At 42.9% G+C, this 144,179-nt stretch overlaps 2 protein-coding genes and 1 pseudogene across 6 annotated transcripts; all 3 read right to left on the bottom strand.

Annotated features, from left to right (window-relative positions):
* Window positions 1-32,099: 32,099 nt before the first annotated feature.
* On the bottom strand, window positions 32,100-132,712 carry NSG2 (neuronal vesicle trafficking associated 2). Of its 5 annotated transcripts, XM_041748769.1 has the most exons (6): window positions 132,588-132,609; window positions 123,949-124,034; window positions 89,810-89,960; window positions 73,035-73,118; window positions 36,476-36,586; window positions 32,100-33,916 (listed from the first exon to the last, which is right to left on the bottom strand). In XM_041748769.1, the coding sequence occupies exons 3-6, from the start codon at window positions 89,936-89,938 to the stop codon at window positions 33,725-33,727; spliced, it is 516 nt and encodes a 171-aa protein (XP_041604703.1). In that variant the 5' UTR covers window positions 89,939-89,960; window positions 123,949-124,034; window positions 132,588-132,609; the 3' UTR covers window positions 32,100-33,724. The 5 variants fall into 5 exon arrangements, with proteins under 5 accessions (XP_041604703.1, XP_041604704.1, XP_041604701.1 ...); XM_041748770.1 differs by lacking the exon at window positions 123,949-124,034 and having other exon boundaries at window positions 132,595-132,712; XM_041748767.1 differs by lacking the exons at window positions 123,949-124,034; window positions 132,588-132,609 and adding an exon at window positions 97,329-98,269.
* On the bottom strand, window positions 111,017-112,283 carry LOC121487252 (annotated as a pseudogene).
* On the bottom strand, window positions 117,958-132,904 carry C3H5orf47 (chromosome 3 C5orf47 homolog). The gene is made up of 4 exons (XM_041748773.1): window positions 132,595-132,904; window positions 123,949-124,034; window positions 122,521-122,620; window positions 117,958-118,381 (listed from the first exon to the last, which is right to left on the bottom strand). The coding sequence occupies exons 1-4, from the start codon at window positions 132,875-132,877 to the stop codon at window positions 118,317-118,319; spliced, it is 534 nt and encodes a 177-aa protein (XP_041604707.1). The 5' UTR covers window positions 132,878-132,904; the 3' UTR covers window positions 117,958-118,316.
* Between the last annotated feature and the right edge of the window lie 11,275 nt (window positions 132,905-144,179).

Below are 144,179 nucleotides of genomic sequence, written 5' to 3'. Positions count from 1 at the left end.
ACTCCCCTGCTCCCACCCTCAGCTGGCCTTTTCATTCCTGGCAGGTGTTGTCTCTAAATGGAAGGTGTCTGGGAATACCATGGAGATATGAATATGTCAGGGCTCTTATTTCTGCACCGTTGCATTTTAAATGCTCTTCAAAGGCCTGGAACTTCACAGCCGAGCTATGGGACCAGATCCACTGGAACTTGGATCCCCGGTTCTTTTAATCAAAAGCTGTGCTGTCTTGGGCAAGTGGCTTCCAGTCTCTGAGCCTCAGGTTCCTTGCCTGCAAAATGGGCTATTTGTGAGGCGTGAGTGCTTATCTAGGGATGTGCCCAGCACAAAGCCTGGCTCTAAACAGAGGCAGATTAACATTAATGCTCTGCTTTTTCCCAAAGGAAGATAAGACCAAAGACAGGAGGTCAGGTGGGGGCGGGGGGAGGAGGGAGGAGAGGTGGAGAGTCATTTCAGAATCAAATATCCACTTTTCATGTGTTAATTATTTCTGGAAGGACTTTATTGGGTCAGGTGTCAGTAGATAAAGTAGAAAGCAAGATGGGGAATCCCAGTGCCTGGTGGAGGAGAATTGCATGGCAGAGAGGGTAAGAGGGGAGCAGATGTCTCCCCGCCTGGCCACAGGGAAGGCTGCTGGAGGAGAGAAGGGGGTCCAAGCTACAACCTGAGGAATGATTCCCAAGGTCAAGGTGGAGGATGTCACCTGCTTTGAGACAATAGAGTTTGAAGCCTAGAGGAAAGACACGTACAAGAAGGAAGGAGCAAAGAACGCCCCGCCCCGGTGGCTCACGCAGTTACACGCATCTGCCTTCTGCTCAGGTCATGATCCTGTGGTCCTGGGATCGAGCCCCTCATTGGGCTCCCTGTTTCTCCCTCTCCCTCTGCCTCTGCTGGTCCCCTGCTTGTGCGCGCTCTCTCTCTGTCAAATAAATAAAATCTTTAAAAAAAAAAAAAAAAAAGGAAGGAACAGGAAGCATGCGTGGGGAGGGGAAGCGATGCCATGGGGTGGCTGGGCTGCATCAGGCAGCTGAAGGAGTGTGCTGAGGGCACCGGGCAGCATGGGTGGGCTGTAGCAGAAGCACGTGATCTGATTTCTGGTGGCTTTGCAGAGAATGAATTGCAGTGGACAATGGATGAAACAGGCGATGCTGAAATCAAATCAGGTGAGAAATCAAAGCTGAATCCCATTTCCTCTCTTGGGCCTGGATCAGAGAGGCCTGGATTCAAGTCTCAGCCACACCGCTTAGCATTTGGGTGGACTCGGATATGCCACTTTCCCTCTCTAGGTTTCGGGTTTCTCATCTATAAAGTGGGAGTAGTTAGAACATGCAATCTTGGGGCTATTATAAAAATTAAATGAGCTAATTCATGGACAGAGGGTAGCATAGAGCAAGCACCCAATAAATGCAAACTATCACCGCTGCTGCCTTTTTGCCCCTATCGTACAGGTAACCGCCCATAGCCCTAATATACCCTTGGACTTGCAGATTAACCCCTCCCTGTTTTTATAGCCCATTTCAAATCAACCACCATCAGCAGCTCTGGGTGGAGGGGTGAGTGGCATAGAGGCCTCGAGGATTTGTGCTGTAGCTTGGTTGCCTAGCAACAGCATCAGCATCGGCATCACTGCAGAGCCAGGCCACATCAGGCACTAGTCAAAACAAAGGCAGCAGCGATGACTCACAGCCAGTCCTGGGAACTGGTGGCAGAGGGGCCTTGTTTTGGGCAGGGATCAGGGACACCCAGAATCTAGCTCTAGACCAGGCCTAGCCCCCTCCTTCTCTCCTGCGAGGCCCAGCCCCTCACAATCCTCAGGGCCTTCTGGGGCAAGGAGGGGACCTGGGGTTGATTGTGTGCCCACTGTATGCCAGAGACACTTTGCAACATGCCAAGCATTCCTGCCCCCTCCTCCCAGATGAGCCGTGGGCCCCTCCCTCAGGATGACCAGAGCTGGCCTCCTCATTCCCCCCTTATCCAGGTCCTCCTCCACCTGGGCCTTCTTCTCTGTAGTGGCACCGACACTACCACGTGGTGCCTAGTGAAGAAGCTGCTATTCTGGGCCCTTCCCATCCTCCTCGGCCTCAAAGCCAAATGGTCACGAAATCTCAGCAACTTGAAGGCCCCTGGGTGGCTCAGTGGTTGAGCGTCTGCCTTTGACTCAGATCATGATCCTGGGGTCCTGGGATAGAGTCCCACATCGGGCTCTGCATGGAGCCTGCTTCTCCCTCTGCCTCTCTCTGTGTGCCTATCATGAATAAATAAGTAAAACCTTTAGAAAAAAATCCCAGCAACCATCCCCTTCCCTTGCTCTCCTACCAGACCTTCTGTGCAACTCAGGCCTGAGCCATGGCTTTCCAGGCAGTGTGCACTTGCCCCAGCCTCACCCACTGTCCTCCATGCAGTAACTTCCAAATGCTACACAAGACCTCGGCGCAGAACTCCTGGCTTCAACCCCTATGTGGCTCCACCTACCACAACCCAAAGCCTGATTTTTTCCAGGCCTTACAAGGCCTCACACAACCCAGTCCCCATAGCTATTGCTCATCACATGCACACACACACACACACACACACACACACACTCACACAGACACATAGCACAACCTCACCCTTAAAGACACACATGCACACACACACACACCTTTCCCTCTTGACAGCAAGTGACATAGCTTCTCCTTGATCCCTGGTGATAGAATAGCTGAGCATAGCTGGGAAGCCTAGTGGCCACAGCCCAGCAGTCTTACAGTGAAAACATGTCCTAGGTTCCAAGTCAGGGGCAGCTCCTCCCTGATTCTGGGCCCTCCTGTCATGCTCAGATCTATCAATACCCTACTTACCCCAGTGAGACTGGCCACCAGTGTCACATGTGTTCTGTGGGGGTGGAGGTAAAGAAGGACCTCAGGCTTGGGGGCCCGTGATGACTTAGGTTTGAGTCCCAGTGAAGCAACTTGCAGGTACTGAGGACACTGTTGGTTTTAAATTCTTTGATAGTCCTTCAGAAGTGGGAACAGAATGCCCCTCCCCTAGTATATGGGCTGGACTTAGTGATCTGCTCTAAGAAACAAAAGAATAAAAATAAAGAGGAAATGACAAGATGTGACTTCTGGGACTAGGGCATCAGAGGTGCTCCAGTTTTGCCCCATCCTTGGTCTTGGGTCACTTATGCCAGAGAAAGACAGCTGCCATGTCATGAGCATGGTCAGTGTCCTGAGAAGAAGTCCCTTGAGCAGACGCTGAGGCCTCCTGCCAACAGCCATGTGAGTGAGCCACCCTGGAAGCGGCTCCTCTGCTCCATCAGTCCTTCAGATGATGAACGTTGATGACCGCCTTAGGAGAGACCCAGCTCAGACCCACCACCCAGCTAAGCCAGTCTGGGACTCTTGACCCAAAGAAACTGTGAGATAGTAGACGTTTGTTGTCAGCTGTCAAGTGAGGGGCAAGGCAGGGCAATTTGTCTCGCAGCAGCAGATAACTCACTCCTACGGTGTCTGAGAGTAAATCTCTTAACCTCACCCTAGTTCCATTTCCTCAGCTGGAAGATGGTTTAGTAAGAACATGTGTTCAGTGTCATTGAAAAGATGAAATGCGTTAACAATCAGGAAGTGGTTAGCATGGTGCCTGGCATGTATTAAATATTCAATAAATATCAGCTATTATTATTATTATTATTTCCTATAAATAATAATTTATTTTTTCTTTTTCATTTTCAAGTTTTTTCAAGTTTCTTTTTCATTTCCAGAAACTTGAAGTTCAACCAAAACATCAAGGGCTTGCCCTGTATCCAGCTGATTACGCCTGCTGCAAGAAGCTAGGTGCTGTGATCACTGCAAGTCAGTGTGCTTCCTTTGTTAGTGAAGAATTTCAGCCTCATGATTCCCAAAGCTGTAGAGTCCAGAATCACAGTACTCCCCAATAACAACAGCAATAATCACAGGTAGCCACTACCAGGCACCACGCTCCTATGCTGCTGAGAGCCCAATGTACACGGATCCCCGCATACAGGAACATCGGGTCTGGTGACAGATGCGGAATAGGAGCCCAGAAGGCAGAGTGCTATGGCCAAGGTCCCCAGTGAGTAAGCAATGGAGCCAGGGCACAAACCTGCTCTGTCGCAGCCACTGCTAGGAATTGCTCGGAGAGTGAATACCATCCTCGCACCTCCCACGTCAGGGATGTCCAGAAAGGCGAGTGCTGGCTGTGGCAGGAGCTGAAAGCCTGCCCTAAGGGTCCCACATCTGTAGAACACTCTCCTACCTGCATTTCAGGGTCATGGCGACTCAGGGACCCCCAGACGCCAGGGTTCCTGTGTTGCTGTAGGGTGCCAGCACGTGGGGGTGCTGCAGTCTCCTCGATCCCCATGCCATCCACTGCCCTGTATTCATGGGAAGGCCTCCAGATCTGAGTAAGGCCAAAAGTCCCGAAATGAGTGAAAGCGCCATTCAGTTATCTCTGGGTGACGCTGGTGCCTACCTCACTGAGATGTCACGATGGCCCGTAGAAGAGAGAAGCACCAGAGGGGCCTGCCTTCGTGGCTCTGTTCTTCCCATTCAGAGCACTGCAGTGGCCACCCTCCCTGAACACACCTGTGTGACCAGTTCCACTACCCACCCCACCCCCCCAAATGTCCCCAGAGGTGGCAGTCTGTAGCTGGGACTCAAATGGTGGCCAAGAAATCAGTCTCTTCTGGCCCTTTGTCCTGGGTCTTACCAGTGCAAGGATGATGGAATATGCTAGATTAACATGCCATCATCTGTGTGAGGCACATCAAACTGGAAAATTCAAAGGCTTCGGGTCCAGCTGCCAAAATGTGGATTGGTTTTCATAGATGTTATTAGTCCCAGCAGAAGGCCCGAGTGCTCCTCCGCCAGAGCTTGGCAAGGGGCAGGCTTGCTTTTTGGTTGATCTCCAGAAAGCAAAGGAAGGGTGGGGGGAGCATTTTATGCACCTGGTGATACATTCTTTGCAGTGTCTTGGGATGAAAAAGCCAGCATCTGAGCAAGGTCAGAGAGGGCACAAGTCCCACCTCCTCTGTCTCCTTGGTGAAGGGATGCTCAGCCTCTCCTTACATACCTTTACTAATGGAGGTGATTACTTACTTCCCAAGACAAACCTTTCTAGAACCAGATTCTGGAATTAGAGCCCTGGGTTGGCCATCCAGTATAGTGTGTGACCCTGGAAATGCTGCTTCCCTCCTGTGAGCTTCAGCTTCCTTTTCCATAAATAGAGCTCATGATCTCACAGGTCCACAGGGAGATTCAAATAGGATATTGGCTATGGATGTAATTTTTAGATGGCAAGCTGCATGCGGATGGTGAGGGTTATTTTTGTCATAATTGCCATTATTATGAGGTTGTCACACTAATTGTTCCGGAGCTTTCTCTGAAATTGAATCCATATTTGCTCCCCTCCGGTGCCTGCCTGTGCACTAGGTCTTCCCACCCATGGGCTAATCACAGTGGTTGTGGTGAGAAGGAGAAGCCTTTGTCAGCTTTATAAAGATTCAAATCCACACTGAGAAAAATATTGACCAAGGGCGCACTCAGCACCCATGACTCCCCACTAATGAACTTGCTGCTGGTCGCAGGGCCATGGGCATCAAAAAGAGGGACGTGCTTCCATCCTCCCTCACCCTCCTCCTGCTTTCTGTCAACAAGCATTCCAGTGCCTTCTATGGAGGATGCAGAGAGGCTTTGCCAGCTCGCCCAACACCCCTCTCTACTCTATCTCCTACCGGCATATTTCTATCTCTGGTGCCTATCACCATCAGACACTTCTTACTCAGTCATTTGTTTACTATCTGTACTTCCCTGCTAGAACAGGGGCCTTCTCCATTCACCCAGTGCCAGCGCCAGCCCAGGGCCATGAGATGTTGAATCCATGTCTATTGAATGAATTTATAAATAAATGGTGAGCAAAGTGCAGCTTCCACCCCAAAGAACTTCTGCCTGACAGGGAACAACAGTCAAGTCTAAGGATGGTATCGGTTCCCTGTGATCAGTGCTGTGATAACAGATGAACAAGGAATGGTAGGAACAAAACAAAAAGAGGTAGGAATGCTGCTTCAGTGGGGTCCAGGAAGGCTTCCCTGGGGAAGAAGTTGAAATAGGCCTTGAGGGGTGCATAGGGGTTAGCCAGGTGGATAAGGAAGCTGTGTGTACAGAGGAGCAGAGTGTTGAATGGCAAATGCATTTGCGGTAGGACACATTCTGGAGCATAGGGTTCCCAGGATCCCACTGGGAGAGGAGAGGCTGGAGGGCTCATCTGAAATCAGGTCAGCACTTCAGCATGAGAGCCATAGGGAGCTCTGAGAGCTGGGCAGGAGCGTGGTGGGGTCAGATGGCCGGAAGACCACTTCCGGGAAAAATCTGTCTAAGTTTTTAGATGTAGGGCAAAGCCAGGACTCAAACCTGGTTCTTCCTGACTCCAAAACTCAATTTCCTTACCATAGATCACCTCCCTCCCAGAAGACTCAAGGGGCACGGGTGTGAAAAGGAGGGAAAGAGAAGAGAATAGCAAGGGGGCAAAAACACGCTGCCTCCTATGGTCAGGATGTGTTCCCCCAAATTCATGTGCTGAGTTCCTAATGTCAATAGTAAAGAGAACAGGTCATCTTTTTTCTTCCATGCTGATTATGGTAACATCAAAGATTTTAAATTCTTCATTCCTGGGTTCAGGCACTATTTTCCTTTTTGTACCTGTAAAATGAGTTCGTGAAGACCTAAGCTTTGACCGGCTTTGATCCCTCCCTTCTGGCTCCAATTGTTAGAAAAAGCTTTGGATTTAAAATGAGGATTGCAGAGCAGAGGTCCACACTTCTTAGGAAGGAAAAGCCCAGTAACTGAACCCCCAAGAGAGCGCTACCTCTCGAGGTGCCTTCTGCGCAAGATTGCTGAATTGTGACGTATAATCATCTTCATTTTACAGATGAGAAAGCTGAGAGTCAGAGGTGGACTTTTTCACACAAGCATCACACTAGGAAGTGAAGACCGAGTGGATCAGATCCATCATTTGAGTCCACGTCACCATGTGGCACAGCCCATGGCAATTTCTTCATCACTGGGCCCAGCACGGGTACTCAACAAATGTTTGCAAAACACGTGTTGAGAGATGGATGAGCGTGATCCTGTTCACTGTGACATCAGCTTCTATGCCTGTATGTTCATTCCAAGTATTGTGTCTGATTGCCCAACGCTTACCCCATAGAAGTTGATTGAGAAGACTGAACAATCCTGCCTTCGCAGTGCAGAGTGGCAGTACCCTCCATGCTTGCCCCCACTGACAGACCCAGAAATGAATTGTCCCAGCCCAGCAGGACACAATTGACAGAGGGTCAACGTTGTCAAGGTGGGCTGCATAGTGCCACTGTGGAGAAGACAGGCTGGGGGCTCCCCGGACCCTTTTCTCCCTTGCCCCAGGGTATGTAGGGAGACCATTTGCACCCAAGCAGCATCATGTGACTGGAAGGGGGCACGACAGGGACAAAGATCACAGAAATTAGCAGTATGGGTGTTTAAGGTACAATAAGAAGGACAGTGCGGCTGGAGTCTATGTAGAAGTATCATGATTTTTTTTTTTTAACCTGACAAGGCTTTTGTGAGGGTGAGACAAGGGCAGAAAAGAAAGAAACCAGGCAGCAGGCTTCTCTTTGCTTCCCTCTTGGACCTCTCACAGAAGAATGGACTGGCTAAAAGGATGGGCAAGAGCTTGAGCCCAATGGGAAGTTGAGGATGATGACATTGGACATGACTCTCAACAAGCACCCCACCGAGTGGCTTCCAGCTGAAGTGATAGAAAGCCGTATTAGCGGTGGCTCCCACACTGAGGACACTGATATCTCTCTCATTAGAGGAAGTCGGAAGGTATGTGGCTCGGGGTTGATGCATCAGCTCCACAATGTTAGTGAGCTACTACACCAATATCCCTTTGTTTCTCTTGTCCTCCTCATGGTTGCAAAACAACTGCCATGTACCAAGCATCATGGCCTCACTTGACCATAGACAGAAGGCAGAGAGCAGTGACAGCAGGGGCCAAAGAGTTTACCCCCACGTGCCTCCTTCTTGTTATGGAGAATATACTCTGCAGGAGCTCCCCAGCAGATTGACCAGACCTGGGTCTGGTCAGACATAGGGAAGGGAAAAGGTGAAGCGGCGGTGGTCACCATGCCTGTGAGGTCACTGCTCAGCCTCTAGAGTGATTGGTTGATGGAGGAGAAGCAAACAAAAGATACATTTTTGAACTAATCAATCAACTCTCAGGAGTGACAACTCACCTTTGAATGGCACCTCAGGATTACAGAAAGATTTACGTGCACTGGCTCATTATACCCTCCCAGCTGACTTCCAAGGAGAGAGTATCATCCGCCTTTTGTAGATGAGAATACGGAGGCTCAGAGAGGCAGTGACTAGCACATGGCAGAGCTAGGTTAGCCTGTTTTAAAATTCCCCCACTGCACCTTCTCTTCCTCCAGCCAAGCCAACAGCCCTACTGACTGAAAGAAGTGCTTGGTTCATGGTCCCCAGAAATCCTCGGAAGCACGGGGAGGGGGTCACAGGTTGTTGATCCCCTACCGTGTGCAGACAGCAGGGACACAGGGAGCAGAGTGATGTGTCTAAACAGCCATTCGGGGTGAGCTGACGCTCTGGACACCACAGGCCTTCCCCCAGACAGTGAGATGCCTCCACGTTGTCTCAAGGGGAGCTGGGCTTGTTGGAGCAGGACACTCCAGAGAGCACCATGCTCCATGTGCACTTGATTCACTCCCCAAATGGGCACCCAGGAACCAGCAGGAGAGGCCCTGCAGGAAGCTTGGTGCAGAGTTTATGGACTGAGATTTGGGACAGAGCAAGGAGGGACATCTAAGCCTCACCTGCCTCTGCCTGGGCCCCCAGCCCAGTGGGAGGGTCTGGAAGGGCGTGGAAGGTAAGGCGGAGTGCAGCCCTTAAACGGCTCAAAATGGAGGAAGATGCTGAGGCCCATCTGTTAAATTTTCTTCCCTTGGAAAGACTACTCTGAAATCACAGCATGCTCTTCTCATATCATCCATTTTACTTATTTATCGTTATTTTCATCAATTATATATCATTGTGACTATATCTTTTTCACTTTACAGAGTAGTGGTCTTCCTTCAGGAATTAGGATATGCCAAAAAGCAAAGATACAGAGGAGAATAATCTAGTTTGCCTTTCTTTTCCCTAAATAGGCTCTCAATCCTCAAACTCTTGAGGAAAGACCCAGAAGCCTGGGGGCGGGGACCACCTTCGTCTACAGCTGCCGCATGGCTGGATTCCTGCCCTTTGCAGCCTCCTCCCCTGGGGGAATGGCATTAATAATCTACTTTCTTTCAAATAAGAAAAACACACCAGCCTTGTGGCCAAACAGCGGAGTGTATTTTATCTGACAACCAAGTGGGTGAGCAAGATGGCCTCAGATTGTGTGCGCAGATCCACAACACCCTCCTCCTCTTGCTTTTCAGGAGATGATCTTTGGATATGGAAGCTGACACCAGCCTCCCGTTCCTTTCCCTGCTCCCTACCCTCAGACCCTGGTTGGCCTCAGGGACCAAACCCAGTGCCTAAGACAGAGAAAAGGAGCTTCCTTCTGGTCTTTAGCTTCCAACTTTCAAAAACCTAAACCCCCAGGGGAAGGGAAATCTCACAGCGCAGACCAAGTATTTAGGAGAAAACTTGAGGTTGTAATGAACAAGGTGTCCCATTTCTTTGTAGCTTGCCACCCCTCAGAGCTGAAGAATTGATTTCTTCAGACTGGGATTGTCTCTCCCCCAGAGGGAAGATCTCAGAGGGGGAACACAATGCTTTGGCTGGGTCCTAAAGAAAAAGCCCTGATATCTCTCCAGGCTGAGCACCGCATCCCAACCAGGGTGGCAAAATCCCTACAGGATTTGCAGAGAGACAACACCTGCCCTGGCTTCCCATCAGAAACCCTAGAGAGGTCAGAGAAGCCACAGGAGGGGATGCAGGCATATCTTAGAAACAAGGCTGTGGACTCCTCACATGGACATGCCAGTGACCAGGAGCTGTGGAAGCAATGAGATGACCTCCAAGCATCCAAAGACATAAGGCTGAGCCAGGAGCCCAGCAGATCTGGCACAACTGAAAGAAAGCAGCTTTAACTCCCCTTCTCCCTCCCCATCTCTACCTCTCTGTCTGTCTGTCTGTCTCTTATACACACACACACACACGCGCGCGTGCACGCGCGTGCACACACACACACAATCAGTAAATCTTGCCTTGATCCTTAAAAACATAAATAAAAAAGGGACTGTCCCACCAGTATTATTATTTCTCTGTTGCTTTTCTCGCCATCCACACACCCCGGACCCTACCACCATCTCTCACCTGACCTGCTACAGTAGTCTCCTAATTTACTTCCACCCTTACACTACTCCAGTTCTTTCTACCCACAGCAGTCAGGGTGATTTTTTCAAAACACAGTTTAGATCATGACAGCCCTCTCCTGCTCAGGATCTTATAGCAAATACTCAGTTCACTCAGTACAAAATGCAGATTCCCTCTATAACATGCAAGGTCTTACCTGGCCACCCCTCGGACCTCATCCCCTAGTCATCTCCTTCTGGGGAATGAGGATCATGTCCTTCTTTCAACACACTGAGCTTATAGCCCACCTCAGGGCCTTTGCACATGAGTGAGAATATTTCCAGCTGACATGGGGCTTCCTCCTTTAATTCATTCCTTCTCAAACCCTACCTGAGCACCTGATCAGAGTATGACTTTATCTTTCTTCCATAGCTGTATCCCCGATACTTAGGACAGCACTTGACATTCCATCCATGTGACTGATGGATATTGATGGAATGAATACATTTCCCATGTTGACAGCTAACCAAGGGCTCATCTAGTGGAGTCCTGAGTCTTGATGGATGTTATCAAAGACCAGAGGAGCAGCTCCTCCACCCCTATATTTGAGTTCTCCAGACTTTGGGTACCATTCGAGGAAAAAGTGGGGGAACACTGATTGTGGCCACCATCCTAGAAATGGAGCTAAAAATAGAATTAATACAAATGATAAAAAGTGAAATTATGTTTGTGCACCGAGTTTGTGGCCTGGCATTCACAGTCGGCCCACCTTCCTTGAAACAGAAGCCCCCAGCTCGTTGGAGGTGACCCATCCACATCTTCAATGACTTTGCTGCTGGACAAGCTCACCTGCTTCCTTCAGCCCTGGGCATTCTTAAATAGCAGTCCATCCTTTCTCTGTGCTGCACCTGGTGGTCACTCAGTTACAATGAATAATAACCGTTAATATTTATGGGGCATTTACAGTTCCAGAAATTGTGCTTAAGTCTTTATCTGGATGATCTCCTTAATCTTCCCAACGACCAGGTGAGGTTTGCAAGGTTTGCACTATTACCAACCGCATGTTACAGATGGTCCCTGACCTAGAGGCACTGCAAGGCCTGTGGAGGAGCCAAAGACATGAATCAATAATTACCATATGGCACAAACTGGAACAGAAGCAAGCACAGTGCTGTGGGAACACAGATGGGAAGCTGGTTCATTCTCTACAGGGTGGGGCTCAGGGAATTCAGCCTTCTACAGCTACCAGGACCCTCTCAGACTCTTCCTTTTTGGGATCTCCCAACCTGTAGTTCTCCTCTCTGAGACACCCTGCCCTTGGCTTTTCACGCGGCTGGCCCTTCCTCCTTCAGCTCCAGGCACCCTCCAACACCTCTCCGCAAAGTAGGGTCCCCGTTGCCCTGCTGGAATGTCAGCTCCCCGAGGGCAGGAATCCTGCCGCTCTTGTCCATCACTGCACGCCCAGCCCCGGAGGAGCGTTTGACACAGCAGAGCTGCTGGATAAATATTTGTCGAACAAATGCCTGTAGGAGCATGTGAGTGAGTTAAGTCATTGAAATCAAGAAAGGAAGGACGCCTGGGTGGCTTAGCAGTGGAGCGTCTGCCTTCCACTTAGGAAGTGATCTTAGGGTCCTGGGATCGAGTCCCAGCTGTCTGGGTTCAAAAGTCAACCTGCTTCTTATTAATTGAGCAGCCCTAGTCAAGTCCCACGAGCTCTGTCTGCCTGGGCTTCCGAATCTATAGACTAAAAATGGTAACAGCATCTGCCCCACTGACTTATGGGGGTTACAGAATCGCTGGGTAGGAAACATGAGAGCAGTACCTGGCCCACAGTGGGTTCCCAGTAGAGGTTGCCGGGAAGTGGAAATAAAGAAATTCTAGCTTTATCACCCTTACTTAATGTCTGCCTTGTTCTGGGTTCTGGACAGGGAGGACTAGAGATGAACAGGGTGTGACCCCAGCCCCCCTGGTGCTCCTAGTCTGGTGAGGGAGGCAGCTGTGTCAGCAGGCAGTGGCTCCCAGTGACATCACTGCTGTGACGGAAGCATAGGTGACAGGCTGAGTCCCCACAGCAAGGACACCCAAGCCAACCTGGAATGCCAGAGAGCCCTTCTTGGAGGACGGGATGAACTTCTAGGGGCAAGGGAGACTGAGCCAGGAGGAGGGGAGGAAAAAGGCTGTGTGTGGCGCGGCCCAGGGGCAAGTGAGCCTGGGACAGCCCGGGTACCGGAGGCTGAGAAACCCACGGGCTAGGTGAGAAAGGATCACCGTCAGAGATTTGCAAGGCTCGCCCTGTGCGCCGGGCCCCGGGCCCAGCACTGAAGGTAGGAAAAGCAGACAGGAGCAACTCTCAAGGGGCAGACATTCTGGGAAGAGAGACGGAGACCTAGATAAGCAGTGACCCGGCGATGCTAGTAATGCCGCAGAGGGTGCCCGGCCTACCCGGGGGCTGGAGGAAGCCCCGGGTGAGCGCTGGAGGCGTGTTTTGAAAGACTGTCAAAGGACACAATGACTGCCACAAGGTTCCTTCTCCCCTGCCTTCCACCAAGAGGTAGTATGGGGTGGTGGGTGAGAGGGCCAGCTCTCAGCTCAAATCCCCTCTCTGCCACTGAGCCGCTGTGTGACCTTCGGCCAAGCCTCTTAACCTCTCTGCGTCCTCACGGGGTTGCTATGAGGATTAAACAAGTTAACACATTTAAAGCACTTGCAACCATGCTTCACATATAAATACATGCTCTATGTGTTGGATACGGTAGACCCACTTATTCAGTAAATGGATTAAGTGTATTAAGCTCCCCTGGGTGCCAGGCATTGTTCTAGTCCCTGGAGACATCACAGTGGCCTAAGCAACAGTGCCTTCACCTGCCTTCCCAGGATGTGGGGTTCTCAGGGTTAAAGCTGGAACAGTCCTGGACAAACAGAGGCAGCTGGTCACCCTACTGTGAGCTGTGGAGCCTCAGGAGATGATTTTCCCTTTCTGAGCCTTCTCCTAAAAGCCCTTCCTGAGCCCATTGTCCGAGTCACCCTTTCCTGCCCACTTGCCACCTTCCTACTTTTTAAAAATTTCTATCCTAGCACTTACTGCTAGCACACCCTGCATTGCCTCATTCGTTTGTTTGTCTGCCCACACTGGAAGGCAAGCTGCATGCCTTATACTTTCTTCACTTAGAAAGTGAGCCATCGCCCTGTACACGCGACCTTACAGATGTGACAAGCGATCAAGGGAGACCATAACAGGGAAATTCTTTGTAAAGGACAGCACGCATGTGAGTCAATTTTGGACACAATTTTAGCACAAAGGTTAGGGTACAGCAGAAAGGACTGGAGTCAAGTTGGGGGAAATCCTGGACACCTTAGTGTTGAACAGGCATATCCTGTAAATGAGGAAACAGGAAACTCAGGGAACTGCAGGGAGGAGGTGACTTGCCACAAACACTGGAGGTTCACAGCAGACCTGGAACCTAAACCTCTTAGCAGTGAGCTCGGAGCCCTTCCCCTGCTTCTCATGCAACTTCCCTTTGCTACCCACCATCCAGCAAGACCCTTGTGGAGTCCAGGATACCATCCAAAGATGAGTCCTCCTTGTGGGGGAGGCCATTCTTATGGGGGGATTCCTTGCAAATGGTCAAGTTCATGTTCCCCAGACTCTCAGCCCTAGCTGTCACCAACTGCTACAGGGATTGAGAATTTGGGCAATGAACTTCTGATCACTGTCATGAGTATTTATTTCCTTCAGTTAACTCTGGCATTATAATAGGAAAGCTCTAAAATATTGATATTCCTCATGATCTGGAGTCAACAGGGAATAAAATACTTTGCACAAATCACAAACTCTGAGATTTAAAGATCAACCCCAGCATCTCTGTTTACACTTGAAATGAAAATCTCTTACTCGTCCTGGCCTGCCCAATTTCTAACCTTCACTGGAGTATAAATACTATTTGGTTTCTTCTTGAGTCCAGAAATTTGTTTTACTAAGTCGTCCTAACCAGTTTTTTAAAAGGCTAATTTAGCACTGCGACATGTGTAGTATTAGACAGGGAATCTGCTCCAGTGTGCTGCCCAAATGTTTACCTGCAATAAAACATTTAGGCACTTCGTCATGGACCATCATGTATTGACAACCAAAAGGGAATTCATTATTTCCACTCCAAACCTGGTTCTCCTTCTGGTTTCCTGTCCTCATCATGCCAGGATAGTTCCCTTTGGTGTCCAGAAACCAAAAACTATTCTAGACTCTTCCCTCCCCCTCACCCACCACATCCAATTTGTTCTGTGTCCCATCATTTCTACTTTTTCCCATATACCTCTTGAATCAATTGCCATCGCTCCAACCTTACTATTTACTTAGTTGGAGTCTTCTCTTCCTTCATCTGGACTATTGTCATGGCACCTTGACTGGCTTCTCTGTCCCAGCCCCTGGCCATACACCACCTAATTCATACACCTCCCAGGCCAGGAGTTGGACATCTTGCTGATTGTCTACTTTTTCTTGACTTTCCTTTTCTCTCTTTCTTCCTGATTCTTTATGAACATTACTTATGTTGGCACCAGCCTGATGTGTCTCATATACGGCCTTAACTATGCATCAATTCTTATCAGCTAAGTAATGTTGCTCTGTAGGGAAAGTGTTTTAACTTAAATAAATAGTATTATGCTATTAACGCCACTGGGCTTCCCTTCTCTCCCTCAGTTTTGTTGCACGGAGATCTTTCCATGCAGCTGTATATGCACCTGTTCTGTGGCATCTGGCTCCCATATCGTATGCCACAATGCACATCCACCACACTTTCTATTTGCACTGGCCCCTCATGGGCACTCAAGATCCTCTCCTCCCCTTCTGCACAGAGCCTAGCAATGACTATCTTAGTACATGTTCCCCTGCAGACCTTGGAAAGAACCCATCTGAGCCATACACCGAGGAACCTACTAACTGGAACATATGGCACATGCAGTCCTTAATTTCGCTCCATGCTGCAGATCACTTTCCAGGACTCTGCCAACATACGCTCTTGCTTCCAAACACAAGTGTTCTGGTCTCCCCACATCCTCACGGGCACATGGAATTACTCACTTACCAATGCCTGCTGCACTAATACACACACTGATTCTCACAGTGTTCTTCTCACTTCCACTTCCCTCATTGCTAGTGAGGTAGAGTGGAGCCCTCCTTCACATACTGCTCAGCCATTTGGATTCCCCTTCTATGAAGGAAATGTTCATCTTTGTCCTATGTCCTCAGTTCTGTATTTTCACTTTAATGGGTTTGTAGGAGTTCTTTGCATAGCACAGGTAATTTGTTGACACGGGATACTGCAAAAATCTTTACTCAGCCTGTCATCAGTTAGTGACATTTCTGGTGAAATTCTTCATTGAGGGAGCAGCCTCCATTTTAACGCCAAATTCATCCACTTTTGCCCTTGGCTTGTTAGGACCTCCTTTGAGCCCCTCAACTAACTCCTGGCCCCATGTGACTTCAGCTGAGAGAGCCACCTGCCTCCACCATCATCCAGCCTAGGGAACATAAGTAATTGGCACACAGACTGGCAGGCACCTGACCCCCCTGCACCAAAGATCCCATTCCCCGGGAAGGTGATGTGCGCCTGAGCACAAATCAACCAGTGGTGGTCAGATTTGGGAGCTGTTGATGACTACCTTCTATTGTGAGAGAGCTGGCCTGCAGGCAGACACCAACAGAAGGAGAGACAGACAGGGGGAGAGCAGCAGACAGAGGACAGAACCTGAGGCTGTCAAGATTTCCCTTCTTATCCTCTGGCTCCTGAGGCTCAGCCCCTCCCCCCGCACCCTTGTCCCCATCCAACACAGCTCAGCAGCTGCCAGACCTGGTTCCCCAATTACCTTACAAAAGGCAATGTTGTTGGGCATTCAAACACTATCTTTATCTTGCTGTATCCTTCGACCCCATCCACTACTGCATACTTAATACTTCACATTCAGTCGAGCAGATAGTTCGGCTTACAACTTTGCCATTTCAAGGGAAAACTTTGTATAGAGACTGTGAACAAAAAATAAGCACCACTCACTGTACCTTGAGTTTCTCTGGGAGCATATTTCTTTTTCTTTTTTTTAAGATTTTATTTATTTATTCATGAAAGACACAGAGAGAGAGAGAGGCAGAGACACAGGCAGAGGGAGAAGCAGGCTCCATGCAGGGAGCTCCATGCGGGACTCGATCCCGAGTCTCCAGGATCACACCGTGGCCTGAAGGCGGCACTAAACCACTGAGCCACCCGGGCTGCCCTGGGAGCATATTTCTAAGCCATATCATCTTCAAGAGCTCAACTAAACATCCGGTATCACACACTAGGGTGTGCGTGTGAGCTGGTTATCAAAACCAGTCACAGAATAAAATGGCCTGGCACTGAGAATTACTTGGATGTGGTCTGAGTTTCCGAAGGCTGCTGTAACAAAGTACCACACACTGGTGGGGACTTACACAACAGAGATATATTGTCTTATAGTTCTGGAGGTCAGAAGTCTGAGACCAAGATGTTGGTGGGGCTCATTCCATCTGTCGGCTCTGAGGAAGAACCTGTTCTTCTCTTCATAAGCTTCTCTCCTGGCTTCTGGGTGGTTTGCTGATAATCTTTGGCATTCCTTGATCTCTATGTACATCCTTCATGTTCACATGGCATGCTCCCTAGGGACATGTCTGTCTCTGTGTCCGAATTCTCCTTTTTATTGGGACAACCAGTCATATTGGATTAAGCCCACTCTAATGACTTCATTTTAACTTGATCATCTGTAGAGAGCCTATTTCCAAATAAGGTCACATTCTGAGATTCTAGAGGTTAAGACTGCAACACGCGAGCTTGTGGGCAACACAGTTTAACCCTTAAGAGTCATTGTCTCAAAATCAGAATGTTCAAAAGAGAAACAGCAGGGGCCATGTTAGGGAACATAATGCATGCACCAAAGTCAACCAGCCTCTGTGAAGTCCTCACGGTCCATAGCTAGAGAGCAGGAAACACGTTTTGATTTATCCAACTTTCTTTCCCAGAACTTAAAATAGCTACGGACCTCTAAAAGAATGGGCTTAGTGAGATGACTGGAACATGGGTGCCAGAGGCAGAGCCCTGCACTGCAATCCAGGCTTACTTCTGACCAACTCTATGACTTGATACATGTGCCTCTGTGTTCTATCTGTAACCTCAGGTGGTACGTGCCTTATAAGATGGTTAGGATGACTCAATGAGCAAAATGCCAGATAAGTAGCTCATAGCAGGCATTGTGCTAAGCCCTGGCTATAGAATGATAGACAAGTGTACCTTAAAGGAGTTGCATGGTAGACAGCCACGCACCCACTCTCTAGAGGTAACTAGCCCTTTGCTACATTTCCTTTCTCACGTATCTCTCCAGCCAGCCATCCTCTCCATCCAGTCATTATGCCATCTTGTTTTTTATGCATTTTGAAGTACACTTCCTCCTAAACATTTCAGTGTGCATATCATTAACCAGTGTTCAGTATCTATTTATACTCATTTTTTTTATTGCGAGGTAAATTTTCATATGGTGAAATGTACAGGTCTGAAAAGTCCCTGTTGATGGGTTTTGACAAATGGTACTGTCGTGAAACTTAAGCAACTGTCACGACACGACACAGAACATGTCCATCACCCCAGAAGCTTCCATTATTCTCCTTCCCAGTCTCCATTCCCACACACCCACCCACCCTCCAAGGCAGCCATTATCCTTAATTTTCATTAGGGACTAGTTTGAGCTCTTGAAAAACTTTATATAAATAATGAGGCAAGCTACTTTGATTCGGCGTAATGCTTCTGCGATTCCTCCATGTTATCATGTAGGCCAATGTTCCCTCCTTTGGCTTCCCGGAAGTGTCCCACCGTGTTCCTCCACCAGCTATCCCACTGATACACACCTGGGCTCTTTCCTGTGTCTTGGTTACTGTGAAAGGTGCTGCTGTGGAGAATCTTGCATGGCTCTTTGTGTGGATGTGTGGCTTTGTATTTCTTAAGAGCGCCATTGCTTGCCCTAGGGTAGGGTTATGTTTAGTTTCATTAAAAAAGTTCTAGAACTTTTTCCAAAGTAGTTATATTATTCTATAGTCCCATCAAGAATTTCCTGGGAAAAAAAAAAAAAAGGAAGATCACTCTTGTGGCCTCTGAGGAAGATGGACTGGAAGAAGAGAGAGTCCAGACCAGGCAGATGACCAGCTGGGAAGATTTTGCGATGTTCTGGGGCAGGGTGACAGAGGCTGGACAAGTGCTGGTTAAGGGACAGGTGGGGCTTGGTAGGGAGAGATAGATAAGGGGCTATGGGATCAGGCTCACAGAAATCCCAAAAATGCTGAGGTGTAAGGAAACCAGAGATAAGGGAACAAACCCAATCACCCTGCCCTAGGTGTGGGTGGGGAGTGTGTCTTTTTTATGACAGACATTTGTGACCAACAAAGAATAACCAGACCCTAAAAAGAAGGAAGTCATTAAAGGTGTCATCACCAGTCCTTACTCAAACCAAGACAGCCCAAGAATGATAAGGCCACAAGCATCCTGGTCAGGTCTAAATAAAAGACTGTCAGTGGGGGCCTGAGTTGGCAACCCTGTCGGGACCCCTTTCACTCCTGACAGCTTTTTATGTTTCCTTGCTTAATAAACTTCTATCGCTTACTTACTCCTTTGTCTTCAAGATTCATTCTTCGACTCTGTGAGACAAGAACCAAGCTCTCCAGCTTCAGTACATCCCAAATCACCAAACCTCTGTTTAAAAAAAAAATTAAGATTTTATTTATATTCATGAGAGACACAGAGAGAGAGAGGCAGGGACACGGGCAGAGGGAGAAGCAGGCCCCATGCAGGGAGCCTGACTCAGGACTCGATCCCAGGACCCTGGGATCACGCCCTGAGCAAAAGGCAGATGCCCAATTGCTGAGCCACCCAGGTGTCCCTGTTTAAAAAAAAAAAAAAAAAGTATAAGGCAGCATAACCTTCATCTTCCGTATATGTTCTAAATAACCCCAAACTACTACCAGGACACCAGACACAGCCCAGAGAGAAAAAGCTCCATTCTTGCTTTAGACAGTAATTTCTTGGAACAAAAAAAAAAAAAAAAAAAAAGGCTTACAAATGTGGAATATTTTAACATCCATGCCAGCACATTCTTTTATTAACTCTAAAAATGTTTGACCTATTTAATACGGGGTCGGAACAGTCCAGGCTGAGAGCTAAAGGTCTTTCACTGCTGTTTCTGCATCCCCCCTGCCTTGCAGCTGTCACAGTGAACTGAGTCCCTGGCATCTGGCCTCCCTATCGGTGCCCCCACCAGTAGCATGATTTTGAGTGCTGTCCAGAGAGCTAAGCCTGGAGTTGGGGTCTCCAGGTCTCTCAGTGAATCTGTGAGCCTCTTAGCAAATGGTAAGCAATCCCTTTTTTCAAACTCCTTTTACTATCTGGGAACATTCAAACTGGGGTAGCAGGCCCTGGGTGGGTGCACAAAGACTTGAGTGTGTTGGAGGGAATCAGTTGCCAGATCTTCTGTTTGCAAAAGCCCGTGCTTCTAAATTGGGCCCTCTGCCAGCCTCTAGGGTCTCTGCTCCCCTTTTCTGAACACGGTCCTGCGCCTTGCAGAAGAAAGGCTCGCTTCCCCTCCAGCCTGTTACTGTTAGTGCTTTGCCACAAGGGGCTAAGGTTCCCCGGCCCAAAGAAAGGGATAGATTGGAGAAGGAACAGCTGCAGAGGGAGAGTCCCTTAGGAAGAACACTGGAACAAATTCCTTACAGAGCTCCCTTCTGACTTCATGCAACGGTCTCTGTCTATTTGGTCTATCTTTCTGGCTGGCTGGCTGGCTGGCTGTCCAACTTAGAATTGGAGTTCAGAAGGGGGATAGTTGTGTCCAGGTCAAGTTTTTTGAACTAAGTCATGAAGTCAGGTGTTTTCTGATAGTTTTATTTGGCTGAGAGTTTAAATAAGTGGCCTTGCCGTTTAAGCAAGGTGGCAGACATTTTCAAACCTGGAAGAGCATAAATGTGCCGCTTCAAGGTACCGAAGAAAATATATTTTAAAGTGTATACTTAGCATACAATAAACAGTAAGCTGCATCTTTTGCAATCATTCAAATTTGTGATTTACATATCAACCAAAAAAAAGTTACAAGGGAACACCAAGCTTTTTAAATTATTATTGTCCTAGGGGGACTTGGAGTAAAATACTTTGAAACCCTCTGCCTTGGGATGTCACCCTTCATCCATCTGAGCTGTTTGCTCAAGGTGTTTCTTCCAAATAAATACAGCGCTCTTCTTAGAAGGAAATCTGGCAAATTGACTTCTCCCTATCTCATTGTAGTTGGGGAGAAAAAAATAACAAAACTGTCCCTTTGCTTTTGGAAAAAGAAATTCATTTGCAAAAGATTCAATCAGCCACAGCAAAGCTGCCTGACAGGCCAGATGAAAGACAGACCTATCACAGAGGCACAGACTCACAGGGCTCACCTCTGGGCTATTCGTCTTTTCCAGGCCTCAGTTGAAAGAGGCTTTCTTCCCAGCACCGCAGGAAGGGGCTACAGGCTGAAGCCCAAGCCAAAAGCAGATACAGAGTCTCAAGCCCCTAGCCATCTTCCCTTGGAGAGCCCGCTCTTCCCTCCTCCTCCCCAGGTGACAGTCCCTGCACCTGCTAGGGAAGCTCAGAGGAGATGGGGCTGCCGGGGTTAGGGGAGCTGGCTTGAGCCCAGCCCCACCAGGTTGCTGAGGACAGAGCCAAAGAACAGCTAATTAAAAGCATCACTACTCATGCTGGAGAAAATGCAATAATGACTTTAAAAGATTTTCCTGTGTTTTCTTTCCAAGCGCAATTAGATGCCAACTACCTTTGCTGATTTCAAGCCCGAATTGCTGATGCTATTTTATCTAACTCATGATTGCCAAGGCATCAGAGAGCTAATGGCAAATATGTGAAAGAGAGGGTTCGTTTTCAGCTCATCTAGTCCAAATGAAGTTTCGCTATTTTTTCCCCTGGCCAGCGGCAGGTTGGCTGCTGTGGGCGTGCCTGCCGGCACGATAACAGTTGCTGTCATCTGGGGGCCGTGTTCCCTGTCACAACACTGTGAAGCCCCTGGCACCGGAGGGCATGGTGGAGGCCAGGTTCTCCCCTCCATGAGTTCCCAGCAGCTGCTCTGGGCGGCGTGGGCACTGCTTCAGTGGTTGTGGGGGATCGAAAAGAATGCGGGCATCACTGGGGAGCTGGACGTGTTTGGCATCTTCACCGTCACCTTGAAGGGTGGGGTATGCATTTTTAGGAGGCCCTGCCTTCCCAGTTCCTAGCAGAGGTCGGGCACGTGGTTCAGTGGACTGAATAGACTCACTCAAGCCTACATTTGTTTATTAGAACAGCCACCCAAGGAGGAGCTGTTGCACGCTGCTCAGAGAAAGGGCACAGCCTTGAGGTCTGTCTTAGTTTGCTAGGGCTGCTGTCCACAATTCCGCAGACGAAGTGGCTGGAAATAACAGGAGCGCGTCTCACAGCTCTGGAGCAGGAGTGTGGGGTCAAGGTGCTGGAGAGGTGGTCGCCTTGGGAGGGCCCACGGGGAGAGTGCCCAGGTCTCCCCCCGGCTTCCGCTGGCTTGTAGGTGCTCCAAACCTGTGCCTTCGCGACGTGTTCGCCCTCTGCCTGTGCTTCTGTATCTAAATTCCCCCTTTTTAGAAGGACACTAGTCACACTGGACTAGGGTCCCCTTTAATGACCTCATTTTAACTTGATTATCTCTGTACAGACCGGATTTCCCAAAAGGATCACATTCTGAGGGCCAGGGGCTGAGGTTTCAGCATATCATTTTGGTGGGGGACACACTTCAAGCCACAACACAGTCTAAGAGGCCCGAGTGAGGTCATGATTCTGAGTTTCTAGCAGCGTGACCATAAGCTCTAGAGTCTTTATGAGGAGGCACAGACCATGTGTAGGTTTTTCTGCAATTTAACATGAAGGGCTCTTCTCCTTGAACTTCTACTTCCATAGTGTCTTGGAGTCCCCAAAATATTTGCACCATACTTTCTCAAATGACCTTCCCAGCAACCCCATGAAGTAGGGATTAGCACCCTCTCTCCATAGATAAGGAAAGTGAGATGCAGACTGGTGCTGTCCAAGGTCCCAAGGGCAGGAATCACTAGAGCGGGGATTCACACCCAAGCCCAGGGCTGTCTGGATGCCACCGATTTGTTGACCGCTCCTTCATTTTCTCTTTTCAAGAGCTCACTGGTGTGAATTGTGTTGGGTTTTTTTTTTCTTTATTAGTTAGTTGGACAATTTGCAGAGAAGGGAATACATGTTAACATGGAGAGACACATCCTCCTAATTAAATGTGTTTGTTTAAAGCTGCCGGGGTGGCGGGGGGGGGGGGGAAGCCCAGTCCCTGACAAGGTCAGGGGATGCACCCCATCCTGCAGGAGAGCAGGAACAGGGGGCCTCCAAGCCAGATGGCAGAGGGCCATGAGGAGGATGGATGATGGCACGGGTGGGCACCAACGACACCCCACAAGGTTGCCAAGGCCCGCACCCATGAGCTGAAGCAGCAGTGCGGTTCAAACCCCACACTTTACCTCTCTGAGCCTCCATTTCTTCATCTATAAACTGAAATCCTAATGATAATAGCTACCACATATTCTGTTAAGTGAATAAACAATTATAAAATAAGGAATACACTAGAAGGATAGATGAGATGCAGTAGGGACACAGAAGAGGGGCTCACACAGAACACACCTGTCCCCAGTGGGCCCTGCAGAGTGAGCATGGAAGCGATGAAGAGCTGGAAGAAGTGAGATGGCCCGAAAGAGTGTGAGCTTCACTCTGGACATTCAGGTGGGCAACATCGCTCTTTTTGCCCTCCAACCCAATTAAATCCCTATCCAAGCCCCCATTCTGCTAGGCCAACAGGAGAGGTAATGTCAGTCCTTTGAGGAATTTGGTTCTGGAATCTCAGGTATCTCTAGGGCCTCATCCAGTCTGCTTCTGAGCCACCAGTGGGCGCCTAGAGTCTTCAGGAGCCCATCCATCCTCGCTGACATGCTGTAGCCATTCCTCTCTGGGGCCTGCTGCTCCTTGGTGGGGGTCCTCCCTTGGCTGGGGTGAGCAGCACGCCCAGATCTCTCCTCTCCATGACCCACAGAACTGTCTGTTCTATCCCCTGCTCCCTTCAGCCCAGAGGATCCTTTCAGGAATAAGCCAAATCTTTCTCCGTGTTTCTTCAAGACACTTCATCTGTATGCAGGAATTATCTCCCCTCTGTGGTAGAGATTTTGGAAACAAAAGCAAGAAGACCAGGAAGGCACTTTCTGCTTTATACCAGGCTATATCTCTTTCTCACACAGTGAACACAAAGGCCATTATCTATTTCCATCAGGCATGGTGAGGAGGATGGAGAAAGGGGACAAAATGAAACCTTAATCTCCAAAACACGATCCCAGCTCATAGGGCATTTGAAGCTGTGGGTGGGAAAGGCCAGCTTGGTGGGACTGAGTATGGGTGGGAGGGGGGCTTGTCCATGGAAAACATGAGAGAGTAGGAGGAGACAGGGTTCACACTGCGATGGGATTCTGATGACCAGGCAAAGAGGCTGGATTTAATCCTGAGAGCCAGGAGAAGCTAATGAGACACCGTAGGCAGGAGAATGACAGGATCGATGTGAACCCTTGAGAAGGGCAGAGGGAGACTGGGAGGCTGTGCCAGGGAGAGGTAAGCACGACCTGAATGCAGGTTGCAGCAGAAGAAGAGGCAGACCTGAGTCACACTTTGAAAGTGGAATGGGAAGAACTTAGCAGCTGACCAGATATTGGCTGATCTGGGTGTGGGGGCGTGGAATCTAAAATGACACCCAGGTTTCCAGCCTGGAAAACTTAGTAGTCGATGAAGTCATCACTCAATTTAAGAGACATGAAGGATGAATAATTTGGTAAAATATGATGAAGGTTTTTGAGGGGGCATGTTGAGTTTGAGGTGCAGGCAAGGGTATTCAGTTAGAGATGGGCAACAGGAAGAGGCATACATGGGTGTGATTCTCAGGGGGAAGATCTGAACTGGAATTGGACATTTAGGAGTTACTGACATGGAGACTTTTTTCATCCATTGATTTAACCATCCCCCCCCCCAGGAGCTCACAGACAAGTAATCTGATGATAAAAATAGATTGTGTACCTCTGTGATACAGGCATGCACAGGATTTGGCGGCATTGCAGTGGAGGATCCAACCCATTTGGGGAGGGATAGGAAGACTTCACAGAACAAGTAGGTCTGAAATGCTTCCTGAAGCATAAACTAGAATGTGCCTGATGGGTGAGAGAACTTGGAGGCTGAGGAGCTTTCTGGAGAGAGCTCACCTGAGGGATCATGGAGCTGGTATTAGGAGCCTAGCCCAGTGTAAGGCTCAGCCACTGTTGCAATTGATCCTAAACAAGGTATGGTGTGCAGTTGGAAAATTGATTTCATTTGTGTATTGGTCTGGGCAATTCTTTCTATCATAAAAAATAAAACCTAAAACTTTATTAATATCACCATAAAACTTGTTTTTCATATGTAATAACCCAATGTAGGCAGGTGGCTCTCCTCCACATGGAGATACAGGAATCCAAGCCTCAAGACGTTCCAGAGTAGAGAAGAGTGCGAGGGAAGAGAGTAGAGAAGCCCTGTCACTTGCTTCAAAGTGCCAACTTAGGGGCACCTGGATGGCTCAGTGGTTGAGCGTCTGTCTTCGGCTCAGGATATGGTCCTGGAGTCCCAGGATCGAGTGCCACATTGGGCTGCCCCTCTGCCTAAGGTCTTTGCCTCTCTCTGTGTGTCTCTCATGAATAAACTAATAAAATCTTTTTTAAAAAGTGCCAACCTAGAAGTGACACACATTACTTCTACTTATATTCAAATGGTGAAAACTAGTATGTAATCAAGCTTGGATATGAAAAGGGCTGGGAAAGATGATCCCTTACCAGTCAATGCCCCCCCTCCCCCCCGCCCAGTGATAACTCCATGCTCTGGGAGGGAATCATGGGACGTTTTAGAAAGCCAGCAATCTCTGTCACTAACAACATCAAGTCAAGCAGTAGAGGTAGTGTAGAACCACTGCAGGGAGAGATTCCTTAGCTGCAGCAGAGTCCCATGAGAAAGAGCAACACAAACGATTCACAGTCTGCCATGGGTGCAGACAGGAGCAGCTATGGTGGTGGCCATCCACCTAGCACCCAAACACACTACTCCCATTTATCTTTCAGTGCAGACACAGTGGATTCACATAGTGGTCCCACATAGGGCACAGAAGAGGTGGGAGTGCTGAGGCTACAATAAAAGAATAAAGAGAATTGTTTTGGTTAAAGCTCTGTAGGGCTTTGGAGGCACAAGAAGTCCTGGAATGGGCCCCTGATAATAGGGTGAAATTCAAAGGACAGAGAACACTGCCTCCCCTTACTTCACCAGAGCCTGAGGAAACAAAACCACATGGACTCTAGGGTGTGTGTGACACTGCCCATCAATGTCTCAGAACATCTGGGGCATCCATGGAGCTCAGCAGAGCAGCAGAACCCAGCAGGTTCACATCTGTCCTCAAGCACACATGAGGCTCCACCTGGGCTGAGGAAGAAGGTCTTGAGAAGGACCTGAATCCTCCATGAGAAGATGGAGGCATGTGTTTATGACATTTAAGGTACTGTTGTTAATAAGATCCCATTATTCCTCTCAGTGGTGAGGCCTTGGGAAACTCAGCTTAAATATAACACAATGCATTGACCTCCAAAAGTGCTAACCTTCAGAAAACAAATAGCTCTACCTGTGAGTCTTTATAAATAAAGCACAAAAGAAAGTGATATACTCTAAAATACAAAGTTAATGATTCAAAAATTGTCTTTAGTGATGTCAGAAATTCTAAACCTCAAAAAAAATGCATGTACCTGAAACACCTTTACCTGTATACTAGAGACAAATCAGTAAATATATGGTAGATAATGGAGTCATATTTCCCACTGTCAGAGATAGAGGTTACAAGCAAGTAAAGAAGGGACACTAGCATGAACCCTTTGGTTTTGCATTAGAAAGACAGGTATCAAAATAAATTCATGTTTGTTTTATTTTTATAGATGGACAGATGACAGATGATAGGTAGATGGTAGATAGATGAAAATAGAGAGAGAGAGAGATACACATGAGTTACTATACATTTATAGTTTCCTGACTCTGCCCACTGAGAGGGTCTGAAAGGAATGGCACCCCCCCCCCCCTCCAGCAATACACACACCTAATACACAGATCTTGGCTTCTAAATATCATTCCTCAAGAGGGGAACCAGGGCTCCTTGGCAACATGGTTGATTCCAGGTATAAGAAAGGGAATACAAGATGGGTGTGGAATATCCCGTGGTGCCAGAAAACAAGGAAGTGCTCCCACCCTCAAAAGGACATGTGTAAAAGAATGCAGGAGCTAACCTGAAAGCACTCCCAATGACAAAAGCTGAAACAGTTAGAGAAACAAAATAATGACAGTATTGGATTCTAACAAGTACAAATAAATATACCATTATAGTATATACTAATATATACTATATTAACATATAGCCCATTCTAATGTAAATAAATGATTGAATCAGCAAATAAATGAGGAGAAGGGACAACTCTTCTTTACAGAAGAATTCCAATTAATAAATGTAGAAGAAATGGGGGAAATAGAAAATGACTATTAGAACACTACAGTAGTAATTGCTGCAGGCGAGATCTACTGATGAATGCTAAAATTAGTCTATGCAAATGTAAGGAGAAATGGGTATTTGTACATTCTCAAAGTACCTTCCCTAAATTTTTACTAATTAGTAAAATAGAAAAATAGTAATATCGCAATGGAGAAACCTGGCAAACAAATACCACCTAATGTGAAGGTCAGGGTTAACATCACCAAGAACAAGATCAGTGTCATGCACCCTCTGATGTGATGCTCTGAGAACAGTAAATCACCCTGGTGCAATTCTTCCCCCAAATCCATATTCTCAGTGTAACCATGGGAAACGTCAGACAAACCCACACAGAGGGACAATCTACCAAACACCTGACCTACACTCTTCAGAAGGGTCAAAGTTGTGAAAGGCAAGGGTAAGACTGAGGAACTGTCACAAATCAAAGGAGACTATGGAGACACCGAATGCAATGTGGGGTCCTGGGACAGACCCTGAAACAGAAAAAGAATATTCGTAAAAAAACTGGTGAAATCTGAATAAAGTCTGTAGTATGGTGTTGTTTTAAAAATACGTATAAAGAGTTTGATCAAAGTTGCCAAAATGAATGTTATCATTAAAAATGACACATTTGTGTGACTGCATTTACAAATGAAAAATTGTTGGAAGACATGAGGAAAATGGGCACCTGTGGTCTGTGTTAGGGCACCTGGGGTGACAAGGTAAGGGATGTCAGGAATGAAGGGGCGGGGCCCAAGGGCTTCCTAAGGGCAGGTGGGAGGTAACCAATTTCTGTGTCATGGGCACTTCACAGCACTGCCTCATTTTTTTCCCCTATTTTCTGAAATATTATTTATTTATTTATTTATTTTTTATTGGAGTTCAATTTGCCAACATATAGCATAACACCCAGTGCTCATCCCATCAAGTGCCCCACTCAGTGCCCGTCGCCCAGTCATCCCCACCCTCCGCCCATCTCCCCTTCCACCACCCCTAGTTCGTTTCCCAGAGTTAGGAGTCTCTCATGTTCTGTCTCCCTCTCTGATATTTCCCATTCACTTTTCTCTCCTTTCCCCTTTATTCCCTTTCACTATTTTTTATATTCCCCAAATGAATGAGACCATATAATGTTTGTCCTTCTCCGATTGACTTATTTCACTCAGCATAATACCCTCCAGTTCCATCCACGTCGAAGCAAATGGTGGGTATTTGTCGTTTCTAATGGCTGAGGAATATTCCATTGTATACATAGACCACATCTTTATCCATTCATCTTTCAATGGAAACCGAGGCTCCTTCCACAGTTTGGCTATTGTGGACATTGCTGCTATAAACATCGGGGTCAGGTGTCCCGCACTGCCTCATTTTAAGCCACATCACTCCTATGGGGGGTTAAATAAATAATTCCAATTGATAAATAAGGAAACTGAGCCTGAGGAAGCCATATTCAAGATATGGTAGCTATAATTTGTTGAATGCCGCCCACAGGTAAATCTTTAAATACTATTTCATTGAATTCTGACAAAATAAGGTACGTACAATTATTGTCCCCATGTTAAAGATGGGGAGGCTGAAGCTGAGAGTGGGGAAAGGGAGTTAGCCAAGGCCACAGATCCAGGAGGGGCGGTTCCAGGAGAGTGTGCCCCCCAGGGACTCGGTCTCCCCGTCTGCCACATGCTCACCCACGCTCAGCACTGTGCTCACCTGGGGCCTTGGATTGATACAAAAATTACATCAATTCAGTCCACAGCCTCCAGACACCCTTTCCTTGGATGGAGACCGAGAGGCAGAGACAGAGAAAGACAAAGACAGAGAGAAGAGAGAGATGCAGAGTGTCCAGAGAGGGGATGGCCACCTTGGAGGGCAACTTTGACTAATGAACTCTGGGTCTGGGTTCTCAGAAGCAGATCACTTCTGACAAAAGGACAGAATCAGATGAACACCCCGCTGTGCCAGATTTGAGTCTGATCTATGGGGAATGACATTGATGTTGCCATGGAAACCAGTCTTGTTCCCTCTACTGTTCAGGAGTGCTGTTTTTTCTAAAGAGATGGTGATGGGCACTTCTTGGGAAAATTACCGGGGACTTATTTCTCCTTCTTCTTCCTCTTCTTCTTCCTCCTCCTCCTCCTCCTCCTCCTCCTCCTCCTCCTCCTCTTCTTCTTCTTCTTCTTCTTCTTCTTCTTCTTCTTCTTCTTCTTCCTCCTCCTCCTCCTCCTCCTCCTCCTCCTCCTCCTCCTTCTTCTTCCACATGACTTCCCAGTCAGATTAGAACACAATGTAGGGTGAGGGGGGAAGGATAAATTGATCAACAGCAGTTCTGACGGGTAGTCTTTTGATTTTCCAAGGAAAATGTACATCTCGCTAAATATCTCCAAACTGCTTGCCTTCTGGGGTAACCCTGGGGCCAGCAGGGCATCTCCGACGAGCAGCAATGGTGTCTTCAGGCCTCTCCCTCCCCACACCCCCGGACCGGGAGCCCCAGGGGGACAGCAGCTGCATCCTGTGCGTGTTTGATCTTTGCACCCCGCACAGGCCCAGAGGGGACATCCCAGGAGCATGTGTGAGGAGCAGCCCTGGGTCCTCTCCCCTCCGCACCTCTGTGATGCTGTTCTGCTCACCTGGGAGTGCTATCTGCTCTGAGCTATCTTTTCTCTACCCCCGAATTCTCCCCTTCCAAACACAAGCTGTTTTTAAAGGCCCAGCTCTAGGGCCCGGTCCTCCAAGGACCCGTCGCTGGCCCCCATACGTCATGCCCTCCCTTCCGCCTGTTCTGCACACCTTCCATCTGTCTTATCTCCCTATCTACTGTGAGCCCCTCAAGAAAGCAGTTCCCAGTGTCTGCAAGTATGTTAAAAAAAGGGTGCAAAGCTGCAGAGCTTATTCTGTGAACCAAGGTGCTGTTTTATAATGATTTCCTGCCTTCCCCTGACTCTCCATCAGCCAGCAGTGCTCTGCAAAACCCTATCCTCCAAAAACCAGAACAGCTTTTCCCTGACCAAACCCTCTCTGGTTAAGCTCTTCTAGAACTAATCTTCCACTCCTTGGGTATTGTGGGAAGAGTTAGGTATCCTCTTCTTTTCTTTGGGAGAGATTTGACTCTACCAAGAAGAGCACATGGCCCCAGGGGTGCCCCTGAAAACAGAGGTGTCCATTGTCCATCACCTATTCCCTACCACTTCCTTCTTTCTGATCGCACTCCCATAGCCTGTTCATTCCAGAGAAAAGATGACTTTGGTCTATTTTTTGAGGCAATGGAGTGGCAAATCCATTTATGAAAGAATGTTTGAACATGTGTTCATTAAACCTTTAGTGGACTTTGTGTAATTGAAAAAAATAGTGGTTGTTTACACGTTGGCCATATGGATCAGTCTGCCTCAACGAGTGGGCTGCCAGCCCAGATCCCTGCCCTGGCTTCACTGCACCCTGAAGAGAGGCTGAATTCCCGGGCTCTGTGGGTGTGGGTGGGATTGCCTAATGCCAGAGCTCAGCAGCATGGGTCTCCCCAAAGGACCGGAGCTATCTTCCTTCTCCTTCCCACCAGGCGTACATGAATGGCCACAATCCCCAGGGCAACAACAAACCTGGAGCCTCAGCTTCCAACTCTGTCCAAAGTCAATCCCAGTCTTTCCCTCAAACATTCTGTCATCTAAGTTTGAGAAGAACTGTGAACACAACCCATAAACTACCAAGCAAAATATAGGCATGAGCAGTTACTGCTGAATGGAACCATGGTTGGGACACTGATACCAAAACCTATAGGTTGGAATCATGGGTCGGCCACTGCCTAACCACGTGACCTTGTACAGGCTGCTGCACTGCTCCATGCCTCTGTTCCTCCATTCCAAAGTGGGGGTGAGGATGACAGCATGACGGCAGTGACACTGATGATGATACTTACCTTATGGAGCTGATGGAGGGTTATACATCACGCTTAGTACTCGGCACATAGCAAGGGGCATTCACGTGTTTGCTATTCTTTTTTGGGACAGGGCTCAAAATCACAACCCCAAGATCAAGAGTCGCATGCTCTTCCGACTTTCGCCAGCCAGGCACCCCACATGTTTGCTATTATTAACATTAACAATTGATACTGAGTTCTGGTGGGGAATAAGCTAGTTTGCTTTTATGACAACTGACTTGACTTTAGGGTGGAATGAACTATAACCTTGACAGGGTTGCCCAGGGTCTTAGAGAAGCAGACTGGGAGTCAAGGAGCCATACGTACCTGGGTTTGAACCCCAGTACATCTGCTATGGCCCTAGGGTCCCTCTCCATCCCTCTGGGCCTCAGTCTCCTTACCTATAAAATGGAGTCAGTTAATACCCCCTGCCATGGCTATAATAAACCTTAAAGCTAATTATGAAGGGAATCCCACTGATCACTCATCACCTTCCTCCTCAAGCTTTTGGCTAACAGCCAATTGTATTATACCAGTGACATCCTCACACTCTTCTTTGCCAACATCTGTGTCCACATCCAACTCCATCTCCAGATGTCAGGATGGTGACTATGCATCATTCATCACTGAATGCTGTGTGCCCAGCACCTCCTGGCCCTCCATGGCTGCTCAGGAAATACTCATGGTATTAAGGACATTGCACTGCAAGATAAATGGCTAGGTGTATCTCTTAGTTCTTGATTTTTTAAAATTAATATTTATTTATTTATTTATTTATTTATTTATTTATTTATTTAAGAGACAAAGACTGCGAGAGAGAACACAAGTGGGAAGGAGAGGGGAAAAACAGGCTCCCCTCTGAGCAGGGAGCCTGACACAGGGCTCAGTCCTAGGACCCCAGGATCATGACCTGAGCCGAAGGGAGACACTTTCTACTGATTGAGCCACCCAGGCGCCCCCTTAGTCCTTGCTTCTGACCCTCCCCACACCACCGACCGGGAGCCCCAGGGGGTGGGGCATCATTTCAGGCCCCACCTGCCTAAGGATGGAGGTCTCCCGACAGCCCAATTCCAGCCCCGGCCTAATGAGACCCTCTGCCCCCAGAGCCCACCCTATGCTCAGGAACCAATCCCTGCCCCCAGCATCTTCCCACCAAGCTCACTGAGCAAAATATCAGGAAAGTTGCAAAGGAAGGTCAAAAATTTCAGACACATCTATCTTTATTTGTTTCCTGTCAGAAAAGTTCAAGAATTACACCAAAAAATACTTCAGCCTCTGCTACCTACTGACAAAAATACACCACAAAATTATAAAGCGCTCAGCAGTTTTGCTAGGGACAATTTGTTATTCCGCTTCGGATGACAAATGAATTTACAGGTGACTCGAGGTGGTGGGGTGGGAGGAGGAAAGTCAGATGATAGCATTTGGCAGGATAGTTTGAGCTATGATAGTCTTATTACCCAGCTGTTGTGTATAATAATTTCGGCAACATAGCAAGCCAGGAGAAAATGTCCTTTAAACAGCCTGTCTCAGCTTTGTGGGGAAACGGTACTACATCTCAAATAACCAACCTTCCCAGCCAGTTCTGGCCTGCAGGCCTGGAGCCACATCCCACAGAGTGGGCCTCCTGGACACCTTTGCAGGAGAGCCGTGTGGGAGTACCTGGTGTGGTCCCAGGACAGCAGGAGCCCTGGTCAATGCCAGATGCTGCCCCCTAGTCAGGAGCTTCTAGAACTAGATTGGGGACTTTGGGTGCTTGGCTGACAGCTGTCAGTACAACAGGTGGGCAAAAGACCATCACGTTTTTCAGCTTCCTTTAGGAGTGATTTGGCATTGTTGCAGCTCCAATCTTAAAGTCTCCCTGGCTGTCACCTGAGGTTCCTGGTTATGGCCCTTATCACTCTTCCAATTGTTATTAGTACTTTGGGAAACAAACAAACAAGAATTTTAAAAAGTGGTGCCTGTGCTTATAGCTTGGCCACATGTGATATGCCTGTCCTGTGCCTTGCTTCGTCCTGCATCCTGTCCTCTCCTCTCTCCCTTCCTACTCCTGTTGTCTCTTAAATACAGGCAGTATCCAGGTGTAGATCTAGAAACTCAAGAGAAAGTCTGCCTGCTGCTCAGTGTTTGCTTGTACCTATACATCCCCAGGCGGCCACATGGGTCGGCCCAAGCCCCAGCTCAGATTCCCATATGAATAATTTGTGTTAACTTGGTAAAACACACCCGTGGTGGGTGCTCTTCACTTTGGGTTGTGTGTGTCCAGGCTTCACAATGCCAAAATCAGCCCTCCTCTCCAACTATGCTGGTTCTGACTTCTTGTCTTTCTCTCCTACAGGGCAGAGGCCAACCACATAGCCCCAGCCTGCCTCACTCACATTTCCTGTACCTTCCAAACCCCCTAACTGAAGCTACAGCTTCTCATCTAAGAAGCCCAGAGTCTGTGCTCTCTACTGCCCATCAACGTCTTCCAGGTGCAGCCAGTTTAATCCTTCTTTGTTCATTTTGTTTCTTTTCCATTTTTAAATTTTCCTAACAAGTAATAAGCAGTGGCTTTGAAAATATCTTACATGGGAACAATCAACACGAAACATGCCTTTGTACATAATCCTGACTTGGGGACGAATCAACAATACCAAAGGACAAAAAGAAATATCAATTCAGACAACTCCAGTGCACAATATTTTCGGTGAGTTCCCCACCCACCCACCCCGGCCCCACCCCCACCCCCATATCCCAGGAGTACAGTGGTGTCTTATAACTGGAGCTTGGCTTAGCCAACAGGGGGTCCCCCTGTGTGCCCCCCATTCTGGCTGGGGGTGGGCCTCTAATGGCCCTGGGTCTTGGGAGGCTTGGGCTCATGGATGACAGCAGCCGCCGACAGCCATGGCCCAATGGCCCGAGCAGTGCTCTGCTTGGCCACGCTGTAGTGGCTGATGACCGTGTAGAAGCGGCTTCTGGAGTTGGGGTCCTGGGATGAGTAGTAAGCATCCAGGGAGGCCGGGATACAACGCTTGTGCTGAGGAAGAGAAAGACATAGTCAGGGGGAGCTCAACAGACTACTTCCAACCCAACCTGTACCATGGCCACCCCATCTGGGGGCCACAGCCACAAGAGGCTCTCAGCCAAAGGGCAGGTGATGTCACCTGGCCTGGGCCTGGCACTCAGCACTCTTTGCCCAATATCATCATTATCACCATATCAAAGCTGCCACCTACTCAAAATCAGAAAAAACCAATGCTAGACTGGTGGTTGCTAGAGGCTGGGGGTTGGGGTGAGGGTGAAGGTCGTAAAAGTGGTTAAAAGGCACAAACTTCCAGTTATAAAATAAATAAGCCCTGTGGATGTAATAGACAATGATGACTATAACTAATAACACTGTATTGTATATTTGAAAGTTGCTAAGAGAGTTGATCTTAAACATGCTTCTCATAAGAAAAAAGATTTTTGTAACTGTGTAGTGATGGATGTTACCTAGACTTTTTAAAAAAGATTTTATTTATTTGAGAGAGAGAAAGAGCAAGAAAGCGGGAGAGCATGAGCAGGGGTGGGGGCCATGGGGAGAAGCAGACTCCCCACTGAGCAGGGAGCTGGATGAAGGGCTCAGTCTCAAGAACCTGGGATCATTACCTGAGCTGAAGGTTGACGTTTAACCAAGTGAGCCACCAAGGAGCCCCTGATGTTACCTAGACTTACATTCAAAAATATATGCAAATATCGAATCATCATGCTGATTCTTGAAACTAACCTAATGTTATTACATCAGTTATCCCTCCATTTACAAAAAAGAGAGAAAGAAACCTGATGCTGATACCAATCCAAGGTCCTCTGTTCACTGACTGAGGCTATAGAGGACACTACTAACAGCCCACCAGACCTCTCAATCCACTCATTCACCCATCTCCTGGTTGCTGCTCTGGGTCATTACTCCAGCCTATGGCTGTCTATTTTATTTCTTTGATTTTATATTTGTAACTCCTCTCTCTTTTATCAAAATCTTTGATGCCCAACATTGATTGAATTTCCTATTTGCATTATCGTACAATATATATCAAATGGTCACAAAATAACACTAATACTATGCCCAACAGTTAGATTATTGAATAAACTTTAAGATATCTCTTCAACTTTCTGTATCCTTAGAATATATTCCACTGAGGGTGTACAGTCAATACACTGTACTCATTTGGAATATTTTCTTTTGTACGTTTATGTCCCCAAATTGATATAGAGCTAAGTTTCTTGTTAAACTTGTTTTTAATTTTCAGGAATGACTTCTTTATTTTTTAGATCTGTCAGACATTTACAGATACCAAGGATAAATGGATACATCTTGCTCCTCTTCCCTGTCCCCTCTACTCTCTTCCCTTCCACACATTTTCCTAGTTTTTTCATTTATCCTTCTAGAATTCCTTTCTGAAAATATAAGCAAATATCTTTCCCCTCCCCTTTTCTCACACAAAGGCAGTGCCTTTTTTTCTTCATTACTATCCTGGGGGATATTCCAGATCCAGGTCTGGAGACCTCCCTCACCTGTTTTCATGGTTGCACAGAAATCCCTTGTGTGAACACGGCATCATTCATTCAACTGTTCCCTCCTGAGACTTTTGCCTTTTTGAGAATCTCAGTTTTCAACTACTAGGAATGTAGTCTGAGAAAGTCACATTGTAGACTGAAGGATACGTGTTTCCAAGGCAGAACATTCCCCATTTGACTCCTTCACTTAGGAATGTAATGTGATGATATAGAAAACTCTCTTACCCTACACATTCTTACCCTATTTCCTCATATGTAAAATGGGAGCAAGAAAACCTATTTTTCAGAATGCATGTGCAGCTCAATTGAGATAATATTTATGAAAATATCTAGGAAAGGGTGTGACTTAGATGCTCAGTAATGGCAATTTATAAATACTTGTATCACCTGTTTTTGCTGTAGAACAGATTCTGTCTTTATTACAACTAATATTCATTGAGAGCCCATTGTCTAATAGGTCCTTTGCTAACTTAAATTCTCTCCCTAAGGCCTCACAAAAATCCTGCAGGAAGGTATTACCAGTGCCCATATTGCAGGTAAGAGAACTGAGGTTCAGAGGGATAAGAAGATGCCCCAAAGTCATGCAACTGGTTGGGTTCTTCAAGGGAAGGAGATCCGAGCAGAGTTCAGCAGGAAAGGCCCAAGAGAAGGACTCAGGACACCTCTAAAGCACCCACTCCTACCACAGGAGCTGGGAATCAGACATCAAACCAGGAAGAATGGTGCCAAAGCAGAGCCTTGTGAAGATGGACCCACCTATGTCAAGCAGAGGCAAGCTCTCCCTGACTCCTGACCTCCAGCCTGAAGTTGGACAACCTCCTGACTCCTGACTCTGGAGAGCACCATTTGGGAGGAGGAATTCTACTGCCTACTGGAAGGACACCAAGTCCTTTGTTAAAGTCCTTTCCTGACACATACTACATCTTAAATAGTCTGCAGGAGGTTGCCTGAATTTGGATTCCAGTGAAAAGAAGACACTGATAAACCCTTCAATTGAAGTTGGCCATCACCTGGGGCCACTCACCTGCCAGAAGCCCCTTACCTTATAGACAAATCCCTCTGGGCAGCTGTGGTCATAGGTGAAGGCTTTGTAAACCACCAGAAACACGATGCAGGCAAGGAAAGCGAGGGCCAGGCTGACAAGAATGGTGACCTGGAGGAAAACAGAGTTGAGAGTCATCCAGCCTCAGCCCTACCTGCCTTCAGCCTGGCACACAGGCAGGCTTGGAATTGTGGAGCTGGTAGGCAATGTGGTAGGTCAGAAAGAACAGGAGCGGCCTGGGGCCAGAAGAACTGGCTGTCTCACTCTGTCACTAACTTGGGGTATGACCTGGAGCAAAGCACCTGTACTCTTTAGGCCTCAGTTTCCCCCTTCTGCTACATACTTTCTGAAGCTCTCTCTTGGCCAATGTGTGATTTACCCCCTCGTTTAGTTGTCCTGATTTTGTTTTCCTGATTTTGTTCACTTTTCCTGTTAAGTGTGTGTGTGCTCAGGTGCAAAGGCTGCGGGGGTGGGGGGTGGGGTGGGGGGAATCATTAATCTGTCACTGTAATCATCTGTCACTTCCAGAGTTTCTGCCTTCCATCACCACCTCCCTCCCTACCACTACTGAATTCCAATCTCAGATGCAACTGCCTCTTTCACCTCCACTTGGACATGCAGTAGGCACCTTAGACACATTACCAAACCAATCCCCTGCTCCTCGCCATCCCACATCTGTTCCATCTACATTTTTTACCCACCTCCACCTTTACAATCACTCAGGCCAAAAATCTTGGAGTCATCCTTGACTCTTTTTCTCATATTCCACACCCAATCTACAGTGGATTGCTATGGTTTCTGCCTTCAAATACATCCACAGTCTGATGGCCTCTGAGCTCCCGGCCATCTTCAACCCAGCCGAGTCATCCCCATCTCTCACCTGCAGTCCCAAAGCAGCCTCTGACTAGCAGCCTTCTCGACCCCTACAATGTGGTCACATGCAGCAGTGACCCAGTAGGTCCTTTCAAAATCTAAGTCAGGGTATGTCTCTTCTCCCCTCAAAAGCACCTCATGGTCTCCAAATTGCTCACAGTGAAAGCCTGGCTCCTAACCATTATCTACAAGCAAGATTTAAAGAAAATAATACAACACTAAACAGACAAGATTTACCAGAAAGGAGTAAATGGCTAATTTCAGAGGCACCTCCAGGCTTGCACTGGCCCCTTCCCACTCCCCATGTAGAAAGTGGTAGTGTAGTCACCATGACATGGAGCACCTAGTGTAACAAGCAGAATTTTTTTCATGCTGTTTTTAAAAGCTGGTGGCTTTTTTAACAAGTTGGCCCAGAAATATGGGAGAATTACCTCTCGTGGAGAGGTTTCTTCTGATTCAGAAGAAAAATAAAATCAACCTTGAGGATCCCCACCCTCTCCTTCCCATCCCAGGGCATGTTTATAAGACCAGAGGAGACAGAAGTCTATGTTGCTCCAAATGAATGGAGTTGTTTGTTGGCAGCATTATTTTTTAAATTTTTATTTATTTATTCATGAGAGACAGAGAGAGAGAGAGAGAAGCAGAGACACAGGCAGAGGGAGAAGCAGGCTCCATGCGGGGAGCCCAATGTGGGACTCGATCCCAGGACCCCAGGATCACAACCTGAGCCAAAGGCAGACATTCAACCACTGAACCACCCAGGCGTCCCTGACGGCAGCATTAAATACTGGGTGGGAGGCATTTGAAAAGGACAAGTGGAAGATGGAGATGTGAGGTGTCCCTCCAAACCCAATGGGCAGACCCTGTCTGTGAGAAGTACCCTATGCATATATGTATGAAGTTCTAGGACAATGTGCTATTATGATATAAGAAACATATATATTTGGGTCTTGTTCACAATTCCTGGCACACAGCTCCTAAAAAGCTTATAATTTCCTAAATTATAGGAGCACTAGAAGCATCTTTTGTTCTAATATTTGGGTTTTATGCCCAGTCCCTGAAATAGCCCAGATCCAAAGAGATGAAAGGAGTGTCTTTTATTATTCATAAGGAGCCCCTTGCAAACACACCTGAATTTGTTAGTGACATGACTTTTGGAAAGCCTCTAAGGATGGGGGCCATTTGTAAGGGAGCCAGCCATATGATTAGAGGGTTGGAACTTTCGACCCCACCTCTTCACCCATGGGGAGAGGAGAGATTGAGTTCAATCACTAATGGCCAATGATTTCATCAATTATGCCAATGATTTCATCAATCATGTAATAAAGCCTATACAAAAACCTTAACTGAAGGGATTTACAGAGTTTCCAGGCTGGTGAACAAGAATGCGTCCATATTCCGGGTGTGTGGCTCATTCTGTTACTCTACACAGGGACAGAAGCTCTTGTGCTTCCTTCCACACTTGGCCATGTGTATCTCCTCAGGGGGCTGTTCATTTGTATCCTTTGTAATAAATCAATAATACTAAGTAAAACGCTTTCCTGAGTTCTGTGACCTGTTCCAACAAATTATTAAAACTGAGGAGGAGGTGGTAGGAGATCCCGATGAAGAGCCACTTGTTCAGGAACACAGATACAGCCTGGGACTTGGAACTGGCATCTGAATCAGGCAGTCTGTTGGGACTGAGCCCTTAACTTGTGGGGTGGGCACTCACTCCAGCAGCTAGTGTCAGAGTTGAGTTAAACTATAGAACATCTAGTCACTGTCCACTGAGAATTGCAGAATTACCTGGTGTGGGAAAAACCTCACACATTTGATGTCAGAAGTGTGGTGGAAGAATGGAGAAAAAGTACTTTTTCCTTTTAGATGGTGACATGGAAAATTCACTTCTTTTTTTAAGATTTTTTATTTATTCATTTGAGAAAGAGAGAGAGAAAGCACAAACAGGGGGAGAAGCAGAGGGAGAGAGAGAAGCAGACTCCCTGCTAAGCTGGACCTGGAGATCATGACCTGAGCTGAAAGCGGACACCCAACCATCTGAGCCACCCCAGTGCCCCTGCAATATTCACTTCTAAACTCTTGTCAGCACAGTGCGATGTTTGCTCTCTCCATTTGCACACTGAACTCTCAGTCTGTTGCACCCTCATCAGCCTCCTGCCCAAGATTGGGGTGGTGGTAGGGTGGGATGGGGAAGTGCAGAGATCAGACTGGAATCACCCATGTAGGATGTGGAGAGAGATAACGATGTCAGAGGAGGCTGGAACCTGAAGCAAGAGATGCCCCAAATATGCATACACCCCCCCTAGGGACCTTGAAAATAGTATCTGATTAGTAGAGGGAAGGGCGCCACCACAGACCACTCGCTATGCTAAGGACTAGGAATACCTAGTCAGCAAATGTTTGGAGTATAGAGGTAAAGAATCTTAAATGCCCAGATTTCCCAATAGCCAAGGGTAGAAACAGCCCAAATGTCCATCAACTAATAAATGAATAAGTACATTGTCCATCCATATAATAGAATATTATTCATCCATAAAAAGGAATGAGGTACTGGTAGATAGTACAAATGTAAACATGGACCTTGGACCTTGCAAACATGCCAAATGAAAGACACCAGACATAAAAGGCCACATAATGTATGATTCCATTTATAGAAATATCCAGAATAGGTCAGTTTGTAGAGACAGAATGCTGATTGGTGGTTGCCAGGGGTTGGGGGTGAGGGGAAGCTGGGAATGACAGCCATGGAAACAGTTTCTGTTTGGGGTGATGTTTTGGAATTAGGTAGGGGTGGTACTTGCACACTGTTGTGAATGCACTAAATGGCATTGAATTTTTCACTTTAGTTAATTCATATATGAAATTTACCTCAATTTTTAAAAAGTTCCCAGAGCCCAGGCTGATTCTTTCCATCAAAAGGGCCTTAAAGTCCTGCTGGTATGCCCTACCAGAGCCATGTATGAGACTGAGACACAGACATCCTTGTAGGCACGTCCATGGACAAAGGACAGCTGCATACCTCACCTGTGCCAAGGAGAGAATAGGGGCCTGCAGCCCCACCCTACCACCACTGCCAGTTTGATTCAGGGACTGGGGCAGCCCCTGGAAAGCCCCATCCTAATGTGACCTGAGTGAGCAGAGACCCAGTCTCTTGCCTGACCCAGCAGGGGCGTCCCTGGGTCAGCAGCGTGTTGGTGAAGAGGAGGAGACACTGAGATCTGGAACAGGGCCCAGCACACCTGTCCATGGGGCACATTCCCCTTAAGGGGAGGGGGGCTCTTCCCTTCCTAACACCCCTGAGTTAAGCCCTCTTATGCCCTCACCTAGTAGGGGTAGGGTCTGATTCACCACAGTACTCCCAGAGCTCAACAGGTAAGCACAGTAAATGTTTCTGGAACAAGAAAAAAGAGGGAGGGAGTCAAGGAGAGAGGGAGGGAAGGAAGATCTTGTAAGATTCAATGCTGAAATGCCAAGCTTGCAACCACTATGGTAGACTCCGATTTATTGGCTCAGGGATGGTAGGTCCAGGACATGGGCAGTCTTATGAACTCCCAGAGTATGATTATAATATACAATCAAGGACGAGGACAACCGCTCTAGTATGACTAGGTCTGAGTGGTTCTCAAGCTGGCTACACTTTCTTAGAATATCCTGGGCAGCATTTTAAACAATCCTGATGCTCTGAACCTGCCCCAGAACAATGACACCAAAGTCTCTGATGGGAGAGTCCAAGCCCCAAGGTGGTCGTCATGCACAGGCAGTGCTGAGAAGAGTGTAGCACATAGACACCGGGCAGGGTGCCCTATATCACTGCCAGAGACAAGCGTCTGGTGCTGGAGAAGGATTCCAGGAACACAGCCCACCCAAGGGATTATGCTGAGCGAGGCTAACTCCTGCCATGTGTTTCAGAGCCCCACAATAAGGCTGAGCAGAGACCATTTAAAGGAAAGTGGGCTTTGCCTCCCTGTCCTGAATCTTGATAACTTCTGCAGCAGGAGGTCCTAAGAGCCTGTGGAGGTCAGAAAATACAGGGCTGTGACCAAGCACAGGCCCTCCCTTGGAGCCTCACAGCCTACAGGGTGAGGGAAAGGTGGACAGATGGATGTGGGCACATGCAGCACAGATGCACCATGAGTGAGGGCATCTGCACAGGGGAGCCTGGAGGTAAGGGATCCTGGGAGGCCTCCTGGGGGAGGCAATGTTGGAAGTAACTTCAGGGAAGAATGCTACGATAGGAAAGGAAAAAGGTTCTGAGCGGAGGAGAAAAAAAACATCATATGGTTTGACATGGCTGGCCAGAGGATGCAAGAGAGCAGGAGAGAGGTCTGGGGCAATGAGTAGGTGGCAAGAGGACAGAGAAGGAGGGACCAGGCTAAAACTTGGACTTTATCCCCAGGGTAACAGGGAGCCCCTGAAGGTGGTTTTTTTAAAATATTTTATTTATTTATTCATGAGAGACACAGAGAGAGAGGCAGAGACATAGGCAGAGGGAGAAGCAGGCTCCCTAAGGGGAGCCTGGTGCAGGACTCGATCCCAGGATCCCAGGATCACCACCTGAGCCAAAGGCAGATGTTCTACCACTGAGCCACCAGGTTGCCCAACCCCCCACCCCTGGAAGGTTTTGAGGAGGGAAGTGAGAGGATATAAATTATGCTTTGGAAATATGTCTCTGGAGGCAACATGGAGGCAGGCTTGCAGGAGTGTGGCTAGAGGCAGAGAGGCCAGTGGGAAGGCTGATGCACTAGGGCATGCCTCAAATGCTGAAGCTGAACTTGAGGCAGGGGGGATGGAAGGGGTGCATGGTTTGAGAAGCTCCTAGGAGGTGAGCAGAGTGATGTGAGAGGGGAGGAGGGGGGTGCTGACTTTGGGGACAAAGGGTGACATTTGCGCTGGTCTAGATTCTTGGAAACAGCATTGTTGGAAGAGAAGCAGGGAGTAGACCAAGGTTTCTAATTGGGTACCTGGGTGAGATACTCCCTGAGGAGGGCTCCCCACGGGGCCTCCTGTGGAACTGGCCATCCTCAGCTGGCCTCTCCCTTTCTGACAGATAATTAGTGCTTTGGTCCCTACAGTAAAACTCCCAGCACAGAGGGGGGAGCCTCGGAGAGGACTCCAGAGAGAGGCTCCTACTTCCCCACAAAGCACCTTGCAATGTGAAAGCCTGGCTGCAGATCAGTATTGACTGGATTTGTACAACCTCAGAGAGGTCCTACAGCCCTCAGCTTCACTTCCTGATGTAACAGCCTGGATCTAGAAATAGGTCCCGTGCTAAATTTGGGTTTCTTGAGAGGTGCGGTCCTCATCACTGGACATAGCTCCTGCTCCCTGTCTCTAGGCCCACCCTTCACACACTCATCCATGCATCCACTCAGCACACTTTTATGAAGGGCGCACAGGAAGCCAGATGCTGCTATATAGTCCTAAATTCGGGAACTTATAGCAAAAACAGGGTCAGACTCTGAACAAGCAAAATCATAAAGAAATAATTATAAAACAAGCCCTGAGTGGGATCTGGAACAGCACATACCAGGGGTAGGGTGGTCCAGGGTGAGAGAAGGAGCCCTGCACAAGAAGTCTCTGGCCAGAGTGGTTCAGGATGAGGCACCAGTCCAAAGACCCATAAAAGGAGTAGCTGGGTCCTAGTGGATCTGGAAGGAGCAGTGTAGCTGAGACAGGGAACAAGGGGAGAGAATGCCGGGATGAGGTGCCACTGGGCTTTGAGACCTAAGTCACCTTTGTCCCGCCCAGGAGACCCACTTCCCACAACATCCATCCCATGCTTTCAGGTAACATTCTGCTCAGCCTGGCCTTTTAGGGTCAACCTGGCCTATCTCTGCCACCTCCAGCCACTTGGGCCACCACTCCCTGGCTCGCACGGTCCCCTCCAGCCATGACCAGCCCACCGAACACTCTAGCACTTGCGCTTCTCAGCCTGGGACTCCTGCGTGTCCTTTCTCATCATGGAGGATGGCTCCTCAAGCCTTCCAATCTAGTCCTGCTATCCTTTCCTGGCCCAGCTCTGAACCAGCACCTGCTTCGGCTGTTCTGAGGGTGCTCCTTCTGTTATCATGACCTTTTCATACCTCTGAATCCTCCCTTTGCTGGGGAATGCCTTGGGCAGCGAGCATATCTCATCCTTTACTCTATGCTCGGCACCAGGACTCCTACAGAGTGGGGCCAGTAAACATCTCCTGAACTGAAATGTTGAATCGAAGTAAGGCCACACAGTGTGTGTGTGCACACACATACACAAACACTCTTCCCCAGATATGCACAAGCAGATGGATGTGCGACCTGGTCCAAACCACATTGTGTTTATCTAGGATAGAGCACTGAGATACCTGCACTTGGCCTTCTGTTCTTTTCCATCTCCTATTCTCAATCCCACCCACCACAAACCCTAATACATGCTCAAACAAGAGCATCTTACCCTTGGAGCCAGAATCTAGGCTGGGATCTGCTAAGGCCTGTCTAAGATTTCTCCTTATGTTTTTGAGCACAGGTCAGAGAGAAAACAGAGAAAGAGCTCAACACAGAGTATGCAGTTCACAACTCCAGCAAATCTGTGCCAGGACAGGAGCCATAGTGACCACCCACCATGGGCTGTACATTCATACAGTGATAGTAGCAGCAGTAGTAAGAATGATATTAATCATAGGTGCTGGGGCACCTGGGTGGCTCAGTTGGTTGAACATCTGCCTTTGGCTCAGGTCACGATCACAGGTCCTGGGATTGAGCCCCACGTTGGGCTCCTTGGTCAGCAGGGAGTCTGCTTCTCCCTCTCCCTTTGTCCCTCCCCCTCACTTGTACGCTCTCTCTCTCTCTCTCTCAAATAAATAAATAATACCTTTTTTTAAAAATCATAGGTGTTAAGAGTTATTGGGAACTTACTGTATACTAATATTGGCACAATCACATACCGTAAGTAGAATTATTATGCCCACTTTGCTGGTGGAGAAACTGAGGCTCTGACAGGTTAAGTGACTTGCCCAAGGTCCCACAGTGATTGGTAAAAGATAGGTTCAGACAATACACAGAGGCATCTCAGGAACACCATGAATTCTTCATTCCAGGACCAGCCCCGGTGTCTTCTACTTCAGTCAGATGTGCGTTCAGCAAACCCACCCCCGACCCCCACCACCCTGGGCCTCAGCCCTTCCCTCCACTGTCTGGATGCACCCTGTTTCCCCACTCCCATGCCCTTGTACTTGCTGGTCCTGCTGCTCATTCTAGGCCCAGATCAAGCATCTCCTCTTCCCGGGAAGTCTTCCCCAAAAGTCTTCAGGCAGTATTCAGCACCTCCCCTGTCTGCTCACAGTTCCCTGACACTTCTCTTTTTTTTTTTTTTTTTTTTTAAGATTTTATTTATTTATTCTTCAGAGATACACAGAGAGAAAGAGAGGTAGAGACACAGGCAGAGGGAGAAGCAGGCTCCATGCACCAGGAGCCCGACGTGGGATTCGATCCCGGGTCTCCAGGATCGCGCCCTGGGCCAAAGGCAGGCGCTAAACTGCTGTGCCACCCAGGGATCCCCCCTGACACTTTTCTTAGTGCACCATAATAAACCACCATGGTCTGCTTTCCCTCTTGAGAGGTAGTATGGAATAATATGGCACATTTCCATTTACTAAGCACTGTTTATGTGCCAGACACCATTCTTGGCACCAGACATGGATTTATTCTTGTAAACCTCACAACAGCCCTTCATCTTCATTGTTTTATTTTTTTAAGATTTTATTTATTTATTCATGAGAGACAGAGAGAGAGAGGCAGAGGCACAGGCAGAAGGAGAAGCAGGCTCCATACAGGGAGCCTGATGCAGGACTCCAACCCGGGTCTCCAGGATCACGCTCTGGGCCGAAGGCAGATGTTAAACTGCTGAGCTACCCAGGGATTCCCCATCTTCATTGTTTTAGATGAGGTGATGAAGGTACAGAATGGTTACCCAATTTTCTCAGAATCACACAGCTAATTAAATAATATAGTCCAGAGTCTAATTCAGTGAAGTATTAATGTGGGCTCTTAGCCCATGCTGTATTCCTCGTTAAGCATTTATTCACTAAATATTAGCTGAGCCCCTACAATATGCCAGAAATAATTCTACACATTGGCATAAGCTGAGGAAGACAAAGACCCTGCTTTCATAAAGTTTACCTCTCATCCCTTTGAGTGAGGCTCCTTTTCTGTAAAAGGGAATAATAATAGTATCTGCCTGTCAAGAGTTCTAAGATTAAATCAGATAATGCATGTGAAACCTTGTTGTGAGTTGAATAGTGGTCCCCCAAGACATACGTCCATGTCGTCACCTCTGGAACCTGTAAATATGGCCTTATTTGGACATGAAGTCTTTGTAGATGTAATTAAGTTAAAGATTTTAAGATGAAATCATCCTGGATTATGCAGGTGGGCTCTAAATCCAAGAACAAGTGCCCTTAAAAGAGACATACAGAGGAAGACAAACACACAGAACAGGGGGCCATTTGAAGGAAGAGGCAGAAATTGGAATACAAGCTGAGGAGCACCTGGAGTCACCAGAATGTGGAAGCAAGGAAAGACTCTTCAGAGAGTGCAGTACCCTGCCTGGATTTTGGACTTCTGGTCTCCAGAGCTGTGAGAATAAGTTTCTATTGCATTAAGCCACATGGTCTGTGGCGATTTGTTATGCCAGACCTAGGAAACTGATATAGTGCCCTCCCACAGCCTGGCAGTGATACAAACAAGAGCTCCTTGATTTCTCCATATCATCTGCCATGTTCCTCCACGTGCACTCCAAAAGCTCCAACCCCTCAGGAAGACTGCCATTTTCCTCAACATGTGTTGCTCTTGTGCACCTTTTCAGCCTTTCCTCTCTTAGTGAGCACCTAGTCATGCTTCAAAACCCAACTCACAGCATGTTGCCTTCCCTGACAAGCCTTCCATTGCCTACTTGTGCTCTCACCATACTGTTTTTCCTCTAACACTTAGCACTGAGCCTGCATATCATGATTGTCTATTCTATTAGAATAGAATGTGTAGAATGTGTGTATCATGGAGCAGGAACCATATCTTGTTTGCCTCTGTAGTCCCAGCTATTGGCTCATGAGCTGGCACTGGGTAGAGAGGATGCTAATGCATATCCCACATTCCCTACCCCACATACCCTTTCTCATCTTTGGCACAAAGCACTACAAGTAGTGAATTTTTCGGGGCCCTTCTTAACTATTTCACAGCTTGCAGGGTGACTGGATAAAATCACTGCCTAAGGTTATCTGGAGTAGTTCATCTGGTGCGGGAAGAATTATTGGTTGCCCCTGAAGCGATCTCCTTGTCTTTCTGCTGTGCCCATCAAAGATGAGAGGCTTCTCTCTGATGGCTGGGAGGACTGGCCCTGCATTCTCGGCAATATCCATGAAGTTCTTTACAGTAGTGGTGGCCTCATCTAAATAGGGCTGTCCGCCTACATCTGCCTCTGATGAACTGTGGGATCTTGGGCACGATGCTTCACCCCTCTGAGCCCATTTCCTTATCTGTTAAATAGGGACAAAACTCTTAGCCTACAGAACTGCTGTGAGGATTAATTGAGATGATGCCTGTAAAATTGCCCAGGGTTGTCCTGGTATACAGACTTAACCAACAATAGCAACCACTTACTGATCATTCAGTAAATGCACCAGGTACTATGTCCAGCACTTTGTATGTATTATCTTTTTAAAATCTTTCATGAGAACCCTATAAGCCCAGTTATTGCCCCCATTTTACAGCTGTGTAAACAAAGGCACAGGTACACAGTGTAGCCTGCCCGAAGCTGCAGAGCTTGATTGGAACTCTGGAATATCTGATTCTGAAGTTCTCAGTACTAAGCACTGCTTTAAACACACTTTTGGTAAATATTTCTCTGTCCTGCTGCTGCCTTTGCTTGCAATAATGCAATGAAACAAGACAATATGTACTATAAATTCATTCTAGGGGGTATGTCACCTACATGTTGAAATCCCAGGAGTTAGGAAGACAGAAGAGAAGAACAAAACCCTCTTACTGTCTGCCAAGCCAGGACACTGATCTAGGATCCTCCTGATGGCAGGAAATAAAAATTTCATTCACATTCATGTACTGCAGCCTCATGGCATCACAATGCCCAGTAAACCACCCTTTTTATGAAGAATGCAAACCCTGGAAACCTCAAAGCAATTGAACCACTCACATCAGGGGAATTAAACTTTGTGGGGAGATAAAAACAGAGCTGTCTGACAGGCATTCATCTTTTGTATGTGACAGCTGGAACCTCCAGAGACAGAATTAGGCCACCCAGTGCCTTGCTCCTGGCTTGGTCCCAAAGATCCTGACAGTAGGGCTTGAGTGGAAAGTGCAAGGGGATGGTAAATTCTCCATCAATTCTGCCCCAATGACATCTTGGTTTCCCTAGTCCTGTCCCTAGCATTAAGCACTTAATGGAGTAGAGCTTTAGACCCCAATTGTCTAGACTGAAAACCCTGTTTCCTCACTAACTTGCTGTGTGACCCTGGGTGAGTTGCTTGGCCTTTGAGATTCCTGACCTACTTCTCTCTAAAATGGGGGTGATACTGATGGCTACCTCACACTGGCAATGCATGAAGCCTTCAGGATAGGCCTGACCCATGGTAATGACCTTACTTAGCATGATGGTGCACATATATGGGTTACATCATTTCATGTCCTCGAAACCCTATGGGGAAGTTACTAGTGATGTGTCCATTTTACAGATGTCAATGACTTTACATATATGAAGGCAGAGTGAAGATTTAAACTCACTCTATGAATAAATAAATAAATTTAAAAAAATAAACTCAGGTCTAACTCAGAAATACAGCTGCCTTGTCATATGTTATACTGCTGATAAATCTATAACTGTGTCAGAGTTTATTTTTATTCAAAGTGTGCTGCACCATTATAATAAGAACAACACTGGAAATCCGAGAGGAAAATACCCATTATAATCCTGCCATCATCTGAAGTCTGTTTTTACACACTTTCTATTTATTCTTATCCACATGTATCCCTGCATAAATCTTGATTCCTTCTGCTTCTTCCCATTTTACCCATTCGTGGCCCATCCAACTTTCTATGATCACATAGAAAGTACCCCCACATACCAAGTCTGGCTCCTCCCAGCACAAAACAGATCTCTACTTTGCCACCTGACAAATGGCTCTAAGTCATTACACTAATCTATGCAAAACTGTCACGAACCACAACCAAGATGAATAATGCAAAAAGCCAAAGTGCCACATAAATGTGAAAGTGATAAACTAATACTTCTTGTGGCCATCACTGTTATTGTTACAATTGTGCATCCTTTCAGCTGAATTTGGTCTAAGTGTTTCTGCAACACGAGGACCATCACGTGTTACACTGTGTTGCCATCACCTGTCCTCCCTGACTGACAGCCCCTCAAAGGAAGTGCCATTTGCCTTTGGGCTTCCAAGGGCCTAAAGGTCCCATGGGTGATTCTTGTTGATGGGACAGAAAGGCACCTTTCATGGGGGTCAACTTGTCTCTGGTTTCTCCTGCCTTCCCCTCCCAATCTATTATCTCTGCTGGCCTCCAGAGGGATCTTCCTAAATTATTCCTCAGCACATTTTGTGAGAGCGGCTGCAGATCCCATCTCAGCCCACTACGGGGTTGACCTCACATCCAGACACAGTACATCTATGATTTACTAAGCATCAGAGCCATCTGAGGAGACTGATCAGATATGGGGTCCTGGACCTTACACCTAGAGATTTTAATTCCCTCAGTGTTCACAGACACCCAGAAACCAGCATTTACACACAAGTCCAACAGTTTCCACGTTTCAAGTGACCTGGAAACTATAGTTAGATCAAAGCAAAGACCAAAACTCTTTGCCTGGCTTCTAAGAGAAGAAAGCAAGGAGCTCACATCTTTGATTGGCAGATACTCAGCACTTTACAAATGCTAGCTCACTCAGTTCTACCCAGTATCTCAGAAGGTGGGTATGGGGGATAGTCCTGCTTTCCAGATAAATTGCTCAACTTTTCCAGCCCATCAGTAGTGGAACAAGACCCAGACGTCAGATCTGTTTGGAACAAAAACACATTTTTTTCCCCTCAGCACTGCACTGCCTTTGTTACCTGCTTACCTGTCCCACATTGCCAACGACTACTGTTCCAGGAACAGTACACGTGCACACACACACACACACACACACACACACCCCAACATACTGACACACACACACACACACACTCTCCTTCCCTGTCTCTCATTCTCCCTGTCTCCCTCCCTCCCTCCCAATCTCTCCCTCCTTAGTTCCTGAAAGTTTTAGATTTCCTGCCACTGGCATGCCTTTCCACTGCCTTCCCCCTGCAAGCTGTCTCCTTGCTAGCCTTCCCAGACCTTTCCCTCAGGAATGAGGCCTCTGGTGAAGTCCCCATTTGCCACGCTGGGTTCTGGCCATGGTCACTTAGCGTTCTGTGTTTTCATGACTTCTTGCCCCATCAGCCTACCCCACCAGACCATGAGCTTTTCAAGGACATGCCTCAGTGACCTGCCCACTTCTCATCCTGGCCCTGCTGCAAAGAAGATAGGAGTGAGCTATAAGGGACTCACACCCATTTGGTTCAGCCACACCTGGAGCCAGGCCCCAGAGCAAGGCAGTTCTCCTCCATCCAAGGGGCCCTCCATGCACTTCACAGCTACAGTGGGAGGCACAAAGCTGTTTCCCTGCATCCCAGCCAATCCCTGTCTAGACTCTGCCTGCAACCCCATCTCCATGGAGACACCAGCCCTGCAGCCCAAATAGCTGGTTCCATTAAGCTACTTTCATTCCTCAATCCCCTTTCTTGGCAGAAAAGTTGATTTTAAAAAAGAGAGAGAGTGAGAATTAGGTCAGCAAAATTGGTTTGGAAAATTAGAAATCATCCTCCAAGTTCCAATGAGTGGCACTGCTAGGAATGCCTGTGGGATTTCTGAGCCAGATAAGCTACACCACATCTTCCTATAAATCTTACAAGGGTGAGAAATTGTGCCTGCCTTTGCCACAACTGCCACCCAGCAGAGGGTCCTCAGATAGAAGTCAGCTATGCTTGATGGAGGTAGTTTTCTGCTCCTCTCCTCAATTTGCTGCCTTTGTCCATGAGGAGGAAGGAATCTGTATCCCATCTTCTACTTCCTCTCCTCTCCCGCCCCACACACATACACACAGACAGCACAGACACATGTACCCTCCCCACCTGGAGGAGTCTTGGAAAACAGACTTACAGGAAAGAGTTAACACCCAAGCCCTAGATCTGTACCTTTAGAAAGGTCTACTTGCAAGGTTGGCACTTGGCTGGTGCCTGGGAACTTGCACAATTCCAGAATAATAAGAGTGGTTCACTGCACCTAAAATATGTAAACAGTACAGGTGATATTGAACACCTGCCACCCTTCTGGGGGTCTGGAACATGTGTACGTACTGGGCAGGGGGTGCCTATGTGACCAGATCCCAGTAAAAACCCTGGGTGCTGAGTCTCTAATGAGTTGCCTGGAAGACACCATTTCATGCATGTCACAACTCATTGCCGGGGGACTTGTGTCCAGCGTGACTCCACGAAGAGAGAAGTCTGGAAGCCTGTGCCTGACTTTGGACCCTTTTCTTTTGCTGACTGTGTCCTGTATCCTTTCACTGTAATAAGCATAGCGTGCTCAATACAGCTATAGACTGGGTCCTGCGAGTCCTTCTAGAGAATCGCCAGTGGGAGGGTGGTCTCAGGGACCTTCAGCACGGCTCCCCTCACTATCTGCCTTTCTGGTTCCCCTAAAGGAGAGGCATCGTGGGCACTATTTTCCAGAGCCTGGCAGGAATGTCTGCTTTTTTTTTTTTTAATTTTTATTTATTTATGATAGTCACACAGAGAGAGAGAGAGAGGCAGAGACACAGGCAGAGGGAGAAGCAGGCTCCATGCACCGGGAGCCCAACGTGGGATTCGATCCCGGGTCTCCAGGATCGCGCCCTGGGCCAAAGGCAGGCGCCAAATCGCTGCGCCACCCAGGGATCCCCAGGAATGTCTGCTTTATTATGGACCCTCTACCTTAAAGACAGGCACCAGTATCCAAGCTTTAACCTTTCCCCTCCTGCCCCCCCCATTTCAGACCCCATGAACATCTCTTCTTTACTTCTTGCCTCATGGATCAGGACAGGGTGGGGGTCTTCTTCTTCCTGCCCAGGAGGAGCCTGTGCCATCTCTTTTCGGGTCTATACCTCCTTTCCTTGTCGCATCCTGACCCAGGTGATCATGGGGTGAGTGTGATGTTAGGATCTGGGAACAAACACTCTCTCTCATATCTTCCAGCTCGTATCTTTTCCCTCCAGTGGTGGCAAATGTGATTTGGATTGCCCTTTTCTCAAATTGAAGTAGAAGATCCCTCTTTGGGGTGAGGGTGAGCAAGCCAAGATGAGAAGCCAGAGACTCTCCGAGGCCTCCCACCCACAGCCTCACACTCCCTTTGCTCACAGAAGTAGCTGTCTCTCAGGTTTGCAGGGATTCACCAGCTACTTTGCCTCCTTATGTACTGACATCCTTGGCAGGGAGTTTCAGAAGGAAAGAGTAAAAGGATTCTGGCACCAGAACGTCTTCCAGCTCTTGGCCACATACAAATGTGGATATGTAAGCTGGCTCTACAACCACATGGCCCAATGAAGATGCTCACTATTTTACCTTTACATCACACCTAGGAGCTGAGTCCACCCTCAAGGTCCAAATATTCTCTGGTCAGCCATGTATGTTTCGGTGTGACCTCAGGCAGAACATTTTTCCAGCTGTCTGTTCTGTCCTGATAAGGAGAGAAAAATGCAGTGGTCCCATTTAGATTTCCCAGGCCTCAGCTTTCTCATCTGGAAATTGGGACCATAATAACTACCTCAAAGCACTGAGGAGAGGACAAGATGAGATCACTGTGTGGAAATACTGAGTACAATGCCTGGTGCAGGGCCAGTGCCTGAGAATGGGCCAGCCCATTCTTGAGTTCTCACCAAAGATCTGGAAAGAACGAAGATGCCTCAGGATTCAAAATCTGATTTCCTCTGACTGTCCCACAGTTTCATGTTTTGAATTATTTTTTTTCATGCCAAACTACATTCACTGAACACTAATGAATTCATTCTCCTGTTTTGGATTCCTCAAGGACATCTTGTGAATGAGAGATAATCTGAGTGACCAAAACAAAGACCCCTGATATTTTTGTGGGTCTGTTTGGCCTAGTCAGAAGAAAAGAAATTGTTTGTGTTTTATGAAATATCTGGACAAGATGGAAGACAGTCATCACTATTGACCAGGGCCGATCTGAAGCCAGTGCAGACTCAGAATAGACATGCTCTCCACTTTCAGCTCCTCCCCCTGTTTTCTGTGTGACTTTAGACAAGTTCTGCAATGTCTCTAAGCCTCATTTCTTCCATCTAAAGATGGGAGTTACAATGATTCTAGTTCCTCAAAGTACTGGAAGATTCCAGGAGATCATATAGATCGCCAGCCCAGCTTTGCTCCGAAGCAGTACACATTCAACAAACAGCAGAACAATTTCTGTCCTGTTTCTTCTTGGATAGAAACAGTAACCTAAAATGGCAGGAGTCTGAGGAGTGAGCATTTGTTTTGTTCACTCCCATAATCTGTTCAATTCCTCCGTTGGAGTGGGAGTTGGCTTTGCTTATGGGCTGTGCTTCCATATCCAAGATGACTTCATTGGAAAGATTTAAGATGGACAGTAAGAATTATTAAACATAGTATGGTTGTTTAACTTTATTTCTTACCAATGACTTCTAAATCCAGCCCTATAAGGTGGGTCTTATCATTTTTCCATTTTATAAATGAGGAACATAATATCCTAACTTAAACTCAAATAATGAACTAGGAAGCAGAATTTGAACTCAGGTCTGATCCCAAAGGCTGTGAGTATCCTCCACTGATGCTACTTCCTCTGGAATGGCTGCTTGTAGCATGGTAATTTGGAATACAAAGGTTCTCTCCATCCCTAAACCAAAAAGATTGGTATTTCATTGTTTGGCTAGCTCCCTGTGGAAGCCCCTAGAAATTCATTAAAGAAGCCTATCCTCTAGGGCGTCAAATGAATCCCACTAAGTAAATTGCCTTTTGAAAGGAAAAGGAAAATGAAACATCTGTGGCCTCAAACTTTGTATGAGCAATAATTCGAGAGTTTCTTTCAGAACCCAGGAAGAGAAACTCCCCCACAGAAGGAAGAGTGGTATAGAAGCATGGATCCAGCCAGAGTCAGGAATTCATTAATATTTGTGGAACCCTTGAAAGAGAAAAAGCACAATTTAAACTGGAACATTCTAAAGCAATAGCTTATTTCTCAATGTAATTTGCTATTGGCATAATCATTAGAAAGAAGAAATGAGGGTCTGGGGGGCCTAGCTTATTTGGGAGACAAATCTCTGGTCCCCTGAAGTATTTTTCATTTCAAAAGTTCAAAGCATTGGTCGACCTGGACCAGAAGACAATAAGACAGCGCTCTTACAGGATGGAGAGGCGGAGGCCTTAACTCAAAGGTTTGTCTTTCTAAGCTGATAAATTAAAGACAAATGCAGAACAGAAATATAAACAAGTATGACTTGATCTATAAATGACCTATCAAGGGGGAGGGAGTCAACATTCTCTAGTCTCCCACTATGTGCAAGCTCAGAGCAGACAAGCCACATAAATGAGGGAAGAGGGCCAGGCACTGGAGGGAAGGCAGCCCATCCACAGGCAATAGCAGCTGCTCAGCCCCAGGCAGTTGCTGTCAAGGACAGGAAAGAGAGCCTATAACAGCTGGTCTTCTGCTTTCTCAAGACAAGACAGAGGTTCTGAGCTTTAAGTGAACTTTCCCAATGTTTAAATTGGGGGCAGCAGATACAAAACTATGTTTTTTTTTTCATTATTCATTTTAAATGTTTCAAAGACCTTATCAAATTGGCCTTTTAAATTCTATTTTATAGGCAATCAGGTTCCAAAAAGTAGCTGGTTCAGGGTCAGACAGCAGCAAAGGTTGAAACAGGCACTTGCTCCCAATCAGTTGTAGGAGGAAGGTGATGAGATCCAAGGTGAGGCAGGGAGTGTGACTGGTTTGGGGCTGAATGGAAAGCCAGGTCCCAGGTGGCCCCATGAGCATCTATGACCAATTACTGCACAGCACAGGGTAGGGGACTCCAGTGGTCCAGAGCATGTGCCCACAAGACATCTCCAAAGAGGCCCAGCATCTTCCATCACTGGGGAGGGAGGGGATGTGGGGGTGTGGAGAAGGACCTAACATTTATTGAGCTTCTGCTATAAGCCAGGCACTGGGTTTTACACACATTGCTTTACTGAGTCCACACAATAACTGTTTGATGAAGATGTTATTGTCCCTGTCTTACTGAGGTCAAGCTAAGGAACTTCCCAGGGTCACACAGCAAGACCAGGTAAAGGATTCCTTTCTAACATTTGCTCAGCACACCGGGACCTTCCTCCTGCCTGAGCTGCTGAGAAAGGGGAGCCCTGGAACTTTCCCTGAAACCTTGTTACTCACCAGCATTTTGTAAATATGGCCCAGATAAGAAGATCCTCACAAATCTTGCCAGGGTTCTTTTGCACCAAGAGAAACTCAGTAAATTAAGATGTCATACAAACCTTGCTGCTTCCTCAAGGAGTGATTATAACTACAAATCTGTCGCAACATGCAGGCAAATGGGCTTTGAGCAGATAGGTCATGAAGTTGATTTACTGCTGCCATGATTATAATTTTAATTTATTATGAAGAAAACAAAAGGCTTCCAAGTCACTAGGGTACAAGGGTATAGTAGTTATAGTTCCACCTTTACAGAGACTGGGATGCAAGGGTTTAAAAGGGAAGCAGTGGGAGGTGGGAGAAGGAGCCAGTCTCTGCTCCACCATTTTCTGGCTGTGTGACCTTAAGCAAGTAGTGCCACCTCTCTGAGACTAAATCTCCTATCTGCAAAAATGGAATTATCATAACAGCTACCAACCAGGCATGTTGGAAGCACTCCCAAAGACTCCCAAAGCTTCCAACAATGCTGGATATCATTTCTGTCATTATTACTGAAATACATTCCTTAAGCAGTGGCCTGTAGAGCCAACTGCTTGACTTCCTGTCACTGAAATAGTTGATGCTTAGCTGAACCTCTTAATTTCATCAAAATGGTCTGCTGAGTCAGAGCCTTAATTAACTTTTGCATGGTGCTCTTGGGGCAGGAATCAGACCCTTGCATCTCGCCCACTCTCTCTGGTTCCAAATAATAGAAGTGTATGTCCCTTATAAATTGTTCTGACTCTACAAAGACAAGCAAATCACCCAGTAGACACACAAGGTTGAGTACACAACCAGCCTGCAGAGCCACAGAGAGACCTCTCTGCAGAACACTAACACAAGGGCTTGGAACCTAATGAAATTACCCTCCCTCTGCTGAGTTCCCCACAGGGATTGCAATCTGGGCCCCCATTGGTGTGCTTATTCAACAGTGACCTGAAATAAGTCAGTCGGAGAAGGACAAACATTGTATGGTCTCATTCATTTGGGGAATATAAATGATAGTGAAAGGGAATAGAAGGGAAGGGAGAAGAAATGGGTGGGAAATATCAGAAAGGGAGACAGAACACGAGAGACTCCTAACTCTGGGAAATGAACTAGGGGTGGTGGAAGGGGAGGAGGGCGGGGGGTGGGGGTGAATGGGTGACGGGCACTGAGGGGGGCACTTGACGGGATGAGCTCTGGGTGTTACTCTGTATGTTGGCAAATTAAACACCAATAAAAAATAAATTTATTATTTAAAAAAATTCTTGAAAACAAAAAAACAAAACAAAACAAAACAAAAAACAGTGACCTGAGTCCTACCCCTTCCAGCAGTCCCAGTAGGATGAGTTGGGAATCATGACCCAGAGTGAAGGGTCAGTGTCATTTCCTATATGCCACTCTTTGCAGGATTACAGAAAACTAAAGGAGTGAGGTTCAGGTCAGGGCTGCTTCCTAGAAACAGAAATCAAGCAGGGCAGAAAATTCAGAATGTAGAATGTTCTTAGTGACAGTCTCCGTGGCTAAAAAAGCCAGTTTGACATTTGTGCCATTTGTTTCTGGAGGCTCCCCAGCCTTGAGGATTCATCTAGACAGCCCCTGCATCAGGCCAGGGCTTGACTACAGTAAGTGTTTAATAAATCTATGCTGAGTAAATAAATGCCATCTAACTAGTTTTATTCATCTGATTTTTATTTCATCCTCTATCTTTATCCAGAAATGATTTAAGGGAACTTATGAGCTACATGTTTTAGCAATCACAACCATTCATTGAGTGCTCACAATGTGCCAAAGTTTGCTTTGAGAACATTACCTGGTTTCTCCAGTGAGTCTTCATGACAATCCTTTGTGATAGGTATTATTATGATTATCCCCATTTTACAGATGAAGAAAATGGTAATGACATACTGGAAGGAACAAAGATGGGCATAAATTGGAAGCAGGTGTTATAACAGTGCCCATACTCAGAACAGGGGGGCAAAAATCGGCTCAATGTTTACTAGCAGCCTGACTAAAGAAAGGAACTGGATCTGTTAGAACATTCAGAGTCCAAAAGATAAAAACAAGCTGATTGCTCAGAATATGCACAGATGTTTCCTATCTGATTTGTGTGGCCTTGGGCAAGTCACCTTTCTCTCACCCTCAGTTATTTCCTCTATACAAAGAGAGTTATGACAGTAATGTCCCCATCACAGGGTAGTTGGGGAGGTCCTGGAGATGTTAAGACAGCAAGCACAGTGCCCGGAACCCAGAAGACACTCCATCAATATTTGCCCTCCTGTCTCTTCTCTGGCCTTTTTGCCCCATCCACTTATTGAAAGAGGAATCTTGGAGGATGGGTGTTTAACTGTAAAGTCATTGGTAAGTTTGCCCAGCCAGCTCATTATTACTTAAAAAGAAGAAAGGAGCTGTGCAAGGCGTCTCAGGGCTTTTCAAGCACGCCTGCTTCTGAATTTCATGAGCTACGGGTGGCTGAATGGTTTGTGAGTTCCAGCTTGGGCCCTGCTTGAAATCTACGTTAAATGAAAGGTGCCTCCAACTCCCCATTATAGTGCCGTGCCCTGGGAGGCTCACGAAAGTCATGCTTTTCCGTCATCTCCTGCAGCCAAGAAATGCAATTGATTTTCCTGGCCTCATTTTCGTGTTTTAGAGAACTATTTCCTCAGGGCTCCTCTGAGAAATGAAATGGGGGAAAATCTCATTCATATTTTAGCATGTAACCCAAAGACTAATCATGCACCTAACAACAGATACTGGCAGAACACCTAGTCTATAGCAGACCCAGGGCCAGGTAGATGGGACATAGGGATGACAGATATGTAGTCTCTACCCGCAGGAGAGCCCTTTAGAAGACAAGCCATGATAAAGACAGCACCAGGCAAGAGGGCTCCTGAGCCAGTCTGGAAGGAGAGGGGAAAGGGTGATGTGGGCAGAGAGAACAACCAGTGCAAAGGTATGGGGGTCTGGATGCTACATGACACTGAAAGGGGAAGCTTGAAAGGTAAACATACTCCAGAAGGAGCATGGTGTCAGACTAGAGTTTATTGGGAGAACCAGAGAGATAATATGTGTTTAATATCCAATATTCACTGATGTGGTTCCATTTGAGCATTAAATATTACTCTGGCAGTTTGGATGGAAATTGAATTGGAGGTGATGAAATCGGGAGGTAGGAAGACCAGTCAAGGGCTCTAAAATTAATCCAGACCTGAACATATATTCCATGAGTGCCTTCTTCACAGCCTCCTAGTGAGCTAGGTATTTGGGGAAATATCAAAATAAGGAGATAAACCCAGGTTTACTGGGTGCCCATTTCATTTTGATGTTTTACAAATGTTTTTCCCATCTAAGTATCATAAAACAAGATTGGTATCTCCATTTTACAAGGAAAAAAAAACCTAGCTCAGGGAAGTAAAGAGAGGTAACACCAAGAGCTCCACCCACTGAAGATCAATGCCGCCCTACTATGCAGACCAGCATCAGAGATGGCAGCAGGCTCCAACACAAAAAGGAGAGACAATTTGCTGTAGGATGGAGTGAGATGTTGCACTCCAAAGCCAAAAATAGTTCATGTATGCCTAAAGGGTAAACTGTAAATACAGAGCCCTGAGCTCTATATACAGCTCTGAGCTGTATATTAATATTCAATGATAAATTATGTTGCTTTAAAAATCAAATAAATGCCCATGAATGGAAGTTTTAGCTGTATGCTGAGAACATCAGATTGTGGGCCATGTCTGGTACTTCCATGAATCATCCATATCACCTACCTCAAAGCCTGGGTCATGGTGGCTATTCTGTAAATATTTATTTACTGAATAGGGCCACTTAGAGAAAAATTGTTGAAGTGAGTTACAATCAAGAGAATGACAATGGGCACATTTCAAAAGATAAGTTTTCAAAGCTTTATAGAGGAATCTGGGTACAAATGAAATTTGTGTATTAGTTCTTCATATATTTACTGAAAACTACCCATACCCTCCCAATGAACACTGAGCCAGATGACTTTATGAGTTAATTCTTTAAGAAAAAAAAAACTGAAAGAAACAGAATATTTCTCTATTCTTTCAAATTTTCTAGAGCACTGAGAAAGAAAAAGGCATGTACATTTTCTTTACAAGGCAGCATGATAATACCACACCTGAGAAAGATAGCACACACACAAAATTACTCAATACAACCTCACAACATTACTAAAGCAAAATTTCCAAAGAATATAGTATCAAACAGAATTCAGCAGTACACCATGACCAAATGTGAATATGTAAGAATGGCTTGGTATTTAAAAATCTACTCATATAATTTACCATAATATCAGGCCAAAGAAGATAAACCATATGATCCTCACCATACATGCAGAAAAGGCATTTGGGGATAAAAAAAATCCCTCAAAATAAAAATGACAAAGGGGTACCTGGGTGTCACAGTTGGTTAAGCATCTGACTCTTGGTTTCAGCTCAGGTCGTGATCTCAGGGTCGTGAGATTGAGCCCTTTTTGGTCCCTCTTATAATATCAACAAAAAGTAGATAAAATGCTTTGGAATAAATTTAATAAGAACTGTAAAGGCGATTTTAAAGTTCAACTAGAACCTCTAAAAATGACTTCAGCAGACGCAAAGTAAAATTTGTGTATCTACATAGACTTAATGTTTTAAAGATGTAGCTTCTCTTCAAATTAATCTACAAATTCTTAAACCCCAAATGAAAAAGTAGCATGAGTTTTTAGAACCTAAAATATATATTTGTATTTATCTGGAAAAGCACACATGCTAGAATGGATAAAGGATTTCTGAAAAAGTCAAAGGAGTAAGAGGAGAACAGTTTACACAGGTTGTAAGATACATTATAAAACTATGTCATTGAGGGGTACCTGGGTTGCTCAGTCAGTTAAGCGTCTGACTCTTGATTTCAGCTCAGGTCTTGATCTCAGGGTTGTGAGTTCAAGCTCCACATTGGGCTCTATGCCCAGGGTGGAGCCTACTAAAAATAATAATAATAAATTAAAAATAAATAAAACTATGTAATGAGGCAATTTGGTATTGTCTCAATTTTCAATATCAAATAATTGTCAGATCAATGGAAGAAATGAGAATCCAGAAGTAAACTAAAATACAAATGGGAATGCAGTATATAAAAATGGTGGCATGTCAAGTCAGAGAGAGGAAGGATTAACCAATGTAGAACAAGTGGCAAACCACAATTCATAAAGAAAGAAAGTTGGAGTCTTACCTTACTCTTTGCAAATTCCAGATGGACCAAAACTATAACATAGAAAATAAAATCATAAAAGTACCAGAAGGAAACACGAGTTTAGGGTAGGAGAAGGTCTCGATTTTTTTTTTTTAGAGTCAAATGTATCAATATTTTCCTTTATGCCCTCTGGAGTTGGTGATTAAGATAAAGCAAAAGTAGGAAATCTTGCAGCCTTGAAAAAAAAAAAAAAGAGTTATACCATAAACAAAACCAAAAGGCAAAGGGCAACTAAGAAAGTACCGAATAAGTGAGAATGACTGAGTTCTTAACTTTGGAAAGAGGCCACACAAATCAGTAAGAAGGAACAGCAAATGGTCCAACCAAATAGGATGTTTTCCAGGAAGGAGGTAAAGGTCAATCAATTAGTACACAGAAAGGGCCTCCATCTCACTGATAATGAAAGACACACAAACTTAAACAAAGGTGAGGTGCCATTTTCTATATATCAGATTGGTAAAGCTTTTAAAGATTGTTAAGACTAGCAATGTGGGGAAGAACACACTTGTAGGCATGACGGAGGAAGTATAGGTTGGTAGGAAAAGTATGGGTAGTTAATTTGGCCAAATCTATTAAAGCTGAAGATCCACAGACTCTCTGGTAAAGCGTGTAAAATGAAGCTTCTCGCAGCCTACAGATATACTTGTAAAATATATGAAAGATGTGTGTGTATGTGTATGGAGATACACACACTAGGAAGTTCACTGCAGCAGGGTTTTTAACAACAAAAGACCAAAAGCTAGAAGAACAATAAGAGACTGATTAAGAAAGATTATGAACACCCTCAGTCTATAGTAATTAACAAGAACAAAAAAGGATCTCAATGTGCTGATGTGGAAAGATCTCTGAGCTATATATTTTTAAAAGATTTTATTTATTTATTCATGAGAGAGAGAGAGAGAGAGAGAGAGAGAGAGGCAGAGACACAGGCAGAGGGAGAAGCAGGCTCCATGCAGGGAGCCAGACGTGGGACTCAATCCCAGGACCCCAGGATCACACTCTGGGCTGAAGGTGGTGCTAAACCACTGAGCCACCTGGGCTGCCCTCTGAGCTATATTATTAAGAGAAAAAAAAAAGCAAGGCACAGAAGAATATATATAAAATGGTCCCATTTGAGAAAACAAAAAGGATATCAAATGTATAGATGCGTATATATATCTATATATGCTGACATGTATAAAATGTCTCTAGATGGGAACACAAACTATTCCTGGCCATCCAATGGAGCTGTCTGCAATGACGGAAACAGTCCTGAAAATCTGAGCTATCCAATATGTAATCACTGGACTCCTGTGGCTATAGAACACTCGAAATGTAGTTTGTGAGACTGAGGAATTAAATTCTGAATTTTATTTCATTTTGATAAATTTAAATGACTATAGCCACATCTGGCTGGAGGCTTCCAACTGGACAACACAGACATAGATGATGGGTATTTGAGGTCAGAAGGATTACGAAAGGAGAGAAAAGGAGACATTTTTCAGTTTATGCCTTTTCTACATTGTGGGAATTTTGCACATGTAGGTGTGTTACTCTTATTTAAGAAGAAAACTTACTGGCCACCTATTGTTTTCAAGGTCCCAGGGTCAATAGCCATAGGGGATGTAGCACTCAGCCAGGGGTGGCATCTGTCTCCAAGAGCCCAGGCTTTCACAAGGCCATGGAAAATCGCAGGTAAGGAAATAACTGCATGAGGAGATCAAGTTGACAGGCTTTCTCTAGTGAGGAAGACCTCAGAGGAAACAGTTCTACATGAAGGTGGGGAAGAGAGGATGGGCTACTAGGACGGGCTTCACCCACAAGATGATGTTTGAACAGGCCAATGAGATTAACAGGTGTGCACTAGACCGTGGGGGAGAGGAAGTATTCAGGGTGCAGGAAACAGCTAAGCTGAGGAGTGGAGGAGATAGGGTAGAGTATGCCCAGGATTCCACGGGTAATGTAAGTTGGTGGGAGGAGTGTGGAGGCAGGAAGGAGGGGAGATTGAAGAGATGAACAAAAGATAGGTTCGGAGAACCAGGTACAAAAACTAAGGGGTTCAGATGTCACTCTGAAAGCAAGGGAAAGCCCCAAAATTATTTTAAGCAGGAGTAACAAGTGATCACAATGGCTCTGAGAAGAGACACACAATGGCTGTGACTTAGAATGTCAAAATCAAAGGCTGAACCTGGAAATGGGGGTGCAGTTGAAATATATACAAGACTTATTTTTATCCTCTATAGAGAAATAATAATAAAACTATTTATAAGTCTAAAATTGCACTCTGTTTGCCCATAAAACAATCACATTTGGTCTGTTTAGAGTTATGCAGTACCCAGGAAAAAGAAAATTCAACAGGACCATATTTTTCCCACCTCCCAAGGCCATCTCATTATTTATTGAGCCCCAGGGACCTTGAGAATTCTTTGTCTTTACCTTAACTAACTTTTCTAGGGCTTCAAATCTCCAGGAGATGGCTAGGATAAGAAACTGAATACTCTACAAAGCTGACACATCTCAATGGGGCAACAGTGGCATGATTCTTGTTTTTAGACCAATAAACATGGTAAGTCCTAGACTAATGTTTCTGTCTTGGCACTCATGACATTTGGGGCAGGATAATTCTTCATTGTAGGGGTTATCCAGTGCATTACAGGATGTGTAGCAGCATCTCTGGCCTATACCTACTAAATGTCAATAGTATGCACAAACATGTGTGCACACACACCACAGTTGTGACAATTGTAAATGTCCCCATACATTGCCAAATGTCCCCTGGTTGCAAAACCATCCCTACTTGAGAACCACTGTAAGAACATCAAAGACAGGAGAGCCCTTGGGGGCCATCCCACCCAACTGCCTCATTTTACAGATGGGAAAACTGAGGTCCAGAGACTAAGACTAGAAGCTAGGTTTCCTCACACAGGTTAGAGATTTTTGGAGACTAGAAGTCTTTTTCTTAGCTTCAAAAAAATGTAGTTAAAAAAATTGGTAAAAGTTTCATTTTGTCAATTTCACCTAGCTGCATATTCATTTGTCTTTTATCTCCCTTCTCTCTCTTTCCATCTCTTTCTTTCCCTCATATACACAGAGCATCCTAGAATTTCTATTTACTAATTTGGTTTTCTAGCCACAAATGCTACCAAAACTATTATTATTATAATTCTGTTACTAGCAAAACAACCACCCTCTCTAATTCAGCATTTTTCATTTGTTCACAGAAGAGGTTAAGGGGAACATGTCTAATTTATATCAGGGGCTACTGTGTGCCAAGCCCCCTGACAGGCAGTTCACAAACATAATTATTGTAAACAATCTCCTGAAGTGGACATTAAGATCCCCATTTTGCAAAAGAGGAAACTTAGGCTCATGGAGGTGAGGTGACCTGCCCAAGGTCAAACAGCCTGTGAGTTCTAGAACCAGATTCGAACCCACATTTGTCAAACTGCATAATACGACTGAGTTCAAGTTGTGGAGAATTAGAATGAGCTCATGATTAACACCCAAGTAAGAGTTGAATGTCCTCAGAGAACCAAATTCCCTCCCAATTTCTCGGATCACGGAGCTGAGGAGCTTGTCAGCATCGCCAGGAGGAAGCTAGGCCTCTATGGCAGTTGCTATGACAACTAGTTTTCTTATAATTATAGAACATGGTGGTGACACACAAGCTGCACATACAGTCACTTTGTTAGGACCTGTCTGCCTCTGACAGTTCCAGGAGCTTAAACACCATAATTTTTTTTTAAATCACATTTAATATAATCATGCATTGCAGCAGTGGAGGCCCAGAGAGCGAGAAAGTCAGGAGATTAACCCTCCCACCATGTGATGGAACCATGAGGCAAGCCACATGACAAAGGGTGAGGAAAATGGCATTTCTCCCTTGGGAGATTTTGCTTCTCTTTTTTTTCTTTTTTGGATCAACGTGCTTCAGGGCTTGGCCAGAGTATTCAAAGAAAAGAAAGAAGAAAAGAGCCAAAGCAAAATTAGCCTAATTCTTGGCAAATAGCAAGGAGAGGCAAAATTTAGAATTTTAACAACCACTTTTCAGTTTAGCTTAATTTCGCCAATTCCCAAAATGTGCAGGTTTTCCCAATTTGGAAGATGGATATAGACAAAAGAGTACATACACACACTCACATATACATTCAAAAACACCCAAAGTCACACATACCATTCTGGGTCAAAAAAGCCTGATTCTGCCCCTTATTGGCTGTGTGATCTTGAATACCTCAACTAACCTCTCTGATCCTCAGTTTTATCCTCTGTCCATCAAAAATGATGCTTACTTCATGAGCTACAGTAAAGATGAGATGGAAAATGACTAGCAAACTAGTTATTGTTATTTGTTAATTACAAATAATAATTTGTAAATACTATTGTACTTTCCATGAACATCTTCCTCTTATTACCCCCCTCTTGGGATTTGAGAAAACATTACGAAGCCCTGCCTTCAGTGCTACCTTCAGCAACCCAGCCAGGCAGCAGAGGAACCCTGCCCAAGCAGTGACAGGTATAGGTACTGAAGGTTATGCTGGGACTGTGGGACTCCCAGATGAGAACTGGGGAATCAAGGACTGGTTTCCACTGGAGCTGACATTTGAGCTGGGTCACAAGGCAGAGAACATGGGATACAGAAGAGGGGAAACTACATAGGCAAAGACCTGGAAATGAGAAAAGGCATGTTAACTTTAAAGGACCATGAGAAGGCTGAAGTCCTGGGGGTACAGAAGATCAGTGGCAGAGGGACTGGACCTAGCAGCAAGGCCCAGCTTTGGCCAAGCCTCCATTGCCATGCTAAGGACCTCATGTTTTGCCTGTAGGAAGTGGGGAGACACTGAAGATTTTTCAAGCAAGATCAATGATCCAATCTGATGTTGTTCATCATGAGTGGAAGTAGGTGGGATGGAGATGGAAGGTCAAATGCTGATACCATGGAAAGGGTGAGTGAGAAGGGACAGATGTGCCAGGGCAATGTCAGTTGAGATGGAGGTCCTATGGAGATGGAATGAGGCAGGGCTGCCCACTGGAGGTCCCACCTAGGTGGATACATTCCATCCGGTCAAATGACCAGCTCCCCGGATATGAAACTGTTATGCAAGTACAAAAGGAAGCTCACATTTACACAAGCTCCCATGGGACAGTGCTGGTTTATATTATCTCACTCGGTCTTCACACCAGGTTTATAACGTAGACAACACTATATTTTACAGATGGAGAAACACAGGTTCAGACCAGTGAAGTGACCTGTTCTAGTTCACACAAATCCCTGACCCATGTATCCGCCTTCTTCCATGTTGTTCTTGGGGTGCAGGGGGCTGATTTGTCCTGTTTGCCCATTTTCATGGGGTAAATACTCCCACTATGGTTGGCTATAACCATAGCCAACCATAGCCATAGGTTGCGACAGTTTAACAATGGTTTGCAGACTTTTAGTAACCTGCCCTCAAGACAAGGTGGAAGTCAGCTCCAGCCCTCAGCTGCAGGAGCCCCAAGGGAAAAAAGAATATTCACTAAACTCTAGCAGACTTCTGGTACAACAAATATATTAACAAGTCACTTGCTTTACTGCAGTATTTACTTACCAGTGTTTGTTTGAATCAACAAGAATGAGAAGCCACCAATAAGAGCAGCTTTAGTTATTGGGCTATGGAGTGGTCATGGAGCCACCCAGGCTCTCCCTGAAATCCTGAGCACATTCCTTCCGACACAGCGCCATGGAGGTTTTTGTTAGAAAAAAAAATTAAAAACAAAAAACACAACAGCCCACATTTGCTTTTCAATGACCAATTGATAACTATATATATATATATATATATATATATATATATATATATAACAATTTTATCATTCTTGTAGAAAGTGCCCAGAGAAAAACATAGGCCAGCATCTTTATTCTGATTTTCAATAAAACCCTAGCCAGAAATACAATAATAAACATCAAATACTATCATGGCCTTCTCCACCAAGTACTCATAATGCAGATTCTTTCCATGCCGGATAATGACTCTGCTCTTACCCCAGCAGGCAATGTTTTTAATAACTCACCTAAACTGTTTCTCAGAATAAAAAAATTTTTAAAAAATAGGAGAGCAATAAAAAACCAAGACAACAGATAATGAAGTAAAATGTCTTATCTCCGTTTGCTGCTGTCAGTAAAGATTAGAATCCCACCCAAGGAAGGCTGCCCCAGGGGTTTTGATGAAAAACTGGCAGAAGCAAATGGCAAAGGTATAAATGGGGTCTCACCTCCCTCGGAATGTGGCATCAAGAGGAAGACATTTATGAGAATGTGTCATCATCAAGAAACTTAGAAACAGAGATAAGGTCCTGATTTTAAATAAAGATATTGAAAATGAGGCAGCCAGAGCTGTGGTGTTATTTAAATGTAGAGTTTCTGGGCCAGCCAGGTGGATTTTTTTGTTTGTTTATTCATCCACCTGTTCATTCAGCTATTAAAGGCATCTTTTGGTTCCTAATGTGGCCAGGTGCAAAGGCTCTTGAGGTGCAAAGATGAAGAAGATATCATCCGGTCCCAAGTCAGTGAGAGACATGGCAGGTAAGTCGATGATGCCAACACCACATAACTGGTCCTAGAACGGAAGCTAGTACAGCAGGTGCGGGAAACCCAAGGAGGAAGGACAGATGGCTTGAGCAAGCCAGCAAGACAGCACAGGCCAGGGGCCATTTGGGTTGGATGTTGAGAGATGAGGGAACATGTCCAGTGGTGAAGGCAGGAAAGGCATTCCAGCTGGAAGGGACAGCACAAACAGAGACAGGGAGGCATACAGTATTTCATAAGGGAAGTGCTTTGGGCAATCAGAAAACTCGTGGGAGAGGCAGGTGAGTAGTGGAGCTTTAAAGGTGGCAAAGCCCTCAGGGGATATGCACTTTACAGAGAGTACTCTTCTGAAGTGGTGAGAAGAATGGACAGGAGCTTGAGAAAAGAGGCAGAGGGACCCAGAACAAGGCTGGGCCATGAGAGGATGGGTGAACAGAGAGGAAAGTACAGTTATTGGAGACTGGCTGTATGGAAAGAGGCCTGGACTCTGCGAGTTCTTAGACACGGCAACTGACCCTGTCAAGGTTGGTTCTGGCACTGCACTGTGTCTTTTCCCATGTTGGTGTGGGAGAGAATGCTAGTAGAGCGAAGGCCTGAGACAGAGTGCCAAGGTCCTGTCCCTTGGCCAGACAGAAGACAAGGAGAAGGAAGAAGGGAACAACTGGCAGGTAGGCTGGTGCAGCAGCATCCCCAGGAACCTACTCACTGGTAGTCTAGCTCCCATTCCACTGTAAACAGGCTTTTCTGCTCTTTATACCCTCCTTAGGGCCTGGGAGTGCATCCCAGCCCCATAACCTCCTAGTGTGGATCTTGGGGAAATCACCAGCTTCTCTGAGCCCTCACCTGTTTCCCTCACCTGTACGTAGGGTGATGAGCTCACCAGCCCCGTGTTTGCTGGGATCTTTCAGGTATATAACATACAAAAGGCACTAATCACAGGTCTGGAGCAGAGCAGAAATCCAAAGAACTGAGTGATAGATGAAATAGTGAAAAATCAACACCATATAAGTTTCAACTGGACTTTTGTTTATTTTGGGTTTGTTCATCATTGCTTGTTTTTAGTAATAATGCACAGACCTCTGTTCTCTAAGAATTACCAGCCCTTACACTTCCAGCCCTCCCCCTCACCCCCTACCTGGCTTCTTGTTAATGTGTCCATTTGCCTGACAGGAATGGTAAGTTCTGGCCCCTTGGCACTAATGCACCCCTCCCATTCTGGCTTCTCCCACTGATTGTGTTCTGGGTCTGATCTTCAGACATCCCCAAGATCTTTCCCCATGCACTTGGACAAATGCCCCCATTTGAGTTTTCCCAGGCCATAGCCTCCAGAGCCAAACTTTCTGGACTCTGAATAGGAATATGGTCAGAGACAAATACTGAAGCAGTCCTAAATGACTGGGCCTCCAGTGGCCACACACCAGACACTCACTCTATGCCATGCCCTGAGCTGGGAAACTGGAGATGTGGGTAGGTCAGAAGTGACCTTGCCCTCCAGGCATCACAGACTAGGGGCAGGGCTGCATGCAGCAGCAGCCAGGTACAGTATAGCAGCATTCAAGGCCCCCGTGTGACCTGCAGAGCCAACAGGAGGCACCAAACCCAACTAAGAGGATCAGGGGAAGCATTCCAGAGGAGCTGATCCTACAGGAACAGTATAGCTGAGAAGGTGGCCAGAATGTCCTTGACTAATCCACATTTGTGAGCTCCTCCAAAGCAAGGGTTTTGTCTTATGCATGTTTGTGTCTCCCAGGAATAGGCATTTGGCCTAACCCAGAAAAAATATTAATAAAGACAAAATAGAAAGGGGAAGAAAAAAAGTAAGGAAAGAAGGCAAGCTAGCCATAGAATGGCAGCGTGGCATCGAGGTGTGACAGAGAGAATGGGATATAGTTAGGTTCTCATCTTGTTCTAACACATCCAGGCTGAATGGCCCTAACAGCCACTTCACTCCCCTGAGCATCAGGTTTCTTACCGATAAGATGAGGATAACAATAGGTATACCTATTGGTTGTTATTAAAAAGTGGATTAAAAGCATTTTTTAAAAGAGTTTATTTATTTGACAGAGAGAGAGAGTACAAGCAGGGGAAGTGGCAGGCAGAGGGAGAAGCAGATTCCCTGCTGAGCTGAGCAGTGGTGAGTCCTGACTCCATCCCAGGACTCTGGGATCATGACCTGAGCCAGAGACAGACGCTTAATGGACTGAGCCACACTAAAAGCATTTTTTAACAGATACCAGGATTATTCATGTTATAACTGATGTGTTGAGAAATAGCCTACCAAAAAAATTGCCTACACTCCCCAGGAGGCAAAGAGGTGAGTCCAGAGGTCACTGTAGACAGCTAGGAGTTGTCCATGAATCCTGACATTGAACTGGCCACCCTCGAACAATTCTGCATGTTTCCCCAGCCACATTCTCAAGGGGGAAAGCCAGAAGGGAAGGGCCAAGTTTGTCTCAACCAACAGTCAAAAGCTGGCTAATTATGCAAGAAGCTAAGAACCCAGGAAGAAGAAAGACTCTGAACAGGAAAGAAATAAAATGATCATTCTTTAAGATCTAGAGTGTGCCAAGGACTTACACTATTTGTTATGTCAACAGTGTGTCCTGGTTTATGGATGAGGAATCAGGAGCTCAGAATGGTGAAGGGACCTTCCCAAGGTCATGGAGCTAGGAGGTAACAGAGCTGTGATCTTAGTTTCCCAGGTCACTCTGGCCCCAAAATCCTAAAACACCTGTCATAAACTAACACACTGTCCTCTAAATGCAACACTCAGTTCCTTCTCATACCAGCCTGGGGAACAACCAGGTCTGCCAGTGTGGCCAGATGCACCAGCACTCTGCACAGCACCTTCCATGGCAAAATCAGCTTTAGAGGAACACCCAGCTTCCAAGACCAAGAAAGAAGGAGGGGCTCCTTTCTGCATGCTCCTGTCTTCTCAAATAGAACACCTTCTCAAGTCTGTGACCTCTCACAGGAGCCTTCTTAGTTTTAGAAAAGACAGAAATTTCAGGCAATTCTTTTAGCTAATCTTTCTCAATTCATCTCCCCCTGCCCGTTCTCTCCTCTCATTCTCTCTCACGTTGCTTTGAGCTGCTCTGTCCAGGTCAGTTCTGAAATATGAAGTAATGAGCTGTACCACTTCTGTGAGGGTATTAGAATGAGGGGCAGGTGCATCTCTGCCATCCCCATGGCTACCTCTGCCATGAGCAATATCCTCAGGAGGCAGCCCAGCTACTGTTTCCTAAGCATCACACTCTTAAAGACTAACTGGGAATTCTCTGACTTCCAGCTCTGGTTTCACCAGCACAGAGCTCAACCCTGAGCCCCAGGCCATTCACATACAAGGGTGACTAGACCATCATGCAGGGCCCATATGCTCCAGGCACCTCTCACTCAATGCACGCCCCCAGCCTACATTCTCCAGTTCCTACTAGAGTGGACAGTATCCACCAGCCCAGCTAGCCAAGCCACACACCAAGGATTCCCCTAACTGTCCTTCTTCTTCCTACCAGGAACAAGTCCTATAAATTCTATCTTCAAAACAGCCCACCTAGGACCCCAAGACCTGCTGCAGCCAACAGCTCAGACCCTCAGACTCTCCTCCAAAGCCTCCTCCCAGGCCCTCAAGCTACCCTCACCCCAACAGATATATCCTCCACACAACCCAGAGGCAGCTCTCTTTAAGAAAGCAGAAAGAGGCTAATGCACCCTCACATCTTTACATAGACAGATTTGCTCCCTTCCTCTCATTTTGTTCCTTGAGGCAGGGCTCTCGCCCACATCTGACCGTCAGTGCTGACAAAGGATTACTGCCCCCAAACCCAATGCCCTTCCTTCCTGACCCCCAGGATTACTCGAGTCAAGATGCATGGAGGGCTTCTGCAGCCCCAGAACCTGACTTCTTCTTAGCCCTCCTGAGCCCCTCCTTTCTTCTTAGCTGACTCACTTATGTGAGAATGGGTAGTGACCACCGCAGGCAGTGTGGCTAGAAAGAAAGGCTGCTTTGGCTCAGCTCTGAGTGCTGGCCCTGCTGTTTGTTGGCTAGAGGAGCAGATCACGTCACTGCTCTGAGCCGTGGCTCCCCTTCAAGAAATGGAGGGTTATGTCAGTCTCTGGGGGCTTGTGGGCGTTAAATATGATTAAATAGCAACATCACCAAAAGTGGTCAAAGAATAAAAAAAAAATTATCCAACACTACTTCTGTAACATGGCCACAGATGGCATATGCTGGTACATTTTTGCCATGTTGTTTCTCCTATGTTTACTTGTGGTTTTTTCATAGTTCCAATCCTGGAAAACACAATTTTAATCCTGGCTTTCTTCACTCAACTTTCCCTCTGAAGTATTTGCCCAAATTATTCTGTGTCTTCATAACCATCATTGGAAAGCGACTGATAAATAAGAAATAATTCCATCAGAAGCTTGTAACACTCTATTTGATTAAAAAATTATTTTAATAATTCTACTTTTTTTCTGATTATCAAAATCCTGCATGGTCATAGCAAATTTGGAAAGCATAGGACAGTAAAAAAAAAAAGATGAAAATATCTCAGAAGCCCATAATTCAGAGTAAAAGAAATGCTTTCTGAGAGAAAGGAAACCTTGAGAAACTGCTAAAATAGTCCATCATTTGGATGTGCTTTTATTTACAGAATCATGAAGAAGTTCTTGAAAGTGTAGCATTATTTCCAATACCTTGATTTTCTAAATAACACTGCAGCAAACATTGTTGTACATAAATCTGGGCATATTCTTGACGGTCTCCATTGCCAGGAGCACAGGTCAGCTTACATATACTTTATGCACCAAGGTACTCTCAACCTCCCCTTGAAGCTCTGAGTACATTCTTGCAGGGATGCAGTTCAGGCCAGGTCCATATTTATTGGGCCCACACTGTGAGCCAGACACTGAAGCTATAGCTAACAATAAGAGCAACCCCTGCCCTCAAAGAGGGTGGCAGTGTCCAGGGATCACCCATTCTCTGAGGCATGCATACAGAGGGGCCACAGTCCCTCTCAGGCTCACACACGCAGCTGCTCAAACCCAGATTTAGCAGGGAGATAGGGAAGGACAGGAACAGACCAACATGTTTATTCATGTACACCCTCCAGTTCCCAGATACCCAACCAAAGGCTGTTTTCACTTTCAAAGCCCCCAGTCATGGCTGACACTAAAGAGCTACTATTTGTTGTGTACTTACCATGTACAGATCGAAGTGCTTTGCATGACTTCTGTACTGCACCCTCACAGCCACCCTTCTACTACCTCCATCTGATAAATGAGGTTTGCAGACTTGTGGTGGCCACTTGGCTGGTATGAGGTGGAGAGAGGGCTCATACCCAGTCAGACTGCTCCAATATCCATCTAAGGAACCACTTGTTCTAGTAAAACCATGGCTGATTTTGCCTCCTAAGTATCTTTTAGGTCTTCCCATGTCTCTCCATCTGTTCACCATCCTTGTTCAAGCCACTGTCTCTACTTGGACTATTGCAGTAACCTAATAGTCTCCCCACATTCCCTCTTGCCTGCTACAGTCCACTGGCCACATAAAAGCCAACATGCTTTATTTAAAACCCAATTAAGTCATCTCTCTCCCCTTCTTGAAGTCCTTCAGAGGCTTCCTTTATGCTTCTAGCATACAACTCAAATTCCTCCATATAGTCTACACAGCCTAGAACTGTCTGTTCTCTGCCTACTTCTCCGGTTTCATATTTGCCTACTCTCTATCCCCTTCTAGAGCCTAGCCTCATTGCCTTTATTCTTATTCAGAGTTGGGATCAGCCTCAGGGCCTTTGCACAAGCTGTGCTCTTCTCAGCCACCTAAGTGACTTTTCCAGGGTACTTCCTTGAGATTTCTCCTTTTGTTCTTGTAGAGCACGTTTCATGACTCCTTCATGAGACTTACCATAGTGATACATATTTATCAGTTCTCCTAATGACCCCTCCACCAAGAAATAGATGGTCAGCCGTTTGGGTTTTTTTCCATTAAGAAGTCAGGTTTTTTTCCCCCTTTGTCTTTTTTATATTTTGTTACAATCATCCACTGACTAAAATTTGAGGGTTTTAAAAATATATTTCTGTCATATTTCCTGGAGATTTTGATGGAAATGTAGAGAGATAAGGACAAGAGAAAAAGAAGAAAGGAGGCACATTTATCAATCATCAAATTATCTGAGCATTCCAGAGCAGAAGTAGTACTCAAGAGGCAGAGCTTTTGTTATCTGATTAGACTCAGTGACCCAGACAGTGTGACCTCAAGAAATCCTCTAGAAATATCCTAAATAGAAATAGCAGTAGCACCTGATCTACTAGTGCCAGGAGTCTTGAGCTGGCTGAAGCCAGCCTTATCTTTACAATTTGCATAAAGACACTGACCGTAAATTCGGCGATTTTCGGCACCCGGAACTTCCCTTTGTTCTTCTGTTCAGGCTGATACTCTGTTCTTGTCTTCACAATCACCTGAAATGTTCAACCAGTGTTAGTGCAAATGGAAACTTGAAACACTTCTTGTTTTCTTTTCTTTTTCTCAGTAACTGGAATTTTTGTACATTGCATAAGGATCAGAAAACAAAGAACTTCCCTCTCAAACACACAAGAAAGCAGAGTTCAAATTACCCATACTTCCCCATTCCAACAGAGATAACCACAGGTGACAATTTGGGTCACACTTTTCCAGATGTTTTTATATGCATATAGACGCATATATTAGATATGTGTGTGATATTTATATAAACGTATTTTCTTTTTATACAACAGATTCATACTCCATGAATTACAACCTACTTTTTAAAAAGATTTTATTTATTTATTCATGAAAGACACAGAGAGACACAGGCAGAGACACAGGCAGAGGGAGAAGCAGGCTCCCTGGGAGCCCAATGTGGGACTTGATCCCCAGACCCTGGGATCACGCCCTGAGCCAAAGGCAGAGGCTCAACCACTGGCACCCAGGCGTCTCAAACTACTCTTAACATATAACAACATACTAGCATTTTTTATGTAGACAAATACACAATTGTATTTTGCCTTTTAATGTAGCATATTTCACCCTATGCATATGCTACAATTAATCCAGTAACTGTATTGTTGAACATTTAGGTTGTTTCCACAGTTTGGGTTATGTAAACAAGTTATGATGAACATCTTGTAGCTCAACCTTTATACATATAGTTAATTCCAATTTGACTTAGAGACTTGCACAGATAAAAGCATAAAGGTCTTTGAATCTTTTGTATCATCTTACTTTTTTCTAAACTTTTCTAAAGTCTGAATATTTTGCAGAGGTGGTTAATATCTTATCAAGTTACTCTGTCAACCTGCCAAGACATTTATGGAACTCCAGCCCACTGTGTAGGCAAAGTGGAAGAAAAAAGAACCTGACAGATAATCAATAACCATGGCCAAGTGCCACAGTGTCGGGGTAACACAGAAGCTGTCTGAGACTCAGGGCCTCACCTGTAAAATATGGGCAATAATCATAATCATAATCCCTATTTAACAAGGTTGTTTTGAGGGTTAAATGAGATGACAATTGGTAATATTTTTGTAGTTATTTATTATGTGCCAGAACTAGATCAAGTACTTCATATGCCTTTATCTATATACCACTACTATTTTCATTCTTCTGACAAGGAAACTGAAGCTTGGAGATACTAAACTACTTGTCCAAGGTCACAGCTAAAAGGAAGCTGTCTTCTAACCATGATCACTCTTACTTTTCACTGGAGTTTAATTTAACTGAATCTTCACTGAAAACTCCCACCACGTGTTCCTGGAGATAGCAGTCAAGTGTACTGACTCAAGCAAAAAGTTCTCCAATGAAGAATATTCTTTATGTCTGTGAGGTATGCCATTGACTAAATGTAGCTCAAAAAGGAAAGGGTTAGGGAAAGGACTACTATTACTGAACATCTCCCATGTGGCATTTAAATATGTTGGTTCAGAAGGCTTGGGGATCAGCCCATCTAGCTGATCCCTTCTCTCCTGCCCCATCATCTAGAACCCATTTGCAGATGTAAGGTCTGCTCTTGTGTCCTACCCCTCTCTGTCATCTGTTCCTCCTAAACAACAGAAGTGAGCCCTGGCTCCTTCAAATAGGGAAGTGGGGGGGTAGCCAATTAAGGGTGAGGTTTTATGGGAGGTGGGGTGGGTTCTGTTATTTTTATTTTCTTTCTATCTCTTATTCCAAAGAATAGGAAAGCAGAAGCCTCTTTGCCACAAGTAATAAAAATAAGTCTCATGCTTTGCAAACTTACCACATAGCAGGCACTGAACGTTTGACATGTAGATCTCACTTAATTATATCTTATGGGGCAGACAGTGATACTGTTAGTGCTGTAGGAAGGTGTAAGGGTATGTACTGGGTTTGAACAGTAGTTCCACTATAAAGCCTTCTGTGTCTTTGTTTTCTCATCTATAAAGTGGGACAATAAACACAAATACCTTGTTGCATTGTTGTAAGGCTTAAATGAGTTAATACAAGATGAGCACTCAGACCATTCAATAACAAATACTTATTTGAACACTGCCTCTTAGTGCTGCCAAATTTTCTTCCATGGATATTCAAAGCAGATGTGGAATGGAGCCTGGCCTGCACCTGTCAGCCTGTAGGTCCTCCCTACTCAGTCCATCAAGAGCAACACGAGAACTTCTCAAGAATAATGTTGTTCAAGCATGCTCCTGACCTCCTTGTCTGGGGAAAAAAAAAAGGTAGGGAGTGATGGATGAACAAAAGTTAACTGAGTGAAGGGAGCCCAGGTGGCTCAGTCAGTTAATTGTCCTACTCTTGGTTTCCGGTCAGGTCATGATCTCAGGGCTCTAGGATTGAGTCCTACATCGGGCTCTGCACTCATTGGAGATTCTACTTGAGATTCTCTCCCTCTCCCCCTAAGCCCACCACGTCTAAAATAAAAGTTTACTGGGTAAGACAGCCAAGGAAAGACATTTTCTGCAAAGTAAACCGCATGGCCAAAGAAAGAAAAGTGTGACATAACGTAGTCTACAAGGTTTGCTATTTGCTGTCATGTAAACTTCCATGGGTATGCAAGAATCAGGAATTAATGTAGCTAAGTAAGCAATACTTAAAGCATAGCCCACAGGCTAGATATTTATATTACTGCCTAACTAAACATTCTGGGAAGGGCCAAATGGAGTAAGGTACATATAGATATGTTGTGAACCTAAAGGCTATTCTACAAATTTTAATGATTCAAAATATTTTGGATAGCACTAGATCAACTGTCAGGTAATAAAGTGGTACAGAGGGCATCCCTGGATGGCTCAGCAGTTTAGCACCTGCCTTCAGCCCAGGGCATGATCCTGGAGTCCCAGGATCGAGTCCCACATCAGGTTCCCTGAGTGGAGCCTGCTTCTCCCTCTGCCCGTGTCTCTGCCTCTGTGTGTGTGTCTCTCTCTCGTGAGTAAATAAATAAAATATTTTAAATAAATAAATAAGGTGGTATAGAAAATGTAGATGTCTGATCATTCTGAATCCACATTTTTAGAAAATATTCACAAGTTGAGAATTATAATTTCTTTTCCCTATTTCTCCATGTTGTATGTATGTATATATTTGATATGTATGTGCATATATATATTATAATGCATCTCAGTATCCATTTCTATGCAGAGTGAATTTCCTGATCAGTATGTCATGTGATCCTAAGCCTTGGGGCAATAACTGCCTTTGCCTTTTATGGTTAGTAGCATTCTCAGATAGCCCCCCAAGCTCCCACCCCAGTGCACATGTCCAACATAGTCTTCTCCGTCAAGACTGTGGACAGGATAATCATATATGATGGCATAGTCACCCCCACAATTACATTAAGCTATTATAAAACTCCATCATAGCAGACTGGAGAAGGATTCTCCTGATGGCCTTGAAGAAGTAAGCTGACATGTTACAGGAGGGCCATGTAGCTGGAACCTGAGGGCCGACTCTAGATGCTGAAAGTAACTTCAGCTGAGCCAGGTCATTCACGATGATGGGGACTTCAGTACTACAACCACGAATAACTGAATTCTGCCAACAACCTCAGTGGGCTTGGAAGAGGACACTGAGTTCCAGATGAGAGGGCAGCCTGGCCAATGCCTTGACTTCAGACCCCTAAGACCCCAAGCAGAGAAAACAGCTAACCTGTTCCTGGACTTCTGACGTACAGAAACTACAAGGTAATATATTTGTGCTGTTTTAAGACATCACATTTTTGGAAATTTGTTGTACAATGACAGAAAACTGATATTCCTTCCCACATTGTCAAATCCATCTTGAGGATCAACCATCTCTGGGGTTGATCCCTTTGCCACTAGATCTTTAGCCACCAGATCTCAGGCATCAACACATCACACAACAAATGTTAAGAAGCATTTGCTTCTTAGTCCTTCTCTCTGCCCCTAAATTTCTATAAACATTTTTTCTAAAGCTTCCCCAAAAGCTCAAAAACATCTTCATCATTCCACATAAATTGAAAAGACCCTATGCATAGCTGACATTTTGAGACAGGTGACAGAACTTTTAAAATATGACTGTCAGAATGAGACAATGAATAATCATTACAGGCAACATAATTCTAATTATCCTATTAAACATTTTGTGGTTGCTTCCCTAACATCCATTTAGATCAAAAGTCCCCAGATATTCCTTTTGGGAAATCACCACTGCCCTTTGTGTGGCAGCCATGTGGTTTGGTGAGATTGATGCCTCCCTTCATGATAGGAATGGTCCCTAATTAGGTTAAGCCAATCAGGGCATACTATCCTTTTGATCACAAAATTTAATTAACTCAAAGTTTGGACCAATTAGAGACAAGATAATATTGACTAAGAACATGGGGAAAGAAGCCTCCTTGCTCTTTATGGGGGTTCCCAAAGAGCATGTTCTTCCTCTGCTTGGTGTGGTGAGGACTTGAGTTCTAAAACTTCTGCAGAAATTTCTGACACAATAAGGAGGAGCCAAGATGAAGACAAAGGTGGCATATGAAAGAGGGTAGAGCCAAGAGAAACCGAGAGAAATGGAGATGGGCCCTGATGACACACTGCCCTCTGGATCACACCTTGCCTGAAGTCCACATTGAACTCTGCAGTTATAGGGTCAAATACATATTTTGGGGGCCCTACTCCAATTTGGGTTAGGTTTTCTGTTATATGAGGTTAAAAAGTCCTATCTGATAAAAATGTGGTCCAAGAAAAAGCTATTAGAACTTTAGTAAGATGAACTAAAAAGCTATTAGACTTTAGTAAGATGGCCAAATACTAAATAAGCTTAAAAAAATTAGTAGATTCTTTGGTGCCAGAAAAACAACAACAAAAAACAAAAACAAAAACCTCAAATATTGTAGGTCCACCAAAAAATACAAATAAAAATATTCATAGCCATTTTTTTCATAATATCCCAGAACTGAGAACAATCCAAATGTCCATTAATAGAATGCATAAATTGTGGTTTATTCATAAAATGGAATGCCATGCACAAGTGTGAATCTTACAAACATTACCTTGAAAAAAAGAAATATGACACAAATTTTTTGTATATGATTTCATTTAAATCAAGTTCCAAATATATACAGAAAATTTACATATTAATTATTTATATAATTTATATATAATATTTATAATAAATACACAAATAACTGTAATATGTGTATGTGTGTACATACTATTTCTTTTTAAAGTATCTCATTTACCACTTGCAGTAATGGAGGGCTGATGAGTTTAGGCAGAGTTAGGGTCATAGCCCTCCTTTGAATCCATGTCCTGCTTTGCCTGATCCCTTATGACAGGCTGCTTATGCCCTGAGTGACTTTCTAATGGTTATTTTTATTTTAGAACCCCACTCCTCCACCCACCAGTTCAAACACAGGCCACAGGTCAAGTGGGTACCTGACCCAAGTTGGTCCTCAGTCTTTTCCTCCTCTCTTTAGCTAAGCCACATTTTCCCCCAAAGCAACCCAAGTTGCTACCTAATATCTTCCCTTCCCTCCTAAGGACATGTTAGCTCATTAGAACCCTATCTCCACATCAAAAGCAGGTCTTTGCCCATTGCCTAGAGCAAGTCAACAGTCCTCTGGTATCTTCTTTGATCTCTCAGTAGTAGGCTTGTTTGCTCCCTACCCCTTTAGATGTCCTTCTCCCTTGGGTCCATAGCCATATCTCTCTTGGTTCTCCTGTTCACTGACTAGCTCTCTTCAATTTCCCTTTCAAGATCCTCCCTTTCTGCTTGACCTCTCAATGTTAGAATTTCTCAGGGTGAGGTCATTGGCACACTTCCCTCCTACATGTACCCTCTGAGTATTCACACTCCCATTACTTCTAAGTCCATCCTTATCCTTTTAACTTAATTCAGACCTCAGCCAGCATTCAGATTACCCTACTGGACATTTGCCCTTGGACCAACCTCCCTAAATATACCACGTCTGCAGCAAAGCTCTTGGATTCCCAGATCCATCTGCCCCTCAACATTTCTTCCCCAAGTCACCCCCCCCCCAAATAGCAGCATTATCTATGCCAGTGCTTATGTCAAATCAAATATAGGAATTCTTCCATGACTCCTCCCCTCCCTTCACTCTCCAAATCCACATCAGTACCAGCTCCCATTTCTCAGAAACTTCTCTCAAATCAACCCATCTGTCCAGTCACACTGCCGCCACCCTAATTCAGAACACTGTGATGTTTCCATGAATGGTTTTTCTGGCCAGCTTCTTGTTTCCATTCTTGCCTCCCCAAATTCAGGAAAAAGAGTTTTCTAGACCAAGGGAACCGCATATACCAGCACACATATACAGCAAACACTCAGGAGGCTGGCATGTGGAGGAGCCACAATGAGTGATTTTGAGTGGCCACAGCACAGGGCAGGTGAAGTGAGGGAGTAAACAGAGGCTCTGAATGCCATACCAAGCATCCTAAAAGATGAACCTGAAAGCAGTGAAAAGCCAAGGGAGGATTATAAACCACAGAGTGGCTTTCCAGGTGTATATTACAGGTAATGGTTAAGCCTCTGGCCACAGTGAGATACACTGGAAAGATGTAAAGAACTGGAGAAATACAACCCTACAGAGTTACTGGAATCAACCAGATATTGGGCATGTCATGAAATTTGGTGTTCTGTTCCCATGGAGGGGAGCCAGAAACATTTCCCTTCTATAAAAGAAGATATGGCAATAGTCACTTTTTTTTTTTTTTAGTACTATGAAGGGAAAGCATGAGAAATGTTAGCCAATCATTAATTATACCTTGGAGGAATCAGCTTACATAAGCAAAGAAAGAGAGAAGAGAAAATATATTTGCAATGAAAGGCTCTATTCTCTGCAGTTGAAAAAAAAAAAAAAAGTAGGGAAAAATGGAGTCCTAAGCTCTTAATAACAGAAATGAGGGAGGAGTGGAGAGAGAAGAGGAAAAATTTGTTTCTACTCTTTTTATCATTTAAAGTGGAGTTTTACAAATATTTGGAAAAATGAACCTCCAGATTTTCAAATATCATTGTGGATGTGGGTAAAGATATAAATTTGTTTTCTTTTCGTATTTTTACATCAGTCCCCATTGTCCTGTCAGTGGCTGATATGAAGAACATAATTTAACATAATTGGCATTGTGAAAATGGGATAAATTATTCATCCCAAAAGGACCCCTCGTCTGGATATATTCCCCCTTCACTGGCAAGGCCAGATAATACATGGTGGTTCAGATGGCACAAAGTACAGATCATAAAAATTTAAAATACTACTTCCCAGGATTATCAATAATGAAGAGGTTCCCACATGGAGAGGCCCCAGGATTGGCAAGAACAATAAATAAAAGTGCAGAAGTGCTGACAAGGAGCAAGATTGTATTTTTATGAGCTGGACTTGCACAGGCCAAAAATAGATCTAAGCTGTATTCTGCAGCTCATCCCTGCAGCTAAGAGAGAAGTTCAGAGCAGGACAATGAATCTGCTGAGCACCTACTATGTGCCAGGCACTGTTCTCAGGGCCCCAATGATGTGTTCTCAGTTAATTCTCATAACTCTCCTCACAGTGTTTCCAGTCTTTATGTATCTCCTTTAATATTACTCCATTTCTCAAATGAGACAATTTAGGCTCAGAAAATTCAGTCACTTGCCTATGATCAAATGACTTATAAGTGGTTGAACTGGCAGTTCAAACTCAAGATTACCCTGCTCTTTCCTATCATTGTTTTAAAATTGGTACCCAGGAGCACCTGGGTGGCTCAGTCCGTTAAGCATCCAGTGCTTGATTTCAGCTCAGGTCATGATCTCAGGGTCATGAGACTGAGCACCATCAGGCTCTGTGCTCAGCATGGAATCTGCTTGAGATTCTCTTTCTCCCTCTGACCCTCTTCTTTCTCTCCCCCCACCCTAGAACAAATAAAATCTCTAAAAAAAATTAAAATAAAATAAAATAAAAATGAGTACCCACTATCACTGTGCCAAGTTTTATATCCTATATCACTGGAAACCTCTCAATCACTCTGAATGGGAATGATTACCCTCATTCTACAGATGAGGAATCTGAGTCTTAGAGAGCAGAAATGACCTCATAACCTCAACACAACTACTAAGAAGCAGAGCCAAATCTTGAATCTAAGCTTCTGGCTCAGATCCAAGTGCCACCCACAAGGAATGTCACCATTCAAGAATTAATCACACTCAAACCCTGATCTTGTGGCACCTGGCACACAAGAAAGGATCCATAAATACTGTTGAATGAATGAATCCTATCTCTAAAGAGACAAGTTGGCCAGATGGAGTCTGAATACTTAGTTGGGAACCTTCTCCCATTTCCCCTGCTTACCTCTCAACCCATACTCCACCTTTTTTGGGTTTGAGTCTTTCTCTGGGCCCTCAAAGTTTGGTAAGGGCCCAAACATAGGGTAAAATGTCAGTGCTCATAGGACGTTAGTGGTAGTATTGTCCAATCCCATTAACTCACAGATGGGGAGATGGAAGCCCAGAGAGCGGAAGGGATTTGCTACAGATCACACAGCAAGATTGGGTCAAAAGCAGGACTCTAGTAAGGAACTGCTCACTCTCAGACTAGGGCTCCTTCCACAGGATCAGATATCTTTTCCTTGTTGGGCATTTACTCTTCAGGGGCAGAATGGAAGGCGGACCAGTATGGCCTTAAATGCACCAGCCAGCCCACTAAGTCTATGATTGTCCAACTGCATGGCAGAGCATAGTGTGTGGTGAGATGAGAGACTCTCTGTATGGTCCTCTACAGGGGAGAGGGAGTTCTAGCTTCTACTCTGAGTGGAAACTAGACACCTAGGCTGGAATCTTTATAGAAGAGCTCCACACATCTGCCTCTGGGCCTGTCCTCTGTGGTCCAGAGGCCCAGCCCACTTCACTGCTCAGCACTCCTCATGACCTATACTCTCCACAAACAATGATCCTGATTCTGGGACCGAACTGGTGAGAATGGTGATAAGCAACAACAGTAATAACAACAGTCTTGCACTATCATCTACTCTGTCCTAGACACTGGGGTGAAACTCGACATACATTTTCTCATTTCACCCTTAAAACAGTTCTTAGTAGAAGAGATTATTGTCCTCATTTTAACAGTGAGGAAACAGAGGGACAGTGGTTAATAAACCTGCCCAGGGTCACACAGCAAGTAGTGGTAGAGTCAGGGTTCAAATTCAAGGTGTAGTACTATAATGCTTTCCCTTACATGCAGGGACACCAGCTTGCTTCTTGTTTGAGTGTGAGCAAGTCATTTCCGTGCTTTAAGACTGTCTCACCATCTGTGAGAACGGGCGTGATTTACTTTGAAGTAGAAAATTTGATACGTGCTCATGGTAAAAAAAAAAAAAAAAGGTATGAAAAATATGGAATGGAAATCTTCAAACAGGCTACCCCCCAACTCCTATCCCCCTACTTCCTCAACATTTAATGATTTCTTGTGCAGGTCCAAAATTGTTTTATGAATGATAAGTACAAAACATACACACAGACATGTTTCCACAAATGGGATGACTCCATGCCATGCTCTTTAAAGATGTTTTAACCGAGCTGTGTGTCTGTTGCTCCTCCCACATTAGCATAAGCAAGAATGCTTCATTCTCCTAGCAACCACTTAGTATTCCACATCCGTGCGCTAGAGTTCATCTAACCAGCCCAGTCGCATGGAACATTCCAGTTGTTCACAGTTTTTCTTTATATATAAGCCTTTGCATACTTGAAAAATATACCCATCAGGTAACTTCTTACCAATAGGAAACATACCAATTGATGGTACATATAGTTTAAGTTCTATAAACAATGTCAAAACACCCTCTGCAAAACATTGCACCAAATTATATAACCAATAAGAGTGTATTGAGAAGATCTGCTTTGCCTCGGTGCTAGCAACACTAGGCATTATCAAATGTTGTGCGGTGGGTTTGTTTGGTTGTTTTTTACCAATCTAATAGGTAAAAAGTTATCTTTTATTTAAAATTATATTTTTAAATTAAAAAGAGTTTGAAATAGGCTTAGTGGCCATATTTATATCTATTTGTTGGAATTGCCTGGTCAGAGTCTTTGCCCCAATTTGTGGTGATTTATAATCTGTCTCTTGCGAGTGTCTGAAGAGCAGAACAAGGGGGCTCTGTGAACCTCAAATCTGCAGAGATGTGCATTTTCTGCTGCTCCCTAGGGAATGGCTGAAAGTTCTCTGATCCTGTGCTTTAGGGAGGAAAAGAACCCTCTGATAAAGCCACAAGAGAAGCCAAGAAGGCACACAGGATGTGATGACAAGAGAGGCATCTCCTCTGGCCACACCTGTCCAGGTTCACCCTGTCAAATCCCTGTACCTTAGAAACCTCATTTCTGGCATGTTTCATTTTTACAGTCATCTTCTGAAATGCGAACTTCTGGACACATATTCTGGATGCCCAGTGAAATACATAAACTATATCAATAAAGCACCATCTGTGTTCCATAAGACAATTTTCATGCTTTTTCCTCACAATAGCCTGATAGGTAGATATTATGCTCATTTTACTGCTGGAAAAAACAACAAAGCCCAAAGATGCTAAGTGACTTACCTAAAGTCACACAGTAAGTAAATAGCTTAGCTGAGATCTGAACCCAGGCCTCTAGGACTGCAAAGCACATGTGGTTTACCATGTAAAATACAAAGTGTATCAAACCTCAATACTGGATACCCAAACATCTACAATCTTTTCTTCCCACAGGCAGGTAAGCCAATCTTATCCAGGACATGTAAAGACTTAGTAATCAGTAAAAAGGAAAGGGATATTTTCTCAGAGCTAGGTTGCTGGCTTGCCAAATACATGATTCATCTGTGGCTTTGCCAAGGTGGGGTTGTGCCCATTTGTGGCTTGCTTTCTACAGACCTGCCACCCATTAGTTGGCATCTCCCAGCACACCTGTGTGCAGATCTTGGCTGCACTGTTTTCTTTTGGGTGTCCTGGGACAGCATTTCACCTCTCTGAGTCTGTTTCTGCATCTGTAAAATGGCAATAATTGGTTGTAAGGTTGCAACCTTACAGATGGGTTGTAGGACATCTGGGTTACTGCAATCACTTAGATACACCAAAGGAAACAAGGCCCCAAAAGCATGTCCCTGAATTTGGTATCTGTAGGATGATATTCTGGCTTTTCAAGAGCTTATGTTCATGGGCTGTAAAAGTAACCCAACTGCTTAGATTCAAGTCTATTCCCACATCTGTCAAGTGGAGAAACTAAGCTCAGCTTTAGGCTCTGCAAGGGACAGGGAGCCTTGTTCAGCCAGCATTTCCCACTGCCCACTGCATGCCAGCCAGGATGCACAATGAGGCAGAGCCAGGGCCTTCAGGTCTAGTGGGCAAGTCTCCTCACAACCAACCAGACACCAAGTCAGCCTAAATCCACCCACCTCCCCATTCCCACTGCCTCTGCTCTAGTGCCCACCACCACCACCTCCTTCATAAGTGTGGCAGTGGTCTTCTAGGTGACCTCCCGCCTTTCAGTCTTTTCCCTTCTTCTACCACTCATGGTGGTCATGCTGCAGGAAATCCAGTCACTTCTGTCTTGGAGAAACTACTCTGGTGCTGCAAGGGGGCTACACTAGAAGGAATGAGGAAGAGGAGACCAGGAGATTCAGCATGAGTCCTTCATCCCTAGGGTGGCCCACAGCAGCCAGAGGAATCTTCCTTAAATAGAAATCTGATCCCATCACTCCTGCTTTAAAACACTTCAAAAATATACACTGAGTCTCCCATGAACTGGTGCCCACCTCACTTCATCTCTCAAATCTCTGCCTCTCACTCAGGGTGACCAGCCCACCTGCTTTCCTGCTATTTCTCCAACTCCCTCAATGCCTGTCCACATCCTGGACCCTATTTTCCTATTCCCTTTATCACCCATCTTCCAGGTCTCAAGCAGGGCTCCTTCCTCAGGATGACCTCCCCAACCAGTCTCCAACATAATTAGGCCTCTTGAGTCTTACCCTCTTTCACAGCTCTGTATTCTTTCCTAATAGCCTTTCTCGCAGCTTGTGTCTCTATATGGCTGTCTGTATAATGGATAATTTGAAGTCCCTCCTCCCCATTGGACTGAAAGCTTCATGAAAGCAGTGGCCACATCTGACTTTTTATGTCTGGATATGCATAGCCTGGTACAGTGCCTCACACATAGAAGGTGCCCAACAAGATGTGCTAGATGAGTGAGTGAGTAGATACCTTCCATGGTGATAAGTAAACCATAGGTATAATTATAGGTGGCTAGGGAAGGTGCTGCCATCTGAGCTAGGTTTTAGGAAGATCAGTACTGGCTTAACAGACAGGCAAGGGGTGACAAGGACATTCTAGGAAGAAGGAATAGCATGTTCAAGGAGGAGGGAGCATGAACCACCCTGGAAAGTGTGGAAAATTCTAAGGCAGAATTTCTCAACCTTGACACTGTTGATATTGGGGGCAGGATAATTCTTTCAGTTTGGAGGGGGGATGTGTCCTATGCACTGTGGGATATTTAGCAGCATTCCTAGCCTCTACCCACTAGATGCCAATAGTGCCCCCCCCTTAAAGTTTTCACAACCAAAAATGTCTCCAGACATTGTCAAATGTCCCTTGGAGGGAAAAATCATCCTCCACTTCTCTGGGTAGGTTTGACATGCTAGTGTTCAAGGTATAAGTGGGAGCAGTGGGAATAGAAGCCAATAGGGCAGATAAGGATTTCCCAAGGTAAATATTTGGGATTGTAGCCTGTGGAGATGACTGAAAAGGATTTCCATGGGAGAGAGACTCGGTCCCAACTCTGGGGATGCTCCCTCACAGGATGCAATGTGGAGGATTTGATTAGAATGATAGCAGAGGTGGGCGGCAGGCCCATCTCCTCTCCTGAGGCAGCCACCAACCCCTCCAATACTGGACAGGGAGGGAGCATTGGAGGTTAGGATGTTCTCTCTGGAGTATCATACCCAGACCCCACCAACTGGTCCAGGGAGTCCAAGGAGGAGTGTGGCCACAGATGAGGGGTATAGAGTTTGAGAAAGCACTCTTAGAGGTGGGAGGCTTCTTGTTATTGAGGGCAACACAGTGCAGTGGGGAAAACGGGTTTCAGTGCACTGGGATTCCAATGCTAGCTCTCTCATTTCATCTGGGAAGCTGGGGCAAGTCACTCCATTGATCTGAGAGCCTCAATTTCCCTATTAGGGAAACAGGTGCACTAAACTCCCTTTACAGGGCCATTGGGAAGATTAAGTGAAACAACAGCCATGAATGCCTTGTGTGGCCCATTCCCAGGCCAGCACAAGGACTTCAGACTTGCTCATTTCTCCATTTGGCCTCCAAAAAGGTTTTCCCCCTAAGGCTCACAGACTCCATACTAAAGCACATTTGGTGATCAACTCTAAAGATGATTAACAGTATCACACACCAAGCATACTCTGTATTTTACATTATAAAAAACCCATAATTTAACATTGGGGTCAAATATACTTCTTTCTGATGAACACTTTGGCTTCAAACACTCACCACCTGACTGGAACCTAACCAAAAAACTGATGACTGTGTCAGGACTCACATTCACCTTCCCTATGACCTGTGATCTGAGTCCCAATATTCTTATCCCCACTTTATAATGAGGAGACTGAGGCAATTTAGGAAACTCATTTCAAGTCATTAGCCAAGGTAAAAATAGTAAAAGTTGGGGCAGAGATGTGAACCCTCCTAGAGAAGTAGCTTTAGAGTCTATGCTGCTAACTATGCATTTGGAGGACCCATTTGGCTGCTTGAGTGGAATTCACTTCTAACACATCTGTTCTAATGTCAGGGTAAAATTTGTTTACTCTTGTAAATATTATAAAATCAAAATACTAGTATAGAAAATCACTACTAGAGTTTCCCACTCAGAGAAGAGAAGACAGAGGACTGAGGGAGAAGAAACAAGTCACACAAGTCTCACCATGGGTTGTTGGCAACTGAGCTCAAGCTAAAGCTCAAGTCTGTGGACTCCCAGGCCAGCTGGCTCCTTGTTCCTGCTGAAGTGGAAGTTTCTGGAACAACACTGCCTGGGTTCTGTGTTCCCTAGGGATTACCAGAATGCTCACTATGTGCTTTGGGAAGTTACTTTTACCACTCCATGCCTGAGTTTTGTCATTTTTAAAAATTGGATTAAAATAGCAATTCCCTTATTGGGTCTTAATAACTACTGAATGGGTGAAAAAGCGCATGCACACACATGTGCGCACATGTACATATGGCTTAGAACAGAATCTAATACTTAGGAAGCACTTGAAAATGATCATCATTATTCTTTTATAGTTACTGTTGTGCCAGGCACTTTACATATGAGGCCATATCTAACTTTGTTCGGACCACTGTTGAGGCCGGGATGATCATCCCTACTTCACAAGGGAGGAAATGGTGGTGCCTAGTAGGACGACTTTGTCATGAACATCAGAAAGAGTCTGTAATGTACCCCTGTGAGGATGTGTCCCTGTAGGGATTTGCATCTTTTGGGATGCGTTGTTTTCCCTTTCCATGCATGCAGGTCCTCAATATATTTGTCCTTCAGGTTTTGGGATAGCTTTTTGGTACATCTGGACTGGGAACTCAATGGTTATTGTGTCTTTTCCTCTCTAAAGAAGAGGAAGTCCTCGAAGGCAAAAGGATGGGATGGGGGGGTAAGGGGAGATACGTCTGGATGACTTGCAGTGTGTCTAAGGATAGGGGAGGGGTGATCTCACCACAATCCCTTTTCCTTGCACACCTTTTAGGAACATACAGATCTTCCAGGCTGTAGCTGTTGGCAGAAGGATAAAGAATCTTCCTGAAACCTCACAAAACCTCAAGAAAATATCCTCCTGCTCCTCCTCAATTTCTGTTATACCTGGGTTCAAATTCCAGCATTGCCACTTACTCCTTCTGTAAGCTTGAATAACTAACCAAATTTCTCTGATCCTTCGCCTTTTCACCTATAAATTTGAGTGCATAATCCCTGACTCCCCTGTGGAAATGTGCATCCAGCGCAGTGGTTCTCAACTTTGCACACATGAGTCACCTGGGGGGGATTTAATTAATACTGATGCCTGGGTGTCACCCCCAGAGCTCTGACATAATTGTTCTGGGGAGTAGCCTAGATATCAGGATTTTAAAAGGCCCCCACAGGTGATTCTAATATGCAACTAAAAACTAAGAGCATCTGCTATATGCGTAGCAGATACCTAATTAATACATTAATACTGTTTTTTTTTCACATTTCTTTAGTGTTAGGTCCTGTTCACATTTTATTTTTAAAAGCTTTATCAGGGATCCCTGGGTGGCGCAGCGGTTTGGCGCCTGCCTTTGGCCCAGGGCACGATCCTGGAGACCCGGGATCGAATCCCACGTCGGGCTCCCGCTGCATGGAGCCTGCTTCTTCCTCTGCCTGTGTCTCTGCCTCTCTCTCTATCTCTCTGTGACTATCATAAATAAATAAATAAATTAAAAAAAAATAAAAGCTTTATCAGTCTCACAGGATGGCTCAAAGATTCTTTATTTCTGCCACCCCCATACACATTCTCATATTGACAATCTCCGCACTTTCAAAACAGATGACTCAATCCCCAGCCAATCATCCAGGCCCTTTATCTAGCTTTGGCTCCTCTTCTGTTCATTGGATAGAGCCAATTGGTTAAGACACACAATGCCCTCCTGGAGATGCCAATGAGAAAATCAAATAGATGGAATGATCCATTGTTTGCTCTTCAGCCAGGGAACTCCATCATTTACCTCCAAATCTATCTCTTGCAGTATGCAAAAGCTCACATTATAAAATCTCAAGTTCTTTCAACTGGATCTCACACAATAATGTTTCTCCCAGCTCTGTCCATGGGATAACTTTTGTTTCCGTGCCCACCTTTATATAAATGCCCACCTCCATTCTTCATGGACTACTCCCATGTCAGGAGATGTGCCATCAGCCAGTCATTCATTTCCAGCCACGCCTCCCTAAAGACGCTCTACTCTAGTCATGCTATTTCTCAAAAGCTCTCCATGCTTTGCATATGTCTTAAATGTCTTTTCCTCCTATGGTCTATATGGAAGGTTTTTACTCACCTTTACAAGCCAAATTCAAATGTTCTTTTCTGCAGGTTACCTAACCTGTTCCTTCCAGTCCCCTCCCACCCCAACAGAATGTAATTGTTTTCACTCTTATGCTCTCATAACCTGTGAAATTCTCAGGTATAACATTTACCCTGATGCATTATATTATGCATTATACAGAGTAGGGATTTTGTAATTTGTCTTTTCATAACTTGTAGCACAGGGATACAGCCTTAGCAGGTGCAAACTAAATGCTTGTTGGACTGCATCCAATTCTCTGTCCTCAAATCTATACCACTGAATTCCTGAAACACCTCCCCCAAATAATCAAGACAATTTTCTCTGTCATCATCTACAAGCTTATTAGTATTCATCTGCTATGATAAAACTTTAACAAAGAAAGGTGAATTGTCTTGCCCATGTACGTATATGTGAACAAAAACTGAGTAAACACTTACCATAAACCTGAAATAACACAAGAGATGTCATGTCTCTGAAAGGAATGACTACATTTTATAGGAAAGGAGACATATTTGGCTGAGGGTATGAGAGGATTTGGGGAGGTGGAATTTTTGCTGCTTTATTTCCTGAGATGGGAGGTGGGGAGCATGAGGGTCTGATGGGGAAAAGAGCAACTGCTTTACCTTTTCCGGAGCAGGCAGCTGTAAGTGGTTAACCTCCAAAGGAGTGATGAGAGGGACGGTCTGGAAGCCATCCTCAACCGAAGGCGGCTTGGTTCCCTTCTCACTGGGGTTACTGTTCAGCTTCACCATCCTTATGCCTTTCTTCCCAGACCTAAGACAAGCAGTGGAGTTCTAGTTACAGTGGGAGGTGAGGCAGGGAAAGAGAAGGCTGATGACAGAGAAAACAGCAGCGTCCTCAACGGGTCCACTCGGCTTTCAGTGTAGAGATCAGTCATCTATCTATCCTCTGCTAGATTTCTTGACATGAAACTCATTATCCAGTAAAACTTCTTTCATCATCAAAATATGCCACCTTCCCATGGGGTTCTATAGCCCTCAAATTCAGGAAACTCAAGGAAAATCCCAGACTTACACAAACAATATACAAGCTTTCAAAAAAAAAAAAAACAAGACATTAGAGCTAATACAGTTATATAACCTCAGCAAAAAGCTAATTCTTACTGAAAAATTAAATCCTATTATTCTGGGTCACCCTGCTGTATGATAAATTTCACCTTACCACCACACCTTACCCCCTTGCTATTTTATTATGCTAGCTTTTCTTCAGCCATCTCCCTAAAACACAATAAATACATTAAATGTCTCTATGTGTACTGTACCCTTTCACATGAAATGTAAGTGGTACAGGAGAGACAATTTCATAAAACAAAACAAAACAAAAAGGTTGGCTTGAACCTGATTCTGTTATTCAGCCATGGAATGCCTCCATTTCCTCAATAGTGAAGGGCCTTTTTTTTTTTTTTTTTTTTTTTTTTTTGCTTCCATGGAAAGTTAGCAACCCCCATATTGCAAGATTGCCAACTAAATAAACAAATCACATTTATTTCTCTCAAGCTCCCTTGGAAGTCAAACGGTGCTCCCACCCCACCCTTATGAAGCCCATACAACTGAATTTCTCTTGTCAATCCTGCTGATGGAACATTATTAGGCAAAATCGGATTGTTGTGGAGGTGAAAGGGATGGTAAAGGGTCGGAGGATATTAAGGAGTGATTATAGCAAAAACAAATGCCTACTTACTGTGCTGCACTCTTGGGGGGTCAGAGCGGATTCAAGCCAATTTGAAGAGGAGGAGGACGACCAGGAGTCCTCCCTCCTCAGCCCGAGCTTGTGGTGCTGAAAGGACAGCGCCTTGCCTGTGTCTGGATTGGGAGTTTCTGAGAGCGAGGCGCGAGCGAGAGGAAGAGCTCCTGGCAGCTGCCTGCCTGCTCCCTCGCTCGCACCCCCTCCCACCGGGGAACGGGCTCCCACACCATCTGTCATCTGGCACCACCTGCTGTTTCTCATGCATGGCCACAACCAGGGCATGAGACAAAATGGTTTCAAGAAAGTGGGAGGGATTCTGGCAATAATAATAATAATAACAACAACAACCATATAATAAGCAATCTTTCAGTCTTTAGAAAAAAAGAGGAAGGAGACATATTCATTAGGAGAAGGGACCACCTTTTAAAATCTTCCAGAGCAATATTATAAAACCCAAAATAGTTCAGTACCTGCACTGTGCTCTGACCTGAAGTAAAGGGGAAACTATATTTATTGAGTATATCCCATGAAGCGGGCACTTTTCCAGGCTCTTTCAGACTATTTCCTTCATTTGCAAAATGTGATAGGGTTAGTGTGAGGTGTGAATGTGATAACAGCTCAGAGGCACATGGCTAGCACTGCATGTGAGAAGCTACTATTCTCACAATACCACCATAATCACACAGGTCAGCTAAGGTTGCACAGCTGGTATAGCATCATGAGCTGGAATTTGAGCCTGGATCCATAGCCACTGATGTTTTCATGCAGTTCACAACTTTTTATGGCTTCCAAGTTGGTGTCTGGAATCAGGGGAGGAGAAGTCCTAGTGTCAGCTCTATGAAGTTCTGACTGTGGAGATCTTGGACATTTTATATTCCCTCTCCAAGCCTCCATTTCTTTATCTCTGATATGGGAATAATAATACCTTCCTTGCAGACTGGTTGTGAATAAGATGAAACTGTGCTCAGGGAAACCTCTTTTAACTCAGAGACAGGGTTCTGAATGGCTGAATTATTTCACCTCTGGGGATTGCCCTTACACTCTTGGAATCCTTTGAGATTAAGACTACTGCCACAGGTTTCTCCTCTGTGATTCAAATCACTGTTGGTCACTTATCCCCAGCTGCAGTGATGTTTATGATGCACGTCATAAGATCCAGTGGTTTTGGTATTAGTAATAGCATTCTCTTTCACTTTCAAAAATATCCTGGTTCCCATGATAAATTGTTTGGTCACCTAAATTAGTGCTCACATGATGAGCATACACTCTACTGGCTAAAAAGCCAGAAGAAAACATGCTTTTATCTGTATTGTTCAGTAATGAAATGGACATGTATGTGCATGTATGCGTGTGTATGTATGTATGTGTGTGTGTGTGTGTGTGTGTGTGTAAACAGAAATGCTTCTGAGACAGTAAAGTCTATAACATATCAGAGCTGTACAGGGTACTATCAATAGAGGTATGTATATATGTGAGAGGAAGTTACTCTAATATTAGTTTCTCATTTTCTCCTTTCCAAAGACCAAGATGATTTTCAGGTGCAAGCATAATCTGAGGAAAACACAATGTAGACACCTACATGGAGTCAATTGTGAACATTTTTGTTCAATTTAATTATTTCTGCCTCCAGAGGGGGAAAAAAAACCTTCGCACAGCTATGGGTGATTCACAAGCAGAAATCAACACTTTAATAACTCCAAGCCTATCCTGATAGTTTAGTTAAAAAAAAAAAAGGGGGGGGGTCCAGGAGAAGTGTCTGTCTCATGGCAATAAGAAATCCAAGCTTTTGGGTAAGTGAAGCCAGGAGAGAGGCTGCAGGAAGAAATAGGGGGCTGGAGTGATGTGAGAAAATCCCTTATGGGAGAATATGATATTGAAAGGTGCTTAATATAATAGACTATTATTCTCCTATTGAGTTCTGGGAAACATGCTTGACAGTGAAAACACAAATAGGACATTTTTATGAGGTTTTCCGTGTGTATATGTAATATATAGGATAACTGCAACAAAAAGAAGAGAATATAAAGGGGCCACTACAGTAGTAATGTATCTCTACTCTACATGGTAAATTACTGATTCTCACTGAACAGTGAAAAATTAGTTATGTCTATTCCCCATAATAACCAAAAATATACAGAGATAAGGTCAAAACTGCAATAAAGAAATATAAATGGAATACTAAAAAAAAATAAATAAATCCAAAAAAGGCAGAAAGGAAAAACAACAACAACAAAAACAAAGGAAATAAGCAGAAAACAAATAATGAAATAGTAGACTAAATCCAAACTTAACATTATCATCCAGAGTTCATAGTCTACATTAGAGCTCACTCTTGGTGTTGTACATTCTATGGATTTAGACAAATGTGTAATGTCTCCACCATCAGACTATCACACAGAATAGGTCACTCTGCTGTAAAATCCTCTGTGCTCCACCTGTTTATCCTTCCCACTCCCCTAATCCTTAGCAACCACCGATCTTTTTATTGTCTCCATAGTTTTGTCTTTCCAGAATGTCATGTAGTTGGAATCATATCATAAGTTGCATTTTATTATGTGAAAGAACCAATCTTTCACATAGTAAAATGCATTTATGTGTCCTCCATGTCTTTTCATGGCCTGCTAGATCATCTTTTTTTTAGCACTGAATAAGATTCCATTGTCTGGGTGTTCCACAGTTTATCCACTCACCTACTAAAGGACATTGTAGTTGCCTCCACATTTTGGGAATTATGAATGTGGCTGCTAAAAACATTTGTGTGCAGGTTTTTGTGTGGACATAAATTCCCGACTCCTTTACGGAAAAACAAAGGAGTCCAATTCCTGTATCATGTGATAAGAGTATGTTCAGTTTTATAAGAAACTGCCAAACTCTGTTCCAAAGTGTACCATTATGCATTATGCATTCTCATTCATGCAATGAATGAGAATTCCTATTACTCCATATCCTTGCCAACATTTGGTATTGCCAAGTCTCTTGAATTTGGCCATTTTAATAGGTACAGAGTAGTATCTCATCGTTGTTTAATTTTCATCTCCATGATGACATATGATGTGGAAATTCTCATTTGCTTATTTGCCATCTATATATCCTCTTTAGTTAAGTGTCTATTAAGGTCTTTGGCTCATTTTTAAAAATAGGTTTTCTTATTGTTGAGTTTTAAGAATTCTTGTATATTTTGGGTAATAGTCCCTTATAAAAAAAAAAACATATCTTTTGCAAATACTTTCTCCCAGTCTGTGGCTAATCTTTTCATCCTTTCGAGAGTATCTTCTGCAGAGCAGAATTTTTTTTTAATATTGATAAAGTCCAGTTTATCAATTATTTCTTCCATGGTTCATGCCTTTGCTGTTGAATCTAAAACACCACCACCAAACACAAGGTCATCTAGATTTTCTCTTATGTTATCTTCCAGGAATTTTATAGTTTTGCATTTTACATTTAGGTCTGTGATCCATTTTGAGCTTATCTTTGTAAAGTGTGAAAGGTCTGCATCTAGATTATTTTGCATGTGGACATTCAATTGTTCCAGCATCATTTGTCGAAAAGACTCTCTTCTGTCCATTGAATTGTCTTTGCTCTTTATCAAAGATTGATTGACTATATTTAGGTTTATTTCTGGGTTCTCTATTTTGTTCTCTTGGTCTATTCTTTCTCCAATAACACATTGTCTTGATTATTGAAGATTTATAATAAGTCTTGAAGTCAGATAGTGTGAGTCTTCCAACTTTGTTCTTTTTTTTTTTTAAATTTTTATTTATTTATTAGTCACACACACAGAGAGAGAGAGAGAGAGAGAGAGAGAGAGAGAGAGAGGCAGAGACACAGGCAGAGGGAGAAGCAGGCTCCATGCACTGGGAGCCCGATGTGGGATTCGATCCCGGGTCTCCAGGATCGCGCCCTGGGCCAAAGGCAGGCGCTAAACCGCTGCGCCACCCAGGGATCCCCCAACTTTGTTCTTCTTTTTCAATATTGTATTGACTATTCTGGATATTTTGCCTCTCTATACAAACGTAAGCATTAATTAGTTGATATCCATAAAATAACTTGCTCGGATTTTTATTGAAATTACATTGGTCCTATAGATCAATAGAAAATCTGGCATCTTGGGAAAAATTGACACATTTACAATATTGAGTCTTTTCTATCCATGAACATGGAATATCCCTCCATTTATTGAGATCTTCTTTGATTTCTTTCATCATATTCTTGTTTTCCTCATATATTTGATATATTTTGTTAGATTATTCTTTAGTATTTAATTTTTTTGGTGGTACAGTAAATGGTATTGCATTTTTAATTACAAATTCTACTTACTCATTGCTGGTGTATAGGAAAGCATCTGACCTTTGTATATTAACCTTGTATCCTGCAACTTTGCTATAACTACTTATTAGTTCCAAGAGTTTTGTTGTTGATTCTTTCAGATTTTCTACAGAAACTATCATGTCATCTATGAACAGTTTTATTTCTTCCTTCCCAATATGTATTCCTTTTATTTTCTCTCCATGCCTTTATTGAATTTTATAGGACTTCCTATAAAGTCCTATGTTTAGTTTCAGTGTGACACTGAAACATAGTAATAAGATATCCTTGCCTTGTTCTTGATCTTAGTAGGCAAATTTCCAGTTTTTTGCCATTAAGTGTGATGTTAGCTGTTGGGTTTTTTTTTTTTACAATGTTCTTTATCAAGTTAAGAAGTTCCTCTCTTGTCAAAACTTTTTAATCAGGGATCCCTGGGTGGCGCAGCGGTTCGGCGCCTGCCTTTGGCCCAGGGCGCGATCCTGGAGACCCGGGATCGAATCCCATATCAGGCTCCCGGTGCATGGAGCCTGCTTCTCCCTCTGCCTGTGTCTCTGCCTCTCTCTCTCTCTCTGTGACTATTATAAATAAATAAAAATAAAAAAAAAAACTTTTTAATCATAAATGGGTGTTGAATCTTGTCAGATGCTTTTTCTGTACCTATTGAAGTGAATATGCAATTTTTCTTCTTTAGCCTATTAATGTGATGGATTACATTAAGTGATTTCCAAAAGTTGAAGCAGCCTTGCATACCTGGGAATAAATGATTGCATATATAATTAGTTGTGTGTATAATTGTTTTTATACATTATTGGATTCATTTTGCTAATATTTTGTTGAGGAGTTTTGCATCTATAATCATGAAAGATATTAGTCTGTAGTTTTCTTTTGTAATTTCTTTGTCTGATTTTGCTATTACGGTAATGCTGGACTTACGGAATGAGTTAGGATGTTTACCCTTTGCTCCTATCTTCTGAAAAGATAGATAATTGACATGATTTCTTCCTTTAGTGTTTGGTAGAAATCATCAGTGAATCCATCTGGGCCTGGTGCTTTCTGTTTTGAAAGGTTATTAATTATTTATTCCATTTCTTTAGGAAATACAGATTTATTCAGATTGTCTATTTCCTTTTGCGTGAATTTTGGCAGAGTGTGTCTTTTATGGAATTGGTCCATTTTATTTACATTATTAAATGTGTGGGCATAATATTTGTTCATAGTACCCCTGTATTATCCTTTTAATGTATATGGAATTATGGTAATGTCTCCTCTTTCTTTTATGATATTAATAATTTATGTCCTCCCTCTTCTTTTTTTTTCAGTTAGCCTGGTCAAAATCTTTTCAAAAACCACCTCTTAGTTTTATTGATTTTCCTTACTGATTTCCTTTCACTTTACCTCTCCAGATATGTATTGGTCCTGTTTTCGCTCTTCTTTTCTGGGATGCTAATTACATGTATGTCAGACCTTTCCCCAACATCTCCTATGGCCTTTTCTGTATTGTCCACCTGTTTTTCTTTTTCTTCTTTATGCTTTAACCTAGATATTTTCTATATGAACTACCTTTCAATTCTCTAATCTATTATTAGAAGTTTTTTTGTTGTTGTTGTTGTTGTTAACTTGTACAATTTACTGGTAAATTGTCTATTGAGTTAGTTAATTTTAGTTATTTAGAGATAGTCTTAATAGTTCTTCTTGTAGGTTTCGGGTCTTTGGTGATATTTTGCATTTTGTCACTGCTTCCTTAATAATACAATTCACAAATATTTTAAAGTTTGTGTTTGATAATTCTAGTATCCAGATCACATATAGATCTGGGTCTATTACCTTTTTCTTCTCCCTTAGTTGACTTTGACATGCCTGTTATTTTTTTATTAATTATTTTACGCTATGTATGAAAAAATTATAGAGGCTCTAAATTACATGATATTCCTAAAAAGATAATTTAATTTTATTCAGACAGGTAGTTAAATAGGGGCAAATTCATTTTGATCCAATTAGGGATTGAGGTAATTAGAGGCTAGGTTTCAGTTCTTGTAAGATCTGGTCTATTTGGGGTTTTAACAGTCCCTTGGGGCTCTCAAATGAAAACCTAGGGTGTTAATCAGCCCTTCCTCCATGCCAAACACTGACCTCCAGTTGTTTCTCTGTAGCACCATGAGGCTTCAAAGGTTCAATTTAGTTTCTTAGCCTCTTCATATCCATTTTATATTTGGGTCATCAGTTTCTAGGACAGATTAGAAATCAGAAAATATCTTGAAGGAAAATATGGAAGAAAATACTGGGCTCTCTTCCCAGCAGTTCCCTTTTCTCTAGGATCTTATTCCTTCCAGTCCTGGATATTTTTGTAGCAAACAACTCCAAAGTTTGTCTCCCCAGCTCCAAGAGACTGATGAGAGCTCTAGACCATTGCCTTCTGCTAAGCTTCTAAGTATTTCATTAAGAATTAGTAGTGTGAAGGGGGAAAGCACTGAAAATTTAGGGTTTGCGCCAATCTATTATGAATTCTCTCTAGAACCCTAGCACCTCAAGTCCTTGCTTCACTGGTCCCTTTCCTTCAAACAGCTGTTTTATTTGTCTTATTTTTAATCAACACACTTTATTTTTTTAAAGCAGTTTCAGGTTTACAGAAAAACTGAAAGTGCAAAGTTCCCAAATACTCCTGCCACCACCCACCCTATGCAAACACACATACAGTTTCTCTTATTATTAACATCTCACATTAGTGTGGAACACTAATTTCAATTGATGAGCCACTATTGATATATTATCATTAAGTAAAATCCATAGTTTACATATTAGGGTTTACTTTGTATCGTACACTATTAATTTTGGCAAATGTATAATGTATCCATTAATGATATGCATATAATACATTTATCATTACAATATCACACAGAATAATTTCAAAGCCCTAAACATCCCTTGTGCTCTACCTATTCATCCTTCCCTTCTTCCCTCCAAACCCCTGCCAACCATTGATTATATTTGCCTTTTTCAGAATGTCACATAGTTGGAATCATACATTATATTGCCTTTCAGATAGGCTCCTTTCACTTAGCAATATGCACTTGAGGGTCCTTCATGTCTTTTCATGACTTAATTGCTCATTAGTTTTTACCATTGAATAGTATTCCATTGTTTGGATGTACCACAATTTATTTATTCACTTACTCAATGAAAGACATCTTGATTGCTTTCAAGTTTTAGCAATTATGAATAAGACTACTTTAAACGTGTGTAGGGGCCGGGCCGGCCGCGAAGGCGCGGTCCCCAGCCCCAGTAAAAAAAATAAATAAAAAATAAAAATAAATAAACATGTGTGTACATGTTTTTATGTAAACATAAAACAATTCATTTGGGTAAATACCAAGGAAAGGGAATGAAGAGTATGATCAGTTTTGTAAAAAACTGCCAAGTTAAAAAAACAAAAAACAAAATACTGCCAAGTTCTTCCAATGTATTTGTATTATTTTGCAACCCCAGTAGTAATGAATGAGAGTTCTTATTGCTCCACAACCTTACTAGCATTTAGTGTTGTCCGTGTTTTGGCTTTTAGCCAGTTCAAAAGTGTAGAGTAGTATCTCATTGCTTCAAATAGCTGTTTTCTATTTTAGCCAAAATTTTAGTTGTTCTCAGTTTAGAAGTATTGCTAAAATAAGCTTCTCCATCATACCAAACAAGAATTTGAGACTTGCCCTCTCAGGTCCTAAGTTCAAAATTCCCAGAGAAGGGCTCTGATGGGCCCTAGTAGACTCCAGAGCCCACTCCTAACAAGGAAAATGAAATTTGAAAGAGATGACAACTTCCATCCAAACCATGTGGTTAATGTGGACAAAAGTACTTCTTAGAAGAAGGAAGGGAGCATTTCCAAAAAGTGAGAACAAGTGCTGATCACTCAAAACAACAATTTCATACTGAAGAGGTTAAACTTTATCAACTTCACCCTTAACCTACTAATGTACCCTTAAGACAGTGTATTGACATTGTCCTGGATGAAACAAAGAAATAATTATTATTTTGAACATTATGTGACAATTCTAGGTGTCTTGCACCATAAGTTACTTATAAAGAATATGTTTAAATCATCCATATTTTTAGTATAATGTCATAGGCATTTTTTTCACCTATAAATGTCTTGGTATTTATTGTTTCTATGAGTTTGCAACTATTTTCCTTAATAATTGTGGAAATTAAGGACACAGTCTTTAGAGCCAGACTGCCTGGGGTCAAATCCCAGCTTTGTCACTTGCTAGATTTCTGGTCTTGAGTAAGTTACTTAACTTCTCTGTGCCTCAGTTTCCTCATCATAACTTCAGGATACTGCTAATACTTACTTACTACATAGGGTCATTATAAGGAGTTAATATATGCAAAGTGCTTAAAACAATACCTGTAAGTGCAAAACAAATATTTATTCATATTATTCAATTATTAGATACATTTTTTAAAAATCTAGCTCCTATGTTAATCAATTTTTAGTTTCCTCATTTATACTTTTAATTTTTTTTCTTCTTTCTGATTTCCTTAAATATGTCTCATTTGTCTCTTTTGAACTTCCTGGAACAAATATCTAGTTTATTGATTTGCTTTCTTCCTGTTTGAAGAATGGGGAATTAATGCTATTATTTTAAGTTTCCTCTGATACTGGAGCTTTTTCATTATTATTCGTCAAATATCTTTTAACTGAATATTTGTTTCTCTGACTCAAGAGTTATTCAGTGAAACAGATTTATTTTAATTTCTATATGCTTACTTTTCATTGTTACAAATTTGTATCTTTTGAGACCTGTTTCTAGTTTTATTATGTGTAGTTCAAGAGTGGCTTATGTAAATTTTCTATTATGCAGAATGTAGTCAATTTTCTTTGTGGCCTAACATATGAACTCTTTCTTTTAAATTTTCTGAGTCTAAGGAAATAAGTCATTTTCTATATAAATAAATACAATTTTTACACATAACTATTAAGTCAAATCTGTTGCTTAAGATATTTAAATCTTCTATGCCCTGATTTTTCACTTGCTTGACCTGTCAAGAAATGAAAGATAGGGGCACCTGGCTGGCTCAGTCAGTTGGGCATCTGACTCTTGGTTTCACCTCAGGTCATAATCTCAGACTCATAGAATTGAATCTCGGTGAGGCTCCATTCTCAGCAGGGAGTCTGCCTTCAGATTCCCTCTCTCCCTCCCCCCTCCTTTCATTCTCTCACCCTCTCTCTCTCAAATAAATAAATCTTTTTTTAAAAAAGACATGAAAGGTAAGTGTTGCTATTTTCTATTACTGTTGTGATATTCCTCCTTGCATTAAAGCTATGTTATTTGATATATAGCTTCATTATGTCACATCTTGTTGTGAATTTTGCTTTTATGGAAAAAAAATGATCTTTAAGTCCTTTTTAGTGCCTTGTAGTTTGAATTCCTCTCTATCTAAAATACAAATGCAAACTCTTTTCTATTATTTGTATTTTCTCTTCTCAGCCTGTTATAATTGGACTTTATTTCTTAAGTAGGTCATTATAAGTAACCTTTTTAATATGGAATTTATCTCCTTAAAATTAAGTCCTATGATAACATGTATTGTCTTACACTTGTCATGTTTATTGTTTCTTGTGATTTTCTTCATTTCCTTCATTGCTTTTTACATAAATTTTTTCTCCAATAAATTGGAAGGCACATATAAGTGTTTTAAAATTGTGTCTTCAGTTTATTTTTTAATATACCAAAAACGTATTTGAGTCAACATTCATCTCTTGGCCTCAAAAATAGAACAACATCTTTTGATATTTTCCCATATAAAATGAAATGATTAGCACACATCATTTTTTTCACATCACATCTTTTCTCCTCCTTTTCCTGGTGCTCATTTCTCCCATATTTATCAGATATTAAACCCCTCTTTATTTTCACTGATGTACATTTTCCCATTTTATTTCCATTTCCTGAGACACTATTGTCAGGATTCATAGTAGGAGAAAAGGGAATACAGTGAGAGTCTTTTCCCAAAGGGCTCAATGATACTTTATCTGAAAATAATTACTTTACATACATAAGTTTCAAAGGATCTGTGATGCTTCTGTGATAGGTTTTCATTATATCTTAGCATTTAATGTTTTGTTTTCTTTCCATGCATAAGATATACCTCCAAAGAGATGATAAAAGCACTTTAAATGTCTCATTATAAATCTTCTTAAGTTGTCAGTTTAAGAATGTTATTCAAAATGTAATGGTGTGATAGAAATATAAGCTTTTTAGAAATCTGTTCTAAGAATCTCCCAGAGGCCAGCATAAAAGGAAGCTATGCTCATACTATTGCTAGAAGCTCTATATTTAAATTTCAAACAACAGCAGTCAGAAAACTATGAAAAGCATGAGATTCTTTCTTCTTAAAGAGGGAAGACGAAGTTGCCTACTTTTAATTTAAAGGAAAAATGAACAATAGAGAGGCCAAAAGGCAAATGACAGAAAGGCCAGCCTACATTTCTCCCCGGATTGGCTAGAAACAGATGAAGACTTTCTAAATAAAGGAGGCAAGCTCTGGGGGTTAAAATTGACATCAGCTTAATTCAAGCAGGATGACTTATGAAGAATCCTTCCAATTAAGTCTGAGATCCACTTAGAAATAAGTTGATAAGAATAAAGCCTTTTTAAAAAAAAAATTTAAGTTTGCCTAGAAGTATTTCTCCTTAAAATGCATTCCAAGGGACTTTTTCCTGTTAAATGATCCATTCATCTGTCTTTTCCAACAAAAGTTTTCGCAGTCTATGCTGTAAAATGTTTCACAATTGAGTGGAAAGTTTTGGTTGTAGAACTGGTTCCCCCAGAAGCTGATTCTGAGAGTTCTGAACTCATTAAGGAATTCTTGGGATAAAGAAAGGAAAGGAAGGAAGCAAGATTGACCAGAGGGAGAACTTGAACTGTGATACAATCTCAACAAAGCCCTCAGACAATCTCACAAGTACCTGTGAAGCTGGGATGGCCTCTCTTAGTTGTCCTGAGTTCAGATGCAGGTGGACACCCTGCTCCAAGACAGCAAGATCTTGGGCAAGGTGGCTGTCTTCAGCCAAGGGCAATTCCTGGCTAATACATAGCTACGGCTGCTAGCCAACACTCGAAGGGCAAAAGTCTTTGAGTCCTATAGGAGGATCTAATTGGGCACCACAGCACCCAGCATAGACTCTATCCTAGGTTGTCCTCAGGCTTGCTCACTTGACAGTCACATTCTGTGACTTCAAATACCATTCATATATCGATAACTCCTAAATTTATATCTTGAGCAACAGAGATTTCTTCTGGACTCCAGACCCATATATATAACTGTGGTCTTGACATCTTGACACCTTTACATCTCCATTCAATGGTTCACAGGCACTTGAATCTCAACATATCCAAAACTGAACTCCTGACTCAAATGTGGTCTCCTGTGTTACCTCTTGGTGAATTATACCATCATCCATCCATTGTACAACTAGAAAACTGAGAAGAATTCTTGACATCTTATTCCCCACTTCTATATCTAATCACCAGGTCCTCATCATTCTCCCTCCTAAATATCTCTCACATCAATTCACTCCTCTGTATGACTCCTGAGTCCACTCTGTCTCCTCATCTAACAAGTCTCCTGGTTTGTTTTCCTCCCCACTAATATATTCTTTATACTGTAGTCCAAGCAGTTTCTGTAAAATGAAAGTCTAGTAATGTTATTTCCTTGCCTGAATTCTTCAGAAGCTTTTTTTCTTCTTCTCCTTCTTTTTCACCCCCCACTCCTCCTCCTATCCTCTTCCTCCTCCCCCTTTTTAAAGATAAAGGCCAAAATCTAAAACTTAGTCTGAAAGGGTCTTTATGATTTGTCCCCTGACTGTTCCACAGCTTTACCTCCTGCCACCATTCCCTTATAGCTATGCTCCAGCTTCCCTGACCTCCCAAACACACTCCTTCCCATCCCAGAGACTTTCCACATGATGTTTCCTCTGTGACTCCCTCTTCAGGGAGTGCTCTTTCCTATTCCTGTAATTAATTTCTTATTCTTCTTCAGAGTCACTTAAATATTACTTTCTCAGAGAAGTCTTCCCTGAGAGACCTCAGACTACATTTGACTCCCATTGTATTCCCTTAGGATCCTGTTTTTCTATGTTGAAATACCTATCATTCTTTAAAAATTATATGATTATTTGTGTAATTATGGTTTAATGAGAGTAGGGATGGAGTTCTTCCAACCTAAATATCAACAAGCAGGGGGTAGATGGATAAATTGTGGCTCATGTCATATGATGAAATATTATGCAGTCATTAAAAATGATCTCAGAATTTTTGGTGACATGAGAAACGTTTATAATGTTGAATAAAAAGAGGAATCAGAATTGTAGAGACATTATGATTTTTGACTATGTGAAACTATAAAGACTGAATACCAACTGTGAAAGAAAAAGAACAGGGACACCTGGGTTGCTCTGTCAGTTAAGTATCTGACTCTTGATTCCAGCTCAGGTCATGATCTGACCTGAGGTTGTGAGATTAAGCCCCATGTCAAACTCCATACTAGGCACAGAGCCTGCTTAAGATTCTATCTCCCTCTCTCTTTGCTCCGCCCCCTCCCTTTCTAAAAATTAAAAGAAAGAATAATTATGAAATCTGACAGAGGTACTAATTATTGCTACAATGACAATCATATTACAATATATAAATGTATCAAATTAACATGTGGTATAATGTAAATTTTTGCAATGTTATATGCCAAATATATTTCAATAAAAAAGACTGAAAATTATGAAAAACTTTTATAGGTTTTTCTTCTGGGTTTTTTTGGGGGGGCTGATTTTCATTCTTTTCTTAACACTTCCTTGCTCATCTCCCCAAAACATTTATTTTTAAATCAGTGAGGAAAAATGAATAATTTTATTCTAGAGGGAAAAATCCACTGAGTTCTAAAAAACAAGTTTTTTTAAAAAACAGTAGTGTATGAGAGATAAGTTAGCCAATATGGTGAAATCGAATAGTTGAATATAAGTTTACTGGATGTTATGGAACACCTTGCAGAAAATTCCTTTTATTCCTCTCTGAAACACCAGAAAGGATTATTGGGCTGTAACCATCTATTGTTATTTTTCTTCCAACCTTACTGAGATATAATTAATATGCATTATAAATGTTTAAGAAATACACTGTGCTAATATGCATATACATTGTAAAATGATCACCACAATCAAACTAACATATCCATCACCTTAAACCATTTTTTTGTATATGTGATGAAGATATTTAAGATTTACTCTCAGGGAGCCTGGGTGGCCCAGTTGCTTAAATGTCTGCCTTCAGCTTAGATCATAAGCCTAGGGTCCTGGGATTGAGCCCCTTGTTGAGCATCCTGCTCAGTAGGGCATCTGCTTCTCCCTCTCCCTCTGGCCCTCCCCTCCACTCATGCTCTCTCTCTCAAATAAATAAAATATTTTTAAAAGACTTATTCTCAATTAATTTCAAATGCATAGTACATGATTAACTATAGTCACCACCATGCTGTACACTGTTTCCAGAATATGTTCATTTTGCATAACTGCAAACTGCATCATTTTGCAAACTTTGTATCCTTTGACCAGCATCTCTCCATTTCCCCCACTCCCCTGTCCCGGACACAATCATTCTACTCTCTGCTTCTATGATTCAACTCCTTTAGATTTCACATATAAATGAGACCATGCAGTGTCTTTCTGAACCTGGCTTAATCACTTAGCATAATGTTGTCCAGGTTTGATCAGGTTGCTATATGTGCCAGGATTTTCTTCTTAAGACTGAGTAATATTCCATGAATGTGCATACATACATATAGCTGACCGACAATGCAGGGATTAGGGGCACTGATCCTCCCAACAGTCAAAAATCTATTTATAGCTTTTGACTCTCCCAAAATTTAGCTACTGTACTAATAGTTTACTCTTGACCAGAAGCCTTACTGATAACATTAAGTCAATTAACACATATTTTGTATGTTATATGTGTTATATAATGTATTCTCACAATAAAGTAAATTGGAAAAAAGAACATTTTAGGAAAATCATAAGGAAAACAAAATACATTTATAGTACTATCCTGTATTAATCCAAAAAAAATTGTGTAAGTGGACCTATGAAGTTCAAACCCATGTTGTTCAAGGGTCAACTCTATGTGTGTATTCTACATCTTAGCTATAGTGAATAATGCTGCAGTGATCATGGGAGAGCAGATATCTATTTGAAACACTGATTTCATTTCCTTTGGATATATACCAAGAAGTGGCATTGCTGGATCTTACAGTAGTTCTATTTTTAATGTTTTGAGGAATCTCCATACTGTTTTCCATAATGGCTGTACCAATTTACATTCCCACCAATAGTGCACAAGGGTTCTTTTTCCTCCATATGCTCACTGACTTGTTATATTTTGTCTTTTTGCTTTTAGCTATTCTAACAGATGTGAAGTGATATTTCATTGTGGTTTTTATTTGCATTTCCCTGACGATTAATGATGTTTAGCATTTTTTTACATATCTGTTGTTTTTAAACGAAGTGTAAAAAGGATGTGTGTCCCTTCTAAAAATATGGACTATTGCCAAAACAATGAAAACTTACAATATTTGAAAATTTGCCATGAAAACTTCCTTTTTATAGAGAAGTCCTACTTGCTTGATTTTTATGTTTATATTAAAGAACTGAGGAAAAATCATCCCTCACCAACTCATAAGGTAAGAAGGCCCTTGCTTCCTCTCAATCCATGCTCAAAACAGTTGCCAAGATTGTTCCATTCAGTGTTAGCTGGTTCATGTCAATCCTTTGCTCAAAATCATCCAGTAGTTTTTCATCTAACTCTGAAGAAAAGCAAAATCCTCAAAGTGGGCACAATATAATCTGGTCTCTGTTACCCTCTCACCTCATTTCCTAATACTCTATCTCTCACTCCTCTGGACCTCTTTCCCCCCATCCCCACCCCCAATCTTCAGGCTTAAAACATTGGCCTCTATGCAGAATGTTCTTATGGTCCTTCCTCATATATCTGCATGTCCAGCTTTCTTACTTCAAATTTTTACTTAAACGTTACGTTCTGTGTGAGGCCTTCCCTTCACCTGCCTATTTAACACTGCATCCCTTGACACACTTTCATCTCCTCTATTTTACTCTGTACTATTTTTTTTAACGTTTATTTATTTTATTACCTGTCTCCCCGTGAAGACAGAGATTTTTGCCTGTTTTGTTCACTTCTGGTCCCCCAGGGCCTAGAACAGAATCTGGAACATAGGTACTCAATAATTATTACATAAGTAAATATTGAATGAGTGAAATGAATGCCCTACCAGAACCTGACTCACAAAGGCAGGAAACTTTTGACTGCATGTCACTGCTCCTCCACAACCTCTGCCCTGGGCTGCTATATAATTGAAGACTCCCACCTTCAGGCAGGAGTGGGTAGTACACATTTGCTAACTATATGGCACTGTCTTTTCTGGGATAATTTCAATTTTCAGCTGGTCTCTGTCTCTTGACATCCAGAAGATGCCATTTCATGGTGATTGTTTAAAAAGAAAACAAAAAATTACGTAACTTGTATACTAAAATATTGGGACTAATAGTCACCCAAAGTCAGTGAAGCTATTTCAAGTTGTTTGAAAAATTTATCTAAACTTCACAAGATTCCTGGAATAATAGGGTCCAATGAGGACACATTAGGGTCACAGAGAGACTGACATAATAACTGACAATTACATGGAGCCATTTTAGATTCTATTGGAGCACTTCCAGAAATATAAAAAATCTTCCTCGTACTCAGATTCTTAGAAAGCATATAACAAGTAAAATGTGTATATTTCATGAAGCAACAAGTCAGGTCCTTCAAGTAGGAGTCTACAGTTTAATTTGATTTCATTCTGTAGCTTTTCTAGGAATATAAAGTATTTCTATATATACAATCAGATTTCTAAAGGTATAGAAACCAGAGAACTAATTTAGGTTTATTATCATTTATCATCAATAAAATTAAGCAGATTAAGCAAGTGGTCAGTGAGTTTATAATAAGAAAAAATCAGAAAATCTAGGCTCAATTTGTGTTATTCCCAGAAATGTGGATATTCTCCCATGCTTTACTTAACTTTAAAATGTGCAGAATAAAATTAACCACAATGAAAGTCAATAATATGTATGAATGTTAGCAATATAATATGTAATATTAATGTAATATTAAAAGTCCAAAAAGATTACATCCTGCATGTCCCTATTAGAAAATTAAACACCTAGATTTATAATGTAAGTTTTAAGGGACATATGAAAACAATAAAACTACATAAAAAGGAAAGGAAAGAAATCATATGCATAGCATCAGTAGGATGGTTCTCTTGAATAGGAAAGGCAGGGAGGTGGGCAGCTCAGGTGGCTTAGTGGTTTAGCACCGCCTTCAGCCTGGGGCCTGATCCTGGAGACCTAGGATTGAGTCCCCTGTCAGGCTCCCTGCATAGAGCCTGCTTCTGCCTGTGTCTCTGCCTCTTTCTCTCTCTCTCTCTCTCTCTCTCGAATAAATAAATAAAATCTTAAAAAAAAAAAAAAAAGTAAAGGAAAGGAAAGGAAAGGAAAGGAAAGGAAAGGAAAGGAGGATGGTTTGAAGGTATTGAACAATGTGATTTACATATAACTTATTTTCAAGATAGTGTTTTAGGGGCAAGTTCACAGTTGCTTATTGCATATTAAAAATAACTAAATAAAAGCAGACCATGCACTGATCAATGAAAATGTCATGAACCAAAGACTAATGATCAATGAAATATCTATCCTTGAGATCCATAAATTTGACAGAGGAGAGACATAGTGATCAAAATTTCATGATGAGGGATCCCTGGGTGGTGCAGCGGTCTGGCACCTGCCTTTGGCCGAGGGCACGATCCTGGAGACCCGGGATCGAGTCCCACATCGGGCTCCCGGTGCATGGAGCCTGCTTCTCCCTCTGCCTGTCTCTGCCTCTCTCTCTCTGTGACTATCATAAATAAATAAAAATTTAAAAAAATTCATGATGACATGAAATTAAGTACAGTCAAGAAACAGTCAATTGCCCAAATTCCTGGATTCAGTGTAATATGTACCAAGCTGGGAAAAGCATCACTCCCATCTTAACAAAAAAAAAGCTGAATATCTGCAAAAACTGTAATTTTTTTTTAACCCATCAAAGTGCTATGGTTACAGTACAATCAACTTACTTGAAAGCTAAGGAAAGACAGGCATGTCAGCACTTGCTTACCTGGGATAGATACCAGACACTGTACAAGTTGGTGAGAATAATTCAGCTTTAATTTAATGGATTGCTAAAAGTTGAATTTGAGGCAGTGTGAGAGTACAGAATGCCCAGAAACAACAGATGTGAGAATTTGCATTTACTCACAATTCTCCATATATTTTACCAGGTGCTCACAAGAAAAATTGTGGGCAGAGCAAAAAGCCAGAGAAAGCCTCCTTCATGGTGTAAAACTTGGATATGAAAATAAGAGCACTACAGGAAAGGCACATAGTTCTGTTCAGATCTTTCTTCCCTATTTCTAGTGGAAAAGATTGACAACATGCATGACCAGATGAGAAATTTCATCAGAAAAATTAAAGGTATAAGAAAGAATCAAGTGAAAATATTAGGAACGAAAAAATGCTAGATTAAAAAATTTTAATGCTAGTAAACAGAGGTGAAGAATATTCTCTGAGGGCTCATCAGTAGACTTCAAACAGTGGCAGAATTAATAAACTTGAAGATAAATCAATAAAAATAGCTCAAACTGACAAAGATACAGAAAAATGTGGAAAAAAAACAGAATAGAGCACTTACAAGCTGAAGGACAGTATCAAAGGTCTAATATATGTATAACTAGAATACCAAAAGGAGAAGAAAGAATGGATGAAATTGAAGAAATATTTCAACATATAATGGCAAATTTTTCCAAAAATAGTAAAATACACCAAACCAAATATCCAAAAAGTTCAATAACACCAAGGATAAAAACAAAAACAAACAAATTGCAACAACTTAGATGCATCATATTCAAACTGCTGAAGACCAAAAACAGGTAAATTCTTTTTTTTTTTTTATGATAGTCACACAGAGAGAGAGAGAGAGGCAGAGACACAGGCAGAGGGAAAAGCAGGCTCCACGCACCGCACCGGGGAGCCTAACGTGGGATTCCATCCCGGGTCTCCAGGATCGCGCCCTGGGCCACAGGCAGGCGCCAAACCGCTGCGCCACCCAGGGATCCCAACAGGTAAATTCTTAAAGGCAGCCTAAGACAAAAGAAACTTTACATACAAAGGAACAAACAATAGACTTCTCATCAGCAACTATGTAAGCTAGAAGACAATGGAGTGTCAGTCTAAACATCCTTAAAAAGAAATTAACCCAGAGTTCTACGCAGGGAAAACACTCTCTAAAAATAAAGAAAAACAATTTTTTTCAGAGAAATTAAAATAAGAGTAATAATTACCAGCAGACATGCACTACAAGAAATGCTAAAGGAAGTTCTCCAGTTAGGATGATAGCAGACAGAAACATGAATCTCCACAAATAAATGAAGATCACTAGGAGTGGCATAAATTAAGGTAAATATATAATTCATTTTAAAATTATTTTTAATTGCTCTAAAAGATTACTTGAAGGTAGACCAGATAATTTAAGAAATATACTGAAAACTCTAGAGACCTCTAATTTTTTTTCAAGTTTTTAATTTAAATTCTAGGTAGTTAACATACAGCACAATATTGGTTTCAGGAGTAGAAGTGATTCATCACTTACATCCAACACCCAGGGCCCTCCTTAATACCCATCACCCATCTAGCCCATCCCCTACCCTTCTCCTTCCATCTACCCTGTTTATTCTCTGAGTCTCTTTTGGTTTCCCTCTCTCTCTCTTTGCTCCCCACCCATATGTGCACTTGTCTTATTTCTTAATAAATTCCAAATAGGAGTGAAATAATTTGGTATTTGTCTTTCTCTGAGTTATTTCGCTTAGCATAATATGCTCTAGTTCTATCCATGTCATTGCAAATGGCAACATTTCATTCTTTTTGATAGCCAAGTAATATTCCATTGTGTGTGTCTGTGTGTGTATCTTCTTTATCCATTCATCAGCTGATGGACATTTGGGCTCTTTCCATAGTTTGGCTATTGTTGATAATGGTTATAAATTTAGGGGTGCATGTACCCCTTTGAGTCTGTGTTTTGGAATCCTTTGGGTAAATACCTAGTAGCGCAATTGCTGGATCATAGAGTACTATTTTTAGCTTTTTGAGGAACCTCCATACTGCTTTCCAGAGTGGCTGTACTAGTTTTCATTCCCATCACCACCATAAGGATTCTCCTTTCTCCACACCCTTGCCAACACCTGTTGTTTCTTGTGTTGCTTATTTTAGCCATTCAGACAGGTGTGAAGTGGTATCTTACCATGGTATTGATTTGTATTTCCATGATGATGAATTATATTGAGCATCCTTTCATGTGTCTATTAGCCATCTGGATGTCTTCTTTGGGAAAATGTCTATTCACATCTTTGGCCCATTTTTTAACTGGATTACTTGTTTTCTGTGTGTTGAGTTTGTTAAGTTCTTTATAGATTTTAGATATTAACCCTTTATCAGTTATATCATTTGCAATTTTCTTCCATTCAGTTGACTTTTAGTTTTGTTGATTGTTTCCTTTGCTGTGCAGAAGCCTTTTATCTTAACGAAGTCCCAATAGTTCATTTTTGCTTTTGTTTCCATTGTTGATGTGTCTAGTAAGAAGTTGTTAACGGCTGACCCAAGCAAGGTCAAAGAGGTTGCTACCTATGTTCTCCTCTAGGAATTTTTTTTTTTTTAGTTTAGCACCATTTATTAAGTGATCTCAGCTGTTGTTGTAGCTGCTGTGTATCAGCCTGTTCTTAAAACATAAAATGCTCTTCCAATTCCTCTTGTCCAGGACAGAAGGATCTTCCAGGTAGCACGCCAACAGAACAAGAGACTCCGATGATGCCAGATGTGTTTTTGTTTCTGGTGCCAGCCAGAGAGGGAGAGGGTCATGGCACATTCAACTGCGGCTTCCAGAGGTTTTGAAAAAGGAGCCTTTGGGGGCCCAGCCTGCCTGGCATTTTGATGCTATTGGTGTGGGTTTTGTACTCCATAATGGTGTTGGGAGGTAGGTTAAGCACTCGCCGAAGGGTATCCCAGATGCGGGCTGTGGTTGCTTGGTCACTGGAAGTCTTATTCCATATTGAAATAATGTCCTCCTGAAACCGGACAGAGACCACAGCCCCACAGATCTCCTCCCCAACCATGAACTGTTCCCCCAACATGGCCAGGATGAGATTCTCCCAGCAACGGGATGCCAAGCCCTTCCGCAGTCGAATAATCCACTTGCCACCATTTTTATTTGCATCATCCTCCCACATGGGCTTAATTCCTTCTTTGAAGAGATGGAAGTCACTGTGGCCTGTCAGGTCCCCGGGACGTACCATGTGGCTATAAAACCTCCAGAACTGCTCCACAGAGGCAAAGGTGCCAATCTGTTCAAAGCTCTGTGAGCTGGTGGGACAGCCGGGGGTTCTTCTTGAGTACCAGAAAGTATAGTTGTACTGCAGGGGATGCTCTGCTGGCCCAGGGACAACAGCCTTCCTCTTACTGCTGCCCTGACTTTTGTCTCGTTCCGTTTTTTCCTTCTCACCATCTTTCTGTTTTCTTCATTCTGCTCATGGTCCCTACTGTCATCATCTTTCAATGTGTCGAACTTGTTGTTCATCCTCTCACCGCCGCCATCGCCACTGCCTCTCCTCTAGGATTTTGATGGTTTCCCATCTCACACTTAGGTTTTTCATCCATTTTTAATTTTTTTGTGTATGATATAATAAAGTGGTCCAGTTTCATTCTTCTGTATGTTGCTGTCCAGTTTTCCCAACACCATTTGTAGAAGAGACTGTCTTTTTTCCATTGGATATTATTTCCTGCTTTGTTGAAGATTAGTTACCATACAGTTGTGAGCCCATTTCTTGTTTCTCTATTCTGTTCCATCAATCTATGTGTGTTTTTGTGCAAGTACCATACTGTCTTGATGACTAAAGCTTTGCAATATAGCTTGAAGTCCAGAATTGTCATGCCTCCAGCTTTGCTTTTCTTTTTCAGAATTGCTTTGACTATTTGGGGTCTTTTGTGGTTCCATGTAGGATTGTTTGCTCTAGCTCTGTGAAAAAAATCAGGCAGTATTTTGATAGGGATTGGATTCAATGTGTAGATTGCTTTGGGTAGTACAGACATTTTAAACACTATTTTTTAAATTTTATTTTATTTAAAGATTTTTCTTTTATTCATGAAAGACACAGAGAGAGGCAGAGACACAGGCAGAGGGAGAAGCAGGCTCCCTGTGGGTAGCCTGGTGTGGGACTTGATCCCAGGACCCCAGGAAACTGAAGGCAGACACTCAACCACTGAGCCACCCAGGTGCTCTATTTTATATATTTTTTAAGATTTTATTTATTCATGAGAGACACAGGGAGAGAGGCAGAGACATAAGCAGAAGACTCCCTGCAAGGAGTCCGATGTGGGACTTGATCCCAGGACTCCAGGATCACATCCCAAGCTGAAGGCAGCTGCTCAACCACTGAGCCACCCAGGCGTCCCAAAACACTAATTTTTTTTAAGACATAATATAGAATAAGCTGTGGTAGACAGACTTCTAAGATGGCCCCGATTGATCTCTTCTATAATCACTTTTTCATGTAATTGCTTCCCCTTGAATATAGGAGGAAACTAGTGACATGCTTCAAACTAATCTGTCAACATATTATTTGACAAAAGTAATGGAATATTACTTTCTTGATTTGTCTATAAAAGACTATGACTTCCACATTGCTACAGACTCCCATTATTTTAGAGAGGCCCAAATGGCAAGAAACTGAGGGTTGCCGTGAGCCAATAGCTAGCAAGATATGAAATGTTGCCAATAGCCACTGAGTAAAATTGAAAGTAGATCTTTCTCCAGTTACAATTTCATATAAGACTTAGAGATACGAAGCTGATACTCTGAAGCCTTGGCAGAGACCATGAAGGAGAGGATTCAGTTTAGCTGGGTCTATATTCTTGACTCATAGAAACTACGAGACAATAAAGGTGTGTGGTTTTAAATAACTAAGTTTTGGTTGTGTAGCAATAGATAACTAATACCTAAGCTAATAGTTTAGATAAAATGGAGTAATAAAAAATACCCTATCCAAAAGAAAAATCAAACAAAAAGAACCAAAAGAGATAGAATCAACAGAAAATAGCAATCTAAGTGACAGACTTTAATCCAACCATATCAATAACTGCATTTACTGTAAATAATCTAAACATAACAATTAAAAGGCAAAATTTGCCAAATAGGATTTTAAAAACAATATAGGCTTCTACAAGAAATAAGCCGCGAATACAAACACAGACATGTTAAAATAGAATGGAAAAGGATATACCATGCAAGTGCTAATCAAAAAAGGCTGACATACTTATGTTAATACCAAAGTAGACCTCAGAACAAGGAATATTACCAAGAATACAGAAAGACATTACCTAATTATAAAGTTTTCAACTTGACCTTTATCATAGGTCACAACAATGACCTATATCTAACTGTGTATGCACCTAATAACATTGCATGAGAACAGCATTACCTTGATACTAAAACCAGGCAAAAGTTACAATTAAAAACACTATAAATCAATATCCTTCACAAATATAAGGGTAAAAATCTTCTACAGAATACAGCAAATCGGGGATCCCTGGGTGGCGCAGCGGTTTGGCGCCTGCCTTTGGCCCAGGGCGCGATCCTGGAGACCCGGGATCGAATCCCACATCGGGCTCCCGGTGCATGGAGCCCGCTTCTCTCTCTGCCTGTGTCTCTGCCTCTCTCTCTCTCTCTCTCTCTCTGTGACTATCATAAATAAATAAAAATTAAAAAAAAAATTAAAAAAAAAAAAAAGAATACAGCAAATCAATCCCAATAATACATAAAAAATATATTACATCACAGACAAGCAGGGTTTATTTCAGGAAAGCAAGGCTTGCTTAAAACTTTATAATCAATCAATATAATTCACCTTATTATAGCTTCATGCACTTTTTTCAAGCCCCACCCCCTCCTAAAACCCTGGAAACCACTAACCTGTTCTTTATTTCTAAAATTTTCCCATTTCAAGAATGCTACATAAATGGAACAATACAGTATTTTGTGATTGGCTTTTTTCACTCAACAATCTTCTGGGGATTCGTTCGGGTTTTTGTGTGTATCCATAGGGTGCTTCTTTTTATTGCTGAGTAGTATTCCATGATATGGAGAACACTTTAATTATTCATCCACTGAAGGATATCTGAGTTGTTTTCAACTTTGGCTCTTAGAAATAAAGATGTTATAAATATTTCTGTATTTTTTTATTTGATGAAACCAAACTTATCCACTTTGAACTCTTTGCTTAATCCTATATCATCAAGACTTTCTCCTACATTTTTTTCTAAACATTTTATGATTTCACACTTTACATTTATATGTATGATCCATTCTGAGTTATTCTTTTATATGAGATTTATGTAGAGGTTCATAATTTTGCACATGGATACCCAGTTATTTCAGCACTTTATTGAAAAGACTACTTTTCTTCACTGAATTGCCTTTGTACATTTCCTTTTAAAATATTAACTGAAACTTGTGCTTCTAGGAAAATAAAATAGATATACTTTTCCCTAAGTATTAAAAACTAAAAGCCTTGGATATTATATAAAACAAACATAAAAAGACCCTGAAATGTGTAAAGAAGAAGACAAATCAGCTAAGGACCTCAGAACCCAAGGAACAACACAGTGGTAAATTCCTGTGGTTTTGTTTTGGTTTTTAGTCTCAAATATGTAACCCAGACTTGCAGGTAGGAAAGCCAGTAGCCTGGAAATGCCAATGGGCACAAATAAAAAAGTCTCAATAAAAGCCTGCTTCATCTGAAAAAGGATAGCCTAGAAAGACAGAAAATTGTAATAACTTCTCTTCTCCAGGCAAACACCACAGAAAAAAAATGGATCCCAAACAACACTTATGGCAGCAAAGCCTGAGTGGGGACCCCAGACTTCCACTTTTCCCCTGAATTGAAGTGCACCCTCATACCCTCAACCCAATCCCCAATGGGATTATGTCAGAAAAGGTCAAGCAGAATTTTTATTTTTTTTAAAGATTTTATTTATTTATTCATGAGAAACAGAGAGACCGAGAGGTAGAGACACAGGCAGAGGGAAAAGCAGGCTCCATGCAGGGAGCCTGACATGGGACTCGATCCCAGGACTCCAGTATCACGCCCTGGGCTGAAGGCAGAGCTAAACCACTGAGCCACCCGGGCTACCCTCAAGTAGAATTTTTAACCCCACTAGCAAGTAATGAGCCTTCTATTCTTCCCACACTCCTCTGACCACCCCTCTCTTTACTGATTCAAGTGTCAATGGAGATCACATGAGGAGCAGGAAGGTAGGAAAAAGAAAACAGAAATGAGAAAGGAACAGAAAACATAAAATAAAATTAAAAAGTCAAGCCTTCATACATCAAGAACTACATTAAATGTAAATAGTACAAATATATCAATTGAAAGATTGATCAAGTGGATTGAAAAATACGACCAAATTATATGCCGCATACAAGCAACATTTCAAATGTAATGAATGATGCAGACAAATTGAAAGTCAAAGGGCTAAAAAAAAAAGGTCAAAGGGTAGAAAAGATGTATTAATTAAAATAAAGTAGAAATAATTATATTATGACCCTATCAAGTAGACTAAAGAGCAAAGAAAATAACCAGAAACAGAGAGGAACATTATAATGATAAAAGGTCAATCTACCAGGAACACACAGCAATACTAAATATGAGTACACCAAATAATATACAAAATACGTAAAGAAAAGACTGATAGAACTTAAAGAATAGATAATTTTATAATTAAATTAAAAAATGAAAATGCAACATATTAAAGCAGTGCTGAGAAGATTATGGCACTAAATGCATACATTAGGAAAGGAAAAGTCTCAAATCAGTAATCTAAGCCTCCAGTTTAAGAATCTATAAATAAATAAACAAAAAAAGCAAGCATAAGAAAAAAAATAGTAACTGAAATTAAAGAAATTGAAAACAGAAAGACACTCAAGTTCTTTGGTAGCTGGAGGATGACAGGTAGCTAACATCAACTAACTGCTCATCATTCTGTCTACTCAGTTGTTTAGTGTCTCTTCTTACGAATGTTAGCATGTAATACAAAAATCTTCACACTTTGTGTCCTTTCCCATATGCTCATACATATGGGAAAGGACATATGGGAAAATCTGTGCCTCTACGCTATATCTTACTTTTTGTCTCCATTATACCAGTTTTTCCTAACAGGCCCCAGATAAAATGGCCAAGCCATTGGCCCAGGAATCCACATAGATTCTCACTGAGCCATTCCTCCTATCACACAAAGTGGATGACTACGTGTGGGGCTTGCAATTCCATCTTTTTCCCTTTCCAGTGCTTTCTGGGCCAATCTGGAACATGGTCATAGTACTGCCACCATTGCAGCACCCACAATTGAACCAATTGAACCAACAATTGAACCAATCCATTCATAAACCAAAGCTCAGACTTTTCCTCTTTTTTCTTCTTATTGTAGGAGACTGCTCATATGGCCATAGGTGCAAGCAGGAGGAAGGGAGCTAGTATAACTGATGTGAGTGACCTGAGGATTGGACAACCTGTTCACATAGTCTGCTTGTGCTGTTTGGTTCCCACTTAGGAACTTTCTACTGGGAAGTCTTCCTTCCTAGATGTACTATTTCCATTTTAGACAGTCTGCTGCAGGAAGTTTATTTGCCTCATGGCGAAGCAATTTGTCTCCACCAGAGCCCCCAAACATGTCAAAACTATCTCTCACATGGCATTTAATTTTATGCTGTGGACAGCATGGCCTTGATTTATAAATCCATCATGAAGTCTGTGTTTGGCTTTCCATAAGCTTTATACTACATCTTTTCCCACTAATGGTATCTCCAACACCACTGGGTCTTCTAAGTCAGAAGACACAAGCAGCAGGCCTGCTTACATGTTGGGCTAGACCTACTGCAGAGCCCTTTCCTGCACTGGGTCCCACTCAAAGTTGGCAACTTTCTGTGTCACCTAATACATGGGTTTGGCCAATATTTCTAGGTGAGGAATGTACTGCCTCTAGAACCAAAGAGGTTTACCAGACATGTGCTTTGATTTTTATGGTAAAGAATTCAGGATGCATGTGGGGTTTTTCTGTTTTATTTTGTCTTACTTGCCTTTATCATGGGCAAACTTCTTTTTGTCTTTTTCTCCTAAGTTTTCAGTTCTACCTAGGCTTATGATACAATTTAGGGAGAGAGACTGCATCAACAAGAAGCAGAAAAAAAATGGTCTTGGCAATAGTTGAGTAGAAAACAATGAGACTTCACTGAGAAATATTTATAAATTCTTTTCAGAGTTCTAAGTCTCTCATTCTTTGATGAAAAAATAATATAATATTATTGAGGGGTCTGGAAAGGGGAAGAATGTTTCCTCTGATCTTTGCCCCTAAATTTTCCTAAAATATTCCATGTTACAATTTAGAATTTGCACAAATTTTCTAATTTTCCTTAGGACGAAAAGATGGCTTAACTAACCATTAGTTTTAACACTCAAAATGGCCATCACTATGTAAATTGTAGATTTTTGTCATAAAGCAATTGAGAAATTTAGAAAAAAAGAAGGAAATCAAAAATAATTTAAATGGAATCCAAGTTTAATTTAAAGCATTTACATCTAAAAGAAGGATAAAGTGATGGTTGCAGATGCATTAATAAAAGGGAAAAATGGCAATTGTAAATGCCTACAATTATATTACTATTTCAATTTAAATTTTATGAATAAGAGTAACTTAAAAGAATATGGGGTATTAATTCACACTTGAATAACACTTGCATAACACTCATGTGCACATGATAACAATATTTAACAAAAATCTGTATTAACTTGCAAAGAAATACTATTAATTTATAATAAAGATAGTTTTTCTATTCAACTATGAAAGTCCCAATTCCAACAAAACACACCAAAATTAACATATAATTATAATTCAATTTAAAGTTCCACCTTTAAACTCTTCACAATCTTCTTTGGTAAACAGATCCAAAGAGAGGTTAATCCTAAATAAAAGATGACAAAATTGAATCTTGTTAAGATAAAATGTCATGGTCAATAGTCATCGAAATAACTTAACGTTTCTAGGATTGCAAAGTAACAGTTAGCCATTCCCTGTATTTACTTTTTGGTAACTTTTACTTTCTCTAGTCACCATAAAAAGCTTCTAACAGATTCAATGTGTAAGTCATATTTTTCTTCTCCATTCCAGCTTCCGCTAATAATCTTGATGACTTCAACAGCTCCATCTATAGAAACTGGTCACAAAAACACTCTATCATAGGCCTTTATCTCCAGGCCACTTCATGCCACTCATAAGCAGGGTTATTGCTTTGGATAATGTCATCACTTGGCATTTCTGCTTTAGTCCTAGGTGTTGAAACTTTTGAATTGTTCCTAGCCAACATATTTCTATACTCCTATTTTTTTGTACCTCTATATTCTCACTGAACAAGGCCACTGCAACCCTTTGAACTGCCAAGCTTCTAATCTCCTGCTTCACTTGTACCCCTCTCTGCCCCCTATTACTTCTGATTAAGCTCCTAGAATCCCTCTTTGAACTGAGAATTCCTCTTCATCCTAGACATCATCAACACTGCGTTCTCAGTCCTGTCCTCCCACTCCATCCTCATATCGAGGTTTTCATGCGCACCTACTACAACTACTTATGACTTCCATGTAGCATAGACTGCACACTAGCTCAAATAAGACACTTCCAAATACCCCAAATACCTCACTACAGCTAAAATTCAACATGCCAAAATAAAACTCAGTAGCTTCATAAAACCAGTTCTTCTCTTGACTTCCTTCTTTCTTATCTACTCATTCTCAGAACTTGGGATCATCTTTCTTATCCCCTAGCAAATCTTTTGTCTCCGCTGCACCCACGCTGCTATTCCCATTTACTCCCATTTCACTTGGATCCTTTTAGAATCTCTAGATTTTACTTCCTGTCTTGCCCTCCATTCCAAATATTTGCACAAAATAACATCAGATTCTTTCCAAAATGCAGATCTGATCAATCCACTGCTTTAAAATATTCTATACTGATGATGTACAAGGTATTTGCATATTCTTTTATTATGTTTCCATAAAATACTTAGTAATTACAAAAGGAAAAATAAGCTTCCTGAATTTGATCATTGTTGTATGGCTATATAGAGATATCTTTGTTCTTAGGACATACACAGTAAAGTATTAAGGGGTAATGTTTATATGCTATATATAATTATATCCTATATATACATATATATATATATGTATGTATGTATATATTTAGAGAGACAGTGCTTGAGGGGAGGAGCAGAGGGAGAGGGAGAGAGAGAATCTCAAACAGACTCCACACTGAGCATGCAGCCAGACATGGGGCTTGATCTCATGACCCTGAGACCATGACCAGAGCCAAAATTAAAAGTCAGATGCTTAACTAACTGAGCTACCCAGGCACCCCTTAAAGGGTAACACTTTATACACATGCACATATACACATAGAGAAAAAGAGAAGGCATCTAAGAATGAAAAAGTAAATGTAACAAGATGTTAAAAATCAGTGAAACTAGGTAAAGGTTATACTGGAGTTCTTTGTATTACCCTTGTAACTTTTCTGTACATTTGGATAATTTAGAATAAAGGGTTAATAAGATGTTTCATGTTTCTTTATTGCCTACTTAATGGAGTACAAATATTACTCACGTGAGACCCTTTGGAAAAGAGTCTCAGTATTTTAGACTTTTCTTTACAATGACTATCGTAAACAAGGTTTGATCAAACTACATATTCCTGAACATCTTCTTGGACTCCATGAACTTGCTCATGTCCATGTCTAAAGTATACTCCCCTCCCCCACATTCCCATGTACAAAAGTCTGATTTCTCTTTCCTAGTACCCATCTTACTTTTCTAGTACTTTTCAAACTCCACCAAACTGGATATAATCTCTCCCTAGAAATTTGATGAACTCAGATGATTAGCAAACCAAGGCACAACTGAAATGAAAGGAAGAAAGATGATACATTCGATTTAAAACATGTAATATTATAAATTAACTATAGAATTGCCTAAAGGAATTCAGAGGTCAAAGGTAGAAGAGAGATTTAATGGTCCTACACAAAGAAAGAGTAATTGAAGTGGGTTGGTATACCTCAGAATAAATATGTAAAGAGAGAACAGAACCAATAATTACACCAATAACACTTGTTATTAAGTGGTAACAAAAGGAACAAATAAAAAATACACAGAAAATGCCGTCAGAAAGGCAGAAAGAGAACCGTGTCATAACCTCCAGGACACTAAGAAATAAGAAAAATTGAAAGTAGTAGTAAAATAATATTAAATGTGACAAGTTCAAAGAGAAAAGGGAAGTAAGAGACATTAACAAACAAACAAAAATTCCCACAAAAATAAAAACCATGGACCATGGAAAGAGTAGTTTCAATAGCACTGTGAATATGGGGCCCAAATGAAGTTTAATAAATTTCAACAAATATTTATTCAGTGCTTACTATGTGCCAAACACTGGGTTTAAGGAAGGAAACAGGCTGGAATTAGCAATAGGTATTCTAAAGGTTGGAGACAATAAGATGTAAAAGGGATGGAAATAAAGCCTATACTTTATAATTGTTATATAAATGGATTCTTACCAGAAGATGATAAGAAGATTCATCTTTTGTAATTTGAGTCTAGGAACAACATAAAATATATGGGAAATTCAAGTTGGCCTCTAGCACTGGTTTTCCCATTAATAAATACATATTACAAAATAAGAGTTATAATACATTACTAAAACATTATTAGTTTTTGTAATCTGGTTTAAAACTATCTATAATATAAAATAATGAATTACAAGGATATTTGTTTCTAACAGGCTGTTTCTGGAAAACACAGATTATTATTTTAAATTGCCAAACAAACCTTATATGTTTACTTGGCATTTAATCGAAGGCCTCTTGCTGGGGCACAAGAGAACTGACAAGTTCAAGGTCATGGCCAGAGCAAAATTAGATGCAATCTGTTCATTAAAGTAACTGGATCTGGATTAACACTCAGAACAATGTCTAGGGTCTTTGCACATTGCTCTGCCTACTCAAACATCCCTTTCACCTAAAAAAAACCACAAACCACTTTCTTCCTCCTAATCCCTTCTGCCTCATTCTCCTTAACTGAATAAATAAAATAGAGTATCACTAATCTGAACATTGGTTTATACGTCATTATTGCAAACAATTTATGCTATTATTAATGTAATATTACATGAACAGTGATGAGTTTCCAGAGTAACAATGCTTACAAAACAGCATTCTGTTCCAATTAATTATCTTATGAAAATAGTCTTCACAAAATTAAATTCTGTAGATTTACTGTCAAAATAGAAGTTGTCATCAAGTGACTATACTATACTACTATACTATACTATACTACTAAGAACCTATCGAAGTGTTTAGCATAGTAACATGTGAAGGAAAGGAAATAACTGTTATGATTTATCAATTCATGTGGCATTATTAGTTATATAAATTTTATCCAACTTCATTGTTTGAGAATCCAAAAGTTCCAATTACTGTAATAAGTATACTAGATTACATCTAATTTTGCTCTGCCCAAAATATCAATTCAATATTGTTGCAGCTTTAGAACATAGTTTAATTTATGAGTTGTTTTCTAGGAATGAATTCATGACTTCAAGGCCATAATTCAAGGGCAGTTTTGTTAAATGTATTAAATTAGACTGCAGCATACATGGAAGGAAGAAACTATATGAAATGACACAGAATGTATAATTTTTATTGCAGTCAAAATGTTTTTCTTTGTCAATATGTATGAGTTTTGTAATTTGTATTAAAAGCTGGCATTAAAATTCAAGCTTCACAGACAAGTGTGTTCCTTTTGCTCAGTAAATGCTAGTCAACATTTACCTTCTGTGCTCCTCCACTCACACTTAGGCCTGTGGTCTAGTCTATAACTCAATGGTTTAAGATGTTTTGTATGTTTAATTATGATGAACAGTGATAATATGGTAGCCGCAATTCTATAGCTCTGTACACTGAATGTGACAATTAGGAAAACTACTAGACTAATATGACCCTAGGGTGACTAAATTGTCGGGGAAGGCAGGCTTCTTTAATACAATCAAAATAGTGTCAACTTACTTTCACAAGATAATTGTTGGTATTTCAGTCTGAGTCTATATTTTTCATTTTCTTCAAGCATTCTAGAAATGACTTTGTACACTTTATTCCATACTGAAACCTTAAAAATATAAGCACAGTGTATATTTGACCGAGGCAACTGGCAGTGACTCAACCATGTTGCATGTCAACTGATATCACTATAAAGCAATATTAGCACTTAGAGACCAAAAAATTAAATGTAACTGTTTTCCCATGATCAGTGATCTCTTCTGCAAACTTCCTAGCATTTCCTCTTTGTAGTTTAGATTACTGTCCTGGATGAAAACAAGGTCTATAAAGTCTTACCTAAATTGTTCTAATACATTCAATTTTGTTTTCAACAGTTGTAAAAATAGTGAATTTCTATTCCACTGGGAAATTATGAGATTTTTAAATGTATTTTATTCTAGTTAAGAATTAAACATTTCTCCTAGGACATACCAAAGCAAAATTACCAGATAGCATGAATACACTAGAACAGAAAGAATTAGAACTATGGAAACAAACAGATGTAGGCTCAGATGCTGGCTTTGCCACTTAACAGTTGCTTGACATTGGGCAAATGTTTTATATCTCATCTAGTAATAACTTCATACATTGGATTATCAGAATTAAGGAAAAATATATGCAAAGCACATACCCCAGTAACTACAAGTAAACATTGGCTATTACTCTGTTCTCCTCACAAGAAAGGATTTCATTCTTAGAAGAAATAGTTCTTAGTATAGTGGGAAGATCAGATGCATATTCAAAATACATTTAGAGTTACTTTGAATGCTATTTTGTACTACACAGGGGTTACACCTCATAAATACTCAAAGCTCAGAAATAATACCATTTTATGTGTCATTATCAACTAACAATTTCTTTAAACCAAACTGTAAAACATATGGTGGAAAACAAAGATGCGTAGAGCTAGTGATCTTGTGTATTTAAAACACTCAAGTTACCATGACACTTGGATAACCAGTCCAGCAGTAAAGATTCATCCTTGTTAGCCTTCCTTCTACAAACTAAATGTCCATCCCTTGTCTTTAAAAGAGCAATATGGCACCAGTATAGATACATTATTCTTTTCTGTGAAATCCATGATTTTCTCTTTATATTATACTATCAAAGTTAGATATATTCTATGAAACATATATTTTCATGCTTTGAAAAATCTCCCATTACATTTTGATTGAAATGTGTTTATATCTTCAAACACTTCAAATGCTGTTCTCTACAGTTAATAAATATTTCCAAACCCAGTTCCATTTCTGCTAAATTAATTCTATTTTCTCATTTCAGTAAATTAAATTTTCAAAAGATGGAACTATTTATACTGTTGAGTATCTTTACACATTTTTATTTAGAGAGGTTAATCTAAAATTCAAATATTTTTCATTCTCCTTTATAATAATATACCTTTTTCTTCTTCTTCATTATTTTGGAAGCTTCATTCAATGGGATGGGGAAATCAAACTTTTTAGCTAAATTCTTCTGGGTTAAACCTAATTTTAAAAAGAGAGAGAGAGTGAAAAGGTAAAAAGGTTAGCACATATTTTAAAGGATGCACCATCCTGAGAATAGACACCATTATAAATGTCTCTTGAGTCGTCTGGGGATTTTTGCACTTGTTGGCATATTTCTGAACACTATATATTATCAGTTTACCAATTAGCTAATACTATGCTGGGAGAAAAAACAAAACAAGAACCCTAGAGACAAACTACCTTGGAAATGTCTAGGAAGTCTCTTTTCTTTACTGATTTGAAAGATGAGTCCCCAAAAAATCAGCAACATCTAACAAATACAGAAGCCACATCTTTCTTCTCTGTTCAACTCCAGACACACATTATGCTTTCAACTCTCCCAAATACCTATGGTTTCTCAAATGCCTTGCTCCTATCCTTCCCAGCCTTTGCACATGCTGTTCTATATGGCTAAAACATTTCCCAGCCTTTGCACATGCTGTTCCATATGGATAAAACACTCTTCCCAGCCTTTGCACATGCTGTTCCATATGGTTAAAACACGCGCGCGCGCGCACACACACACACACACACACACACACACACACATCCTTGGCAGGCAAATTTCTACCCGCTCTTCAAGACTCAACTTACACCATCACCTCCTCTCTATAGTCTCCCACACAGCACTAACTCCAGAAACACTTGGGTAACAGTACTTAGCACACTTTTATATCACGTTTATAATGTGTTTCCTTCACTAGGCTGTGACTTCCCCAAGGGCCATAACTATGAGTGCCTTAGTCATCTTTCCACCCACACTACCAGAGACACAGTAGGAACTAACAAGGGTTTGTTAAAGAGTGAATAAGCTTCCTCCCTCTACTCACCAAACCATGCTGCCTTCCCAAATATTAACTGTTAGAAGAAAACCCAAGGGCTTGTTCTGTCCAAGGACAAAATCATAAAACACTGAGTATGTGTCCCTCGAAAGCTTTTATATTTGCCTGTAATCTGCCCATCTGAACACTTACCCACCTAATTCCTGCCCTATCACCACCACTCTATGCCTGGCTTTCTTCCACTTATTCAATATTTAGCTTTCCAGGAACCTTCTCTGATATCTCAAAGCATCCTATGCTCAGTTATCATGAGATTTATCATGTTGTTTACTTGAGGAGTGTGTTTTATTTGAGATCCAGTATATAATACCATATACATTAAGTATGCAATAAGCATTCTATTTGTTAGTGAATTACAGTATGTTCTAAAACGGCATTTCCCTATTTGTGAAAAGCATATCACCAATTCTAGGAGGGGTAGAGACCTAGCACTAAAGAACCTTAACTCACACAGTGAGAAACTCATTTTCTTTCCCATTATTTTTCAATCTGATTACATCAAAGAGAAAGTCTGAGTTTGGAACTAGTATGTCACTAAGATTTCTCTGACATTTGCTTCTATTTATGACTACAGAAAACCTTTATTAGACAAACGATTTGGCTAGAATTTAATAATATTGCTTAGCCTTTATTAGATTATTCTTAATTAATTTCTATTTGTGGCAAATGGTACAGGTTTGCCACTGAGATAATGATGTAAAGTGTTCTAAAAAGAAATTTAGTTGAGAAATTTAGTTGAGAGGGGGAAAAAGTACATATTTAAATATATTAAGTAAGTGATTGTACAGATGATATGCAGATACGATGTAGGAAAATAAGTCTGGGAATCTCTGTTCTTCATATACCCATATGTACCCTTCCCTCTAAATGCCTATGCCTTTGGAATACTATACTTGCATCATTTGCAAATGTTTTCCATTTCCAAGTCTTAGTTAATCTAAACATTATTCCTGGAGGTCAGGATAGGAGCCATCAAGTCTACCTGCATTTACTGGGGATCTACAATATGTCAAGGAGTATAGAAGATGTGATAAAGAAAAAACACAAAATAATTTCTTCTACTTGTTTTGCATACATCACTAAGGGAAGCTCCAGTGTGTACCAAAGACTTTGTCCCAACTTATGTTTTCAATCTTTCTCTAGCCTTCTTTCTACACACAGTTTCTACACACTCAAAATATACTTCTAGTTCTTCCCTAATCACTCTCCATCATGGATCCATACCCAGGGCTATGTTTACACATTTTTCCCACCTGTAATTCCCTAGCTCAGCAACATGTGTGACTCTCATGGAGCTTCCACCACTGTGAAGCCTTTCCTAATTCCCTCATTCCCAAATTATTACCACTTCCAAAGCATTTATTTGTACTTCCACAATAGCACTCATCACCCTCCATTATATATCAATTATGAATATACCTCCTAAGTTCTGTGAGAACTGATTTATTAGTCTTGCTTTAAATGTTAGAAGAGTTTCCTAATTTGCCTGCCCCAGGATTTCTAAGTTCTACTACATCTTATAAAGAACTTAAAATTTTATCTTCTAGAGTTTCTGATCCCTTCATCCCACCATTCAAAAATCTTCAGTGACTATAAACCGACTGCCTCCAAGGTATTCCACAACTTGGTCCAAAACTTACTTTTCATTCATTCAATAAATATTTAGCCATGCCCACTATATACTACTCATTGGGATAATACCCCCCTTCCCTCCAAGCCATCTCTATTCATTGTGCCAGGATTTACTGGTCATTTATTCTGTATCAAACACTGTGCTGGGCACTGCACACATTCTGTACTTCACTTAGTCTTTTTTGTTTTTTAAGATTTTATTTATTTATGAGAGACACACACAGAGAGGCAGAGATATAGGCAGAGGAAGAAGCAGGCTCCCTGTGGGGAGCCTGATATGGGACTCAATCCCAGGACTCTGGGATCACGCCCTGAGCCAAAGGCAGATGCTCAACCACTGAGCCACCCAGGCATCCCTGTCACTTAGTCTTCACAGTAACTTGTTCTGTTAGAAAATATCATCCCCATTTTACATATAAGAAAACTGAGAATCGAGTAGTTAACTAGCTTGGCCAATGTTACACTACTAATAAATGACAGAGCCAAGATTATGTCTTTCTGATTTCAAAGCCAATGCTCTCAATAATCTCTACATTCCCACTGGCACTTTATCCATGCATATCCCTTGATTTCCTGCCTTTATGCCTCTCCTTTCCCTTAACTATCAAAGTCTTTCTAAGGTGTCTCTCTTACAGCATTTGTGTCTACTAACTTGCATTCATATTATTCATTTAGAAGTTCCTGGAGAGCAGAATATTTGTCTGATTCTTCTGTCACTAGCACATAATCTAGTGCCCACAGTGTGGGAGACGTTCAATGATAAATAATTCACTTAGTTCCCCATAGAGAGCCAGACATAAACATCCTTTTAATATTAATATTAAATATATATCCCAAACTGAGTCAAATTTAAGCACTTCCTGCCTTGGTTTAAATATAAATCTATGACTATTCTTGGCCTCACAAGCACAGCAGAGGGGCTCTGAAGCTCTTGGCTCCATCATTTGCCCATCCACCTACCATAGAAACTTCAGAGTTGGGATGCCTGGGTGGCTCAGTGGTTGACCATCTGCCTTTGGCTCAGTTTGTGAACCCAGGGTCCTGGGATCCAGTCCTGAATTGGGCTCCCCATGGGGAGCCAGCTCCTCCCTCTGCCTATGTGTCTGCCTCTGTGTGTCTCTCATGAATGAATCGATGAAATCAGAAAGGAAGGAAGGAAGGAAGGAAGGAAGGAAGGAAGGAAGGAAGGAAGGAAGGAAGGAAAGAAGGAAGGAAGGAAGGAAGGAAGGAAGGAAGGAAGGAAGGAAGGAAGGAAAGAAAAAAGAAAGAAAAGAAAAGAAAAAGAGAAAAAGAAAAAGAAAAGAAGAAAGAAAAGAAAAAAAGAAAAGAAAAGAAAAGAAAAGAAAAGAAAAGAAAAGAAAAGAAAAGAAAAGAAAAGAAAAGAAACAAACAAACTTCAGGGTTGGCATCAACCCCTTTCTTCTCTTTCAGTCAGTCATTGATCCTGTGCATCGTCTCCATTGCTGCTGCCTTCGTTCACACCTTTCATCTCTGCGCTGGACTTCTGTGACTGCCCTCTAACAGGCTCTGGCCTCCAGTCTCTTCTAGCCCAACTCTGTCCTAGTTCTCCTTCCTCCAGATCTGATCATGTCACCCCTGTCACAAGGGAGCAGCAAAAATCCCCAAGTTTCAAAATAAAACTTCAAGACAAACTATATTATTGTCTTTTCCTACCCCAGCAGAGAAGTCAACTAGAGGAAAGCCACCCTAGGTCTGTACGGCATAAAGTTACAAAAGCACAACACCGGTTTTATAATATTGGCTACCCAGTTACTTCTAACTGGCATAGGTAGGGATCTCCAGCACAAATTCATGCATCCCTTCCCTCAGGCCTGGGAGCTTCTTCATCTGCTTTCAGTGTTCCTCACTTCTAATGCACTATCTTGATGATGGACTATTATTTGTCCTTTGATTCACGGCACTAAAACAATATAGGCTCCCAACTGAATCAATTGTATTTTTTCTTGGCTTCTTGCCAAAGCTATAGAGCTCCTCATTACCACTACTATCACCACCATCACCATACTCTCTCCTCTTCCTAGAATAAACCTTGTATCCTATTTCTATTATTCAAAGAAGCTGGAAACTGAGGGCTAAAGTATCTTATACTACCCCTGGATTTTTTAGATCCCTGGGAGAGGAGCCAGAAAAAAACAAAACACAAAATCCAAAAAAACAAAAACCTGAGGCCATTAGAAGGGCTTGTTGTCCAAAGTAATGACCCTGGATAGGTAGCTCTGAAGGCTTCCTGCCACAGCTCATTTTCAGGAGTCAATCAAGTCACACAGAGTACTATCTTATACATCTAAATTATCAAAGCAATCTGGAAGGATAACAAACAAAATGTTTACATATTCCTCAAATTGGGCTTCAGTCTTGCATGCCTCCAATTCTATCTCCTTTATATAGCATAGCCTGAGTAAATCTAACCCTACCACTTCTTGAGAGAGATGAGGAGGAGGAAGAGGAAGAGGAGGAGAAGCAGAGCAAGAGGGACAAGCAGACTGTGCAGAGCACAGAACCCAATGTGGGGCTCCATCACACAACCCTGAGATCATCACCTGAGTCAAAATAAAGAGACGGTTAACTGACTGAGCCACCCAGGTGCCCCCTTTCTTCTTTTTTTCAAAAACCTTCAGTTTTAGACTTTCTGAGTTACTGAAGACAATGGGAAATGTAGAGCAACTGACCTCCCAAAAGTTCACCCCAAACAATTTCACATTTTGAAAATTCTATACAAAACTGCACCCTCAGCATTGCTTGAAGACAGAAAATGAGAACTGCAAAGTAACTGTTTAAAGAAAACAAGAAAAATCATTCAATCGCAGAGCTATGGTCCCATAGGCTCCAGCCCCACCCCAAGGAGGGATTTGTGGCCAGCAGGGAAGAGAAAGAAAGGGCACTAGAAAAAGTGCCTGCAGGAGAGCTTTCTGGCCAACAGAAAGATTAAATCCACCCTAAATCTGAAAATACAAAAACAAAACCCTACAGGTCAGAGCACAAACTACAGAGAAGGAATATCAATGTGCAATTTAAAGGGCCAGACACCACAGAAAGTACTAATCATGCCATTTAATGGGATTGACTCAGTTTAAAGGGGCAAGCATATTTAAAGGGACAGTCTTCCAATTGCATGGCTTCGGCAGGAGAAAGAAAAAGGAAGAAGCATAAATTAGATCACGAAAAAAGTATCAGTAGCATCCATAAAAGTGGAGACCTTACAAACACTCTGATTATAATGCAATAAAACAGAGTTTACTAACAAAAACAAAACAGAAAAGTCCTGGAAGCTTTTTTTTTTTTTTTTTTTTTTTTTTTTTTTTTTTTTAAAGTCCTGGAAGCTTCTTAAAAAACCAATCTATTAAGCAACTCTACAGTGAGAAGAATAATACAAACTGAAATTACATAATTTTTAAAAAACATAGTGACAAAGGAAACACTACATATTAGAATCTATGGGATTTAAAGTAGTGGTTAGAAGAAAATGCATTGCACTAAAGGCTTTAATCAATAAAAAGGAAGAATAAAAATAATTTAATGAAATGTCCTGCTGGAAAAAAGTATAAAAACAACATAGGAAACCAAAAGAAAGCACGTGTAAGGAGATAAAGTTTCATCTTTATTATTTATATTTATTTTTCAATGAGGAAGAGACTAGAAAAACAAGACGTCTCATTAATAAATTGAAATCCTGTTTTTTTTTTTAATTGACAAAACAAAACACTTGATCAAGAAAAAGGGGGAATAGGGCAGCCCAGGTGGCTCAGCAGTTTAGCGTCGCTTTTGGTCCAGGGCGTGATCCTGGAGACCTGGGATCTAGTTCCACGTCAGGCTCCCTGCATGGAGCCTCCTTCTCCCTCTGCCTGTGTCTCTGCCTCTCTCTCTCTCTCTCTCTCTCTCTGTCTCTATCATGAGTATATAAATAAAATCTTAAAAAAAAAAAAGGAAAGAAAGAAAGGGGGAGTACATACACATGCAGAAAAAAATGACATTGAAACACAAGAAATTTCTTAAAATCATAAGACACTACTTTGCAGACCTCTATGCAAATAGATTTAGAAACACAGATGAAATTGAGAATTTCCTAGGAAAATATAACCAAAATTGACCCATTAGGATTAGAAAGCTTAAAAAGATCAATTTCATATAAGATATAGAAAAAGTTGTAATGGAATTATTCCACAAAAAGCCCTAGACCCAGATGATTTCACAAAAGAAATCTACCAAACCATCAAACACCAGGTAGTCCCACTTTTTCCAGAGCATAGAAAAAGAAGGAAAGTTTGTAAATCTTTTATGAAGTATGTACACTCTAATACCTAAACTAGATGAAGAAATACAAAGAGAGAAAAACTATGGATTATGATTTCTCATGAATATCAATGTAAAACTCTAAACAAATTATTAGTGGAGTCCAAGCTACTTTAAGAAAATAACACATCATAGCCAAGTAGGATTTACTTCAGGAATGCAAAGTTGGTTCAATACTGGAAAATCCATTTATATTATATACCATAATAATAAATCTAACAATGTATCTCCATAGATCTGAGAAAGCCTTTGACAAAATTCAGCACCCACTTATGATAAAATCACTGAAGAAAATAAAAACTGAGGAATACTTTTTAGTATTTTAAATATATATGCCCTCGTCCTAAAGCCAGTAACTTATTTAATGGGGAACACTAGAGGCATTCCCTCTACTGATCAGGAATAAGGCAAGGTTGCCCAGAATCTTCACTAGTATTCAACATAGTACTCGAGGTATTACTGCATACAGTAAGACAAAACAAATCTACTGCAGGCATAGGAATGGGTTTAAAAAAAAAAAGAAGAAGAAGAAATGAAATTATCTCTCTTTGCAAATAATCTTAGAGTATACCTGGACAATCAGCATCAATGATAAAACCTACTCTAAAAATAAGAGAATGCAGCCAGGTACTAGGATTTAAAGTTCATTCAAAAACCAATAGGCTAAGTGAAAGAAGACAATCAGGAAAGCTCATATATTGTATGATGCAATTTATATGAGATGTGCAGAATAGGCAAATCCGCGAAGAAAGAAAGTTTAGCCCTTGCTTAGCCCTGGGGTTAGGAGGAGGGGAGGGCAGTAAGTAAGAGGGGGTAGTGGGTGCCAACAGATACAGGATACAGTAGGAAAAGGTACAGGTTTTCTCTTTGGGGTAAGAGATATGTTCCAAAATTGAGTGTGGTGATGGTTGCCCATCTCTATGAAAAGCACTGAGTTGTACACTTTAAATAGGTAAGCTGAACTGTGAACGTCTCCATAAACTCTCCAAAAAGCACAGGTGGAGGGAGTAAGCCCTCAAAAACGAGTGACAAAAAATTGTGTCACTAAAAATATAACCTTATCAAATCTCGGCATGTATATACATGAACCTTAAATACGGTTTGTTCATTTATTTTTTTTAAGATCAAGAAGTGGAGCGCCTGGGTGGCTCATCTGATTTCACCTCAGGTCATGATGTCAAAGTCCTGAGGTCAAGTCCCACCCCCAGATCCACCTCAGCACAGAGTCGGCTTGTGTGGCTCCCTCTGCCTCTCCCCCTGCTCGCTCGCTCTCTCTTTCTGAAAGAAAAGAAGGAAGGAAGGAAGATCAGGAAGCTTCCTAGACACAAACAACAAGCACGCAGAGGGGGTTATGGAGGAGGAAACCCCGTTTACAACGGAAGGTCGAACACCTAGGAAGGAATTCAACGAGACACAGGCAACACCTATAGGGACGTTTCACACACAGAGCATGCCCGAAACACGCGCACGCGGACGGACGAGGGAAAGACCTCCCGCGCGTCGCGTCGAGGCCCGTGCCTCCCTCAGCGCGGCGAAGACGGCGGCCCCGCGGCACCGACAAGCCGCCCGGCCCCTCGCGGTGGCAGACGCAAGGGCTCCATCCCGTGACCTCCCGCGGCAGCCCGGCTCATCTCGCGGGACCGCACCTGCCCTCCGCAGCCGGGCGGGAAGGCCGAGGGCTGAGGCGCCCACCGCCGACACCCGGGCACCCGGGCGCCCGCCCGCCCGCCCGCCCGCCAGGCGCCACCTGCCACCTGCTCGCGCCGCCGGCGAGGTACCGCTCTGCGCGCTCGACGCCCGCGCCGGCGGGGAGACGGCGGGTTCCCGGGGCCGGGGGCCGGGGGCGAGCTCCGCGCCGTCCGGGGCCGCCGCCCGCGGTTCCTCGGGGCTGCCTGCGGCCCGGCGCCCGGGGTTCCCGCGGCCCTGAGCCCGGCGGCCGCCCAGCCGCAAGACGCCGCCGCAGCGGTGCGAGCCGAAGCGCGTCACGTAGACGAAGCGCGTCAGGCTCCGCTCCTGCCCCCGGGCGGCCGCCGCCATCGCCGCCGAGTTTCCTCAGAGGCCCCGCGTAGCCCTGGGCGGGAGGGCGGGGACGCGGGGGGGCGGGGGCGGGGCCACTGCGCGCGCGGCGGGGTGGGCGTGAGGGGCGGGACGGCGTGGGCAGGTGGGGGCGCGGGGACACGGCGTCGTCGGGGGCGGGGGCGGGGGCGGGCCGCCCTGCGCGGGCGGGAGAGCGGCAGGGCTTTGGCTGGGGCGCAGACGGAAGGTGGTGGCAAGGTTTGGGGACCGCGTCACGGGGGGGGGGGCGCGGGGAGGCGCCTACGGGGCACGGCCCCCTGAAGAACTGTGCTGAGCCGGGGAGAGGGCGGTGGGGGAGGGGGCAGGCCCCTGGGGCAGCCTCCCGCGGCTGGGTGTGCCCGGCTCCCCCGGCTCCCCGTGAGCCCTGACCCTGGCTTGCGCAGGCTGGAGTGCGGGCGGTGAAGTTGGGGGCCGGGGGCGCGGGAGGGGACACAGCACCCCGTGCTGCCGGAGGGTTCCCGGGGCACCTTGGCCGGGCATAGTCGTGCTGGGCCTTCTGGGCCTCGGGCCAGCGTCTTTCCCGCCCCGACGTGCGGCCCATGGGGTGCCGCTGCTGCCCAGCTGGGTTATTTGGGCAAGCTACTTTTCCTCTCTAAGCTTTCGGTTTCCTCAGGTGTAAATTCAGGATGACGGGGCTAAATCAAAATAAGGCCTATTGAGTACTGGCACATAGAGTTGCCGTAGGCTTCCCCTCCACGTCACGGTTATTGAGCACATACCCTGTGAAGTGCATGTGGCCATAGCTTTACATCTGTACTTTGCAAATGGTTGTCCCATAGACCATCCTTTCAAATCGTGCAGCATTTCACAGCAAAGAAACTGAAGTTCCAAAATGAGTGACTTCCCCAAAGTAACAGGCAGGACAGAGACATATTTTCTTAAAATGAATCTTTTTAAATTGAATTATAAATATGTGCAGAAAACTGTACCAATCATCAGTATACAGATCGATGAATTTTCACACACTAAATATATCCACGTAATATCCACCCAGGGTAAGAAATGGTGCAGTGCAGAAGCACCTCATGTTCTCACTCAGGCCCAATCCCTTTGCTTTCTTTGTTTCTATGTGGGGTTTTCATTCTGTTCTCAATCATTAAGAGGAGTTTTTAATATATTCTGTATATTAGGTATTTGTTACTTGTATGTATTGCAATTTTTTTCTCATCTGTGATTCACCTTTTATTCTGTCTACGAACTCTATTGAGATGATTATGTAATTTCACTCCCTTATTGTATAAATGTGATGAATTGCATTGATCGAATTCCAATGTTAAACCAACCCTCTAATCTGGGATAAATCCTACTTGCTTGTGATATATTATCATACTATATGATTGATATACCTCTAAATTTGATTTTTTAATCTTTTCTTTAGACTTTAACGTCTATGTGAGAGAGAATGACTTACAACCTCTTATGTATTTGGTAGAATTTATTAATTAAGACATCTAGGTATGGTGTTCTTTGTGAAAAGGTCTTTAGTAGTTATTCAGATTTTCTATTTCTTTTTGGGTCAGTTTAGTAAAGTGGGTTCTTCTAGGATTTGTCCAATCCTCTTATATTCTAAAACTCAGTAGCAAAAATTGTTCAAATATTCCTTCATTATCTTTTTAAGGTTTATAGGAGCATCACAATTTCCCCCTTTTCATTCATGATATTGATAATTTATATGCTCTTTTTATCTGATTTGATCTCATCAATAGGTTATCAATTTTATTACTCTGTTCAAAGAATCAAATTTTGACTTTGTCAATTCCTGCTAATGTTCCCTCATTGTTTTTGTAACATCCTGAGATGGATATTTAAATCTTTGATGTTGAGACTTTTTTCCTAATGTAGGCACGTAAAGCTATATACATTTTCCTCTGAGCCTAGCTTTAGCTGCATGCCACAAGTTTGGTATTCCTATTCATTATTCAATTCAAGACATTTTAATTGTAATTTTTTAGGCATATGAGTTATGTATATATTGTTTCATGTCCAAAGATTTGGAAGCTTTTCAATTTTTTTGTTGTTTTTAGCTTAATTCCATAGTAGTCATTGACCATACCTTGAATGATTTCAGTTCTTTGAAATTTTCTGAGATTTGCATTAGAACACAGCATGTGGTCTACTTTGGGGAACTAACTGTGTGCAGTTGAAAAGTATGTGTATTCTGTAGTTGTTGGGTCTAGTGCTCATATTATATATGCAAATTTGATCAAATTTGTGAAGTGTCTTATCTAGGTTTCTTAATCAATGTATCCTTGTTTTCTTTTTATCTATTTTATACTGTCAGTTAAATTAGGTCAGACTGTTCTGTCAGTTACTGACAGAGGTGTGCTGAAAATCACCCTATGGAGGAATTTTTTTTTATTTGTTCCTTTAGTTCTGTCAATATGTGCTTAGTATGTCCTTAACTGCTATTAGGTGCCTACACATTTAAAATTGTTATATCTTCTGGTAATTTGATGCTTTTATTTTTATAAAGTGTTCCTCTTTGTCTCTAATGACGCTTGTTGGCATATATTCTGGTGGTTAGTGTTTCATGGTATATCTTTTTCATTATTTTACTTTCAGCCTTTCTTCAATCTTGTGTTTATAATGACTGTTGTAAGCAGCATTATAGTTTTTTTTTTTTTTTTGGTGATTCTACAATGTATTTTAAACACCATCAGACATTAATATTGCTTTATACCGTCATTATTCATTTTAATTTACTGATTTTTTATATATTTACCATCTCCATTGTGTTTGTATTCATTCCTACATATTTGTTTTTCCAAATGGGATTATCTTCCCTCTACCTATAGGACAACCTTTACATTTTATAGTAGTGTGGCTGTAACTGGCGATAAATTCACTAAGAATCTGTTTATCTGATACAGTTTTTTCTAATGATTTTTAAATAATTTTTTGCTGGGTATCAAATTTAAGGCTGTCAACTATTTTCTTTCAGCATTTTGAAGAAATCCTGTTTTACTATTTCTATTTCTTTTGAGAAGTCACTGTCAGTCATATAACTGCCCCTTTAAAAGTAACACAGCTTTTCCCTCTGCCTGTTTTTCAGATTTTCTTTTTGTCCTCACTTTTTAGCAGTTTTATCATGAAATGACTCAATATGATGTTCTTTCCATTTATCCTGGTTGGGCTGCATAATGCTTCTTGAATATGTGATTTGATATTATTTATCAGTTTGGTCAATTCTAGGCCATTATTTCTTCCATTATTACTTCTGCTTCATTATTTCCTTTTTTTTTTTTTTTTCCTGAGACCCCACTACACATGTTCAATCTTTTTACCTTACTCCATATAACTATTTTGCTCTTTCCTGTAGTTTCCCTCCTTGTTTCTCTTGTTGCTTCATCTGGTTATTTTCTACTGCTCTGTAGAGAAGTCTATTAATCCTCTTTACAGTACTAATCAATCTGCTACTGAGCTCTAAATTTCAGTCATGTTTTCCATTTCTGGAATGAAATGAAAACTCAGCTCCAGAATTTCTTTGGAATATTTTCTAGAACATATTTATCAGAGTTATTTTCAATCCCTTTAGGATAACTGCTACAACTTTTTTCTTTTTTATGTTTTTTTATTATTTGACTTTTGGTTTTTTTTTTTTGTTTTTTTTTTTTATTTATTTATGATAGGCACACAGTGAGAGAGAGAGAGAGAGGCAGAGACACAGGCAGAGGGAGAAGCAGGCTCCATGCACCGGGAGCCCGATGTGGGATTCGATCCCGGGTCTCCAGGATCGCGCCCTGGGCCAAAGGCAGGCGCCAAACCGCTGTGCCACCCAGGGATCCCTATTATTTGACTTTTGAATCCTGGTGTGCTGGGAAATTTTTGCATGGCAGATATTATACAATCTCAAAAATATTACATAGTATTACAATATTAAAACTGTAGATTATTTGAGAACCTGGATGATACTGTCTTTTTTTTTCTGGCAGGCAGTTAAGGTAAGGGAGTTTGGAGTTGACTTACAGCTCAGCTTCAGTCTTTATAAAATCTGGTATATATCTTATTTAGTCTTACTCCTTAGAATAAAGCTTCTCAGGTGTCCCAACTTAAAGTCTAGGGCATTACCTAAGGCCTCCTTGGGTGACACTGAATGCTAGCTACCACTCATAAACTGGGCAGCATCTGGTGAGGGAAAGTTATGGTGTAGAGTCACCTTGGTGCTTTCCTTACTCGTCCCTGGAATCTTGACCCCTCAAAGTCCTCTCACCTCAATAGCTCTTCAATCCTTTTGAACAGATTTATTTTTCCTTTTTAATCCAGAGTTTGATTATTTTCTTGGCAGGAGAGACAGTAGATATGATACAAAGTAATGCCCTCTGGCCACAGCAGGGATGGGTCAAATGCAGGGAACAGATCAGACCAAGGTTGCTGTACCTCTTGGGGCACCTGGGTGGCTTTGTCAGTTAAGCGTCTGCCTTCTGCTCAGGTCATGGTCCCAGGGTCCTGGAATCAAGCCCCGAGTTGGGGCTCCTTGCTCTGGGAGGAGCCTGCTCCTCTCTGTCCCTCCTTCTGCTCATGCTTTTTCTCTCTCAAATAAAATCTTTTTTTTTTTTTTCATAAAAGAAGTCTGCAGTACCTTGTGAGCATATTTGGGCCCACCCAAATGGAGCAAACAGATTTCACTCTCACTGCCCCTGCCCCCTGGGGCTCACCAGTGCTCCACTAAGCAGTCTGTGACGATGGCTGCTGACAAGACAACCAGTGGGATGTCAGGAAAGCCTGGCAGGTGAAAGGAGTTCACAAAGCCAGAACCTTCTCAGGGCTCAGATCTCAGCTCAAAGAACCCTCCTGAGAGCAACCGCCCTGAGTCTTTCTCTCCCTGTCCCCAGTCCCTTCCTCACACATTGCCTTCACCGCATTCTGAAAGTATTTTTCTAATTTAGTGGCTTACTTCTTGATTGTCACACCACAACCCCAATTGCTACATGAAAGCGAGAACCTTGACCCTTTTGTTCCCACAGCATGTCCCTAGGCACTTAATACAGTGCCTGACACACAGAGGCTTTCCACACTCACTTGTACTTATGAAGAAATAAGTAAATTAATAACTAGACCCATTAGAAAAGGCGAACAGAAGGAAGTTGTTCAGCTAACATCATCCACCAGGTGGCAGTCACAGCTCCCAAATAAAAAAGAATCTCTTCCCCCCCCCCCACCTTTAAAAGAAAAACAACTCAATTTTTATTTTTACCAAGCGTTATTAGCCTGAATTCAAACTAAGACTATTTCATTTGAGCTTTCTGAGAATAATACTTGGAGAAGATGCATTTCCAATCTGTATGCCCCATGGCGTGAATGGCCCTGGCTGCCGATGCGGGGTAGTGGGGGCCTGCTTAAGGAGTGCACAGCATAGAAAGACCAGGAGCAATTATATAAAATGTCATCTCAGCCCACAAAAGAGATGATTTGCTCCTCCCACCCTCACCCCTCCACAAACAGCTGCAGAAGCTGAGAGAAAAACCAACGGATGCATATTCCTAGTCATGAATTTCACTTGGCTTGCCTGTGGATGGGGACATATGGTCTCCCAGGGAGGCAGCCACAAATGACGCTGGGAAATGGGCCTTCTCACCTCATCTGTGCCTGAAGTACCGTTGCTTCACTTCCACTGGTTCTGACAAGTCCTTTCTGCAGCTTCCCCCCATGTTCTTGGGAGTAGAAAGGGTGGGGGACCTGGAATGGTCTTTGCTGCTAAGCCAGCCCCAACTTTGAAAAAGCTAACCCTAGGACTTCTTGAGAAAGAAAGGGGCCCTGGCCAATTCCATTTCAGGTGGAAGGAAGCAAGAGGGGAGGTACATTTCTAAACATTAAGAAATTATGATATATTTAAGAATGCTTACATTAAACAAATAAAACTTTAATTTCCCTCCAATACAATTTAACAGAATTATGTGTTTCTCAAGAAATTACAGGCGTTCCTTTTTAAGACTGGATTCTTTGTCTTACAGGTAGAGGATGTGATAATGGTACCCTGTGTAAAGGTGAATGATGAATAATAATAAATAATAATGATAAATAATAAATAATAAATAGAATGATGGTTCAATTCTATTCTCACACCTGTCGGTGGATCTCTATGGCCACTGTTTAACCTCGAGCTAATGTCAGTTCACTCTGTTTTTTGGCCCTTTCTTTTTTTTTTTTTTTAATTTTTATTTATTTATGATAGAGAGAGAGAGGCAGAGACATAGGCAGAGGGAGAAGCAGGCTCCATGCACCGGGAGCCTGATGTGGGATTCGATCCCGGGTCTCCAGGATCGTGCCCTGGGCCAAAGGCAGGCGCCAAACCGCTGCGCCACCCAGGGATCCCTTGGCCCTTTCTAAATGAGAGAACCTGGGAACCCAGGGGACCTAGCTTAACACTGACTTTGTTGGGATTGAATGGATGGGAGAACCCTGCCCTGTGGGGAACACAGAGAAACTTCTCTACTCCTGATACAGGGGAATCAAGCGTTCCCTCCCTCCTCTGCTGCCTCACCACCACAGCTCAACACACTCTCTCACACATACTCATGCACAACACACGCCTCGGCCCCTGGTTATTAACCCCCATCTCTAAGATTAATTAAATTGTCTGTGTCATCCATCTATTTCATCTTCCTTCCATACAACCCCTCCGAATTAAAATAATGCTTAATCAGAATTAGAGCCTGCTCAAGGCATCTAAGTGCCACTTATTACTTGTTAAAGCAGGATCTCTTGTGCCCTTTCAAACAAGCAAAAGAATTTCAATGAGACCTTGGAGGACAGGGAGGGGAACAGGGTGAAAATTTCCCTTTGTCATCGATAGGCTCCTTTTGAAGCTTCTGTGTGTCTAGATAGCATTAGAACTGCCGTGTTTCCTTCTTGTTCCGTGAAGGTTTTGCTTTTGCTGAAGTGTTCTAAGGGAGTGAGATAACTACTGCATGGTAAATCGTGTCTCCTCCAAAAATAGCAGTTTGTGGGGTTTTGCCAAAACACAAGCCATTCTCATGTACCTGTCATCCAACCTGTAGCCCTGCCGTGTCCAACCCCTCTCTTCTGCTGTCACCCTGGTCCACGCCACCATCACGTCCTCACTCACAAACACACTGCCAGCCCTCCTAAATTGTTCTGCTTCCACTCTTGCTCCTCTACAAACTATCCTCCACGCCATCACTGGAGTGATCCTAAATCAGTTCCCCTGCACTACTTTTCAGTGGCTCTACATCTAATTTTTAAAAACCCAAAGCCTCCACCATGGCTAACAGGGCTCTCTCTTCTCTGGCCCTTTGACCTCTCTGAGCTCATGTCATGACCTCATCCCCTTGTCACTGTGTCCAGCCACACTGCTCTTCCTTTCTTAAATTCGCCAAGCTTGGTCTTGCCTCGGGACTCCTGCATGTGATATTCCCTCTGCCCAGAGTACTTTTCCCTCAGATTTCACCATGGCTTGTTTTTCTGGTTTCTCACGTCTCAGCTGAAATCTCACCTGTCCCAAGTGCCTTCTTGAACCTCCCAATTAAAGTAACCCCATTTCTAGGGGGCTCCACCTAATTATCCAGTTTTATTTTCCTCCTAACACTCAGAACATTTTCTTGTTTATATATGTGTTTTTTTGTTGATTATTTGATTTCCCCTTCTGACTATAAATGCCAACAGGACAGAGACTTCACTGGCTTTGTCCCCACAATATCCCCAGAGCCTAGAACAGTGCAAACACTTGGATGAATGACAGAATGAACAAGAAAACCCCTCTCTGTGATTCTCCTTTGCAGATTTCCACCTTTGGCTGAAGGAAGCAAGTTCACAATTCAGATGAGCAGTTCTGTGCATAATAATAACACTTTATCTTTGTAAGGGGCTATCACCTGAGAACCTCCCAGCAGCTCCCTATGTTCAGAATGGGCATCACATTTCACCAGGCTCAAAAGCTGAAATGACTCACCCAAATACCACACACACACACACACACACACACACACACACACACATACACCCTTCCGGTCTCAAATTCGGGTCTTTGTTTCCAGGATGTTAATGTCAAGAGCACAGAGACTACCTGTCCTGTCCCCACCATACGCTCAGGATAAAAATAATGTGCAGAGATTTGCTGGAGAAATGAGTGGATAAATGAATGAGCAAACTCCTGGATAGAATTCTCTCCCTGGGATTAAGGCACATTCTAGATTCCAAGCCTCTCACCCCATCTGGCTGGCCTGCTCTGGCCCCCACCCCCGCCCCTGGGTCTTGGGTCCCAGCAGCTTCCAGCACAGGAGGTGCACCCACAACACAGCCCAGGTCTGCTCTCCCAGCCACTACGCTCACCTTGTCCTTGGTACTCCACAGTTTAAAAATCCAAAACTTTCTTGGGGACTGAATTCTTGTCCTCTGCTTGGTCTGACCTGAGAGCTTGTGAGAAAAGCAGAGTCTCAGGCCCCCCTCTGTGCTGCATTGAACCTTCATTGGAACAATATCCCCAGATGAACCTGGTGCCCATGAGCATTGCCGGGCTCTGAGCTACCTTTATCTGGCATTCCAATCTCTACTTTACTTGTGAAATACCTGAGTCTCTGGGCCCTTTTGCTGTCACCACCCCCACCCCCTTCTGAAGCACAGATCCTTTAGTGGCTGTTTTGAGAACAGGTAAGAAAAGGGAACTAATGTCCAGATCCTGTGAGTCACTCATTCAGTAAACATTTATTAAGCACTTGTGATGTGCAAGGCACATGGCTGGTCCTGAGGACACAAATATGCCTCAGACTGTATTTATCTCCCCCGCCCAGCAAAATCGGGTAAACAAATTATATATAATGCTAATTACACAGTGTAAGGAGTCCTAATCAGAAGGAGTGCTTCTGATAATAGATAATAAAGTATGATGGGGGTCGGGGTGATGGGACTTTAGAAAGAAAGACAGAGGAAGTTCTTCTCAGAGGTGATGTCTAGGCTAAGTCCTGCAGGGTGAAAGGGGAGTTGAGCTCAAGCAGAAAGTCAGGGAGACAGGGGAGTGGGGTGGGCAGATAATTTCTCATGGTTGAAATAACTGAGGAGAAGACCCTGCCCCAAGAGAGGGTCCTTGTGTCAGAGGAACAGAGAGAGGGCCACAGAGAGGCTGGAGTGCACAGCAGGGAGGAGGTGGGGATGGGGGTGGGGCCAGATCCCACAGGGTCTAGGAGATTGGGAGAACAGATTCAGGTTTATCTCCAGGGCCCTGAGATGTTGGAAGGGTCTGGCAAGGCAAAGGCAAAGGCAGGTTTCCCTCCAGTTAATGGGAGGAGAAGGCACGGCACAGCGGGGGTGCGGGAGGGGTGGTGGCCAGGTGACAGCAGGGAGGCCCTGCTGAGGTGAGACAAGCCTGACTTTTCTTACCACAGTCCTGGGAATAGGGTCTCCCTGTCCCTTCCATATAGACGGGCGAGTCTTTGCCCCTTCTGACTGGTGAGACTAGAGATATTTAGAGGTTACGTAATATGGCCAAATTCACTCAGAGGTGGCAATGGGAGGAAATCCTGGGGTCTCACCCCAAAACTATATCCCTAACTTCTGTGGCCCCTGTCTCGGGGTTATGAACCCACCTTAGCCTGACTTCAAAATCCAAGTCACCTCTCCTACCCCATGCCATGCCTTGGTCCACATTTGCCTACGTTTTGCCGTTTACAAGGACAGAGGGGAAATAGCTGAGAAACTAGAAATCCTATTTCTTCCAAGGCAGTATAACAACTGTCAGTTGACAGACTCCAGGCCTAATTTCCAGCTCCTACCACTCTTTTCCTGCTCCTTTCCCTAAAGAGAAAGATTCTCAGTTCCTCCGAAACTCTCCAGAATACCAGGCTTCCAGGCATAGTCTCTGGGAATTTGTGTTCAGATTGGTAGCACAGACTCCTGACCCTCCGCTGCAGTGTACGGTTCCCCACCGTGGGAGGAATCCTCTTCCCAACACGCAAAGGAGTCAGCAAGAACAGGGTGCCAGCGGGCAGGTAAGCACGTGGCCTGGAGCCTCCACGCTTTCTCCGTCACCATGGCAACTCTTGCTGGCTGGCTGGGGCAGGACCCGGAGGAGACACAGAATGAAAATGTGGGATGGTGGCAGCCAAGGGTTCCTGCCTGCCTGCCACCCGCTCCTGCCCCAGCCCTGCACAGGGACCAGCACTTTTGTAAGTGTATAGATAGTAACAGCAACAAAAATCACTGGGATGCTAATAATAATAATAGTTAACATTATACTGAGGGCACTAACTGCTATCAGAAAAATTCAGACAGGAACAGACCTCGCTTTGGAAGGTCACGGAGCTGCGCTCTTTGTATGAACTCAAAGAGGGAAAGTACTATAAAATAAGTATAATGAAAGCCAAGGAAGATTTCCAATTTTCTGCCATCATGGGTGATTATTGCCATCACTGCAAAATGTCCACATCCTGGAAATGAGAAGAGAAGCTGGCTCTGTGTGTGGAGGGAGGTGCCACTGACTTCTTGCACAAAACTGTATTTGGTAACTGAATTCCACTTCCCTTGTCTTCCTGTCCTTCCCATTCCCCCCACCTTCACCCACCCTCGTTCCTTGGGCCACCCACCCCTCAGGGCAGAGCTGATTCTGACTTAAGGGGGGCACTTTAGGAGAGCAAATCTGAGTCCCCATTTGTATCTCTTCCCATTTTAGAATGTTGTGTTGGTCTTTGTTCCATTTGAATTCTTTGGGTGGCAAAGAAAAAGGAAGTTGCTGACGACTGTATTTGGCTGCAGCCTTAATGTCTCCCTCAGAAAGAAAGGCATTTTGCTGCAAATCTATGTTCAAACATTCTAAGTTGGTTCTTCTAGGCTCTACAACATCACATCTGTTCAGGAACAGCTGTTCAGGCTGCAGCAATGATCAAAGCTGTGCATTCCAGAGCTCCAGTGCTCTAAAAATGGCAAACACTTCTCTCTTTTTATTTGAATATATATGTTTATATACATATATATTTATATGTATATATACATATATATAAAATCAGGAAATATATATAAATATATATATTCTCTGCATAAATCCATTTTAATGATTCTGACATCTCAGTCCAAAAAGCAAAATTTCAAGTGCTGTTTTAAAATTCACCAGGAAAATTCATCAGTAAGAAAGCCTCTCTCTGCTCTTCTGGATTTCAGGACTATTTTTGCCAGATTACAGAGACTTTGCAGAGTCTCAAAGAATGAGATACGTGAGGGAAGGCTTGACTTCTATATTTAGAAAGTGTTCAATTATAGTTCTATAGGAAGAAATAAAACCCTTTCTCCTGGGTGGGATTTTCCTTGAATCAAAAAA

The sequence above is a fragment of the Vulpes lagopus genome, chromosome 3 (genome assembly GCF_018345385.1).
Source record: "Vulpes lagopus strain Blue_001 chromosome 3, ASM1834538v1, whole genome shotgun sequence".
In the NCBI taxonomy this organism is placed as follows: Eukaryota; Metazoa; Chordata; class Mammalia; order Carnivora; family Canidae; genus Vulpes; species Vulpes lagopus.
This window is presented reverse-complemented; position numbering and strand designations above follow the sequence as displayed.

Bases quoted from the DNA above. Each gene is read 5' to 3' on its own strand.
- NSG2 (XM_041748767.1), bottom strand. From the start codon at position 97,354: ATGGTGCTACAGAGAAACAACTGGAG. The intron at 89,961-97,328 runs GTCAGTGTTTGG...TGCTTGTCTTAG, and splicing joins CTACAGAGAAACAACTGGAG to GTCTGGGAAGAAAGGCATAA. The intron at 33,917-36,475 runs GTAAGGGGCTTC...TCTCTTCCTCAG, and splicing joins CAGAGGGATTTGTCTATAAG to CACAAGCGTTGTATCCCGGC.
- C3H5orf47 (XM_041748773.1), bottom strand. From the start codon at position 132,877: ATGGCGGCGGCCGCCCGGGGGCAGGAGCGGAGCCTGACGCGCTTCGTC. The intron at 122,621-123,948 runs GTATATTATTAT...TATATTTTTAAG, and splicing joins TAATGAAGAAGAAGAAAAAG to GTTTCAGTATGGAATAAAGT. The intron at 118,382-122,520 runs GTAAGTTGACAC...TCTTTTATTTAG, and splicing joins CCAACAATTATCTTGTGAAA to GATTAACCTCTCTTTGGATC.